Consider the following 144,179-nt stretch of genomic DNA (forward strand, 5'->3'; position numbering starts at 1 on the left):
TGTGACCAAATCTTTCATGCCAAGGTTTAATTGTGCCCATATCAATAGTGGCTATAAGAGCACTTAGCTCATACAAGTTTCTCCTTATTTCTCCTTTTTGAAAACTTTGCTGGCACTATTAAGAATTTATATGCCTATTATGTTGAATCTCACCTCATAGCCAGCATCAATCATGAAAGCAATCGATAATAAATTTTGATTAATCTCTAGAATATACAACACATTTGAAAGCTTTTTGGATTTACAAATTGCAAAAACAAAGGAATGAGCACATTGCTCTCAATAGGATATTTTGCATCATTTTCAACCCTCACAGTGATAATTCTTGCAAGGGCTATATAGAACTATATAGACATTTCTTATTGGTAATGTAATATGAGGTGTTGTTATCAGTACCCATGAGTCAATGTGTCTTATACAAAGAAAATTTGAATCCTTTGCAAGACCTATGATGCCTTGGTTGTATACTAAATCAAGGTCAAAATACTATCAAAATAGCTTGTAACTAAGGTACACAGTGCATTTACATTCCTTTTTTCCAAGCCCATTGAAGTTGGAGGAATCATAACAATAAAATTTGATAGGCTAGGGGTGGGTTTTGGTTTTGGGTCAATCCCTTAGCACCATTGGTGGGTAAATTGGATGGCCTACCTCTATCGACTCCCAAGACAATGCTACAAAAGCCAAGAATCTCTCTTGCCAAAAGTACTTGAATGAAGATCATAGAAAGAAAAACAAGGTTTTCTATATTACTTTCTTTCCATCGAGAGCTCAATATAGCCTTATAAAACTTTTAATATTTAAATTTATAGATCCCCTTACTTTTAGGAGTGGCCTGCTGCAAATACTAGTACTATAGGAATTGCCAATGTAGGCAATGGCACAAATTGTTATGATAGAGCTACAAAGAGACAGAAAATTTTCTCTTTTAGTTCTATATATGTATTCTAGCATTAAAGGCCATATATTCTAGCATATTTTCCTTGATAAAATACTACAAAGTCTCAAGGTCTATTGCAAGCACTACCATTGCAAGGAGCATAGGTACCATTATGGAAAATGCAAGATTATGGGCAGCAAACTACCTCTTTTATTGTAGATATGTATTCAACATAAAAATTCATACATTTTAGCATAATCTTTCTGGATAAACATTACAAATCTTCCAAACTGATATGAAGTGGTGATAATTATTGCAAGGACTACGGTACCAATTTACTTTTTATTCTATATTTGTATATCGGTGTGGAAAAGCACATATTTTAGTATAATCTTTTTTGATAGAACACTATAAATTTCTCAAGGCCCACAAAACTTTAGGAGTTGCAAAAAATTATTTTATGTGAGTATAAAACATAACCACATGAAAACTCTTTCCATTCCCAAAGAGACATGCAATTTATTACTTTTGCTCTTGTAAATTCTTTGAACTTTCCACTGACTCAAGTTGTTCATTTTGTCTTTCATAGTATTATATATTCTTTTCAACATACCAATCCTTGAATCACCAAAAATCTCATTTTCTTTCTCTAACTAATGAAAAACCTTTGACCGTGACATACACCATTAACAACACGAAGCGAGATAGCCTTCATGCTATCTTTCTCATCTAACAGCAACACCTCTAAGAAAAGACTACACTAGCCATGCATCCTATAGCATGAGAAAGGGAAAGAAAGGCTAAAAGAAAACCCTTGATATCATAGTCAAAGGATAGAGGGATTGTAGCAAAAGACTTTATCCCACGATTCCATTCTCCAACAGAGTCACCATCAACTTTGAAAACTACACAAGCTTCAATTTCATATTGCAAGTCTCTTTCCTCATGCGATGTTTTTCCTTATTCTTTTTTCATCTCCCATATTTTTCCACATTCCTAAGGTCCCTCCCCCATGCTAAGTGGTAAAATGCTATTAAACACTTAAAATTTTCACTCTAGATCCCAAATACCACATCAAGAATGCAAATCGTGCCAACAAGACCATGCCTCCCACAATAGGGACAGATTTTAAAAATAAGTAACAAAAACATGTGGCAAACATATGAGTTACTTTCCAAAATTCTTATCATGAACACAACCTCTGTTTGGGTAAGCATTGAAAATTGAAATAAATGGTATTTACACCGTTGGTCCAGTTTGTGTGCATGTAGTGATATATCCACAGTTGAGCATTTTCACACGTCACTATGTCCAAAAGCTCATAGAGTTTGCAAAATGATGTTTTGGCCCATATATTATGAATCATGTACATGACAATGCTACCTAGTCTCTTTTTGAACTTGATTATAGTTGGGAAGAGGATAAAAATGTTCAAAAGAAGGGAAGCAAGTAGTTATGAAGGAGAAGAACTAGATAGTGAGCAAATTCATGATGACTAGAAGATGGAGAAGATCATGAAGATGAAAATCTTGAACATACTGAAGGCTAAAAGATATGGTACATTCTAGAGGATATTATGTATGTTTAGAGGGGTTTGATGCCATGTGGCTTTGAAGAAAAATATTAAAATATGAATATGACTTAATTGAAGGGAATGGACATGCAGTAGATTACACTAGCCATCTTATATATGTCTGAAAAGTGGAAGAGACTGGAGGACACTATGTGAACCTATGTATATGGAGTTTAAACCTAAGAGTGAAGTAGAGAAAAATTAAAGAATATTCTATCAGTTAGGAGAAAATAGAAAAATAATAAAACTAAAGGAATAGAAGCAAGGATACACAACATATTTTAAATTGGGCATTGCTTACTTCTTTTTGACATCTACAAATCATACTAGATATACTTTGGGTTTGAGAACTCCAAGCTATGAATAATGATGCTTTGGGATAAAATAGAATAGATCTTTTAAGACTTTTGGCCTAATTTATGTTGCTAAAAATAGAATATTTTAGGATTGATTTGCTTTTCTAGATGAAATCTAAAGGATTTGAAGTAATACTTTTGGGCTTAAGACGGGGCATACTTTGAGGTTTCTTTGAGCATGATTAGGATTGATCTAGGAAGGTTCAAAATAGGAAATTATAGGTTGAATTACAAAAGCATATCGCTATCCTATTTCTTACTACTGTTATGTATGCTTTCTCATTCTAAAATAAGTCTAAACATAATGGTCTATTTGAAGCTTTCTTAAACCATTGTTGTCATGCATTTGAATGCTAATGTTTTGGGACTGAAATAATATTTTTTCCTTTTTTTCATACACAAAAAATAGGATAGCATTGCTATCATCTCATATGTTTGTACTTATTTGGTTCTAAATCAAGTGATTTGAAGGACTGAACTAATGCTTCCATGGGTATTTACTACATGAATGCAAAGCTTCATGTATGAATATGAAAGAAAGGTTCTAAAGTAAGCTTGAAACTGGTTTTTTAAATTAATGTGAATTGATTATATACTTGGTTGTTATCATGAATGATGAGAATTTTTTTTGAACCATAAATGTTATGTATGATATCCAATTCTATGCATGGTGTGTTAGATGCATGAAGGATTGAGTATAGCTATGGCATAAAACTTAGGAATTGATGTTTATGCAATTATATGATGTAAATTTGGTTCAGACATACAAACTTATGCATTATATGGCATCTACAAATCTATTTTGAGTATACAAGTCTCCACATGTCTAAATCTTGAAACCCTCTTTTTTCTCTTCATCTCCCATCACTAACACTTTCTCTTGATACCTTGAAATCTTCTTAGCCATGTTCCTATGATTTTTCGTAATATACAAAAAATACCCCTACACTAGGATCACACACACACACACACACACACACACATTGCCTCCATGCCTTGCACTCGCCTTGTCATTTCTTCTAGTCCCTTATTTTTAGCTTCTATTTGGGTTTTGAGGTTTTTAGGTTGCTAGGCAAACTATTACAAAATCTCTTTGTATGTGTCATTTTCTTCATCTAACTTCAACTACAATTCTTTGTTGAGGGTAAAGGTGCTTGTGCCTAACCGTTTGTGTATCCATTACACTGACAATACCCTCACATCTGTACACCACAAATGGTAGGAACCCATCACTATCACTTCATTCTTTATTCTTTCAATCACATTTGAATAAGGAAAGGCCAGCCAATCACACATTGTGACTATTGGAATTTCCACATCCTATGTCTCTTGCTCTTTCTTTCTTACTTCTTCCACCATAGCTTTTTCTTCCACTCACATACTTCCACTTAGGGATTCTCCCTTCAACTGGTATCAAAGATAAGGTTGAAGAGCCTCACCCAACATTTTTTATAGCATGTGACAACACCTACAATAGTTCTCTAATGATAGCCATGGCTTGTCTATCCCAAGGTATGCATTGAGTTCTATCTTCTACCTAGCTTATTCCGTCTATTGAGGCTTGCTCCATAGGTGCAAAAGACCTTTCTCATTAGTGTTTAAACCTTACTATATTGAGCAGAAAGACCTATAGGTAGGATAGTCATCTCCTTGTGATTTATACCTAGCTATCAAACTTCCCTTCCTAATCAATCTAGTGTATTTGGTGCCTCTTGTGTGGCATCTTATAGTCTGTGTAACACTTGGGCAACCTCTTGGTTGACATTGGCCACTTGAGTTTTGGATCTCCCAATCTCTTTTACTTGATGTAATATACAACATACCTACTATAATACTGGTCTAAACAGGGTTTTACTAGTCATTAGAGCTCACTATTATCTTTATTGATGCCCATATACATATGCATTGATGTTGGGATGTCTTTTGCTCTTGGATGCTATTTGGATGCTTAATTCAATCTATTGATGTATGCCATCAATGGTCTACACCCAAGTATGCTATGGAAAGATTTTTAATTTTGAGCTTGATTATTATTCATGTTGGCTATGGTTATATGTGTGTGTTACTTCAATGGCTTCCACAATTATTACAGGCTTAAAGACTCTATTAGGTTCTATGCTCTTTACTTATGTCCATATATCTTGATGCTTGGATGGCAATGTATTTGATGTTTTCATCTTGCATTGCTCATTTGGTATTCATTTTTTTCCCATTGGGAGTTAGTAAAGCTAGTTTGATACTTTGCATTTGAGCAAAGCTTTAGATTTATGCAGTTAAGCTTACTTCAATGAGAGTGTGAAACTCGCTTGAGTTATGTCTATGTTCTCTAAATGCTATTTGGATGAATTTTTTTCCTAGGGGACTGTTTTAATTCATGATTTGAGCTAGCATTTATCACAATCAAGTTGTCAGTGATACATTGTTTTGCTATCATTTACAATAGCCTATTTATCATGGATTGCACTTTTTTAACTCTATTACGGCTATTGGATCGAATGATAGTGCTATCTTTAACATTAGCATGTTGGATAGCACAAATTACAACTATTTGAAGGCATGAATATATGACACATGATTTTTGATGCCGAGAAGTGCTCAAAAATAGCCAAAAATTTACAAATTTCAGGGAAAAAATAGACTTCGTCGAAGGCGGCGGTGGCAATCAATACGATTTTAAGCAGCAATGCCCGGAAAGTACTTAAAAGAGCCACTAGACAGTGGTCAAAGAATTTTCATAATTTTTTGGCATGCAAGACAAGACCCTAGGATATGCCGAGTAGTGGAGGACTTCAAGACAAATGCCCAAGATTTTTCAGACCAAGAATGGGACACCAGACGTGGAAGAGGGAGTCCGCTAGAGGTCAAGGCCAAAATGCCAAAGGTGGAAATGGAGTTTAGGAGAGCTCAAAGGGTGTGACCCTTTGGGGCTCCCCTTGGGAGCCCAAAATTTGGAAAAAATAGAGGGGGAGGTGCGTTTTTTTCACTGCCTACATGAATGGAGGCGCCATGCATCAATTTGTGGAGGAGATGGGCTATGGCACTTATAAACATGGCCCCCAATTGATCTCGTACGTGATCTACATCTTATCTTCGCTCTCCATCACCAATCTCCACTCCTCCATTGGCTGCCTGGTTGTGGAGATCAAAAACTAGTATTTCTCTCTCCTCCCTCTCTCTCCCGCATAGAGGGTATTCATGTGCAAGAAATCAAGAAGAGGGGTTGAAGAATGCTTGTCCGGCTGTGTCGGATTGCTTCAAGATGAAGAGCTTACTGAGAAAAGAGGTTCAGCACTGAATAATGGTTGTTGGTTGGTCTGTGGGCTGCCCAGAGTAATTATTACAAAACCCGTAACATGGAAGACACGCGGTATACTCCAACTTTATGAAGAAATTTGCTTGTTTTTGTTGTTTGATGGTCCAAATGTTGTTCATATGCGATGAAATTTTTTTTGAACCTTTTTTACATCATGATTGAGGGCTGTAACTATAGAAATATAGAAACCGTAATGATTTAGAGCTGTTATTAATTCTTTAAAACCCGCAAATGTCATTTTTAATGGAAATTAGTGGGTTTTTCTATTTTGAGTTGGAGAAAAGGGATGAAAATGGAACAAAATCAAAGAAAATGTTAAGTTTTATTCAAAATGATAAGCCAATATAAATAAATCAAAAAATACCTATTTTCCATGAATAATAAATAGAAAAAATAGTAAAAAATAGAGAAAATTGGGTTTTTCACGCTTTTAAAAATGAAAAAATAAGATTTATGTGTGAATGTTTGGCAAGGTTTAAGCATGAGGTTAAGCCTCAATTTGGCCTTTTCTTTTCTGTTTTAGTACGTGTTTATTGCTTATTATATACAAAAATGATACAAAACAACCATTTACACCTATACACCGCAGCAACACCTAAACGGTGAGGGGGTGAGGAAGTTTGTGCGACTATCTAATTGCTGAAAAGATACAAATTCTAATTTCCCTCTTTGTGCATAGCATTTAGATATTGTTTTATAATTAAATATAGGCGGCTAGTAGCACGGAAGTTCTGGTGCTAGTCCCTAAAGCAGCGCATCACGTAACGCTTAGTTAAAATTCATGAAAGGGTTGTTTTTCGCACCTCACATGGCTGTTTTTAAAAAAATCATAAAATGGTTGTGCACAATTGTCATACACCTTGCATCAAGCATACCACATGGTATCTCCTAGAATGCATTGCAATTGATTGATAAACTTTGACCAACACTGAGAGGATAGGAAACCTAAGTTGTAGGTTAGACGGGGGCTTCAGTTGGGGAAATTTTTGTGAGGCAAATCAAAATCTCCTGGCACACTGAATTAGGAAAGAGTGGAGTTTGTACGAATGTTATATGTTTTAGCGATGCATCTTGGGGCTAATCCCTGAGGTGTAGGAGAGTCGCAGTGGAGCCACGATAATTAGCCGAGAGGTGCTTCCCTATGTGTGTATTACGGGGCATCATGCCTATATGTTATGGGATCTCCCTCTGAGGAGAAGGGAAGGTGAATGTTGGACTACATATTGGATACAAATGCAAAATCGTCATAAGTATTTAGTGCAAAGTGAGTTTTAGACACTCCTGGCCCGCAAGGCTGTGTGGTGGGGTTGTCTGTCGTATGCATGAGGTCTGGCTAGTGCCATAGCCAGTGGTGGCCCATTTTAGGTCCCATCAGTGGTGCGTCTTTGTCAAGAGCCGCCAACAAGTGGTGGTTCTTGATTCTAGGGTTTTTAGGGACCAAATAGTTGATTTATGTCCTCTAACAAGGATCGTGAAGCTGAAATACAAAAAGCAAAACATGCTGAGAGGGCTATACGATGGTTGGAGATTGTAAGACGCTATTCTCCTCAAAGGAGCAGCCCGTTATGTATAAGTGGCAGTGGTTTAAGCAACCTAGGTGTTACGAATAGCTCTTTGAGTGCAAGTGGAAGTCTTGGTACTTCCCTATTGCCAATTAATCAACCCACAACAATTAAGTAGGGGTGTAGTATTGTCTATATAAACTCCTGTTGTCAATCCGATTGTAGCCATGGCACAACCTATCGCAATTCCAGCAAGTACACCGGATTTACCAACATTACGAGCACCGTTGCCCATTTTCCATGGATTAGTAGAAGAAGATGGAGAACTCCACATAAAGGAGTTTCAAACACTCATGTTCAACTATCCAATCCAAGACGAAGGACACCTAATGATGTTCTTCAACATGACATTAAAAGGAAGAGCAGTAGTGTGGTATCACGGTCTAGAAGCCGGAACCATAACTAGTAGTGCCCAATTCTTTACGGCTTTCTATAGGGAGTTTGCTCCTGAGAAGAGTGGACAATATTGCTTGCGTGTTCTAAACGTAACATGCCAAGAGCTAAATGAGAATGTCCAGGAATATGCCAAGAAACTAAAGAAAGTTCTTCGCAAACTTAACGCTTATATTCCCATTCCAATAGCTACACCATTGCAATATTTGCTACATGGATTGTATTTTAATATCCAGGAGCAGCTGAGTAGTGTTTCTTTGGCCGATATTGACACTGCCATTACCCAAGTTGAAGGAGTAGAGTCGCGCTTGCAAGCGACTTATGCAGCAAGGATAAATTGGAATGGTAATAATTTGGCCTTGACCAATGGGAGTCAAGGGGACCCCATGTTAAATACGAGTGGTAGAGGGAGTATTATGTCGAATCTACCTATGTTACCAGCTCCTCCTAGCATGACTATGCCTATGGCTAGTCAGGCGGCCTCGCTATATAGTGGTGGAAATCTATTCCTAATCAAGTGGTTAGGCCCATGGGACAACAGACTGATGATCATGGCTATGAGTCCAGTGCTTCTAATGTCCTTGGTGAAGTTAAGGATATGATGAAGCACTATACTGATATGATCTCTGACCAGTATCGACAAATAGCTATGGATGTCAATTTCCTTAAAAATCAACAGAATTTGATAGGGATCCGATGCCCTGAAGAGGGTGGCCCCTCAAGATTCAGCTGTAAGTGGTGTGGGGACCAACATTTCCCTAGGAATTGCTCGAATGTCAAATGTGATATTTGCGAGAAGTCTGGCCACTTACCTGCTACCTGTTGGAGTAAGATCAGTTCTCTCCAACAAGGGAGTAAACAACCAGGTCCAATTAACCATTGTGCACAAGGGAATAATCTCCAGCAAGACGATGGACCAAGGCAAATACTGCAAAGAGGAAAGGTTGTTGTAGAGGAGTTACCTCATGGCAGTGGAGTTAGCCTTATTGAGACTGTACGTGTCAATGATGCTGAAACTTCTAATCTATGAGCCATAACAAGAGGTTAAAAGATTAAAGAGGGTGACAAGGGAATTGTAAAACCTGTCGAGGGAAGCCCTAAGCAAGATGTTAGGGAAAAGCGAGTCCTGAATCTTGATAAGGAAGGTGGACAGTTAAGACCTATTGGCAGTAAATTCAATCCTGAGGAGGATAAAAGATTGCCAAGAAAGAAGATAAAGGCTAAAAAAGAGGCACCAAAGTTGATGGAAAGACCGAAGGAGCGAATGGTTTGGCGCGAGAAGAGAACTTTGGCTAATTACCACGACTTTGAACTAGCAAGTTCCCTTTGCGAAGTCAAACCAGTCCTGAATCTCTTGCAATTGATTAAACTTTCTCCAAGAGTACGCAAGGAATTTAAGGAAATCCTATGTATAGGCTATATAGTAGAACCTTTCGCATAGCTAGAGTGGGGGAAGATTGGTTTGATCATGCTGAAAATCATTGCCCTAGGGCTCTAACATATGTGGATGGAATATTAGTGGAGCACACTATCGTGGACACATGATCCTCCATTCATATCATAAGTTCAGATTTGATGGAGAGGTTAGGTCTAGAGATCCAAAAAGACGGCTCCACACTTCTTAGGATGGCTGATGATAGTCTAAGACAACCAGAAGGTTGCATTACTAAGGTCCATGTTACTGTTGCAAGTGTGGAATGCTATCTAGAATTTAGGGTGGTAATGTGACGTCCTAGTTATGGGGTTTTTCTAGGTAGGCCATGGATTCTATGGACAGATTGTCAAGTCGATATACCCACTCGTCGAGTGATTCTAGGTCGAGGCGCCCATCGTGTAATAGTGGATGCTTATCCCGAGTCTCCTCAGAGTGAGAGAGCTCCACTATCCTCCACCAAACTTGAAATAGTAGATGATCCATTTGGTAGTGAGATGTCATCGAGCGATGGATCTAAGGAAGGGTCCACTACAGAGGATATTTATCAGATAACCTTGAATAAGCCGATAGAGCCTCATGATCGAATAAGAGACGCAGACGTTATTGAGCTAGATCTTGGTATGCTAAATGATTCGTGGCCAATTAAATTAGGGTCCATGCTCACTTCGAAAGAAAGAGAGGATTATGTGTCCTTAATTTGAGAGTTTCACAATATGATCTTTGCTTGGAGCTATGACAAACTTCGGGGTATTCCTCCCACTCTAGTTGTGCATACTATTCTTTTAAAGGAAGGTACCCACCCCGTACGTCAGAAAGTAAGGCATATGCCTTTTGAATTAAGAGACGGGTTGTACGAGGAACTACAGAATTTACGTAAAGCAGGTTTGATCTTCCCTGTTCAACATACAGAATGGTGCTCACTAATTGTGACTAGGAAGAAGAAGAAGAATCAAATCCGTCTTTGTGTAGATCTTAGAGAGTTGAATAAGCACTGTTAAAGGCTACGACCACTTATGTCGGATCAACTACTGGGTAGGAAAATCTATTCGTTTATGGACTACTTTGCAGGGTATAACCAAATGGTGATGGCTGAGCAAGACAAGCTAAAAACAACGTTTATTACAGTCTTCAGTACCTTTGTGTACCATGTGATGGCATTTGGGTTGTGTAATGCACCTGGTTTGTGGCAAAGAACAGCTGACAATACCTTTGGTGACATTTCCCCAGAGGAGCTGAAAGTATTCATTGACGATCTAGGGGCAACCACCGTAAGGAATAGACAATTGATCATTTTGCACAAGTGTTTTGAGTGTTGCAGACAATTTTGCATAGCTCTTAACCCACGGAAGTGAATCTTCGAAGTCCCTTATGGGCTCTGGTTAGGCCATGTGGTCAGTTATGTAGGGATTGCGACTGATCCTGAAAAGATCAAGGTTATAGTCTCCATGAGTCCACCACGTACTCCAAAGGAAGTGAATAGCTTTCTGTCATCAGTAGGGTATTATCGGAGGTTTATCAATGCCTTGGCAGAAAGAACGTTGTTGCTGATGAACCTATTGTCCTTTAATTGTTAGTTTACATGGAGTGATGCTTGTAAAGTATCTTTTGATGATGTGAAGCAGGAGCTTGCCAAAGCACCTGTTTTAAAAGCACCAAAAAGGGGAAAAATGTTTTATATATTTTTAGCAACAACCATGTATAGTATCAACTGTTGTTTGGCCTAAATTTGGGAGGAAAAGTGGTACCATCCGATAGCTTTTGCTAGTCAAAAGTTGGGCATATCGAAAATTAACTACACCTATATGAGAAGTTGTGACTTGCAATGGTATTTGCAATCAAAAAGTTCAGCCACTACATTCTTTATGAGAGGGTGGTTTTTTATACGAAGGCGGAAGGGCTTCAATTGTTGTTCAATAAGTTACAACCGCTTGACTGTTTAGCAAAGTGGTTAATCACTTTGTAGGAATTTGATTATGAGATTAAGAGCAAGCCGTTGAAGCTTCAAGGAATTGTAGAGTGTCTTGTGGATTTTAGAGAACCAAAAGAGGTCTTGGCTGAAGGAAGTGACATGGAAACTTTGTTCAAGATTGATACAGCATCTATTCCCTCCTGGTAAACTGCTATAACACACTATCTTTCTACAAGAGAGACTAGAGCTACTTTATCAAAATCGGAGAAGAGGAAGATTAAACAGTAGGCATTGAAATTTTTCTTGATCGCAGACACATTATATCGGCAGAGTGTTGATGATATCTATCGCCAATGTGTGATGCTTGATGAGGTTCCCTTTATTTTGGAAGAGTGCCATGACTCCGCTTGTGGAGGGCACTTCGCTGGGTGGTTAACGGCATAAAAGGCTTTAAGAGTTGGATATTGGTGGCCATCCATCTTCCAAGATTCCTTTGAGTACATTAGGGATGTGATGCCTATCAAAGAGGACAGTCGAGAGAATAGGAAGCATCCACTTACGCCTATTATGGCTATCCTTCCATTTGAGAAGTGGGGCATTGACTTTGTGGGACCGATTACCCCGTTGTCTACTAATCAAAAGAGGTATATTATAGTAGCAAGTGATTTTTTTACAAAATGGTTAGAAGCACAAGCGACGAGGCAGGACAATGCAAAAGAGACTATCAGTTTTCTACTTGAGAAAATCATCTGCCATTTTGGTCCCCAAAGAAAATAGTATCGGACCGTGGAACTCACTTTTTAAATAAAGTGATTAAAAGCCTGATTGAAGCATGGAAAATCAAGCATAACAAGATGACTCCCTATAATCCGCAAGCAAATGGACAAGTTGAAAGTACCAATAAGCAGCTTGTGGGTATCCTATCCAAGATAGTCTCCGAAAAGAAGCGGGACTGAGATACAAAATTATATATGACGGTTTGGGCATATAATATGACATTTAAATGAGCCACTGGCCACACCCCATTCAAATTAGTTTATGGGTAGGAGTGTGTATTGCCCTTAGAAATTGAGTTGCAGACCATTAGATTTGCAATCAATCATTCTCTGGGTGATGAAGATACCCTATTTGAGCAATTTATGACTATAGCCCACTTAGATGAGCTCAAATTGCAAAGTTTATTGCACCAAGAGGTAGCTAAACATCAGATGAAATAGTTGCATGATCTGAAAGCAAAGAAATATACTTTTAAAAAGGGGCAGTTAGTTCTATATTACGATACGCGTAGGGAGCTATTTCTAGGAAAGTTGGAACCTCGATGGGATGGCCCTTACAAGATAGTTCAGATAGGTAAAAATAAGTCCATGGTTCTATTTTCTAATCTAGAAGGAGTGGAATTTAAGAATAAGGTTAATCTTAATAAGATTAAACCTTATTATTTGTAAGTATGCTAACGCGGAAAAATGCATTATAGGTCCATGCTGGGGCCAATTTGAGACCTGTAGGAGAGCTTAAATTGGTTGATGGGATGGTTAATTCCTTATGTGGAGCACCCATATCTCGAGCAAATATATCATCAGGGGAGGCTTATCTTGTGGAGTAAGGGATATAAAGTGGTTGAGCAAGACGATGGTACCTTTGTGTGGGAAATTAAAGTTTTCTGCCATCCATCACTGTTTACAAATCTTGACAAGCATCCCTGTTGAGTTTAATGAAGAAGGTGCGATGGAGCCGTCAGTTCATCCTCTAAATATGTTGAACTTTGATTATCATAATTACAAATAGGGGAGTTCTTGATGGCTAGCTATGTAAACCCATTATGGACGTTATCAAGTGTTTTTGTGAAAACTAAAAAGCCCTAGTCAAACTGTAGTTAGGTTTGATTTTTGCTAGCTTAGTTGTTTGCATGACAATTTGTTTTGTTATTTCGTAGTTGGATTTCTTGTGTTTTTCTAGCTTAGGATTTGTTTCTATCAATTTGTTTAATTTTTTGAGTGTGAAACTTGATAGCCTTGATCGAGCTTGGTATTTTTTTGAATAGGATGAAGCTTGTGTTTGTCAATAGCTACTGAACATTGAGGAGCTATGTATGTTTTCTTGTCGAGACTTTTGCACATAATGGGGACAATGGATTCACGAGCACTTCACATTGCACTTGTTGATGTACTGCACTCGGGGGTCGTCTCCTGTTCCTATCAAATACTTCCATGCCATCGGTTGGGATTATGCATGCTTTGCACCATCGTTGAGCACTTTCACAGCATGAGGTCTGCTGCAGCTATATGCATTAAATTTTAGATGCACGCGCACATGAGAGAGCACCTATCATTGAGCATGCACATTTCTTACACGCACGATATTTGGGATGGTCATCACAAAATTAGGAACCTCTGGTTGAGTGTGTAAGGAGGTTGGATGAGTTAGAGGGTCGTGAAGGATGCCACCAATTGTGAGAAGGGTTGTTCATATCTGGTCAACATCTTGAGGCCCATCATTTTCTTGAGAGATTGTGAGAATTGGATGGGAGGATTGGAGTATATCATATCTTTTTGAAGATCCTTGAGAGGTGAGGATAAGGATTTTAAATAATCAAGGAACTATGCTTGCATTTTACATGATGCACGAGCACATCGAGATAGGCTAAGCACAATTCTTCAAATGCATACATTATTTTTGTGTGAGTATCGATTGATTGGTTGCATATCATGGATTCAATATTCCATATTTTTTCAAATCAGGAATGATTGGACACGGAGTTCATTTCAAAAAACCATATTCTTGCTAGGGCACACTGCATAAAAAACAGGTTCATATCTAGAGAATATTTATTTTGAAGACTCAAGGATCAAAGGAAAATATCGTACATTTTACATAATCAACGAGTATTTCTTGAAGAAAAAGAGGACATGTGTACTGAAAGTGTGTGCATTTACAAGAACAATAGACCAAGGAAGGGAATAAGTCGTCCAAGATAAAAGATGGAGAAAAATGATGCGATTTACGAAAATTAGTATTTTTGCCCATTTTTGATAGATTTTCGTAATTCTACCCACGTATGCTTGTCGATTAGATGCATTCCGATTGTTTTGAGTACCCGAACGACTATATTCGGAGTTCAAATGACGAAGTTATGATCCAAACAAGTTGCAAACAAACATTGAGTAAAAAAAACGAAAATAGTGAAAAGCAATAGAAAAGCAAAAGCCAAAAGCTGAAAGCAAAAAGCCTAATGTGTGTGAGTGTGGATAGAAAACTATATAAGGAGATGAGAATGAAGATTTAAGGGCCTTTCCCCTTGATTACAATTGTATTTTGTGAGAGAGGAGAGTGGAGGGTCATATGCTAGAGTAAGCTCTTGTCATGCCAATTTGGAAGTTGGAGCTTTTGGGTATCAAAGCGTCGAGCATAGGCTCAAGGTTGTTAAGGTACAAAAATATATCTCACTTGGTTTGTTTTTGAATTGTTGGTATTTTCGTTGTGTTGTGGTTGTGTGATGCTCTACCCACATTCAAGTTTTTACTTGTTTTGAGCTTCAAGAGGCATTGTGTTTTGTCTTGTTTTTATATGTGGCTTGTGGTGTATTATCAAATATTTGAATTTTTCAAGTTGTGTTGTGCATTCAACAAAGTCAACTACCCCAACCGACACTCCTTAACATCTTGTTATCGGGTTGTGAGTGAGGCTTGCTCTCGATCACTGCTCGCGTAACAACGTATACATTATACTTTGATGGAGCATCCAGGGGTCCTAATAGAAAAGAAAGTGTTGGAGTAGTTATTCGAGATCCCCGACGTAGAGTCAGAATGAAATTAGCTACTTACCTCGGGGTAGGATTTACTAACAACATGGCCGAGTATAAAGCCCTGATTATGGGATTGAATATTACTAAGAAAGGTGATATTAGGCGATTGTTAATAAAAGGGGATTCCTAGCTAATCTTAAATCAACTCAATGGCACATATACAGTCCGGAATCCTCTCCTTCGTATGTATTATCGAACTGTTATAACCCTACTTGATGAATTTGAGAGCATATCTCTTTAGGTGATTCCACGTTATTGGAATCAGTTTGCGGATTCCTTAGCTAATTTTGCTTATGAAGAGGACATCTTTTTCAACTGTGGTCTTAGTCCAAATGTTGCTATTGATACTGAGACAGGAGCTGGTCGCTTGTGGGGGATGTTATCTGACCACGCGTTATATGGTAGGTGATGGTTGATATGGGTAATGCAAAGCGTAGTTGTGACCCATCTACTACTATTATCTTGGACCCATAGGTTGATCAGAAGACATGTTATACGTATGCCTCTTGCTATACATGTAGGAGGTATGGGCCATAATTTGATGCATTTAGTTTAGGGTTGAGTGCCCTATTTTTCCTCTTGGAATGGAGCGTATTTGTGTATACCTGCCTTCTTCCAAGGAGGGATCTCAAGAGGGTCATATCTCTATTTGGTGCAGGTATGTTTAATGCTTTGTTGTTTTAGTGATTGCGCCATACAGGTTGACAAAGTCGCTAGAGGGAGCCTTTGCTGTGAAGAAGCTTCTTGTGGCCATTCCATGTGGTTTCATCCCTTTTCCTCGTTTTGCCCCTTAAGAAATTAATTATATATGTGCGGGTGAGGGTTACTTTCTTTTGTTTGTTGGGGACCAACACTTGAGGCATGAAGTCCCAGGTTTAGGCTTTGTATGTCTGGGGGAGGTCTGAGTAGTCCTTGCCTCTTGCAAGGCATTGTCAAGCATTGAAAGACCTATTTTAGAAGGCAGTTCTAGTGACCATATATTACCAGTCCGCTAGGCGGCCGTTCTAGGAGTTCCTACTAGTTGTGAGGCAGTTAGAGAAGCCTACTAAAATAATGATGGAAAGAGACAAAACCCTAAATATCTGCAAGACAATATATGAATATACGAAGGTGTGTAAAAAGGGGTTTGACCCCTATAAAAATAGAAAAGGAAAGAAAGAAAAATACTCGAGCTGTTGTTTATCGCCTTGCGAAGGCTTGGTAGGTTCCTGGGGACGAGTAAGACCTAGGGCCAATGCCTTGTCTTCCTTGGGGTGACATCTTGCCATAAAATAAAGAAAATAAAAGAAGGTTGGAGTAAAAATAAACATGAGTATTAGAAAAGGATTAAGTGTCACCTTGCGAGGGCTTGGTAGGTTTTTGGGTACCGAGACATGACCTGAGGCCGATGCCCTGTTCTCCTTGGATCACTATGCTCCGCTCCCTCCTTTTACACGCCCATGGAAAATAAAAACATAAAAGAAAAATAATATGCTAAAAGAAAATATTTCTTAATCAGGCTATAGGAGTCCTCGCCTAGTAGGAGCTCCTGGTTGAGTTGTCCTTAGTTAGGTAGGTAGTTCAGACCACCACTTAGGATGACCTCTTTGATAGTTCTTTTTAGCTTAGTTGTGTTAGAGTAGTTGGTTAGTGACTAGCTTTGGGCCTTCTATCAGATTATGCTAGGCCTACTCCTCGTGGATTTCATACCTTGGTTTTGTCAGGGGGTAGGGTATGAGTTGTGATGTGTTGTGTTGTGTATTATTTGTATTAGCTTGATGCTCCTTTTTGTTGTTTATGTGTAGAGCTCTTCGTGGGATTCAACGGGCTGAGTCGCCCTATCCTGTGGTCGCCAATGACAAATGATTTTTGATGCTGAGAAGTGCTTAAATATAGCCAAAAAATACGAATTTCAGGAAAAAAATAGACTTCATCGAAGGCGGCGGTGGCAATTTATACGATTTTAAGTGGCAATGCCCAGAAAATACTTAAAAGAGAGCCACTGGACAGCGGTCGAAGAAATTTCATAAATTTTTTCCGTGTGAGACAAGACCCTGGGAGATGCTCGGTAGTGGAGGACTTCAAGATGGATGCCCATGATTTTTTAGACCAAGAATCGGACACCGGATGTGGAAGAGGGAGTGCCCGGGAGGTCAAGGCCAAAATGCCAAATGTGGAAATGGACTTTAGGAGAGTCCAAAGGGTGTGACCCTTTGGGGATCCCCTTGGGAGCCCAAATTTTTAAAAAACAGGGGGGGTGCTGCGTTTTTTTCGCCGCGCCTGCATGAATGGAGGCGCCATGCTTCAATTCGTGGGAGGAGATGGGCTATGGCACTTATAAACAGGGCCCCCAACTGATCTCATACATGATCTACATCTTATCTTCGCTCTCCATCACCAGTCTCCGCTCCTTCATTGGCTACCTGGTAGTGGAGATCAAAAACCACTCTTTCTCTCTCCTCCCTCTCTCTCCTGCATAGAGGCTATTCATCTGCAAGAAATCAAGAAGAAGAGGGGTTGAAGAATGCTTGTACGGTTGTGATCGGATTGCTTCAAGATGAAGAGGAGGCTGAGGAAAGAGGTTCAGCACTGAAGAATGGGTCGGTCTATGGGCAACCCATAATAATTATTAAAAAACCCGCAACACGCAAGACACGCGGTATGCTCCAATTTTATGAAGAAATTTGCTTGTTTTTGTTGTTTCATGGTCCAAATGTTATTCATATGCGATGAAATTTTATTTGAACCTTTTTTACATCATGATTGAGGGCTGTAACTATAGAAATACAGGACTCGTAATGATTTAGAGCCGTTATTAATTCTTTAGAAACCGCAAAATGTCATTTTTAATAAAAATTAGTGGGTTTTTTCTATTTTGAGTTGGAGAAAAGGGATGGAAACGGAAAAAAATCAGAAAAAATGTTAAGTTTCAGTAAAAATGATAAGCCAGTACAAATAAATAAAAAAATATCTATTTTTTATGAATAATAAATAAGAAAATAGCAAAAAAAGAAAAATTTGGATTTTTCGTGCTAAAAAAATATGAAAAAATAAGATTTATGTGTGTGAATGTTTGGCAAGGTTAAAGCATGAGGTTAAGCCTCAGTTTGGCCTTGTCCTTTGTATTATAGTACGTGTTTATTGCTTTTTACATACAAAAATGATACAAAACAAACATTTACACCTATGCATCACAGCAACACCTAAACAGTGAGGGGGGGACGAAGTTTGTGCGACGATCTAATTGCTGAAAAGATACAAATTCTGATTTCCCTCTTTGTGCATAGCATTTAGAGATTGTTCCATAATTAAATATAGACAACTAGTAGTACGGAAGTTTCGGTGCTAGTCCCTACAACAGCGCAACACATAACGCTTAGTTAAAATTCATGAAAGGGCTGTTTTCCGCACCTCACATGGCTATTTTTTTAAATCATAAAATGGTTGTGCACAATTGTCATACACCTTGCATGAAGCATGCCACGTGGTATCTCCTAGAATGCATTACAATTGATTGATAAACTTTAACTAACGTTGAGAGGACAAGAAACCTAAGTTGTAGGTTAGATGGGCGCTTCCATTGGGGAAAGTTTTGTGAGGCAAATCAAAATCTCCTGGAACACTGAATTATGAAAAGAGTGGAGTTTTTATGAATGTTATATGTGTTAGCGATGCATCTTGGGGCTAATCCCTGAGGTGTAGGAGAGTCACAGTGAAGCCGTGGCAATCAACTGAGAGGTGCTTCCCTATGTGTGTATTGCGAGGTATTATACCTATATGTTATGGGATCTCCCTCTGAGGAGAAGGGAAGGTGAACATTGGACTACATATTGGATACAAACGCAAAATCATCATAAGTATTTAGTGCAACGTGAGTTATAGACGCTCCTAGCCTGCGAGGCCGTGTGTGGTGGGGTTGTCTATCATATGCATAGGTCTAGCTAGTACCATAGCCAGTGTCGGCCCATTTTAGGTCCCATAAATATAGCAAGTTCTAGTGCAAAAATTATAGATTAATCCATTGAGGCATGAGGGTGTTAATCTTGAATGCATTGATACAAAGGATTTGGTTGAACTCAATGAGTTGTGTAAATTTACAATCATTTTATCATTCTCTAATCACGTATAGTATAATATTGTCTTTGATGGGGACAAATTGCTTGGCAATTATGGAATAAGACTTGTAATGTCTATGATAAACAAAGCCTTTCCTCTTAGATGTATTGGCTAAAGCATCTCATGGACCTTTGTATGAAGGAGGGGACTTTGATGTCTACTCACTTAAAGGATTTTCATTCTATTTCTAGCAGCTTTTCTTCACTGCAAATTAAATTTTAAGACAATCTTCCTCCATTATTCTTGGTAGTTACATTGCTTAAGTCATGGGACATATTGTGTACTACTATGTGTGCAAATATGCCTGTTAATTGGCTACAATTGTAGGATGTAGAGGGTGCACTCTCAAGTAAAGGGTTTAGTAGAAAGAATGTAATGATTCTTGTATCGCTCATGCTTTTATGGTCAGAGGAAATAATGGTAGGAGAGATCATAATTTCCATGGAAGAAAATCTCAAAAGTCATGTTCTTGATCATGTGGATAGTCTTGTGGTAAGTCCTCTTGTTGTAAGTCTACATTAACTTATGAGTATCATGGGAAGTAGGGTCATATTCAACCACAGTGCTATTGAATATGTAATGACAAGTGAAAGGAGAAGGGAAAGATTAAAGTGCAAGACAAGAATGATGATTGCAGCAGGGTCCCTAGAAAGTCTAGTATCAAGATTGAAGTGATTAATTTTGTGCAGATTGACTTTGATGATGAATACATGCTTGTAACTTCTTCTCTTGATGTTTCATAGTTGACTTATGCCTCATCAACCTATGCTCAATGTTGGCTAATTGATTTAGAGGCTTCATTTTATGTTACTCCTTATCAAGGGTGGTCCTACCCCTATCATAACATGACAAAATTTGCTAGATTGGATAATAACTTGGCATTGGATATTGTTGGTACTGGAGATATCCAATTGTAGTTTTCTTCAAGCATTATGTTTACTTTGCATGATGTATGCCATGTTTTGGCTTTGACTATAAGCCTAGCGCATGATGTAAGTTATATTATATCTTTTAGTGATTCCTCATGGAAGCTTGCACATGAAAATCTTGTCCTAGCATGAGATGCATAGCCTGGAAGTCTCTATCCCTTACTTATATCTAGATCTATTGATCATGTTTTGGAAATGGCTACAATGCCACATATATCATTATGGTATCATCGCCTTGGACACATATCATTAAAGGAAATGAAAAGCCTTACATATTTGCAATTATTTTGCCCCTTGACTATAAGGTTTTTGATTCTTGTGATCATTGTCTTTGTGGTAAGTACACCCGCAATTTGCATAAGAATTCTAGTATTACATGCATAGGTGAGTCTGTGGCTCTTTTTCATTCTGATATTTGTGGACCTATGCTCTATAGTGTATTAGGTGGCTTGAGTTTACTCACTTAACGTCTAGGCATACCCCATAAAGCAAAAATGGGAAGTTTTGACTACATTTCAATGTTAGCTTATTTTTTTGAGAACCAATCTTAACACAATTTGATAATGGGAAACAGTGTGTATCTAAAGCCTTTGAGTAGTTTTGTGATAAGAGGGATATTAAGCATCAATTAACTGCCTCGTACACCCCATCCAAGAATGGTATGGTTGAGCATATAAATAAGATGATTGAGGAGCAAGTCTTTTAGTATGCCTAGCCAAGAAAGCTTACCACAATACTTTTGGAGTGACGTAGCCATTACTACTATATATTTGATTAATTGATCCCCATATACTACTCTTGACTATTAGGTTGCAAAGGAGGCATGGTATGAAAACCCTCTTTCATATGCTCGTTTGTGTATATTTCGTTGTGAGGTTTTTTGCCATGTTCTTAAGGACAAGTGCAATAATTTAGATCTTAAATCCATGAAATGCATCTTTCTTGGTTGTAGGGATGTAGATGAGATGTGATATATCCACAACTCCAAAGGTCATCTGTAGCCATGATATTGTTTTCCATAAAAAGAAAATGCATAAGCAAGTTGAGCAAGTCATTGAGTTTTGTAGGATGATATTTCAAGAGGACCCTCCTATTATTGTAAAGCAAGATAGATAACTTGTAGAAGTTGATGCTTCAATGACCTAGGACCCTAATGCTAGATTGTATCTCGATTTTATCTCGATTGTATGTACAAGTCCCATAGCCTGTTTTGTGATGGTCTACTAGAGATAGACATCAACCTAAGTAGTTATCTCCCTTTATGGATTATATTACGGTGACATATACTTGTGAGCCTCTAATCTAAGATCAAGCCATGTGCAAAGGTAATAGTTACTCTTCGGAGGGGGCCATGCAATTAGAGTATGACTCATTGTAGAAGAATCATATGTGGGATTTGGTTTATTCGCCTAGTGAAAAATGTGATTTACCATGCAAGAGGATGTACAAGTTGAAAAGTATCCCTAGATATCCCAAGTCAACATATAAGGCCAAATTTTTTCCTAAAGGTTTTAAGTAGGAGCATCATGTTGACTTCGATGAAGTCTTTTGTCCTGTAATCAAGATGACTATGCTATACTTGGTATTGTCTTTGGTTGCATAGTTAGATCAAGAACTCTATCAGATGGATGTCAAGATGGATTTCTTACATGGGGACTTATATAATGAGATTTATATACATCAGTCTAAGGGATTTGAGAAAAAAGGTAGGAAATACCTAGTGTGTAAGTTGAGAAAGAGCCTCTATGGCCTTAAGCAGACATCTAGGGAATGGTACCACAATTTTGAAACTTCCATACATTGACAAGGATATACATGTAACGATATGGATCTATGTTTATATAAGAAGAAGGCCCGCGATGGTAGCCTTATGATTTTGGTACTCTATATGGATGATATGTTGATTTCTATGAGTGCACATGATGAGCTCAATGCCTTGAAAAGTTAGATAAAGAAGAAATTTGAGATGAAGGACATGGGACATGCCTGACATATTCTTGGAATGTGCATCACACACGCTCACTCTAAGGAGCTCCTTTACTTGTTATAGAAGGAGTATATCCAAAAGGTCCTAAAGCAATTTCATATGCAGGATGTTAAGCCTATTGATTGTCCTTTACCTTCTCATGTGAAGGTTAGTTAGACTAATTATCCATAGTTTGTTGAGCAGAAGACCGAGATGGCCAAGTTCTCTTATACATTTGTAGTGGAAATTTTAATGTATGCCATGATAGCCACTCATCCTAACATACCGTTTGTAGTGGGAGTTGTAATATGTTATATGGCTATACCTGGCAAGAAGCATTGAGATACCATGAAGGATATCATGTGGTACCTTGATGGACCTAAAAACGGGCCGGCACTGGCTCATGCACTAGCCGGGCCTCGTCACTACGCACAAGACAACCCCTCGGCCTCGTGGCCAGGAGCGTCTATCAAAATCTCTGCCTTCCTAAACATTGCGTTTGTAATATGTTGTTTGTAGTCCACTCTTCTCTCACCCACTACTCCTCAGAGGGAGTCCCTTGCACATAGCCAAAAGGCTCGAATCACATACACATGGGGTTCCTCCTATGGCTGAATGCTGTCAACCCTCTGCGACTCTCCTACACCTTGGGGATTGGCCCCTTGATGCGTCGCTCAACATATAAACATTTCGCACAAAAGTCCACTCAAGGTACCATTTAATCGCATATAGAAATGTACCATTGTCCTTACTTCTGTTTCCCCTAGACCCCACGACTAGCCTATGGCTTAGGGTGTCCTGTCTCTCACTCAACGTAGGTCAATGTCTTAATGAAAACAATTGCTGTGCATCCAGGATGTCTGATACCTTTAAATATTTCCATGATTCATGCATACTGTGGATGCCAAGTGCCCAAACAGTTATGAAATCAATATTGTGCACATGTGGAAAACATCCTTTTAATGACTTTCAACTACCAATCTCATGCGGCGTTGCACAAACCTAGCACCAAGGAAACCCTTGTACTACTAGGCTCTTATTTTATAATTATTATCCGTCCTAAATGCTATGCATAGAAATCAGCAACTTTTCCATCATCTCACACGGCATTTAGACATATTTCAACTACTCTACCCTTCCCCGTTTAAATATTGCATCGTTGGATAGATTTATAGGGTATTTTTCCATCATTTTATGTGTAAAAAGCGGAAAAAGACACACTAAAACAAGAAGGTGGAGTTGAACTGAGGCAAATGCTCATGCTTCAGTCCCCACAAACATTCACAAACATTGCTCTTAATTTTCACTAATTTTCTGCACCCAAAATGCATTTTTCCCCTATTTTTCATGGTTTTTCTCTATTTTCCCTTATTTTCTGCATTACTTAATTACTAAAAATTCAAGATAGGTTATGGGCTATGGCCCTTAGTTCCTTCATGCAGCAAAAATGAAAATTTATTTGATGTTCCTATTCATTTTTCCATTTTTATGCCCAAAACCATCATTTTCCCTTGATTTTCCATATTTTACATGTTTTAGTGTATTATTTTGAACCACAAGATGCATATTTTTCTGATTTTTCGATTATGACTAGCAAGTACTCATGGAAAACAGCAACATAAACAATTTCTAGCCCACATGAACAACATTTTATCAATCAAAAGCCATGAAATCTCAATTTTCCTTTGAAAATTTTGAATTACCGCTTATTTGCGTATTTCGGGTTTCGTGTCCATGGCTGCAAATTTGGAAATCAGCAGCACTTCATGTCCAGCACAATCACAAATCACCATTTCCAGCCCGTGGAGCAATCGGATCCATGCCGGACAAGCCTCCACCATTCTTTTTTCTTCCTTCTTCTTCCCACATGAACTTGCCTTTAGAAGAGACAGAGGGAGGAGAGAGAAAGACTGATTTTCTATCTCAGCATTCAGGCCATCAATTGAGGAGCGGAGAGCGATGATAAGATCAGCATACAGAGAGGATTGAAGCCCCAATGTCGATTGGGTAGGGTGTTCACAGCCAGCATGTTGCCTCCATCCATCCCATGGCGCAATTTTCGGCCGTTGACAGGCGCCCTCTTCCTCACGTTTTCTTCTATCTTCTCTCTCCACGATTGCTACATTTGATGTTGCATAAAATTTGGGCCCCAACCTCCCCCAAAGGTCATGACCATTTGGCCACTCCAATGTCCACCTCTTCAAATCTTGCCCAACTTCTTGGCCATTTCCCCGTCCGGACTCGGAATCGAGCTCTGAAAAATCCTGGGCGTCCGGCTTAGCATCTCGCATTGGCCAGTAACTCTTGCCAACCCACATGACTGTCTGAAGAATTATGAAAAATCAACAAGTGTCGCTCGGGCGCCTTTAAAGCACTTTGGCGCTTAAAATCATCCTAGATCGAGCCGCCGCCTTTGACGGTGAATATTTTTCCCTTGATATTCATAAATTTTAGCTATTTTTAAGCACTTCCCGTCACCTAAATTCCGCTCTCATACCTTAAGGACATTGTAGATATGTTCATATACTATGGTGGCCAGGATACAAAACTTATAGGGTACACTAACACCCTCAATGCTTACTAGTAAGTATAGACCATCCTACGTCTCTTTTGCTTCTTCCACCTTAATTCTTGCTTCCACTAACATTCTTTCACTCAAGATTCTCCCTTCATTCTTGAAATTTTTTATCACCCATACTCTGTAATTTCAAACCACTTAACATAGATACTCTAGTGTGGTTATAAGGCTCTTTCTCCAAGTATTAATTTTTTAATGGATTCTTGTGAGTTAATAGCCAACTTAGTGGATCATTGTCAATCTTCATATGAGATCCAAGTATTAATTTTTTAATGAAATCATGTGAGTTAATAGCCAACTCAATGGATCATTGTCAACCTTCCTATGAGATGATAGTAACTTCTACTACTAGGCTTTCTTTTTTTAACTCAAAGAATAGAGTTTGCATACTCAAAAAGGTTAACACAAGTTATTGCATCTCACTAGGTTTATCATTTGGACCTTCTCCTTACCCTTGCTAGATCCTTTTTCCTATTGTACCAACTGTACTTTAACTTTTTATCTAATGACCTCATCCCTCTTGCACATGTCTTCTTGATAAGACATTTGTATAGCCATAATAAGATATTTGTGCTTCTTCTAGTATATAGCTTTGACTTGCCATATTTCCTCAGATTTTTTAATTGCCATATGGATTCTGCATTTCTCTTGCTTTTTGAAGGGGCTATTATTATTCTTACTCTTTTTTCTCATTTCTCATGTCTTTCTTTCAAATAAGAGTTATCATTTTCTTTCCAAATCTCACTTTCTATCATCTTTTGATTTTCTTTCATCCTCTTTTTTGGATTTGAATCTCTTGAGAATAAAGATCTTTAGGTTGAATAGTATTTTATAATGAGGCTAGAACTCCAAGAGTGAGAGCTGCATTTTAGGAGTCGACTTCAAGCCGATCTAGAAGCACTTAGAGCATGTTTTAAAGCCAAAACATGGTCGGGACATGTCAAAGAGACAATTTTCATGAAAAATCAAACGGTGGTAGATGGCTAAGCTCGAGTTTTACTAGATGCATTTTGACATCAGAAATCCAATGCAAGTCTCGGTTTGTGGATCGGAGGTCGTTTGACCCCCCATTTAATACTAGTAAGGGTTGGACTTATGAAGTAGCTATTGGATCTGGGAGCTAGGGAGCCGGAAAGTGTGTAGGGAAGGGCAAAATGATGGAGCTTGATGGCACGAAGTCGCCTGGCCAGTTGGATTTCAATTCTGAGTTCGTTAGGGTCTTCAAAATCAAAATGACCATTTTTCGACAGTAGTGTGAAAAGGAAAATATGAACTAGTTATTCTAAAGCTTTAATTTTAAAGCTTGATTAATAAGGCTAAACCCAAAAAATGAAACGACATGGGGGGGGACACATTCTTTTGCACGGCCATTTTTGGCCTAAATTTTTTTTTTTCCCACAGTCGCCCCCCTAAGATCAGGGAAGTGGAGAAGGCCCTAAGATGAATCCAACCTTCGCTCTCCATTGCCGAAATCAGATAAGGAATTGATGTACTATACAAAGAGAATGAAAATCATTCTTTCTCTCTCCTCCCTCCTCTCTCCTCTTAATGCTTGTTCATGTGGTTGAATTCAAGAGAGAAAGGGGGTGGGGTTTGACAACAAATTTGGATGGAATGATGCTGATGGAGCGGGAGGGGTTGTAGATCGGATCATGAGATTGCATTAGTGGCAAGAGAGAAGCATCAGCGGCCTCATGAGCATGGCTTACGGCCCAAATCCGTGGGTTTTTATGCTTAGGTATGCGTTCTCTTTGTTTTTATGAAAAATGATTAAGTATAATGTTGGATAGATTTTGTTCATGGTCTCTGATGCTTCATATTCTTTGAAATAATAATTAAAATAAAAAAATTTAATAACATATGAATTTCTCGCAACACACGGGAAACCTGTAAGTTGGGATTTTCATGAAAAAATGATGAAATTTGGGGTTTTGTTGGGTGTTGTGAGTTGGCATTAAACAAAAATTGGCATGGAAGTGGAGCTGAGTGAGTTTGATTAGAAGAAACTAAAAATTCTGAATTTCTATAATTTTTTGAGCAAATAAATAGTGGAAAATAACAACAAATGGGAAATTTTAGGGTTTTTGAGATAGAAAAATGTGAAAAAAATGGTTAATGTCCGTGAATGTTTAGCAAGGTTGAGGCATGAGGTATATCTTGAGTTCAATCCATGTCTTTGTGTTCTAGTGCATTTTTATTGCTTTATACATTGAAAATGACAAAAAAACAAAACCCTACACCTTTGCAATGATGCAACACATAAGCAGTAGAGGGAAAAGAGGGGTTGTGGAAGCGTTTAAGTGCTGAAAATAAAGTAAAGTCTGATATTTTGGTTGTGCATGTCATATAGAATGATAATAATTTAAGTCTAAAGAGGTTAGTAGCACAAGGAAACTCGGTGCTAGTCTCTAGCAACGAAGCAACAATGTATAGATTGAAAATCATTGAAGGGCAGATTTTTACATTGTACTTTGCTCATTTGTTTTAAAATAAAATGTTTTTGGAAAATAGGCATACACTTTTTCATTTTGCATGCCACATGGTATAAAATCCTGGATGCGTAGCACTTGTATGCTAAACATTGACCAACGTTGAGAGTGTGAGGAAGTCCTTGCTGTAGGTAAAATGAGTAGTTCCTTGGGATAAGTTCAGTGAGAAAACATCAACTCCTGGATCATTCGATAAATCAAAGAGTGGAGCTTGTATGTTTGTTCTTTATGTTGAAGCAGCGCATCTTGGGGCCAATCCCTGAGATGTAGGAGAGCTGTAGTGAGGCCGCGGTGTTTCAACCAAGAGGTTGCCTCCTGTGTATGTGATACCAGGTATTATACTTATATGTTATGGGATCTTCCTCTCAAGAGTAGAGGAAGAAAAACATTGGATTGTGTCCTATTACAAACACAAAATCAATATTAGAGTTTAGTGTAGTGTGAGCCTTAGACGCTCTTGGCCGCAAGGCCGTGTGGGATGTCTTGTGTGTCCTAGAGACCCGGCTAGTGCTAGAGAGCCAATGTTGGGCCCATTTTAGGTGCCGATATGTGGTGCATTTGTCAAGAGATGCCTATAAGTGGTGGTCTTTGAATCTAGGTCGTGAAGGGACCTATGTTTATTATGTCCATTAGGAGTGTGCTAAGTAGCCCATAAAATGGGGTTTGTTCAAGGATGGAAAACCTTGGCTTTCCCTATACAAAACTTATTGATGGACTTGGTTAGTTATGTAGAGCATGAGTCCTCTACAGAAGATAATTTAGGTGATGAGAAGAGTAACCAATTAGTGGTTACCCCATCCTCTAATGAGATGGCATGGGCTGAGGTTCACTTGGATGTGGTCTCTATCCTAGAGAAATCACGTATAACCATCCATCAACCTAGAGGGCATGGAACAAGTATGTTGGAACCTATGGTGGTCATGGCATCAACAAGTGATCATGGTAAAGCCATAGTGCCATGGGAAAAACTTGACTTACACTAGAGTGCAGTAATGGATGAAACATCCCATGTGGTGGGGCATCGTGCCAAAATTTTAGGTATCACAAGGATGTTAGAAGCCCTAGCTATAAAGGGAAAACCGTTGCTTAAAAGGCACAGTTCCCACATCCTAAAAGCTAAGGATAAGTTTGCTTTTTATGAGGGGAGAAAATCCTAGATAAAGCCATCATGGAACTGCCTAGGAAGGGGCAAGATATGGAAGATCCTCTAAGAAAGGATCAGAATGACACGCTAAGGGCTATAGGCCTCCCTATACGACTTTATGAGTTGGTAGAAAGGGATGTTAAGGATAGTATTAGCCTTTCTACACTAGTAGAGGTGGAAACAGAAGAGGTCAGAGATCCTAAAAGGCTAGAACTTGATCATGATGAATATGAAGATTTTAATGACCTAGTTCTGATCCCAAGAAAGTGGACTAAATGCCCTCCTCCTTATAGGGATCTCCTAGTGTTTCATGGGCTGGTAAATGAGGACCCGATGTTGCACTTTAAAAAATACGGCCCAACTTTCCTTGCAAGCAAGTATGATGATATACATCGAATTCTCATATTCTCAAGTACCCTGAACGGAGAGGCTAGAAAATGGTATTGGAGCCTCCCAAGAGGGTAAATTAAATTATTCGAGGAGCTGTACGATAAATTTTTAGATGAATATGAAAATAAGGTGCCTATTATTGAGGTCTTATTTTAGCTTTTGAATCCTCTTGGGGATAAAAAGATTCCACTCCCAGCAAGTCCCATCAAGGCTTACAACAATTCCACGAGAGGTAGTTGTGATAATGACATTGATAGGACCATCGAGCCTATGAGTATGAATAAGCATTCTATGCATGGCCCTAGTTGTGCCCCTAGTAAGGCTCTTGAGAAGCCTTTTCAATTTATGGATCAATCATGCTTTTGAGTAGATGTTGTTCCTTTTAGTAAAAGCATGGTTCCTACAGCTAAGCAGTTTGTAGAGTGAACAAAAGCAAGTAAAGACATCTCGTATGAGAAAGATGCATGATGCCAAAGGTTCCCTTATGCTCGATAGTAGTCTTAAGGATGTGAGGCCATCTTGATGTAGCAATAAGTCCGCTTTGAGAGGGCCATGAATTGCATGTGGACATGCTGTGATGGATTTCCAAGCAGATGTGACTAAAGGCCATAATGACACATCTGAAAATATGCACAACCCTAAGTTGCATCTAGGTGATGGGCCTAGGGTTGAAGATATACCTATATGCAAAAATCCAAATAGGGAAGGTTTGAATGAGCACAATAGCTATGATTCATGAGCCCAATGAGATCATTAATTTAGCTCATAGTACCCAAGAAGAGATGGTCCTTATTACTAAGATATCAGTAGAAAGGCTTGGGCTAGTGGATCTACAAAACCCCAAGATCAAGCTTTGACTCGCATAAGTAGTATGTGGCTAGCCCTCACATCTCATGATATCTTTGGTCTCGGCTAGCCAAATAAGATGCAGTATATATGCCAAAAAGACCATCCATTAGATGTAGCCAAATGAGCTATTTTCATAAGGCCAAGAGGGCTAGTTAGTTTGCAGTGAACTATTCTATTTCATTATGCCAAAAAGAGGGTCATATGTCTATTTGGTGCAGGTGCATTTAATGGTTTTCTATTTTAGTGATTGCATCGCATAGGTTGACAAAGTCATTGGAGGGAGCCTTTGCTGTGGAGGAGCTTCTTGTGGCCATTCTAGGTGGTTTTGTCCCGTTTCTGAGTTTTTTCCCCTTAAGTAGATAATGATATATGTGTATGTAGGGGTCACTTTCTTTTCTTGTTGGGGACTAGCAATCAAGGCATGAAGTCCTAGGTTTAGGTTATGTATGTCTATGGGAGGTCTGAGTAGTTGTTAGCTCCTATAATGGCATTGTCAAGTGCTAAAAGACCTGTTTTTTACGGCAATCCTAGTGACCCTATTTTGTTAACCTGCTAGGTGGCCATTCTCAAAGTTTCTATTAGTGATGAGGCAGTTAGAGAAGCCTAAAAAAATATCAAATGAAGTGCAAGTTCTGAATCTATCGAAATAAATATTACAAAGGTATGTAACAAGGGATTCTAACCCCTATAAAATGAGAAAAGGAAAGAAAGAAAAATCCTTGAGTAGTTGTTCATCGTCTTGCGAAGACCTGGTAGGTTTCTGGGGAGGACAAGACAAGACCTGGGGCTGATGCCTTATCTTCCTAGATGTAGCATCTAGCTGAAAAAATATGAATAAGAGAAGACTAGAGCAAAAATAAAAGTGAGCATTAGAAAAGGATTAAGTGTCACCTTGTGAGGGCTTGGTAGGTTCTTGGGTACCAAGACAGGACTTGAGGTTGATGCCCTGTTCTCCTTGAGTCACTACGCTCACCTCCCTTCTTTTTACTTACCCAAGTATGGAAAAACGCAAGCCTTAAAGAAAAATGTGTTAAAAGTAAATAGTTCTTGATCAAGCTATAGGAGTCCTCGCCTAGGAGGAGTTCCTAGTTGAGTTGTCCTCAGTTAGGTAAGTAGTTCGAACCACCACTTAGGACGACCTCTTTAGTAGTTCTTTTTAGCTTGGCTGTGTTGGAGCAATTGGTTAGTGACTAACTTTGGACTTTTTGTCAGATTATGCTAGACCTAATCCTCATGGATTTCATGCCTTGCTTTTGACAGGGGGTAGGGTGAGAGCTATGATATGTTTTGTTGGGTATTTTTTGTATCAGCTTGATGCTCTTTGTGGTTGTGTTGATGTGCAAATTTATTCGTGGGACTCGACGGGCTAAGTCACCCTATCCCATGGTCGCCAATGAGAGTTGCATTTTAAACAACTTGACTATAGGATGTGTCTTATGCAGATGACTAATACCTACAACTTGTAGAAGTACAAAAAAATGCCTGAAGAAGATGTAAAAATGCCTTAAATTTTTGAAAAATCTTGCTACATTTTCCATTTAAAAAAACCATATCTCCTACATCTTCTTGGAAAAGATTGGCTTTCTGTGATCATCAATTACATAACTAGAAGTACTATCCTTATTCACAAGCTGACCCCCTGACAATTTCTTGCTTCATTGGCAAACCATATCCCTTTCTTTCTTCCTAGTCCTGAAGCCTAAATCATAAGAAAAATTTCCATGAAACTAGCCGGATTGCCAAAGTGTCTAAGGCATACTCAACAAGAAAGCAGAGAATACATAAACACACCATTGTGCTAGAATAAAGAACATAAGCATAAATATATTATTTGTACACACTTCAGCATCCATAACTAAAAACCTTTTATGATCCCATAATGTAGAAATAGAGATTCATACACTTAAAGAACATGACTCAAACATTGAAAACAACCAACAACGACCATAAAAGGATGGTGTTGTCCATTCCTATATATTAGAATCCAACGATGATTGACATCAGGAATACCCATGCCTGCTTATTACAATGAGCGCCTGGCCTACGTGTATTCTGTCCCATGACATTTAAAAATGCAATTTCATAGGCTGATCTCAAACCACTATAGCCATATATGAAAGTAAGAAACTAACATCACTAATGGAATTCCAGCCCTAGGGATTTGTGCCCCTAACATATGTCAAGTTTAGGTCATGCAACTTGGTCCATCACTAGGGTTTATCCAAGAGATCCTTGAGAGGTTTAAGATTTGGGATTGGGTTACGAGCTAATTTGTCAGATAGGTGCTCTAAGATCTTGTGGAGGTCTCATTTGTTGTTCAGGATGTGAAATGTGACATAGATGGGTCGCCCATGCAAGCTCCTAGCCATCATGCAGATTGACACTAAGGGTGTATCTCTGGGCTTACTGATTGTCTTAGTGGCTTATTCGTATTCCTCATTATTCAAGAATGGTAGATCTATTGTGGCTACCACATGCATCCAATCTTGCTCATCCTCAAGGTAAGGGATATACTTAGTTACTGGCCCGTAAGATTTCCTGATCCAAGCATTGCCCTTGAGCATATCTGAGATGGTGTCTAGGTCAATTGGTGTGGTCTTCCAAGTATCCGTCTCCACTCTTACCGATTCCCTTCGATTTCCTAGGAAGATTAAACCATTACCCTAGTTTTTTATGACTCATGCGTTGCACATCCAAGGTCAACGGGCCTAACAGAATGTTGTAGTCCACTCCTTTCATGACTATAAACTCCACAGAGAATTAGACTCCTGCGATCTTCAATGGCCAATTGCTCAGTACTCCAAATGGCTTCACTTTCATTCCATTAGCTAGCATGACATTGAACCTAGCATCCTCCATAGGTGGGTTACCCCAAGCCTAGAGTATATCCTAGCTATGTACACTAACTCCTACCCTTGTGTCTACAATCCATTTCCTCGTGGTATCACCTAGAGCTAGGACCGACAAGACCGCATGCATATTTTAGTGCCTTCCCAAAAAACATTAACATGCAACAACCTGGGTATTGAGTGCACCGTTAGGATTGGTATTCGCGTTACCGCATCGTGATTTTACAAGTTAGCGGCGTGCAGCTTGCTCCATCGATCCTTTCACCCATTGCTTTAGCTCCTACCATAGTGTTAGATGATAGCTACGTAGATCTCCTAGGCTTAGAGTTACAGGGGTGGTCACTAGCGTTGTGAGAGGATTGCTAGTGGCTTGCTTGTCTCCTAATTCTATGCTTCTTCGCCAATGGCCTTGATTGATTTAAGCTCTATTTAGGCAGCAAGACGATCTAAGGTGTGGATGCGTCTCTTATTTGTGTGGGAGAGACTGGTGTGCTTACGCTAGAGAGATCATCAATCTCATCCTCAAAGATGGGCTCAACATCCTTTAGGTGTTCCTAGGCTTCTCTCACCCACTCCTTGACCTTCTCAATGGCTGCAAATTGGCACTTTGAGTTGGGATACTCCCCTACCTTAGCACTTCCTTTTTCAGCCGTCTTTGGAGTGGATGTTTTGGCCTCAATGTCCGTGACTTTCTTTCTGGCATACAATGTCATTGTGCTCTTGGTTTTCAATGTGACTTTTTCTTGGCTTTTCTTCTTTCTTCACCTATGACTTTTCTTTTTGATTGAGGTTGCATCTAGGTTACAAGACCCTCGCAATGATATGGTGGCCTACTTTCTCTATGCATGGGTCATAAAATGCAACGGGATGGGCATGGCCTCCCCATCGAGTGTCTCGATGTTGCTAAACACTCCCAATGGAATTGATGGTACCATTACTAAACTAGGGGATGGTCTCTACCTAGGGAAATAAGCAAAAAGGTGAGTGATTCCACACCCAATGCATTTGAGATCAGTCTTATCTCAATTTTCTTGCTCCCTCTCATCAAGGGGTAGTGCAAAGAGATGTGTCCTGGGTGACCACAAGTCCAATAAAAAATCAACTCTTGGGCCTACCCTCCTAAGCCTCTACCTCTCCCTCTTCCTAATGCCATCATCGACACTAGTTGATAGTCCATGATAACTAGATTTCCCTCTTCATCGTATATGAGACATAGGGGTTCATATAAGGCTCCCCATCATTTGGTTTCTCCACATAGTGGACTGGAGTGTTGCTCAACGCATGGGTCACGTAAGGTCTAGGTAGCCTAGGTATGCCTATGGGATTGATCTCTATCCTAAGGATGGGTGGCTTTGTATCGTTAGGTGCTCGGAAGGTCAATGGGGCTCCTCTCCCAAAGAAAATTGGAGGTCTATTCCCTAGGTAATGCTGGTTGTAAGGCTATGAGTATGGGAGTCTTTGCGACAGTTTGCGGTGCATGGCATTGTGGCCAAACCTTCTGCACAATTCGTGCAAGATCGGGACCTAGGGTCTTGACACTTGACTAGAAGGTGGTTTCTGTCACTATACACACATTGGACATGTGATCCTGTAGGTCTTCTCATCATCTCTTGTAGCTTAGCTAGCTCCATTTTTATCTCTGCCTGCTCTGTGTTTGGGTGAATGCCCTTCCCTTTACCTTGGTTGCTGGGGTCTGATTGCTCACTGGATGGCATTGCCCTTTCTAGTGTTCCAAAGTCAGTGTCGTCTCAATTTGAGGTCCTAAGGTTTCTCTCCTTAAGCTAGTCGTCTACTCATATGGCCTCTTTAATGACCCTAGCTAGTGTGTCTCTCTACAAGCTTGAGTTGCTAGCCAAGGCCTTGTGTAGAGTTCTTCACTGTATATTTTGTTGATGAACACTGTAGACAAGGCTCTCTCGGTGGGTCACTTGTTAGTGGGGATTCTTTCATAGAGACTCCACATGTGAGTAATGTATTTCCTGATGTCCTCTTTGTCCCCCTTCTTGACATCCATTAGCTGCATGATAAGATTATCTGAGTACCCGGACTTCGAGAATCTCTTAATGAAGAGACTCTTGAGGTCATTGAAATTGTTGAGCTCCGCAATGTCTAGGCTTGTGTACCATGTCCTACCCTTATCACCTAAGCATAGGCCAAAAGCTTGTGAGTGTTGGGTGAGATCTGTGAGGTCATTAGCCTTGCACACTTTCTCAAACTACTCTACGAAATTGTATGGGTCATTGCTGAGATGGTACTTGTCTAGTTGTTTTGCAACTATGAGGATCCTTGATTGGCTCTTGGAACCATGGGTAACTCCTAATCCTGCAAGCAACGATGTTGCTAGTGCTTCCGTACTTTGTTTTGTCCATGTGTTGTCTTAGTCGCTTTTTGTGAGAATCTCACTCAGTGTTAAATCTCCCTATAGCACTCTTTTCCTCTATGCATTCGATCCTTTTTTATTTTTATTTACTAGGGCTAGGACCTCTCTCATTTCAATGTCCTACTGCCATCTCCTAGTCTACTACTACTGGTTGTATGCCCCTATGCTTTGCAAGGCTTTTTGCTCCAGCTTTCTTTCCTCCTTGAGGTCTACTATGATGCCTTCTAATGGTCTGCCATAGTGATCCACCTTGGTTTGCGCATCATATTCATTCACCATTCACTGGATTTCAATCGCAAAATCTCCTAGCTTGAGCTCTTTGTTTTCACAGTTTACACTAGGCTCTGCCATATCTGCAGTCTCTTGCTCCAGTAAATTGTTGATCAAGTCAGTGGGTTTGCATTCCCAATGGTATTGCTCCCTCAATGTGTCTATCCTTCCATGTTGTGTTAGTCACTTGGTCCTACCAATTGGGGTTACTTGATCCCTCATCTAGGTTTCAAGGTCGTCTCCTATTGGTGGGTTCATTTTGTTAATTAAGTTTGAGTGTGTTCTTTCTTTATTTATAAACAATCCTCAATTTTTGTCCACTTAGTGTGTGCATGGTGCTCTTTTTTGTGCTCTGTGCAAAACCAGACTTTCAGTTTGAGTGTGTTCCTATTGGTGGGTTCATTTTGTTAATTAAGTTTGAGTGTGTTCCTTTTTTATTTATAAAAAATCCTCAATTTATGTCCACTTAGTGTGTGCGTGGTGCTCTTTTCCATGCTCTGTGCAAAACCAGACTTTCATTTTGTTAATTAAGTTTGAGTGCGTTTCTTTTTTATTTATAAACAATCCTCAATTTATGTCCACTTAGTGTGTGCGTGGTGCTCTTTTCCGTGCTCTGTGCAAAACCAAACTTTCAGTTTTTCCAAGTGCACTTTAAGTGTTGAAAACAATGTGGGTGCGAACACAAGAAGATAATGAATACAACTTCTACACTTTGGTTTGAGTTCTCGGTCAAATAGGGCTTTGTACTTGGTCACCTGCCACTCTCTTTGGTCTCTAGGGTTTGTGCTACTCTACTTAGCCCGATCAAGGTCCAATGGGGGTCTAGGAGTCAGTTTACAACTCTAAAAGGGACTAAAAGATGACGTGATTGTCAGCAATCGTGTCTAGCCATCCAGCTATGATTTCTAAGGTTGGTTATGCATGTAAGGCTTTGAGAGCCTTTCCCAATTATTGATGCCAGGAGGCATATTTCACGGTGGATTCCGTGAGGTTTTACGGTGGATTCCGTAAACTTTGATGACCGGGGCTCATACACAAAGAGGATTCTTTGTGCGAGAAGTTGATGGGGACGCATGTCCTTTTCGGGCGTTTCATTAATTTAGTGTGTACATGGGTGATTCCATAGCGGGCGATTCTGCAAAATGCATATTAAATTAATAAACGTTTATGAGTTTAGAGTGCGTACTCGTAATAAATTAAGGTTAGGATTTATTTCTAACCAGTTGATTTATTTATGTAGCTGAAGATTGCTAGGTATTCACTTTTGTCGGTTTAATTGTATTATTTTACTAACGATTGTGAATGCTTCAGTTGATGTGTATAGATAGCAGCAGTGTGGCGGAGGAAAGCATTGGAGGATAGCGAGTATTCGATTTATTGATTATATTTTGATGGGCGCATACCTTAGGCATGACGCCTATATTTTGTCATGACTATTTATTGAGGCGTTGGATATTTATTATTATTTTGTATGAGCATGGGGGCATGATTATGTTATTTCTACTTGGACATTGTATTGGGCATACCAGACTCTTTGGGCACCGCCCACTAGCTTTATTCCTATTTTGTGTTAAAGCAAACTCAAAAGCTAAAAGCTTGCTATTTTGTAATTTGGGCTATTATTTGAGCTTGAAGATGAATAATACATAAATATATGCTTTGTGGAGCGCTCACACAAGGCATGGGGGAAGAGTGCACCCAATTGGTCTCTTGTTCATGTCGTTCATGCTTTTTACCTTGTAATTTGTGCAAAAAGTAGAGTTCTATTGTTCTTGGGGACCTTCCAGCATTCCCTATGCGAGCGTACAGCATCCGATCTGCGCACCAGTGGTATCAGAGGAAAGTTGAGATCAAGAGCTTCCAATCGCTATCCATCTTGTGCGAAGGCGGAGCTCCTGGAACGATCGGGCTCTACGGTCAATCTCGTCGTGAACGGTCGATACAAGTAGATTCCTGGCGATCAAGAACCCCTGTTTCCATCATCAAACTATGAGGGACTGGTCTGCAGAGGCAGAGGACCACTCCTACATCCTCACATACAAGTCGTCAAGAACCAGAGATAAGTTTCATGACTATAAGCTTAAAAGCTTAAAACTCAAACACTATAAAGCTTAGTATTAAGCTTTACGAAGCTTAATAACCAAAATCTCAATTTGGACGGCGTCAGTATGAGCTCGTCGTCTTCAAACGTGACGACAGCATGCTGCGATACCTCAAAATCAGATTGGGCTTAGTAAGCCATAAGTTACACTACTAAGCTAAGTCATAAGCCACAGGTCACACACAATCAATTAGATTCTGCAAGTTTTTCAAGTCAAGTTTTGCAAGTTCCATAAAGCAAGCAAGTTTTGCAAGTCTACAAACTCTACAAGTCACATTAGTCTGGTACTTTGCAAGTCAGAAAAGTCAACTGGAGTCAAAACTAACTTTTGTTCAAAACTCATAGAAGGGTTGTCCTTGCACGGAAACTCCGAACTGCAAAGTTGTTCATTGGAAGGTACTCTACCCATATGCAGGTTTGCTGAAGCATTTTCAGCATACGAATAAGGATAAAATGTAGATTTTTCAAAGATTGTGAAAGCCACACCCAAAAATACATAAGCCTTGTATTCCCGAACTTGAGCAACGCTCATCCCGCGAACTTGATTTTGAGAGTGAAAGGTCTTTTGAGTTTTGCAGGATGATGGAATCACATATGGATGATTTAATGGCTGAAGGCGACCTACCTAAACCTACGATGGAGCAAAAGCTGGATTTAATTATGATGCAATTGGATGAAGAACGACGAGCTAGGCAAGCATTGCAAGTTCAACTGGCAAATTTACAAAGATCGACTACCGACAAAGAGGAACCTCAATCTGAAGACCTTATCCGACGTAGCATCGATGCGACTCTCGAAGCTCAAACTATTCGCAAGGAATCAAAGATAAGTAAAAGAAATTTCAAATTCCGTACTTTCAATGGCACTCGAGAGGGAAAAACTGTTGTTGCATTCATTAGTCAGTTTGATGACTACTTTCATGAGGAAACCTATGCAGAAAAAGATAAAATCAAGTGTGTCACTAATCATTTAGTGGACAGAGCATCTCTTTGGTGGATTGTAGTACGCAAGAGTATAGATTGTCCCACTACCTGGGAGAATTTTAAGAAGAAGTTTATGCAAAATTTCCTTCCTCCCCAATTTCATGAGAAAGCCATTAAACAATGGGACCTTGTTCAGCAACAGGATCATGAGCCTATTCCTCAGTATACAAAGCATTTTTGGAATGCACTACTCCAGTTACGCATGCTTGAAGACGTACCTGAAATGACACACAAGTGCAAGTATATGTCTAGACTCCTTGGGCATTACTAAGCTGAAGTTAACATGTTCAAGCCTGCTACTCTTGAAGATGCAATTTCATTAGCTCACGACACTAAAGACAAGTTGTGAGGTAAAGACAGACGTCCACAACAATTCCAAGCCAATGGTAACTATGGATCTAAGCAATTCAACTCAAATTTTAGAAGATTTAATCAAGGTCGTTTCTCTTCATCATCTTTCCATAAGAATTGGGCAAAACCACCTGCTTTACCATCCAATATTAATCAAAACCCCAAGCCTATTTCACAGCCAAATCCTAATGTACCTAAACTTCCTGCCATTGCAAACAATGTAACCAAAGCAAACCTATAGTATGCTATAAATGCCACCAGCTTGGACATCTAGCAGAAAATTGCCATTCGAAGAAGCCACCTGTCCATATCAACTACCTTGGAGCAATGGAATATGAAGAACATGAAGATATGTCTGATTTCACGGAAGATGAGGATGACATTACTACTCCTTCGAATACTTTACCAGGTATGCCAACTCCAAATTCTTTATTGACTATGAAATGTTTAGTGCATGGAAAGGAAAAGATTATTTTGCATGATGACGATAGCACTCATGATTTTATTTCAGCAAAGTTAGTAAAAGAATTGAAATTATAGACTGTACCTACGCATTATCGCATCAAAGCAGCATTCTTAGGCACTAGGTATAATGGTACACAGGAAGTGCATGATATAGAAACTCAAATTGGTCAATATACTGAAAGAAGAAATTTTCTAGTTGTTCCATTACAGTCGAGTGTCATTATTTTAGGTATGCCTTGGCGTCATCAACATAACCCAGATATAGATGATTCCACACATTCAATGAATATTAATTTTCAAGGAAAACATATTACATTGTATGGTATGCATGCATCTAATTCTTTTTCACTGCTTTCGCGTACTCAAGCTAAACGTGCATTACGCAAGAGTAGTAAATCTTATCTCATTTGGGTAAATGAACTGCAAGTTAAAGAAAATCATATGCACCCTAGGCATAAAGAATGTCTAGAACATTTTAAAGACTGTTTTGCCGAAGATCTACCACTTGGTTTACCTCCTTCACGTCCAAAAGACCATAAAATAGATTTGATTCCTGGTACATAACCACCTTGCAAAGCACCATATAGGCATAACCAAATATAGCAAAAAGAAATTCAAAGTCAAGTTGAGGAATTACTAAATAGAGGATTGATTAGACCTAGTAGTTCTCCATTTGGTGCACCTGTTCTGTTAGTCAAGAAAAAGAATAATACCTATCGTATGTGCATTGACTATCGAGCTTTAAATAAGATCACTGTAAAGAATATGTATCCAATTCCTAGAGTTGATGACCTTATGGATAAACTGCAAGGATCTGCTATATTTAGTAAAATAGACCTTAAGTCTGGTTATCATCAGGTGAGACTAGATAAGTCAGACATATTCAAGATTGCATTTGGGACACAGTTTGGTCATTATGAATTTTTAGTGATGCCATTTGGATTGACTAATGCACTTGCTACATTTAGTAGAATGATGAACCATATATTTTTGAAATATCAGTATTGTGTAATTGTCTTATTTGATGATATTTTGGTGTTTAGTCAAAATGAGAAAGAACATTATGAGCATTTGTCATTGGTTTTCCAGTTATTAAAAGATAATCAACTGTATGCAAATCCTGAAAAGAGTGAATTCTTTAAAACATAAATTCAGTATTTAGGTCATATTGTATCATCTGATGGAATTAAAGTTGACCTTAAGAAAATAGATGCAATATTGAATTGGCCTATACCTAAAAATGTGCATGAGTTATGATCATTCCTAGGTCTTGCTAGTTTCTATAGGAAGTTTGTGTGTAATTTTTCATTACTTGCTTTACCATTAACCAAACTTTTGAAGAAAGGTATTGTCTATCATTGGTCTGAAAATCAACAGAAATCCTTTGAATTATTGAAGCATGCATTAACCCATGCCCCTATCTTACAGTTGCCTGATTTTAATAGACCATGGGAACAAATTTCTATGGATTTTATTACTGGTTTACCTAATACTAAATCTAACCATGATATGATTTGGACAGTAGTAGATAGGTTTAGTAAACAAGCATATTTCATTCCATGTAAGAAAAATTTAACAGCATCATAGGTAGCACAATTGTTTTTGAAAACTTTTTTCACTAACCATGGATTACCAAAAGTTATTATTTCAGATCGTGATTCTAGATTTTGTAACAACTTTTGGATTACTCTGTTTGCTAACTCTCAAGATTGTAGGAGAGAAGGAAGGAGTTTCACTTGTAGCTTTCTTGCTTGCACAATGGGGGAATACACACAAGGGTGGAGGCTGAAAACAATTTTTCTCTTCTTAGTTGTGTAAGCCAAAAAGAACTCAAGTACAAAAGAAATAGAAGAACCCTATATATGGGTTTCAAACCAAACTCAACTAACTAAGGTGGCATGCTAACTGAGCCATGAACTAGAGTAGATAAGGATAGCTGTCATCTAGCTATTATTCATGAGTGGTGTACCAACCGCATCTGCAACTGACAAGTCCGTGACATAAATGCACAACGGTCACCCTGGCATATCGCGAGTGGAGCTCGATATCTCAACACTCCCCCTAAAGCTCAATCCCAATTCCTGCACACCAAGCAGGTCTCTGAACTTGCGCAACTTCTCTATGCCCAATGCCTTCGTGAATATGTCAGCTACCTGATCCTCTGTGCTAACACAAACTAGATCAATAAGACCTAGTAAAACCCTCTCTTGCACATAGTGATAATGCACCTCAATGTGCTTTGTTCTAGCATGATAGACTGGGTTATTTGCCAAGTGTATACTACACATGTTGTCACAATAAATGACAACTGGCCCATCTGTAGACTGATGCATATCATAAAGTAGCTTATGCAACCAAGCTACCTCACATGCAGCCATTGCTGCACCCCTGTACTCAGCCTTTGTGCTCGATAAGACAACTGTAGGTTGTTTCTTACTGCTCCAAGTGACTGCAGCACTCCCAAAAGAGAACACGTATCCACTGGTAGATTGTCTATAAGAAATACTATCAGTCCAATCAGCATCAGTGTATCCATGCAACTGTATCTGAACCCCAGTCTCATAAAACAGTCCATACTGCAATGTGGACTTCACATACTTGAGTATGTGTCTAGCCGCATCCAAATGTGGTTTCCTTGGAGCCTGCATAAACTGACTTACCAATCCAACAGCATAGCTCAAATTTGGCATGCTAATAGTCATATAAGTCAAACTTTCTACTATGCGTCTGTACATAGTAGGGTCTTCCAGAAGTTCACCTGCATCTACGCTCAGCTTCACATTCTGCTCCAAAGGAACTCAAATAGGCTTAGAGCCTATCATCCCATATTTGGATAGCATGTCCAATCCATATTGCCTCTACAAGAGTTGTATCCCACTTGGTAATCTAATCACCTCAATGCCCAAGAAATAACGCAGCTCTCCCAAATCCTTCATCGCAAACTTTTGCTTCAATAGCATTTTCACATGAAGGATATATTCATCACTATCACCTGTCATAATCAAATCATCAACATAAATGACAAGTAGCATAATACCTTTCTCTGTTTTTCTCACATAAAGTGAGAAATCTGCCTTGGAAATCTGAAAACCAATAGTGACAAGATACTGTCCTATCTTGTCAGACCATGCTCTAGGTGCTTGCTTCAAGCCATACAATGCTTTCTTCAACCTGCAAACAAACTCGGGATGAAGAGCATGCACATAACCTGGTGGCTGCTCCATATATACCTCTTCTTGCAAATCACCATGCAAGAAGGCATTCTTTACATCCATCTGATGTAAAGACCATTCCTTTGATGCAGCCATAGCAATGACTACTCTTACGGTTGCCATCCTTGTAACCGGACTGAATGTTTCTTCATAATCAATGCCATATATTTGTGCATACCCCTTGACTACTAATCTTGCATTGTATCTATTCACAGAACCATCTGCATTGTGTTTCAGCGTATAAACCCACTTACAACCAATTGCATTCTTATCTTTAGGCAAAGGTACCAATTCCCATGTAGCATTTGCTTCCAAGGCATCCATTTCTTCATCCATGTCTTTCTCCCATTTTTCTTTTCCCATGGCTTGCTTAAAGGAAGTGGGTTCCGGTTCCTGTATCACTTTGACCATATATGCATAGTGAATGGCTGTAAATCCATCATATTTCAGCCTATCCACAGGATACCTAGCTCTGGTAGACCTTTGCAAAGTAGGTTCACTCCCAAATGCTCTCAAAACATCCCTGGTCTTCCTTACTCCAGGTGTAACAATAGAAGGAATACCCAACTCATCATCAATGCTCTGTTCTGAGCCACTAGATTCACCATCCACATAAGTGTGACCTGCATTCACATCAAACATGGGCTGATCTACCTTCTCTTTTCCTTTTCGTGATACCTGCATACCACTATCTGCATTACTTTGAGAAGATTCTCCTGATCTCAATCTGCCTGTCCATGGCGAAGAATGTGAACCACTGCTAGAGGACGCTCCAGGTCCACTAATATTTTGTGACTGCTACTGAGAATTCTGTGTAATATTAGCATTTTGTGCATCTACATTATCAATCACATTTACTGGTTTATACCAGCTACTCATCTCATCAAAAACAACATCTCTGCTCACTGTAAACTTACGAGTAGAAGGGTTATAGCATCTACTCCCTTTTTGCTGCAGAGAATAACCAATAAAGATGCACTTCTCAGATTTTGGATCCAACTTGGATCTTAACTCATTTGGCACATGAACATAGGCAATGCAGCCAAAAATTTTCAAATGATAAATATCTGGTTTCCTACCAGTATACCTCTCCTCTGGAGTCATGCCATGTATTGCTGCAGTGGGAGTCCTGTTCATTATGTAGACTGCTATAGCAACTGCCTCAGCCCAATAAAAATCTGGCAAGTCTTTTTCCTTGAGCATGGCACGAGATACCTCTCCAATATGCGTGTTTTTTCTTTCTGCAATTCCATTTTGTTGTGGGGTATGACTCCATGAATATTGCTGCTTTATGCCATGCTCCTGTAGTAACCTTGCAAACTCATTTGAGAGGTACTCTCCCCCTCCATCTGACCTTAGGCATTCTATCTGCAGGCCTGTTTCTTTTTCAACCATAGCTTTAAGAGTTTTGAAATGCCCAAAAACTTCACTTTTCTTTTTCATAAAATACACCCAAACTTTTCTGCTATAGTCATCAATAAAAGTGACAAAATAATGACAGCCTCCAAGATATGCAGCTTTAGTAGTCCACACATTAGAGTGGATTAATTCCAATGGCTTCTTACTCTCTTGAACATGTCTAGGAAATGGTTTCCTTGCCTGTTTTCCAAACTGACAGGCTTCACATACCTTATGCATTTCTGCAACCTTGAATTTAGGCAATCCTACAACAATATTTTGAGCTTGCATTGATTTAAGTCATCGTACATTAACATGACCAATGCGTTTATGCCAGATATCAATATCTGCAACTACACTGGTCCCATGTGCAAACATTGCTGCACTCAATTTAGGCATGTCTGCATCCAACGTAAACATTCTGCCCTTCTTCTTTCCTTTTGCTATCAAGCGACCTTTATTTTTCATATACTCAACAAAGCATCCATGAGGATTAAATCTGACCTGCAAGCCCTGCTCAACCATTTGACCAACAGAAACCAGATTCTTGGTGATATTCAGGACATGAAATACATCGGACAAGTATGTCTTTTTCCCATCCTGCATAGACAAAGGAATTTTTCCAATCTGCACAATAGGATGTGCAGTATCATCACCAGTCTCCACAAATCCTGGTTTTTCCATTTTCCTTGCATCCTCCATCCATTCTGCATGACCTATCATGTGGTTTGATGCACCTGAGTCAACATACCATACATCGTTTCTTTCTTCTGTACTTGTCACAGAATTATTCATGTATTGCACCATAAACAAATGCTCATTTCTGTCATCACCCTATCTACTGGAAGATGCATAATTCCCTTGTTGCAGTTTTTCATTCATAATGTCATTCTGCTTTTTATAGCAGTCTTTAGCCATATGACCCATTTTACCACAGTAGTAGCATTCAACATTACTATTTGCATTTTGGCCTCTTTGCCATCCACCACGACCTCTTTGGCTCCCCTTGCCTCTAGAGTTACCACGTCCTCCTCCATAGAACTGGTTTTCTTGAGTTTGCTGTATATTCTTATTTCTACCACAGCCTCCAAATCGGCCTCCTCTACCTCTGCCTCTACCTCTTCCATCATTTGAGTAGAAGACAACTTCTTTTGAAGTTCCTCCTGAAGAAGATGCACCACCATTTCTCTGCTCCTCAAAAATTAAAAGAGCAATCAACTCCTCAAAATCGAGAAATCTTTCACGGACAAAAATGGATGTTCGGAACTGTGCATAATCCTTTTCTAGACCATTCAAGGTCACAGAAACTAAATCATCATCTTCCACTAGCGACCCAATGGAAGCAAGTGCATCTGCAATCTTCTTCACCTTCATGTGGTAGTCATTGATGCTCATACTTTCTCTTTGCACATTGTGCAACTCTTGCTTGAGTTGCATTTTCTTGGCTTGCGTATTTGTGCTATACATTTTTGACAAAGTATCCCATGCCTCCTTTGGCGTACTTGCATCCTGAATATGCACAATCATAGAGTCTGAAATGCTGATAGACACCCAATACATAACTTTTCTGGCTCTCTCATGCCATGCTTTAAATGCCTGCATTTGCTCTTGATTGGAAACATCAGGAAGAACTAGTTCTTCTTCATTTCCTGCAACAAATTCCCAATATCCTTTTCCCATAAGGAAATTCGTCATTTTAAACTTCCATGCTTGGAAATTGTTCTTGTCAAGCTTTTCAGTTACAATCTGTGAAAGAGAATCAGACGCCATTACAAAACACTACAAAAAATTATGTCGCTGCAAAAAACACAGCTTCACCCTCACAAGGGCAAATCTGCAAAACTTGCGAAAGTGGTATTTGACCACACAGTCACTTCCTAGTGACAATTTTGCATAAACAGGAAACAAGGATGATTTTGTAACTCCCAATGTCTCTGCACACAAGCATACGATGCAATTTCTGTGGTAACTTTTCACCGACTTGTAGAACAGTGGTCGCACAGCATAAAATAGGGCCTTTTCCTGAGTGCATGCAGAAAACTTCCACCTCCAAAACAGGCCCCGAAATGGCCTCAAATAAAAAAAACAAGGTCACCAAGGGCTAAAACCTACTCCCGCAACATATACTGCCCTCTTGCTTCACCGCGAAGGGCGTCTCAACCTGAGACTGCACTCTTGCACTTTCCGGCTGTGCTACCTGCAGAGACTTGCTCCCAAACCAGAAAAATGAAAGCAACACTCGTCTTCTTACTAGAACACCACGAACTTGGCTTGCTTTCTTGAGCTCCTTACCACGAACAAGGCTCTAATACCATGTCAAGATTGTGGGAGAGAAGGAAGGAGTCTCACTTGTAGCTTTCTTGCTTGCACAATGGGGGAATACACACAAGGGTGGAGGCTGAAAACAGTTTTTCTCTTCTTAGTTGTGTAAGACAAAAAGAACTCAAGTACAAAAGAAATAGAAGAACCCTATATATAGGTTTCAAAGCAAACTCAACTAACTAAGGTGGCATACTAATTGAGCCACGAACTAGAGTAGATAAGGATGTTGAGATATCGAGCTCCACTCGTGATATGCCAGGGTGACCGTTGTGCATTTATGTCACCGACGTGTTAGTTGCAGACGCGGTTGGTACACCGCCCATGAATAATAGCTACATGATAGCTATCCTTATCTACTCTAGTTCGTGGCTCAGTTAGTATGCCACCTTAGTTAGTTGAGTTTGGTTTGAGACCCATACATAGGGTTCTTCTATTTCTTTGTATAAGAGTTATTTTGGCTTACACAACTAAGAAGAGGAAAACTGTTTTCAGCCTCCACCCTTGTGTGTCTTCCCCCATTGTGCAAGCAAGAAAGCTTCAAGTGAGACTCCTTCCTTCTCTCCCACAATCTTGACATGGTATCAGAGCCTTGTTCGTGGTAAGGAGCTCAAGAAAGCAAGCCAAGCTCGCGGTGTTCTGGTAAGAGGAGCAGTGTTGCTTTCATTTTCTGTTTGGGAGTAGATCTCTGCAGGTAGCACAGCCGGAAAGTGCAGGAGTGCATTGTCTCAGGTTGAGACGCCCTTCGCGGTGAAGCAAGAGGGCAGTATATGCTGCAGGTGAAGGCTTTAGCCCCCGACGACCTTGTTTTTTTGATTTGAGGCCATTTCGGGGCCTGTTTTGGAGGCGGAAGTTTTCTGCACGCACTCAGAAAAAGGCCCAATTTTATGCTGTGCAGCCACTGTTCTACAGGTCGGTGAATAGTTACTGCAAAAATTGCATTGTATGCTTGTGCGCAGAGACATTGGGAGTTACAGAATCATCCCTGTTGCCTGTTGATGCAAAATCATCACTAGGAAGTGACTGTGTGGTCAAATACCACTTTCGCCAGTTTTGCAGATTTTCCCTTGTGAGGGTGAAGCTGTGGTTTTTGCAGTGACAGAATTTTTTGCAGTCTTCTGTAATGGCATCTGATTCTCTTTCACAGATTGTCACTGAAAAGCTTGACAAGAACAATTTCCAAGCATGGAAGTTTAGAATGACGAATTTCCTTATGGGAAAAGGATATTGGGAATTTGTTGCAGGAAATGAAGAAGAACCAGTTCTTCCTGATGTTCCCAATCAACAGCAAATGCAGGCATTTAAAACATGGCATGAGAGAGCCAGGAAAGTTATGTACTGGCTGTCTATCAGCATTTCAGACTCTATGATTGTGCATATTCAGGATGCAAGTACGCCAAAGGAGGCATGGGATACTTTGTCAAAAATGTATAGCACAAATACGCAAGCCAGGAAAATGCAGCTCAAGCAAGAGTTGCATAATGTGCAAAGAGAAAATATGAGCATCAACGACTACCACATGAAGGTGAAGAAGATTGCAGATGCACTTGCTTCCATTGGGTCACCAGTGGAAGATGATGATTTAGTTTTGTGTGACCTTGAATGGTCTAGGAAAGGATTATGCATAGTTTCGGACATCCATTTCAGTTCGTGAAAGATTTCCTGATTTTGAGGAGTTGATTGCTCTTCTAACTTCTAAGGAACAGAGAAATGGTGGTGCATCTTCTTCAGGAGGAACTTCAAAAGAAGCTGTCTTCTACTCAAATGCTGGAAGAGGGAGAGGCAGAGGTAGAGGAGGCCAATTTGTAGGCCGTGGCAGAAATCAGAATATGCAGCAAACTCAAGAAAACCAGTCCTATGGAGGAGGACGTGGTAACTCTAGAGGCAGGGGGAGCCAAAGAGGTCATGGTGGATGGCAAAGAGGCCAAAATGCAAACAGTAATGTTGAATGCTACTATTGTGGTAAAATGGGTCATATGGCTAAAGACTGCTATAAAAAGCAGAATGACATCATTAATGGAAAACTACAACAAGGAAATTATGCATCCTCTAGTAGAGAGGGTGATGACAGAAATGAGCATCTGTTTATGGTGCAGCACATGAACAATTCTGTGACAAGTGCAGAAGAAAGCAACGATGTATGGTATGTTGACTCAAGTGTATCAAACCACATGACAGGTCATGCAGAATGGATGGAGGATGCAAGGAAAATGGAAAAACCAGGATTTGTGGAGACTGATGATGATACTGCACATCCTATTGTGCAGATTGGAAAAATTCCCTTGTCTATGCAGGATGGGAAAAAGAAATACCTATCCGATGTATTTCATGTCCCGAATATCACCAAGAATCTGGTTTCTGTTGGTCAAATGGTTGAACAGGGCTTGCAGGTCAGATTTAATCATCATGGATGCTTTGTTGAGGATATGAAAAATAAAGGTCGCTTGATAGCAAAAGGAAAGAAGAAGGGCAGAATGTTTACATTGGATGCAGACATGTCTGAATTGAGTGCAGCAATGTTTGCACATGGGATCGGTGTAGTTGCAGATATTGATATCTGGCATAAACGCATTGGTCATGTTAATGTAGAGCGACTTAAATCAATGCAAGCCCAAAATATTGTTACAGGTTTGCCGAAATTCAAGGTTGCAGAAATGCATAAGGTATGTGAAGCCTGTCAATTTGGAAAACAGGCAAGGAAACCATTTCCTAGACATGTTCAAGAGAGTAAGAAGCCATTGGAATTAATCCACTCTGATGTGTGGACAACTAAAGCTGCATCTCTTGGAGGCTGTCATTATTTTGTTAGTTTTATTGATGACTATAGCAGAAAAGTTTGGGTGTATTTTATGAAAAAGAAAAGTGAAGTTTTTGGGCATTTCAAAACTCTTAAAGCGATGGTTGAAAAAGAAACAGGCCTGCAGATAAAATGCCTAAGGTCAGATAGAGGGGGAGAGTACCTCTCAAATGAGTTTGCAAGGTTCCTGCAGGAGCATGGCATAAAGCAGCAATATTCATGCAGTCATACCCCACAACAAAATGAAATTGCAGAAAGGAAAAACGGGCATATTGGAGAGGTATCTCGTGCCATGCTCAATGAAAAAGATTTTTCAGATTTTTATTGGGCTGAAGCAGTTGCTACAGTAGTCTACATAATGAACAGGACTCCCACTGCAGCAATACATGGAATGACTCCAGAGGAGAGGTATACTGGTAGGAAACCAGATATTTCTCATATGAAAATTTTTTGTTGCATTGCCTATGTACATGTGCCAGATGAGTTGAGATCCAAGTTGGATCCAAAAGCTGAGAAGTGCATCTTTATTGGTCACTCTCTGCAGCAAAAAGGGTATAGATGCTATAACCCTTCTACTCGTAAGTTTACAGTGAGCAGAGATGTTGTTTTTGATGAGATGAGTAGCTGGTATGAACCAGTAAATGTGATTGATGATGTAGATGCACAAAATGGTAATGCTGCACAGAATTCACAGCAGCAGTCACAAAATATTAGTGGACCTGGAGCGTCCTCTAGCAGTGGTTCACATTCTTCGCCATGGACAGGCAGATTGAGATCAGGAGAATCTTCTCAAAGTAATGTAGATAGTGATATGCATGTATCACGAAAAGGAAAAGAGAAGGTTGATCAGCCCATGTTTGATGTGAATGTAGGTCACTCTTATGTGGATGGTGAATCCAGTGGCTCAGAACAGAGCATTGATGATGAGTTGGGTATTCCTTCTATTGTTACACCTAGAGTAAGGAAGACCAGGGATGTTTTGAGAGCACCTGGGAGTGAACCTACTTTGCGCAGGTCTACGAGAGCTAGGATTGCTTGGAATGGATTGGCTTAAACTTAATGACGCCCACATTCATTGTGGAAAGGGTCAAGTTTCCTTCAGAAATTTCGGAGGGAAATTGGTCACAACTCAAGGAGAGACTGGAAAGCCAAAAATTCAATTGGCCAAAGCATCTCGGATTATAAAGGGAGTAGAAAGGGGCTACTTGTCTACTTGATTAAGCTTAACAAGCTAGATCTGAATCAGGAGTCTAGTGAAGAACCTTCATGGCTAAAGGAGTATGCAGATGTATTTCCTGAAGAGCTGATAGAACTTCCGCCTCAACAGGAAGTTGATCATGAGATCAGGCTAGTACTGGGGTGCGCCAATTGCAAAGAGGCCTTATAGAATGTCCATCCCAGAAGCAATTGAGCTGAAGAAGCAACTCAAGCAATTGTTAGATCAGGGCTACATCCATCCAAGCAGTTCACCATGGGGAGCTCCAATGCTATTCCAGAAGAAGAAAGATGGAACGCTTCGGGTGTGTATTGATTACAGAGGGTTGAATCAATCAACCATTAAAAACAAGTACCCTATTCCAAGAATAGATGAACTTCTTGACCATCTTCAAGGTGTGAAGATCTTCTCCAAGATTGATCTGAGTTCTGGTTACTATCAAATAAGGATCAAGGAAGAGGATATCCCAAAGACGGCATTCAACACAATATATGGACACTTTGAGTTCCTAGTCATGTCATTCAGGTTGACGAATGCACCTGCCACCTTGAACAGGTTAATGCAGGATATCTTTAGGCCACATCTTGATGACTTCGTACTCGTCTTCTTCAACGATACCTTGGTCTACTCCAAACAAGAAGAAGATCATGAACCCCAACTTCGGATTGTCCTTGAGACAATGAGGGCACACAAACTTTATGCCAAGATGAAGAAGTGTGCATTCTTCAAATGTCAGATTGAATACCTGGGATTCATCGTGTCAGCGGAAGGAATCTCAGTGGAGAGGTTCTGGAATGGCCAATACCAACAACTGTCAAGGAAATATAGAGTTTTCTTGGATTGACAGGATGGTACATGATCTTTATCAAAAACTATGCTTTGATTGCAACACCTCTGACCGATCTACTGAAGAAGCAAACATCGATTGCATGGTCAACTGCCGAACAATCTAGCTTTGATAGATTAAAGTAAAGTTTGGTATTAGCACTTATCTTGAAACTCTCAGACCTCAATAAAGAGTTTGAAGTAGTAACTAATGCTAGCATGCTTGCCTTAGGATGTGTGCTTATGCAAGAAGGTCATCCTGTAGCATACTCTTCAAGGAAACTGAAGAGCCACGAGAAGAATTATGCCACTCATGATTTGGAGCTGTTAGCTGTCATCCATGCCCTCAAGCTTTGGAGACACTACCTGTTGGGTAACAAGTTTACCCTAGTGACGGATCATAAAATTCTCAAGTGGATCTTTACCCAAAATGAACTCAACATGAGGAAACATCAGTGGATTGAAGTGCTGGAGGAGTATGATTTTGAAATCAAATACCGGCCTGGAAAGGAGAATGTAGTTGCCGATGCACTTAGTCACAAGGCATTCCTTAACTCTCTAATCTTGCAAAATCCATCGACAGCTAGATCTCTAGCCACAAAGGTATACATGCCAAACAACCCAATACCTGAGCTAGCTAGAGAAGAAGCTTGCAAAAGTACATTCGATAAATTATCTCTTTGAACGATAGATAAGGATTGGTGCATGTCATGAAATTGGATCATTTGCATTTACAGAGTTGTCCGTCTTAAGAGTTAGTTGCATATTGCTATTTTTGGTGCATTTCCAAAGTAATGAGTCTAAACACCTATTGCTTAGGGCAGAGGGATGAAATTGTTAAGTGCATTTTTGAGTGGACATGGAAAGAATAAGCGTATGTCATATCTTAGGCAATATCTTCCTTCTAATGATTCGCATGAGGAAAAGTTGTTAACACCTATAGGATGTTATCCGAAAAGGAATTGCAGAGCACGAAAATGAATCTATGGATTTGCATGTGGCACATGCTTGTAAAATGGAATAAGTCAACACTAGTCCTACAATATTCATTTTGCATGAACTTCATTAACTACGTTGTAGCTAGGAGAGGGTTGCTTATTGCATATTCGTCATGCGAAAAATTCATTCATCAAGAGTTGCATTTAGGAAAGGTTGCATGGTTTATCAAAGCATGAGATTCTAAAGCGTAGATAAAAGGTTGTAGGCATGATTCTTTGATGTAAATCCTAGTAGGTCCTAGGTAACTTATTCTTCAAATTATCATGTGTTTTGACTTTACCAAGAAAAATATAGGGTTATTGCAAGCCCTATGGTGCGTAGAAGCAATGAATCTCATGTTTACATGTATTGTGACATTTTACAACTATTTTTCTCCTTTAGATCAAGTTTATCATCTCTAGGAAAGGGCCATTCTTGTCGCATGACAAGTAGAACAGTTTACCCAAGTCACTTGTAATATTATAACCGTTAGGCATTCGTATAGGCATGACTAGTCCATACAATAAACACCTCGAGTACTAGCTAGGGCTTGGCATGTTGGAAGTGCGCTTAATATCACACTTGGAATGCCAAGTCAAAATCCTCAAACCCTAAGGTCCTACCCACATTCACGGAATGTTGGGTCAATTGGATGCTCTTGCAAATAACGATCTAGGGTTTCTACCCTAAAGGATTGTTCGACCTAATGCTAAAACTCGGATTGAGTTTGGAAACCCTAGGACCGCCCGAACGTTGTTGGCCTAGTACCATTAGGGTTGGGTAAGAAGACACCCCAAACCTTGCATCTTGTCTAAAAAAAATTCATGGACCAGGAAACGTCGTTCAATGGGTGAATTGATCCCATGAGATAGATGCGACACTGGTGAAACAAGTTGCAATGTTGCATGACTTTGTGGTTTAATCACAAGATAGTTTTACCATTCCTTGGAATGAGATTGGCAGGTGCTAGTGCACATCTTACTTGCAAGAGGATGAGTAGATATCCTGTTACATTACCTTCCTTGGGCTGAATTGCCAAGATAAGGGAAGTTATGTATTGCTTAGTAAGCAAAGAATCAATCAAGTTAGAGCGACATGGACGCTAGGATTTACTATTAATTTATGAAACCTAAGGTGTTGGTTAAGTTGGGTTAACAAGGTATGGGCCTAACCCAAGGACAAAAGGGTGAACAAACAAACCCTTGGGGATCTTTCCAAGTCGCAATTGATCCCAGATTGAATGTTGGATGCATTCGGAGATAATGATTCACTCCTTAGTAGTTGGCCAAATAAATGACCATTGGACTGATTGTGCTTGTAACAATTTAGGAGCACTGTTTGTATTGTTTGCTCAAGGAACTAAAAGATGGAAAGTTAATTAATGCTTTAGGTTGCAGGCCTCAAGGGAGAGGCAGTATCAGTTAGCCCCGACTATCTGCCTGACCCTAACCAAGGGGGTTGTTAGCTGCACCGGGAACGTGGATGGAACCTGCCACCAAAGGTCTCTCCGTTGAGCACTACTTTGGGTAGGAGGATGCTTGGGTGCCAAGGGGGCTCTGGTCGTAAATCCCTTGCCTTCCAAGCCCTACACCAAAGGCCAACACGACTCGGGATTGGATCTTGAGGCCCGCATACTAGTCTACGGGTGGAATCTTGGATTAGTAATCCCTATGGATTGCTGGATAGCCTTCGGGCGGATTATGGATTGCCTTCGGGCAATTTATGGATTAGCCTACGGACTGGATTATTTGGATGTATTCCAAAGATAAGTAAGATAACCTATTTAAAAGGATCTTGTTTGGCACTGTTTTTCTATGTCAAGTGCTAAGATTACGTGAAGGAACCGGTGTCTAACTGGCTAATTCAGGAAGATGTTTTATGTGTGTCCAACTAAATGTGGTAGGTAATTAGACAACTAAAGAAATCTTGAGGAAAGTGCAGTGGATGTGGCCATGGGTCCGTCCTACGGATGGGTGGTCCCGGTTGGCCGAGAACTTTTCTCAAATGAAATGGATAGCAAGGAGCTCTTCTCGAAGGAATTGAACAACAAGGGTGCTGACCTAGAGTTTAGGTTACTAGAATCCCGATTTATGCTATTTTAGGGGAACGGAATGGGACTATGCCTTTTGGGCAGAGAGGTCCAGCTTTGCATCCCTCTCGTTTCCCATTCTCCCTGAACCAAGTGCAGCATGGATCCACTTCGACCCTGGCATTTCTGCATAAAGTAGTTCGCGTGGGGTTCGACGCTAGCTGCCGTTCTAGGAAATTGACCATTACGGGAAACCCTGATTTAGGTCCTAAGTGGGAACGGCCGGAATACTTCCGCTACATGGTAGACTCAGAAAGTCCTAGATCGCAAACCCCTTAACATTCCATGGGAGTGCCAGGTGGAGCTTTCTTGACTCTCTTCGCGATGGACTACTAAGACGTGTCATGAAAGGGAAGAGGTGGACACGCTACATTTCTTTAGCATTTCCATGGCATAGTGTTTTTGCATCATCCATAAACCATTTTCAGCCTTATCACCTCAATACCAAAGAAATACTTCAATTCACCTATGTCTTTCATGTCGAATTCAGATTTCAACATTTGCATAATATATTGTATCCCCAAGTCATCATCACCTGTGATTATCAAGTCATCCACATAGATGACCAGCAATACCAAGCCTTTTTCTGTCTTTTTCATAAACAAACTATGATCAGCCCTACCAACAATAAATCCAAAATTCTGCAAGTAACTACTGATCCTTACATGCCAAGCTCTTGAAGCCCGCGTCAGCCCATGCAATGCTTTTTTCAGTTTGCATACATAATGCTGAAAATCAGGGTGTTACACCCTTCAAACAGATCCATATAAACATCCTCTTTCAAGTCACCATTGAGGAAAGCATTTTTCACGTCCATTTGCTGCAATTTCCAGCCTTTAGTAGCAACCAATGGGATCACTAGTCATATGGTTTCCATCTTGGAAACAGGGCTGATGTTTCCTCATAATCTAAGCCATATTGTTGAGTATATCCTTTAGCAACTAGCTTGGCTTTATACCTCTCTACGTTGCCATCCAACTAGCATTTAACTTTGTAGATCTATTTGTAGCTAATGGTCTTCTTTCCTTCTAGCAATGGCACAAGATCCCAAGTACTATTTTCAGCCAAAGCATCTATCTCCTCATCCATAGCTATGCACCAATTTTTATCCATCGCTACTTCAAAAAATGTAGTAGGCTCTTTGACCTTTGTCACTTTTGTCATATAAGAAAAATGCTTTGTAGAGTAACCACTATAAGTCAACCTATCCACAGGGTACCTGACTCTCTGCGATCATCTAAGCTGTGGTGCACTACTTGATTCCTCTCTCTCATGAGGCAGAATGTACATGTTCTTCCTAGTAAGTCTAGGCGTATACATTGTCAAAATACCAAGGTCACTGTCTAGACTGTCAGCTGAAGTCATAACCTGAAGTCATCCTTCCAGGTGTCATCACACCAGATGTATCATCAATGACTTTTTCTTTTTCTTTGCTATCCATCACATCATATCCCCCCTTCACTAACATAGTGGTGTCAGTGGACGGCGAGCCAGAGCTCCTCAATCTCCATGTCCATGGAGAAACCGCCATACCACTAGGGCCTATTAATGCAGTACTCTACTGTTGTGAATCAACTGTAGAAACATGCGTAGAAGGCATATCCAATGTCAATTTAGTCGGTGATGTATACCAAGAGGCCATCTCATCAAATATGACATCTCTGCTCACAATTGTATCCCGAGTAGAGGGATCATAACATTTGTATGCCTTCTTCTCCTGCAAATATCCAATAAAGACACGCTTATGTGCTTTCGGATCTAGATTTTTTCTTATCTCATTAGGTATTTGCACATAAGCAAGATAGCCAAATACTTTCATGTGACTGACATTAGGCTTGTAGCCATACAGTTTCTCAAATGGTGTCATCTCATGAATACCTATAGTGGGAGTCCTATTCAAGATATACATGGCTGTCATAACAGCCTGAGCCCAATAATAGAGCGGCATACTCTACTCATTCATCATTGCCCATGCAACTTCTATCAATACCCTGTTATTCCTTTCAGCTACCCCAATCTACTGTGGAGTGTAGTTGCATGTAAGCTGCCTACTACATATGCCATTTTCAACCAAAAAACCATCAAACTCATTTGACACATACTCCCCACCACTGTCAAATCTCAAGCAAGTGATGTAACAATCAAATTCCTTTTCAACCTGGTTTTCAAATTACTGAAAATAAGCAAAAACCTCATCCTTTGTTTTCAGTATATAAACCCAAGTATAGCAGCTGAAGTTATCAATGAATATCACATAGTACCTAGAGCCTCCCATAGACGCATTATGGACTAGTTCCCCACACATCAAAGTGAAGTAACTACAACGGTCTCATAATATTTCTTACATGCCTGACAAATGGCAACCTTAACTTTTTACCAAACGGACAAGAATCACAGACATGACCGATATTTGTATACTGAAACTTGGGTAAACCTGTCACAAACTGTTTTTTCTGCATCATTTGCAACTGTCGTTGAAGATTATCATGTCCTACTCTCTTATGCCATATTTCCAAGTCTTTAACTATACTAGAGCCATGGGCAAACAATGCTAATTTTAGCTGTGGCAAAGTGGTATCAAGAGTAAACATCTTTCCATTCATATGACCACGAGAAATCAATTTGCAGCCATTACCAAACTCCTCAATAAAGAATCCATGCTTGTTAAATTGGACCTGCGAATTTTGCTTAGTCATCTAATCCACAGATAATAGATTTTTAGTAATTGATGGAACATGCAAAACATCATGTAAGTTCTTCTTTCTGCCATCATGGATTACCAAAGGTACTTTGACTTTATGTTCTATGCTATGCTACATGTCATCCCCTGTGCATACATAGGCATTCTTCTCAGGCACCATATCTATAAACCAGTCATCGTGAGGTGTCATATGATTCAATGCCCCCGAATCAATGTACCAAATTGCATTCTCCGATGAGACTTCTCAGTAGACCTGTCTTTCACATATGTCATGGCAAACAATCTGTCCCTAGATGCATGTTCTACCTGACTGGACGTTGCATAATGTCCATGCTGTTTGCCTCTTTGATTGCCCTACTTCTTCCAGCAATCCTTGGCAATATCACCATACTTTCCATAGTAGTGGAAATCTTTATCCTTATTAGGATTGTCAGATGAATACTGTTGCCTAGGAGCCTCTGCCTCTAGGGCTAGATCTCCCCCTGCCTCTGAAATTTCCCCCTCCTTGTGGATTTGAACCCTACTGGTTATTATGACCATAAGATACATTTTTTTGGCCTCCTCTGCTAGAACCATAACCTCTACCATGGCTGCCACGGCCACGTTGATTCAAATAAAATATAGCATCCTTGTTCTTGGAGCTACTAGAACTTATAGCCAATCCAAGTTTAACCTCTTCATGAATAAGCAATGCAACTAGCTCATTGAAATCTGGCATTTCAGCCCGCAGAGAGATGGAAGTATCAAATGACTTATATTCATATCCCAAACCATTTAATGTCACTGCAACCATGTCTTCATCCTCAATTTGTGTGCCAATGGATGCCAACTAATCCGCAATAGTATTAATCTTTGTGACATAATCCTGTATAGATTTGCCTTTTCTCTCCATGTTATTGAATTTATGCATCAATTGTATCTTGTTGGCACTGGTAGTTGTGCCATAGCACATGATCAATATGTTCCATGCATCTACTGGTGACTTGCAGTTCATGATCTACAATAGCATAGCATCCAAGATACACAAAGATAACCAATGTAGCACCCTATGAGCTATTTCCAACCAAGCTCGGTTCACTCGTCTTTGATCAGCTGTAGGATTCCTCTCTGGAATTTCAAGTTCAGCTTCAACACATGTCACCAAGTCCCAATATATTTTCCCTATGAGGAAATTCTCCATGGGGAACTTCCATATGGCATAATTATTTCTATTAAGCTTTTCCCCCACTATCTGGGTTATATTGTTAGTTCTGTCTGCATTTGACATGTTGTAATCAATGCATGACTACCTGCAAAGCCAACAAGTCTAACTAACTAACTGTAGTCTTTGACTATTTATGATGGTTTTCTACAACAAATTCACTGCTGAAACCAAAGTATTTCAGCCCTTAACATATCAAAACATCTACACCATGTGGCATAACCCGTAGGTATATCAATCAATACATAAACCATGTAGGTGTTTTAACTCTGTCTCATGCAACCTTGCTGTCAGAGTACATACATGCAGTTTGAAATCTATAAACTACTAGTGACCACTAGCTAATTCATAGCTAAAAATGATATGTATACATGTCATATATGCTCCAAAACTTCATAGAGATCTGCTACTACATATAGCAGTCCAAATATGACCATACATGAAAAATCAGTGCATAACCAGTAAGTAAAAGTTCAAAACTCTTGTTCACAGATTGCAATCAACAAATATTCAGCAAAACAAGGTTTTTCTAGCTCCAAAATGTCTTCAAATCAATTCATACATTTGTTTCAATGTGTTGGGGTCAATACATGACTATTCATACAACCATAGACGCTTTGTCTTCAAGAAGCAATGTCATGGACTGCATTCCCTACTTGTAATCAGCCAAGACACTTTAAATGCATTTGTTTTCAACTCCAAACTCCAATTTTTAGTAGCATTCAATGCTTGTCCTAATGCATCAAGCATTCACAGACATATCCCAAACCATACATTTGATAGGGACCAATCAATGTCATGTAGTGCTTTAGGCAAAGACCATGTTTGCTGTCCACAGTTTTATGATAGTTTTCATCCTATAATTTTCAGATCTATAAATGCATTCCAAAACTGAATTTTTAATCATTTTAATCATGTCCAAGTGTACACGGGTATTGCTTAGACATTCACTCAACATTCTAGCTAGTCATAACCATCATTCCAAGGCATGATGGATCAAACGGTGCCCTGTATTAGTGCTAGAAAATCCAAGATAGATTTCAGCCTATCAAATACTTCCAGATCTAAGTATTTTGTCAACAAACTTCAGCCCATAAGCATGATAAGCAATGTACATGTCTCCCTAAGCATACCTATGCTCTAATGAAGTCATCTAGACATGTGCAAGAGCTCCAAAACCTTTCCAATGTAAAGCATATGTTGTATATACTTTGTATACAATGATTCAAGATTGTTTCCACATTTGCAATTCACTATTACAACTCATAGATGAGCTCCCAAAAAGGTAGTAGCATAGTACAACTTTCAAGTATCTTCCGAAGTGTGTGTATGCAAGCTGTAGATCACTTGACTAATGATTATTTTACTGATTTGCAGCCATCGAGAACAATTTGGACAACAGGTGCAAACACATGATGTAGCTTGGGGTGTATTCAACAACTCTTCAACACACTAATGATCAGTGCTCACTCTCTAATGTGATCAATGAAGGCTCCAAATGCTCTAAACATGACCCAAAAAACCTCCAATAGCAATGGCAAACCAAATGAAGCAATACATACCTTCAATAGGAACAATGGCAATTAGCCCCTCTTGTCAAGAACCCTGAATCTTCAAGTTCCAAGTCTGCTTTACAAATGCTATCCACCATAGAGCCCATTCATGGCTCTGATACCATGTTACAAGAGAGAGAGACAGAGAGAAGGGTTGGAGAAACTCAAAAGAGCCATATGCTCACACTCACTATTTTTCTCTTATTCCATAATCCAAATATCTAAAAGTGAATACAACACTCTAAGGTCTGTAAGACCATTCACACATAACCTTAATCCACTGACTTATTTAATGTCCCACACTTTGCTGATACAGCTAGACGACACAACTAAGACTCTGTCGATCACACACACGAGCTTGAAGTCTCAACACCACCTGCATAACTAATCTATCTAACCCAAAGGCTACATCCACAAAGGTCACCTTTTTGTCATCCATTCACATAGACCTCATCTAATATACAAGTCATGACCCACCCAATGTCTGTGCTCACACATAGCTTCTCCTCATAATGGGGACCTTACATCTTAGAAAACCATGGATCATTGGTGTGGCATCTTATGAGGGTGGAGCATTGAACATATTTTACATCTACTTCCCCATTAAGCATCTTCACGAATGAAGTGGTAATGGATCTCTATGTGTTTCATGTGAGTGTTGCAATCGTTGCCTCTCTATACTAGCCTCTGTAAAAGATAGAGCAATAGTAAGTTGATTCTTTAACATCCATGAAATTTTTGCATGTGATAAACTAAATACATATCTTGATGTTGATCTCCAACCATCTGCAATACTACCTGCCCAATCTACATCTATGTAGGCATAAAGTGTGGACACAATGTGTGCCCTATAGTATAATACATAACCCACTATAGACTTCACATACTACATGATCCTACATACTACATCTAAATAATGGAGGACAATGAATCTCATTCAAAACAAAAGATCTGAATGGAGCTGTAACACATAATCTCTTTTCATAAAACATGAATCCATCATTATAAGACAGTGAATCAATAGGAATCAAGTTATTTTGAACTAATTTATTCCAATCAGCATGAAAAGTAATGTCTTGATGATAAGTATCTTTCATAGGAGTTAAAGAATCAAATGATATGACAGAAATATTATGAATGGCAGGTCTTCTACTTAATGCATTTGCCACTACATTTTCTTTACCGGGTTGATATTGGATAATCGGATGAAAACTCTGAATAAAGGCTGTCCATTTGATATGTCAGTCAGATATTTGAGGTTGGCTAAGTAAATGTCTAATAATTTGTTGATCGATCTTAATCATAAATTAAGAACCCATTAAATAATGTTTCCACTGTCTTAAGGCTTGTACTATAGCTAATAATTCTTTATTATATGTGGAATATTTCAGTTTAGAGGGTTTCAGCTTACAACTAGAATAGGCTATAGGATGGTTGTCCTGCATAAGTACGGCTCCTATTCCTGATCCGCTAGCATCAGTCACTACTAAAAAGAATGGTTTATTAAAATCAGGAAACTGTAGTACAAGAGCATGGGTTAATGCATGTTTCAATAAGTCAAAGGATTTCTGTTGATTATCGGACCAATGATAAACAATACCTTTCTTCAAAAGCTTAGTCAATGGTAAAGCAAATAATGAAAAATTACGCACAAACTTCTTGTAGAAACTAGCAAGACCTAGGAATGATTGTAACTCATGCACATTTTTAGGTATAGGCCAATTCAATATTGCTTCTATTTTCTTAGGGTCAACCTTAATTCCATCAAATGATACAATATGACCTAATTATTCAATTTCTGTTTTAAAGAACTCACTCTTTTCCGGATTGGCATATAGTTGATTATCTTTTAGTAACTTAAAAACCAATGACAGATGTTCATAATGTTCTTTCTCATTTTGACTAAACACCAAAATATAATCAAAGAATACAATAACACAATACTGATATTTCAAAAATATATGATTCATCATTCTACTAAATGTAGCAGGTGCATTAGTCAATCCGAAAGGCATCACTAAAAATTCATAATGACCAAACTGTGTCCTAAATGCAGTCTTGAATATGTCAGACTTATCTAGTCTCACCTGATGATAACCAGATTTAAGGTCCATTTTACTAAATATGGCAGAACCTTGCAGTTTATCCATAAGGTCATCGACTCTAGGAATTGGATACCTATTCTTTACTGTGATCTTATTTAAAGCTCGATAGTCAATGCACATACGATAGGTATTATTTTTCTTCTTTACTAACAAAACAGGTGCATCAAATGATGAACTACTAGGTCTAATCAATCCTCTATTTAGTAATTCCTCAACTTGACTTTGAATTTCTTTTTGCTCTATCTAGTTATGCCTATATAGTGCTTTACAAGGTGGTTGGGTACCAGGAATCAAATCTATTTTATGGTCTTCTGGACGTGAAGGAGGTAAACCAGGTGGTAAATCTTCTGCAAAACAGTCTTTAAAGTGTGCAAGAAATTCTTTATGCCTAGGATGCATATGATTTTTTTTAACTTGCAGTTCATTCACCCAAATGAGATAAGATTTACTACTTTTGCGTAATGCACATTTAGCTTGAGTATGCGAAAGCAGTGGAAAAGCATTAGATGCATGCATACCATACAATGTAATATGTTTTCCTTGAAAATTAATATTAATTGAATGTGCGGAATAATCTGTATCAGGGTTATGCTGATGACGCCAAGGCATACCTAAAATAATATCACTGGACTGTAATGGTACAACTAGAAAATTTCTTCTTTCAGTGTATTCACCAATTTGAATTTCTAATTCATGCACTTCCTGTGTACCATTACACCTAGTGCCTAAGAATGCTGCTTTGATGCGATAATGCATAGGTACAGTCTGTAACTTCAATTCTTTTACTAGCTTTGCAGAAATAAAATCATGAGTACTACCATCATCATGCAAAATAATCTTTTCCTTTCCATGCACTAAACATTTCATTGTCAATAAAGAATGTGGAGTTGGCATACTTGGTAAAGTATCCGAAGGAGTAGTAATGTCGTCTTCATCTTCCGTGAAATCAGGCATTTATTCATGTTTGTCATCTTCCATTGCTCCAAGGTAGTTGATAAGGACAGGTGGCTTCTTTGAATGGCAATTTGCTGCTAGATGTCCTAGTTGGTGGCATTTATAACATACTATAGGTTTGGCTTTGGTTACATTGTTTGCAATGGCAGGAAGTCTAGGGATATTAGGATTTGACTATGGAATAGGCTTGGGGTTTTGGTTGGTATTGGACGGTAAAGCAGGTGGTTTTGCCCAATTTTTACGGAAAGATGATGAAGGAAAACGACATTGATTAAATCTTCTAAAATTTGAGTTGAATTGCTTAGATCCATGGGTATCATTGGCTTGGAATTGCTGTGGACGCCTGTCTCTTCCTCGCAGCTTGTCTTCAGTGTCATGAGCTAATGAAATTGCGTCTTCAAGAGTTGTAGGCTTGAACATATTAACTTCAGCGTAGTAATGGCCAAGTAGTCCAGACATATACTTGCGCTTGTGTGTCGCTTCAGGTACGTCTTCAATCATGCGTAACTGGAGTAATGCATTCCAAAAGTGTTCGGTGTACTGAGGAATAGGCTCATGATCTCATTGCTGAAGAAGGTCCGATTGCTTTATGGCTTTTTCATGAAATTGTGGAGGAAGGAAATTTTGCATAAACTTCTTCTTGAAATTCTCCCAGGTAGTGGGACAATCTATACTTTTACGAACCACGGTCCACCAAAGAGATACTCTATCCACTAAATGATTAGTGACACACTTGATTTTATCTTTTTCTACATATGTTTCCTCATGAAAGTAGTCATCAAACTGACTGATGAATGCAAGAACAGCTTTTCCCTCTTGTGTGCCATTGAAAGTATGGAATTTGAAATTTCTTTTACTTATCTTTGTTTTCTTGCGGATGGATTGAGCTTCGAGAGTCGCATCGATGGTACGTCGGATAAGGTCTTCAGATTGAGGTTCCTCTTTGTCGGTAGTCGATCTTTGTAAATTAGCCAATTGAACTTGCAATGCTTGCCTAGCTCGTCATTCTTCATCCAACTGCATCATAATTAACTCCAGCTTTTGCTCCATCGTAGGTTTAGGTAGGTCGCCTTCATCCATTAAATCATCCATATGTGATTTTGTCATCCTGCAAAACTCAAAAGACCTCACACTCTCAAAATCAAATTAGCAGGATGAGCGTAGCTCAAGATCAGGTGTACAAGGCTTATATATTTTTGTGTGTGGCTTTCACAATCTTCGTCTTTGGCTATTGCGGGATTTGTAATCTTTGAAAAATCTGTGTTTTATCCTTCTGCATGTGCTGAAAATAGTCCAGCAAACTTGCGTATGCGAAGAGTACCTTTCAATGAACAACTTTGCAGTTCGGAGTTTCTGCGCAGGAATAGCCCTTCTATGAGTTTTGAACAGAAGTCAGTTTTGACTTCAGGTGACTTGTCTGACTTGCAGAGTTGCATACTTATGTGACTTGCAGAGTACCAAGACTTGCAGAACTTGGTTGATTTATCTGACTTGCAGGATTTGAACTTGGAGAACTTTGAAGACTTGAATAGTTAAGTGACCTTAGATGACTTAGAGGATTAAGAAGCTTTATGCTTCTTACTCAGTCGTCATTTTTGAGGACATGAATATGTCCTTGGCACAAATTTTGGCGATCAAAATGTCCTCTCGTCCTCGTTGATCAGTCGTTTTGAAGCTTTAATAAAGCTTCTAATTAAACTAAGCTTTGAAACTTTAAGATTTAAGCTTTTTAGCTTGGCAATAGATATGGCTTATCTATGTTTCTTGACGACTTGAAGAAGAGGATGTAGGAGTGGTCCTCCGCTGCTCCAGGCCAGTCCTTTGCGATCTGATGATGGAAACAGAGGTTCTTGATCGCCAAGAATCCACCCGTATCGACCGTTCGCGACGAGATTGACCGTAGAGCTCGATCATTCCAGGAGCTCCGCCTTCGCACAAGATGGATAGCGATTGGAAGCTCTTGATCCCAGCTTCGCTCTGATACCACTGGTGCTCAGATTGAATGCCGTATGCTTGTGTAGTGAATGCCGGAAGGTCCTCAAGAACAAAAGAACTCTACTTTTTGCACAAAACTCAAGGTAAAAAGCATGCACGACATGAACAAGAGACCAATTGGGTGCAATCTCCCCCCATGCCTTGTGTGAGCACTCCACAAAGCATGTATTTTATGTATTAATCATCTTCAAGCTCAAATAATAACCCAAATTACAAAATAACAAGCTTTTAGCTTTTGAGTTTACTTTAGCACAAAATAGAAATAAAGCTAATGGGCAGTGCTCAAAGAGTCTAGCATACCCAATACAATGTCCAAGTACAAATAACATAATCGTGCGCCCATGCGCATACAAAATAATAAATAAATATCCAACGTCTCAATAAATAGGCATGACAAAATGTAGGCGCTATGCCTAAGGTATGCGTCCATCAAAATATAAGTGATAAATCGAATACTCGCTATCGTCCAATGCTTTCCTCCGCCACTGCTGCTATCTCTACACATCAACTGAAGCATTCACAATCGTTAGTAAAATAATGCAATTAAACTGACAAAAGTGAATACCTAGCAGTCTTCAGCTACATAAATAAATCAAGTGGTTAGAAATCAATCCTAACCTTAATTTATTATGAGTGCGCACTCTAAACTCATAAACGTTTATTAATTTAATATGCATTTTGCGGAATCACCTGCTATGGAATCACCCATGTATACACTAATTTAATAAAAAGCCCGAAAAGGATAGGCATCCCCATCAACTTCTCGCACAAAGAATCCACTTTGTGTATGAGCCCCGGTCATCAAAGTTTACGGAATCCACCGTAAAACCTCATGGAATCCACCATGGCACAGAATCCACTGTGAAATATGCCTCCTGGCATCATATAGTGAGGAGGTAGGCTTTTAACAACACAGAAATACAAATATCTTCATCCATCTTGAGATTTATCCTTGCAAGCTGGGTTAGGATACTTTCCATGTAGTTCATATGAGATGCCAGGGATGTATTAGGTTTCATATCAAGTCAAAAGATTTTAATTAGTAAACTATACTTTGCGGATTTGGACTATGCACCAAACAAGGTATCTAATCTATCCCAAGTGTCATGGGGCATGTCACAAGTATCTACACAATGGATGTAGCTATCATCTAACTCCAATTTGATGATGGCATGTGCTTTGTCATCATTCTTATGCCGAGTAGCTGCAAGAGTTGCATCTTGAGGCTTCTTTTCTTGTCCATTGGTAATGGCCCATAGGCCTTTCTTCATTAGCATTAGTTTGATGTGGGTTGTTTAGGTGTGAAACTCAACGCCGTTGAATCCTTTAGTTGGAGAGTCTTTTCCCATGCTAGATTGACATACAGCAATAAATCAACTTCAAAATTGTCACATTTGAGTAGTAGAAGAGTTTATTGAGATGTGTCAAAAGACACAAGTGCTAAGAGCACTAGATGGGTGTCGATGGACACTATGTTTCTTCCTTAAGTCTTCCAAATATACAAAATCCTTCAAGTTCTTCCAAATCCAAATCTTCCCCTCCTTGATTTGATACTGGGACCTTCAGATCTAGGTGATAGGACCTTCATTGTGTTGGAATTAGTGTGAATAGATGAAGTAGAAAAGAGCTTCAGTGAAAATGAGCTATGATAGATTAGGGTTTTCAGGATAGGGATCTATTTTTTTTTTTGGGAAGCTCATAGAGGTGATCATTTGGAAAGCCCTCTTACTGGAGGTAACCTAGGTATGAAGGTCCAATTGCCCCATGATCTTAGCAAGAATTGCGACCCGCATGCAGCACGCTAGTGGTACAATTAGCAATAGGCACAGATCAAGCTAGAAATCATGCAATGATGAGCTAGATGATCATCAATGTCTTGGTTTCAAGTGCCAAGAGGAAGTACCCTGAGCAGGAAAGATATCTCTAGAAGGAATCTCAGTGAGATATGGTCTAGTTTGAGAGATATGAAAGTTCCAAGCAGGGTAGGTGCATGCCTGGCTATGGCTGCCAAGAAAGGTCAAGTGGAGATAGAGGTGGAAGATGAGACCTTCAGAAGCTAGACTTGAGCTGAGCAATGACGAAGAGAAGCTGGAAGAGCAGAGAAGGAAGCTCAGATGGAGGTGGAAGATGAGGCCTTCAAAAGTCGGGGACTTGAGCTGATGGACTTGAGTTGAGCAATGACGAAGAGAATCTGGAAGAGCAGAGAAGGAAGCTGAGATGAGCTAGGCCATGCCCGATTGGGCTTTGAGACTAGGTTAAAATGCATGGATCTAGGACATGGCTAGGGAGGTTGAAAGAGGAAGAGTGAGCTCATGAGAACATAGGCATTAACACTAACTATCACACAAGTGAATTAGGTTCCAAGATTGAGACTTGGACTCATAAACACAATCTTTGTGTTGAATTGACATAGACACTTTATTGGAAGGACAAAAGTACTATGGCATGGCATTAAAAAAGAGAGCAAGTACAATTCTTTATAGGGATAGAATAGGCTGCACTTTCCACCACTGTGTATATGGGATTTTGCATCATGAGCCCACATTGCTCCATATAAAAAGGATAAGCTAGGTGTGATTGCTAATATTCCAACACATCTAAGCTTCACAATGGAAGTGCATGGGTGGATAAAGCCATCTTTGTATTATTCATTTGAAATTAAAGAAATCTCTGTTCTTCTCATATTTTTTGTGTGTTCTCTACTCCTTGCTTAGATTCTATATGCTATGTCATGTAATTTCTACAATTGGTCTACATCATGTGTCTACTAAGGAGTACATTGCAAATATTTTCACTAAATCATTACCCTGAGAGAAAGTAGAGTACTTCCAAAAAGCTATGGGAGTACATAGCTTGAGTGATGTAAGCTCAAGCACTCATCCTCCTCATGACTTGAGCTTGAGAGATAGCATTGAAATATATGGCACATATGATGCCAAGCTATATTTACCTGCTTGTAGTACAAGGTAGATTAATATGTATGATAAATAAGTGGAACATGTAGCACTATGCTATTTGCACTATGAGTTGTAGTGTGTACATGTGGTACCCATATATAAGGCACCCTTAGTCATTTTCATTGTGAGAGTGTGAGAACACACCAAAATAATAGACGAGAGAAAAGCCCAAGAGGCTCCCTTCCACCGTATCTTGTTTATTGCATATGAGTGCATGATATTTGTGTTACATCCTTGACAACATTTTACTTGCATATAAAGATCTCACAAAATAGATGGAAGTTCAAGCTTGAAGAATAAAGACTGCTAGTAATTTCTATGCAAGTTTCTACTAGAAGATGTGATATGTTGATATGGATGCATGGGAAAAGTAACTATAGATAGATGAGAGCTTGATGCATATGAATTTTCTTCTCTAGAATGGGAATTAATCTTAGTCTCACATTAGCATACAATCCTAAAGAAAGTGGGAAGAGTGAAAGAGGACATCCACTATGAATTGTTAAGTCCTAGGCAAATGCATACATTGGAAAAATATTGGAATGGCCAAGGATGTTTCCTTACACTTTGTGGGTTGATATCACTACTCATAGTGCTACTATAATCTATATGCTTAAAGTAGATGCATGAATAGAAGCCTATCATATAAATAGAGGAAGTTGTAGCTACAAGGAATGTATACCTTAGAAATAAGTAATGAGACATAGGAGATTCTTGCTTGATGGTTTTGATAGTTGGAGAGAAGACTTGACAATATTGAGCTTGTAGTGATGAGGTTGAAGGAATCTAGGTTAAAGAATAAAGACATGTTTGATAAAAAGCATAGACTTTTTCCAAGATCAAGGATAGTTGTACTTTCAAACTTCCACAAAGTGTAGCTTCTATTATCTAACTTTATTTTGCTAAAGGTTGGTGGAAGAATCCTCAGTGTGTTTGAATTACCAATATAACAACATTTCTACTTGATGTGCCAAATGACATTAATCCTATTTGCTATTGAATTACTTACCTCTCACATATCTTCACTCCTTAGAGCTTGCTTGGGCTCTAATACCATGTAAAAATTATGTAGCATAGAGAGAAAAAAAATTTAAGCAAGGAGAAGAGAGTACACAATTAATATGAGACTTATTTCATTCCAAATAAATTGATACAAAGATGGTTATGCCCACCCATGTGCTTCCATTGTGAAGCTTAGATAGCAATCCATATAGATGATAAGTGAAGAGCTTAAGGCTAGTTAGAAGAACTGTGACCGGGTAAAAGATAGATTGATGATAGCTTTGGAGGGGTATCCCATGAAGGTAGTGTGGTTAGCTTATCCAACCATATTATGAAGGTAGTGTGGTTGGCTCTAAGAAGATCTAGTTTTTCTTTCTTCTTGCTCTCTTCTTCAACCTTCTTTTATGGAGTTTTTTTATTCAACTTCTTGGCCTCTCCTCGGCTTGATTGTGCTTGCCACTCTCCTTCTTCGTCACTCACATGTACTTAGAGCAGAGGGGACCTGCCTAGGGTCTCGTTGATTTCCTCATCTTCTTGCATTTCCTCCAATGCCTCTCTAATGATGGCTATCAAGACCCCTCCAAAGCCAATGGTAGAGGCCTTTGACGATGATGACTTCTTGGCTTTGGAGGTTGAGGATTCTCCCCTTGTGGGTCTTCCACTTGTGGGGCCAATGCTTTTGATGATGTCTCCATCATCTTCTGTACAAAGCCGTTTAGGTTCACTTCATCGAAGGACTTGGTAGTGATGCTTTCCATTATTGGCACATTGATTCTATTGAGATGGCAAGCTCAACACGTGTGGACATTGATGATGGACCACCTAGCTAGATGGGTCCACACGTCTATACTTAGCACATTGGTAGTCATTATGATACTCACATGGCCACTGATTTATCACTTATTATATTTAGTTTGTTACACCTACCTATAGCTGGAAAAGATATAGGGCCAGTCGATTAGTGTAGTCCATTATGCACTGTTTGACTTAGTGGGCCACTTTCCTTTATGTTGTATCTTATCTATACTCTATGTACATGGCGTTGTGTGTGGAAGAAGAAGAAGAAATCAGTAAGAAAATGTTTTGGCCTCCATCTCTCTTCCTGTGTTCTTGAGTGAGCTTCCTCATATGTATACAACGTGTGTTTGCCACAACAACTCAATCAAGTCCCCCTATCACGTGATTCTTGGCATGGCATCAAAGTGGCGCCACTACGAGAGGCTGATTTTAAAGGCTGAAGTGAAGGAAAAGAAGTAAGGTTCAAGCAAGCAAGCAACAGGTAAGAAGCTCTCCCATTCTTCCACTGTCTCTGTAACATATCCACTTGTTTGCTCGTAGGACACTCTTAGCAGCCCATCGGGAAGAGAGTCCAGAAAGTGCCACCCGGCATTTCCACGGAATGTCACGGGGTTTGCGATCTAGGTCTTCCCAATTCTGCCATGAAGCGGAAGCATTCCGGCCGTTCCCACTTAGGAGCGACATGAATCAAGGTTCTCCTAGTGGTCAAATTCCTAGAACAACAGCTAGCATCGAACCCCAGGCGAACTACTTTACGTAGAAACGTTAGGGTCTAAGTGGATTCATGCTGCACTTGGTTCGAGGAGAATGCGAAACGAGAGGGATGCATAGCTCGACCTCTCTGCCCATAAGGCATAGTCCCATTCCGTTCCCCTAAAACAACATAAATCCGGATTCTAGTAACCTAAACTCTAGGTTAACGTTTCTTGATGTTCATTTCCTTCAAGAAAATTTTCCTACTGTCCATTTCGCTTGAGAAAAGTTCTCGGCCAACCGGGACCACCCATCCGTAGGACGGACCCATGGCCACATCCACCGCACTTTCCTCAGGGTTGCTTTAGTTTATCAAAGCTAGATTGTTTAGTAGTTGACCATACAATCAATGTTTGCTTCTTCAGTAGATCGGTCAGTGGTGCTGCAATCAAAGGATAGTTTTTGATAAAAAACCAGTACCATCCTGTCAATCCAAGAAAACTGCGTATTTCTTTGACAATTGTTGGTATTGGCCACTCCAAAACTTCTCTGACCTTAGCCGGATCCACTGAGATTCCTTCCGCTAATACGATGAATCCTAGATATTCAATTTGTTGCTTGAAAAATGCACACTTCTTCTTTTTAGCATAAAGCTTGTGTGCCCTCATTGTCTCAAGGACAATGCAAAGCTGGGGTTCATGATCTTGTTTCTGTTTGGAGTAGACTAGGGTATCGTTGAAGAACATGAGTACGAAGTCATCAAGATATGGCCTAAAGATATCCTGCATTAACCTGTTGAAGGTGGCAGGTGCATTCATCAGCCCGAATGACATGACTAGGAACTCAAAATGTCCATATCTTGTGTTGAATGCTATCTTTGGGATATCTTCTTCCTTGATCCTTATCTGATAGTATCCAGACCTGAGATCAATCTTGGAGAAGACCTTCGCACCTTGAAGATGGTCGAGAAGTTCATCTATTCTTGGAATAGGGTACTTGTTCTTAATGGTTGATTGCTTCAACCCTCTATAATCGATACATAGCTGAACCGTTCCATCCTTCTTCTTCTGGAATAGCACTAGATCTCCCCATGGTGAACTACTAGGATAGATGTAACCTTGATCTAACAGTTTCTTGAGTTGCTCCTTTAGCTCAATCGCTTCTGGAACGGACATCCTATATGGCCTCCTTGCAGCAGCTGGTGCAGCTCTTGGCACTAGCTTGATTTCATGATCAACTTCCCTTTAAGGCGGGAGTTCTATCAACTCTTCAGGAAATACATCTGCGTACTCCTTTAGCCATGAAGGTTCTTCACTAGACTCGTGATTTTGATCTAGCTTATTAAGCTTAATCAAATAGACAGATAGCCCCTTTCTAACTCCCTTTATTATTTGAGATGCTTTGGCCAATTGAATTTTTGGCTTTCCAGCCTCTCCTTGAGTTGTGACCAATTCCCCTTCATAATTTCAGAAGGAAACTTGGCCCTTTCCACAATGAATGTGGGCATCATTAGGTTTAAGCCAATCCATTCCGAGAAAACACTCATGGATACCTAGGTTCATAACCCTGAATCTGACCGAAGTCAATTTTTCTCCCAGTAAGAATTCCACTTGAGGATGCACTTGGGCAATAAGTTTCTTTACGCTAAAACTTGCTAACTATTCCTCACATTACATTTCATGCCCAATTCAGGTTCTAGCCAAGTGACGAAATCACTTACCTTCTTTCTCAATACTCACAGTCAAGACAATCATTGATAAAAAGAAGTCTTATTTCATCCATATGGGCACAGCCCTTTTCGGAGTACAATTATTCTTGGGGAGATGGAACAAGCTGATACATTAATTTGAGGAGAATAAAATTGTGTTACATTCAGCTATGGGAATTGAGTAATAATATGGATTTGGGTCATGGATCTTCAGGAATCGATAGGCCATTGGAAGATTAGGGTATCCTTTCCTTTGGTACCCGTTCTTCTCGTAACGTCCCAACACCTTGATTCTGTTAGCAGGGATTATTTAGGTCGCTTCCTTATACACATATGCATTTTGCTTGACCCTTCGACCTCCGACATGTAGGGTTGCGTTTGCGTGAGCCTCAACAAAGACGAATAGCTTCATGATCTTTAGGTCCTCCAACCACTTGATTCTCTTTAGGTTGGTTCGAAGGTACGCAAATCGGTGGGTAGCTATGTAATAGATTCCTGAGTCACCCATCCATTTTTGTTCCACGTATAGAGGCGATGGATTGTAGATGTGGTCTAGGATATTCATCATATCAATCCTCCCCAATGCATGCATCACGATCATAAACATGACCTGGAATACCAAGAATTCGTTCCATGCTTCCCAACTCTGCAAGTCAGCATTGATAAGTAAGTAAGAAAGCGATCTTAACAGCAACATTTACTCTACTTTTCCTTATTAAGTTTTCTTGTAAAAGACAAATCCTCATTGGTTCGCTTTGATACCAACTGTAACGTGTCCATCTGTTCACTAGCACTCCCATGGAATGTCACGGGGTTTGCGATCTAGGTCTTTCTGAGTCTGCCACTTTGGAAATGCATGACAAGGGAAATTTGCAACTAAGCTCATAAGATAAGTAAGTGATTTACATTCATAACTTGGGAAATGCAAGCAACCCAATTCCACGTCATGCACTAACTCTAGTAATTTGTTCGAGTAGACAATTTTCCAAATGCATTTTAACTAGGCTACATGAATTAGAAACATGCGTAAATGCTTTCTTTCCATGAAAGTTATTGTGCTTAACGCATTTCTTTTACATGGAATTAAAATCGTAGAACCTGGGCTTGAGGGCTCATGGGGATGTCCATGTGTAAGCTTGGGTTTGAGACCTCCGCGCGTGCGCCTTGCGATTTTGGCTTTGGAGCCATGGTCGATGTAGTGGAATATGGACTTTGTGAATTCCTCCTAGCCTTTATTATCGCTCTCCGAGGCTACCTGTAGGTCGATACCTTTTCCCTTGCGTAGGAATTGGAGCTTACAAGCCGGTTTTTGAAACCGAGGAGGGCACGTAAAAACAAAGCTTAAGGAAGCCCCTTGTGGAAGCTTCTATGCTTCTGAGTCAGAGGCTTACATGGAAGAGGGAGTCGTTATGATGGAGAGAGTGAAGAAGATGACGCCAGCGATGAATTCAATAGTGGTGATGGTGAGGAAGATTAAGCGGCAGCAGCGCGGCTGCAACGGGCGGTAGCAGCAGCGGCATGTGGTGGTGGAATGGCGACGAGCATCAGCAGATTTTTCCATCCTCTCTCTCTAATCATCAATAGCACGACAATCTCTAGCTTTTTTTCCTTTCTTCGTGCCTCCCCCCAATGCCTAAGGGGGAGGTTATATAGTGTAAGGGAGGGGGGGAAGATCCACCACATGGAGGCATTCGTGCCTCCCCTCCCTCATGCATTCCTTACACCATACTCACTGCTTAGTGGAAATGGGATTGTTGAAGTTAAGGACTTCTTGATGAAGAAGTTTGAGATGAAGGATTTGGGTGAGCTGAGATACTTTCTTGGTATTGAGGTGATTAGATGTGATGATGGTATATGGCTATCCTCCCAAAGGAAATATGGCATGGATATGTTATCCAAGTATGGTATGACATAATGTAAGCCGCTTTTAGTACCATTGGAGTAAATCTGAAGTTGAGTGCTGATGTTGGGGATGAGATAGAAGACCCTACTATGTTCAGGAGGATAGTAGGGAGTTTGATTTACATGACTATCACAAGGCCAGACTTGAGCTATTTGTTGGCCTTGTTAGTTAGTTTATGAAGATGCCTAGAAAGCCTCATTTGGATGCAGTTAGACGTATATTAAGGTATGTGAAGTCCACTTTACATTATGGAATTTTTTATGAGGTAGGTAAGAATGTACAGGTCTTTGGATACACAAATGCAAATTGGGATAGTAGCATGTCATACAAAAGATCTACTAGTGGATTCATGTTTTCCCTTAGTAGTGCAGTAGTTACATGGAGTACCAAAAAGAAACCTACAGTTGCTTTATCGAGTATAGAGGCTGAGTATAGAGGTGTTGCTATGGTATCATGTGAGGTGGTATGGCCGCAAAAGATATTAGGTGATTTGGATGTGTAGGGAGATGGTCCAGTTGTCATTCATTGTGACAACATGAGCAGCATACAACTAGCTAGGAATCTAGTGTTCCATGCTAGGACAAAACATAATAAGAAATCAGCAGGAAAATGTTTTGGCCTCCATCTCTCTTCCTGTGTTCTTGAGTGAGCCTCCTCTTGTGTATACAATGTGTGTTTGTCGAATGAGCTCAAGCAAGTCCCCCCACCACACGATTATTGATAGATTCTACTCATCAATGCATTGTACTTTTGGAAAGATAACAAGGCATGCACCATTTTTGCATGTAGTTGGACTTCAAGGTCGAGGATGTCAGCTAGGCCATTGCCATCATTGGTGTGGACCATCACTTTGTCCATTCCCAACATGCTTTACACATCCCTTTTTGGCTGTCTTTCAACTTTTTTGGGTAGGCTCAATGCTCTTTGCACCAACTTGGGACTTAGCTTGATTTCCAATTGGCAGGCTTCATTCTCTTGATGCATTGTGAAGGTGCTACGGTACTCGTTGAAAGTCTCGAGGAATTCCGCACACTTCTCATAGTCCATAGCTTGGCCCACCTTCTCCACATACTTCTATAGCTTACATTGCTTCACGATTTTCTTGATGGCTAGATCCTCCATGACTACATCATCCAAATTCAGGATGTGCTTGAATTTGAATTGGCTATAGGCCCTTGTCTCCATTGAGAGACCGTACTTTGCCTACTCTTCCTTTGAGAATGGCAACTTGTTGGTTTTCTCATGTCCTGCCATTGTAGGTGCCTCTCATGAAGTCATAGCCCACCATTAGTATTCTTCATATAATTTTTGTGGGAAGACGCGTAGGAGATAGAGGAAATGCTTATGAAAATTGAAATGCTTAAATATAGAAAGAAGATTTTTCTTAAAAAAATCCATGCATTTCACAAAAATTTCTAACACTTGTCCTCAATCATGAGTTTCTTTTTATGCATTCTTTTATGTTTTTGAACATTGATTGAGATTTTAGGGTTTGTTTTAATGTTCCACACCGTTTATCATTCACACCATCCCCCCTTAGAGATGAGAAGAATCCTTCCTAGGATTAGAGGTTGGAGGGTGGAGACTATTCAATGCATGCTCACTGTGTTTCACCTTTGCATGAGCCAAGTGTAGAAGTTTGGGTTGTACTCCATTTAAGCATAATGATCCATGTCAATAGGTTGGATGCTTACGTGGGTGAGGTAAGTGAGGACATCTATGAGGAAATCATTGAAGTCCATTTTTGATGGTGGCAATGTGTAGCTTTTCCTTGGTCAACATGCAATCTAAGTAGGGGTGAGTCATGATGTGCTTTTCGAGGGGCTAGTTGCGGATGGTGGTCAATACCCTATAGGAGGTTGGTGCTACATAAGTTGGGTTGTATTCCGAGGTCTTGAGAGCACATCTCTGCTCCAGTGTCAGTCATGATTTGGTAGCCTTCTTACTTCCATTGGAGTCTTATAGCATACCATTGGCAGAAGAAAGACGAGTCGATAGTAGCTAGTTGTTTCAGCTTTGCAATTTCTTGGTCGGTGGTGGCAAGGACCATGCCCTTGGTGTAAGACATAATGAGGCATTTCTTGCATGATTTTCATGGGAAGGCTCAGTGTCTATGAGTTTCTTAGCTGCCTTGGGAGCCTTGATGAACACAAATTTTGATTCTTTCCATGAGCAAGATAGCGTGCATACCTATATTGCTAAAGGCTCATCTAAGAGACCTAGGTCTAATCGGTCATAGCTTTTATAGCAAGTGTGGTAAATGTGGCATCATGCCAAAGGCAACCAACTAATTAATCCCCTATATTTTCAGCTAGATCTATGACCAAGGTAAGAATTCAATGTCATTCGTAAGAAGGTTTAAGGCCTGTTGGGGGCTGGGGTTTCTAGAATTCGATAGCTCAGCGAGACTGACATCTCTGTGGTTGCAGTCTAGAGTGTGTGGTTTGGCCTCTTGTGCACTAGACTTGGTTTGGGATTCTAAATTTGTGCTACCATATGTCTATGTGGTTTAAGGAGCACTAACAGTACTAGGTTGAGTTGGATTGAACTCATCAAGCTGCGGTTTTGGTTGATAGACTCATTGAGATTTTGGGACAATGATATTCGGCTCTATGGGCTTCGCAACAGCCTAAGCTTTTTGTGGCCCTAGTTCTTGATCTATCATGTGGCTATGTATAGTAGTCGGGTTTGAGGATGGTGTTCAAATAGTGTTACTCGCCAACTTAGCTTTATGTATCCATATCTAGGCATTGCCCTTGTAATAGCCTTGCGCTTGTAATAAGGTATTGGGGAGTCAGTTCCTGTAGTTTCTTCTTTGCCTTCTAGGTCTCAAGTATGAGTTCCTAGGCTTGCGAGGTGATGATTGCATGCTCCTAGGGGAAAATCCTTGATGTTTAGGCACCCACTTGAACTGTGGTTTAGGGGCCTTAGCTTTGATTTCAATAGGGTGCTGACTGTGTGGTGTGGCAGGTTGTGACAAGTCTCGATTCCCCTCCTTACACTTGGTGGTGGGTTCCTCTACTGGTGGCCTTGCGAGCTTTGGTGGAGCCCCACTACCCTTGCTGAAAGTTGTGACTATTTGTACATTGCCGATAGAAAGGTGAATACATTGTGAGTCATAGTCGACATTACAATGTGCTTACTTTTTAAATGAGCATCCTAATAGTGATTCTTGACCAACATCTTTTGTGTTCAAAAACATGTAAAAGATTATCAATATGTTTTCAGACTCGACAGAGGCTGCTACTTTGCACCTTCCTAGAAGAGTATACAATTCACCCCCAAATGAGCTGAGTTTGGCATCGGTAGGTTGTAGTTGTGGGTGGCCAATTTGAGTCCAATGATCGTGAGTTAACATATTGAAATTAGCTCCCTCACTCATCAATCAATGCATCGAAGGTATGCGTCTATTGGTGGAGAGTGAATGTTATGTGTAGGTAAGCGGGTGCTACTGCCTCTGGCCCAAGCATGGGCGGCTCATGCAGTGGATGCATAGGAGGGAAGTACTTCTTTATGTAGCTCCAGTTGAAGAAGACTATACCCTCTCCATTTAGGGTCTCAAGCTCTAAATTGCTGGTTTGGCTAATAGTACGGACTCAAAAAGGTCCTAATCACTTGAACTTCATCTTCTATTTGTGGCCCCCTATTGAGTACAACAACACTAAGTCACCCTATTCGAATTCTTGCTCCTTGGCATGCTTGTCAAACTAACTCTTGCGATGTTTCTTTTTGCAAATCAACACATGGGTGGCTAGAAGTCAAGTCTCTGATAAACATTCTAACTTGATTAGGCAGTCAGTCCATGCCTCCTTTCCGTCCCATCTCTCTTAGGTGGCTATTCTCAAGCTTGAGACAAGGAACTTTACAGGTAAAATGGCTTTTATCCTGTAGGTTAACTTGAAGGGAGTTTGTCCTACCGTTGTTTTATAGGCTGTTTGGTAGGCCCAAAGGTTGCCATTAGTTTGTTGTCCCAATCACTGTGTGAGGCAAAGACCACTTTGGTTAGGACGTTCACTAAGAGATTATTAGTAGACTCAACCTGGCCATTTGCTTGAGGGTAGGAGGATGAGGATTTTCAATGGATGATTAGAAAGGTCGACATGAGGTGAGCAATCATTTCATTAATGAAATGCGTACCTTGATCACTAACTAGTTCAATGGGGTAGCCAAAGCATGAGATCACATGCTCCCAAAGGAACTTAGTAGTGGTTCCGAACATTGTTTTTCCTTATGGCTTGTGCTTCTTCCACTTGGTGAGATAGTCTATAGCAACGATGATATACTTGGCTTGCGAGTATTGTGCCATAGGATTGATTGGCCCAATGATGTCAATCCCCCATTTCTTGAATGGCTGTCTTGCAATGATTGGACTTGGCTCCATTTTGTCCTCGTGAACGGGTCCCTTGGTCCATTGGCACTCGTTGCAATGCCTTACAAATCATGTTGCATCTCGAAAAAGAGTAGGCCACCACAATTGAGACTACAACACCTTGTGGGTTGTCATTTTTGCATTGAAGTGACCTCTCACAATTCCATCATGTGCTTCTGCAAGTGCATCATGCATCTCATGTTCACATACGCATCTACGCAACAAGCCTTGTTGTGCTCTAACCTATAGAGTTGTCTCGCTATCAACTGATAGGGTTGTATTTTAAGGATGAGTTACCTAAGTTGGGCCTTCTCAATAGGTCTTTTAGGTAGTCCTTGCTCAAGCACTTGGACTATGTTGTCTACCTAGTATGGCGGCAAGTTAGCTCTAAACAAGTCCCTTTCACTGTGGATAGGTTAAATAGATGTGCGTCCGGCAAGTCATCTTTGATGCTCTATCTACTAGCAGATCCTCCAGTGGGTATGTGAGACATATGATCGGCCATGTAACACTACTTACATTTGCATACAATCACATAGAAGTTGAACTCAAGAAGCAGCAGTAACCATTGAGCAATGCATCCCATAGTGCAAGGTTTGTTAACAAGATAAAGCAAGGCTTGATGGTCAACAAAGAAGAAAAAGGGTGTGGCCAAAAGGTAATGTTGAAATTTCTTTATAGCAAACACCATGGCTAACCCCTCCCTCTTCATGGTGGAGTATTTCACCTCAGTATCTATGAGTTTTTTGTTGGAAAAGCTCATTGGATAGTCGAAAATGTGTTCACTTGGCTAGCACAACAGAGCCGTGGTGGCAGACTCTGAGGCATCAATGTGAATGTGGAAGGTTATGGTCCAGTCTGGGGCTTGTAAGATTGGTGCTATGGTTATAGCCTTCTTCAACTCTTTATATGTGCATTTTCATTCCTCAATCCATTCAAATATCACCAACAATTTGTATAGACGCCTAGGGATTAATGCATAGTTTAACACAAATCATCGATAGTACCCTGTATGGCCGAGGAAGCATTGAAATCCCTTGTAGGCTGGTGGATGAAGATGAATAATAGCCCTAAGTTTCGAGAAGTCCATGGCAATGCCATTCTTTGATACCACGTGCCCTAGGATGCATCTGTGCTTCACCCAATATTGGTATTTCAAGTGGTTCAATGAGAGATAGATACACTCTGCATCTTTAAAAAGACTGCTCGGAGGTGTGCCTTCCAATTGGAGTGGACACATAGATTGTCGACAAATACCTCTAACTCTTTCCTAAGCATGTATTTGAAAATGGAACACATGAGCCTTTGAAATGTGGCTGATGCATTCATTAACCTGAAGGGCATGACTACGTAGGCAAATATGCCCCACTCGATACTCAAAGTGGTCTTGTGCCTGTCATCTAGATGCACCTGCACTTGATTATATCTAGAGAATCCATCTAGGAAACTGTAGGCCTCTTTACCAGACATCCTCTTGAGCATATGCTCAATGTATGGAAATGGGTAATTGTCTCTCTTTGTAGCAGCATTGAGTTTCTTGTAATTGACACACACTCTGATTTTTCCATTCTTCTTCTATGGGTGACACCAAGTCTGTGTGGTGAATTTCAGAAGTGAATCCTGCTCTTGGTAGCTTATCAATTTTTTTCTTGACAGCTTGAGCATGTTTAGGATTCATTAGATATGGTATGCTTGATGGGTGCTATGTCGGATGTCATCGAGATGTTATGAGTCACTATACTCAGAACTACCCACTTTAGCTTATCAAGGGCCAAGCAAATATATCTATGCATTCTTGTAAGAGAGCAACAAGAGTTTCCTTCTCCTCCTTGGTCAAGTCATCAGCCCATAAAAATAGGTCGGGGCATCTCCCCTTCCTCAGCTAGATTGACCACCTTAACTTTGGCGGGTCCTTCTATAGGCTCGCTCACTTGCCCTCGTCTTTTGACTCCTAGCAAGACCATGACCCTCTTGCCTTTCTTGAATCTTGTGAATTGTTTTGGTAGGTCTTGCGGCTTCCTATGCTCCTAAGCTCTTGTGATCCCTAGGCTATTTCCTATTTTTCTCCTTCAACCTTTGGCACCTCAGGTGGACTGATAGGTCTCCTTTGGTGTGTTTGGCCTTAGGTGGACAGGGTATCTCAAGATCATTGTTTGAGATTATTTTTGACTTAGAATCAAACTCTCTGTCTTTGCTACAAGAGGGATTCTCTCTTGGAGGTCATAGGCCTGATGATGATTTCGTCATCCTGCGTACTTGTGCGACACTTGGTTGGGCAAAACCTACTTTATCATACTTAATCACTCCTATGTGATCCAACTAGGTGAGATTGTAGCCCATTCGTGTGACTCCTTTCTTGAATCTAAAGATGGTCTTTTTCTATGGTTTGAAGTCTTCCCTTATTTGTTCAATCTCATGCCCCTCCATGTCATATTCTATCGTGTCAATCTCTTCTTCTCTTTCGTCATTGGAGGAATAACAATCATTGTACTCATCATCGGAATTGTCCTCATGCAACTGCTTGTCATCTCCTAAGTACAGTTCCTTGTTAGCTGTGGGTAAGGCCCAATTGTACGTTGTTTAATGCATACTCAACAAGAAATCAGAGAATACATAAACACATCATCGTGCTAGAATAAAGAACATAAGCATAAAACTATTCTATGTACACACTTCAACATCCATGACCAAAAGCCTTTTAAGATCCCATAATGCAGAAACATAGAATCATACACTTAAAGAACATGACTCAAACATCGAAAATAGCCAACAATGAGACCATAAAAGCATGGCACTGTCCATTCTTGTATATTAGAATCCACACAACTGACATAAGGAATACCCATGCCTACATATCAGAATACCCATGCCTAGCCTACAAGTATTCTGTCCCATGACATTTAAAGATGCAATTACATAGACTGATCTCAAACCACTATATCTATATATGAAAGTAAGAAACTAAGGTCACTTAATGGAATTTGAGTCCTTGGGATTTGTGCCCCTAACACCTGGCACAACTCAGTGGCACAAGCATGACCCCAACCCACAAGCATAAGGTAAGACACTAGATGACATAAAGAACATACTTATACCTTGCTAGAGGCCTTGCACCCCTTGACAATCCACACACTAAGCAGCAATAGTGAGTAGAAACCCTCTAGGATACTCAAAGCTCTCTCCTACAGTTGCATAAGTAGTTCTAAAGGCAATCAAAAAGATAGACAAAATATAAAGATCCAAAAAGAAATAACAACATGAAACTATGAGGAGCTAGAAAGAAATAGGAACGTAGACAATGATATCTCTGCAAGATGACATCTGCACTCCAAAATACTAACCATCATGTCCAGTAGCAAGTGCAACTCCTTCTATCTCCTGAAATTTATCATGCACATGATGCACTACCTCCTGCACCACATCACTACTATCACCGGTATGAAAATGCTTCTCCTACAACAAAGTAGCAATATAATCCTCACTACTTCTCTTGGCTTCCAAAGCCGCTTGCAATCTAATCTCCAAATCATGACATTTGCCCTCAAGCATAGATATCTTCTTATGAAACTCTTCACTTCCATGACTATCAACCTACTGCTCTACCATAAACACATCCTTAAACATAGCAAATGGATGAGAAACTAAAGCATCCAAAGCTTGAGAAACCCTCTGCCATGACTATTTTACTTCCAAAAGCAAAGAATCATGAAGTTATTTATACTTAGATTTAACCACTACTGACCCATCCAATCCACATCCAAATTTTGAAGAATTTGCTGCTCCACCTTTGTCAAAGGATCAAACCTATTCATCAACAGTTTATAATCAACCTCCAATAGTACATACATATCCATAAAAGTATACATACTATCTGAACACTAAGACTTCAATTCTTCGGTCCATCTCTCAAAGACATTCACTGAAATTTTGTTATGCTCTATCTGTGTTGCTGCTGCAATGCTGAAACTTGCTCCTAATGCTTAGCAAATAGAGCATCATAATTTGCCTCTTTTTTCCTCATCTATTGAGCCAAATCCTCAACCCTCATCCCCTCAGTAGTCAACTAGTCCTACAAACTCAGAACCTATGCTACAATATGTGAATGACCTCTTTCATGCTATCTCAAATAGACTATAATCTTCTGCATCATACTCATGGCATCACTCATACTAGCAACCCAAGAAATATCAGTATCCAACTAACCCGAAACCAAAGGAGTATCAACTACATGCATAGACTCAAAGTCTTTGTGCAAAGCCTTCTTAACAGTAGTAGGAACATCAACCAGTGAGAGCTGGATTTTCCGAGCCGATTGTGAGCCGTGCTTGAAGCATTTGAGGCTATTTTTGGAGGAAGAAGTGCTCGGGAAGCGCCAAAGACCAAATTTTCATGAAAAATCAAATGGTGGAAAATGGTCAAAGCTGGAGCTTTTCTAGATGCATTTCGACGTCAGGAATCCAATGCAAGTCTCAGTTTGTCAATTGGAGATCATTTGACCCCCATTTAGTCCCCGCAAGGTTTGGTATGATAAAGCAGCTACTAGATCTGCGAATCAAAAAGTGCATGATGAAGGCAAGGCTTATAGATTTTGATGTTGTGAAGCCACCTGTCTAGACAAATCTTGAATCCGAGTTTGTTTGCCCCCTCAAAATTGAAATATCCACTTGCGGGACAATGTGAATACAAAAGGCGGAGCTGATTATTTTAAAAATTATTAACCTTAGGCTTTAAAGAAGCCCAAATTGATGGAAAAACTGTTGAAATAGGGGGGGCGCAAAAAATTTTGCACCCCTTCCAAATCTCATCGGTACCGCTTGATCCCTCACCCGCTTGGAGAGAGGGAGATTCTCGATCAAGATAGAGAGACGAACGAGATGGCTATAAGGTTGCCCATTTTAATGGAGGATTTAAAAATATGATTTTATGGTTATGGTCTTTCTCTCTTCTCTCTCCTCTCTTCTCTTAGTGGATATACATATGTATCAATTCAAGAGAGAAGGGGAAGGGTTGTGATGAAGAATCCAGAGCAAATGATGATGCTAAAGCGATGGAGGATGTAGATCAAGTTGAGAGAGTGTGTTAGTGGCAAAGAAGAAGCATTAGTGACCTCCCATCTACGAGATACGAGCCTCGGAATCATGGTTTCTATGCTTAAGTAAGCAGTTCTTTTATTTTACGGAAAATGGTTGGAGAAAGTATTTGATTTTGATTGTTCTTGATTTCCCATTTTTCATTATCTCTAAAATATGAAAGAAAACTAGAAAATATGATGATATAATAATTTTCCGCAAAACATGCAAAAACCCCTAAGCTGCGGTTTTGATAAAAATAATGGACTTTGGGGTTTTTGTTAAGTGTTTTGGGGTCATACGGGATAAAAATGGATATGAAAATAATGTTAATTGTCCTTGATAAGTGAGAACTCATAATTTTGAAATATCACATTTTTATGAAGAAATAAATGAAGATAAATAATGAAAAAATGAGAAATTTTAGTTTTTTGCGCTAGAAAATTAGGGGAAAATAAAGTTTATGTCCATGAATGTATGACATGGCTATAGCATGAGGGATAAGCCTTAGTTCAGCTGTGTCTCATGATAAATCCTGCTTTTTATTTTTTTATAAGAAAAAACACAAAAGAACCACTCTTTATGCCTACAAACGATGCAAAACCTAAACGGTAGGGGGGAAGAGGGGTTTTGATGATGATTAATGGATGAAAATATATGAAATTATGGTCTTTTTGTTTGTGCATACCATATAGGATGTTTATAAATTAAGTTAAAAGAAGGGGGTTGCTATACGGGAAGGCTTAGGGCTAGCTCGGGGCTAACCCTTAGCAACGAAGCATGACATGTAGAATGAAATCATGAAAAGACATGTTTATTCCACCACACAATGCTGATTTATACAATGTTTGAGCATTATGGCATATAGAGTTGCATTGCCCATATCACATGGTAACTCCTAGATGCATTGCAATTGGTTTCTGATATACATGACCTGCATTGAGTTGTGAGGCACCTAAGCTATAGGTTTAGGCATTTGGGTTCCTTGGGAGATCATTAAGTGAGGAAATTTCTATCTCTTGGATCGTTTAAAACAAGAGTGGATCTTGTTACATATGTGTTATTTGTGTTAGCGGTGCATTGAGGGCCCTTTGTGTTAGCAGTGCATTGAGGGCCAAATCCTCTTAGTGTAGGAGAGTTGCAGTGGGGCCATGACATTCAGCCTAGAGGTTGCCTCCTCCATGTTTGTTTTATGTGTTATATTATACCAAGATGTATGGGATCTCCCTCTGAGGTGTAAGGAAGGGCAATCGTTGGACTAGATTCCATTACAAATGCAATATCTCTAGTAGTGATTAGGGTAGTGTGCCCTTGGACGTTCTTGGCCGCAAGGCCGTGCAGGGTTTTCTTGAGAGTGTTAGAGGCGCGACTAGTGCCTATAGCCAGTATCAGGCCCATTATAGGTCTTGATAGGTGTTGTGTTTTCCAGGAGCTGCCTACAAGTGGCAGTTTTCATGCGCTGGTCGATTGGGATGTATTTTCTAGTGTATGCCATAAATTAATGAGCTAGACTCACAAAACCGTCAAGTGGAGATCCAAAAGCAAGAAAGGGCTAGACGGCGGGTTGAGATAAATAGAAGATACTCTCCACAAAGGAGTGGCCTGATATCTTTGCAAGTGCAGGGTTTTAATAACCCTAGCTTGAGACATAGTCCATAAGGGGAGGAAGCTCTAGTTCTTCCCCCCTTCGAGTTAGTCACTCCACTTGAGTGAAGCTCTAGTTTTGGTTATTCAAACCCCTATAATAGCGAATCCAGTTGGTACCATGTATGCACAACCTATTGCTATACCTATTGGAACAATGGATTTTCGAGCTTTAGGTTTCCCCCTTTCCATCTTTAATGGGTTAGTGGAGGAAGATGCAGAGCTCCATATTAGGGAGTTTCAAAAGTTGATGTTGAATTGTCGCATCCAGGATGAAGAACATTTAATGATGTTCTTTAACATGACTCTCAAGGGAAGAGCTACCATATGGTATCATGACCTAGAGGCTGGAAACATAACCACTATTGATTTATTTTTCGAAGCCTTTTGAAGAGAGTTTGCCCCTAAAAGGGGTGGTCAAAATTGGCTACGTGTACTAAATGTGACACGTCAAGAGCCACATGAGGATATTTGAGCATATGCCAAGAAGTTAAAAGAGTTCTTTCGTAAATTGCAAGCCTCTATCCCTATTCCAGTAGCTTCCCAACTGCAATATTTCTTGCATGGTCTAGATTTCAACATTTACGTACAGTTGAGTAGTGTCACTTTTCTAGATGTAGACACTGGCACAAGAAGTAGAATCCTGACTACAAGGGGCCTATGTGTCTCGAACCAATCTTAATATGGGTCTAGTTTTGAAAAATAATCAATCTTTGACCAATGGAAATGGAAGTTGAGGGATAGCTATGACTAACCCAAATGTAGAGGAAGCATGGTCCAAAATGTGCCTTTATTGCGAGCTCCTCCCATTGTGACTATGCCTATGGCTAGTCAGATGGCTCCACCAAATGTTTGAGGCCAAGCATCAAACCCTAACATTATTTCTGTGAGTCAGCAACAACCAATGCCCAATCAAATTGTTAGGCAAATGGAACGACGGATAGACGATCATGGCTATGAGTGAAGTGTATCAAATGTCCTTAGCAAAGTTAAGGATATGATGAAGCACTAGATGACATGATTTCTGAATAATATAGACAGATAGCCATTCATGTCAATTTCCTTAAAAAACAACAGAATCTGATAGGGAGTCGATGCCCTCCCAAAGAGGGTGGCCCATCAAGATTTAGTTGTAAATGGTGTGGCAACTAGTACTACCCTAGAAATTATCCAAATGTTTAATTCAATATTTGTGGGAAGTCTAGCCATTTAGCTGCTAGCAGTTGGAGTAAGATTAGCTCTCTCTAACAAGGTAGTAAACAGCTAGGTCATGTTAACCGTGCACAAGGGAACAATCTTCAGCAAGATGATGGGCCGAAACAAGTACTTCAAAGAGGTAAAGCTATCATAGAGGAGCTACCTAGTGCTAGTGCAGTTAACCTCATTAAGGCTGTATAGGTTAATGGCACTGAAGCTTCTAATGTGTAGGCCATTATGAGAGGTCAAAAGGGTAGAGAAGGTGACAAAGACAATGTAAAACTTGTCGATGGAAACCCTAAGTAAGATGATAAAGGGACGCAAGTCCTTAACCCCAACATGGAAGGGGACATTTACAACCCATTGAGAGTGAAGCCAACACCAAGAAGGATAAAGAATTACCAAGGAGAAAGGAAAAAGCTAAGTACCAAAAGTAGTTCAACGACCAAAATAGAGAATGGTCTAGCAAGAGAAGAGAGCTCTAGTGAACTATCATGAATTCAATTTGGCAAGCTCTCTCTGTGAAGTTAAACCAGATGTGAATCTCTTGCAGCTGATTAAGCAGTCTCTAGGAGTGTGTAAGGAATTTAAAAAGATCCTGCGTACTAGGTATATCATAGAACCTTTGGGCATAGCGTGTGTAGGAGATGATTGGTGGGAGCATGCTGAAAGACATTGCCCAAGGGTTGCAGTCTATGTTGATGGAATACTAGTGGATCATGCTATCATAGATTGATCAACTACCTAATACTAAACTTTTTGAGCTTCGTGTGCTTGACCTTGATTCATATTATAACACAATATTAGTGAGTTTGGGAATCTCCCAATTCTCATTTTTTGAATACTAAAAAGGTGGCATTCGAATAACATGCCCATAAGTTTCTCAAAACCATCTGATGTGACCTGTCATTGGAAAGCACTTGAAAAATGGAATCTACTGAGCTATAGAGCCCTCAATTTGGAGTTATAGTGTTCAAGTTATGACAAGTCCAAAGATATGACCACATGTCCGAAACTTGTGGGAAATTCCCATATTCCTCAATATCATATTTTATGACCAGATACTGCATTTCTTGAAGTTAGGAGTTATTTCTACACACCATTAAACAGATCAGAGAAGAAGGTTAGCATTGGAGAGTAGATCATTTCAGGGTGATTTTGAACACAATGTATAGAAGGAGAGTTGACAATGTGCTAAGAAGGTGTGTTCCTGAATTCGAGCAACTAGTAGTTTTGCATGAAGCCCATTCCAAACTATTAGGGGCCTACTATGTTGAGCGATGCTCATCGATATGCTAAAGAGTGTTTGCAATGTCTCAAGGAAGGTCAACCCCTTGATAGTGATAGGATACAAGATCATCCTGTATTACCACTTGAGCCATTTAAAAAACGGGGGATTGATTTTGTTGGGCCCATCAAGCCAACATCCAAAAGGATAAGTAAGATACATTTTGGTTTGCACAGACTATGCTACAAAGTGGGTGGAAGCTTGGGCATTAAAGGATAATAAAGCAACTAGTGTGGCTAAGTTTTTATATTCTAACATTATGATGAGATTTGGTTGTCCTATTGAGCTGATTAGTGATTGGGAAAAGCATTTTTTTGAATCAAGTTATTAAAGAATTGACTATCAAGCATATGATTATGTAGAAGAAATCTACTCCGTATCATCCTCAAGATAATGAACAAGCTAAAAGTTCCAATAAGATTTTACTTTGCATCTTGAAGAAAATTGTTGAAGATAACACAGAGGATTGGGATGTCAAACTTAATTTAGCTTTATGAGCATTAGGATTGCATATAAGGTTACAATAGGACTTACACCTTTCAGGCTTGTGTGTGGGTTGGAGGCTATGGCACCCATGGAATATGTGGTACCAAGCCTAAGAATAGCAGTCACACATAAATTGGATCAATCTTTTGCTTGCATAATAAATTGGTCTCTACCAACCAGGCACTTTGTCTTGCATAAGAACAGCTCCCACTGCCAATTCAGATGCATCAACAAAAACATGGAAAGTAAATTCCCATGCTAGAGGTTGCAAGATTGGAGCCACAACCAACATCGTTTTCAAAACACTGAAGACTCTCTCATGATCTTCCCTTCACAAAATTGCATCCCTTTCTTTGTGAGAGTTGTAAGAGGAGAGCAAGTATGTGACATATACCTTAAATACTTGCTATGCCACTTAACTTTCCCGACAAGCCGCATAATTTCCTGCACATTACTTGGAGCCTTAGCCTTTTGAACAACTGCAACCCTTTTGGGATTTATACTCATATCCTCTTCAGATAGGATATGACCTAACAACACACCCCTTTATGCTGCAAACACTGATTTCAAAGGATTTGATGACATGAAAAACATTCTATATGTGTGAAAGCATAATCTAAGGTGTTTTAAATGTTATCATTTATTGCCAAAAATGCAAAAATCATCAATGAATACTCTCATAAAAGTTATTAAGTATGGTTTAAATGTTTTATGAGCAGCTTGGATGCATCTTGATTTGATTATATTTTGAAAACCCATCTAGAAAGCTGTACATCTCATGACTTGCCACATCATCCAAGAGATGATTAATAAAAGGAATTAGAAAGGGATCAGTAGTGCTAGCTGCATTTAATTTCTTGTAATCCATAAACTCTAATTTTCCCATTCTTCTTTGGCACTGCAACAATAGGGGATATTCAAGTAACCTCATTAACCGGTTTGATAAACCCAATGCTCAAAAGATTGTCAATTTCTTCCTTGACCTATTTGGCATAGTTAGGATTCATTCTATACCTCTTCTGAACAATAGGCTTAGCATCTTTCTTCAAATTTACCCTATACTGACACACAGCTAGATCAAATCCTTTCATATCTGTATAATCCCAAGCAAAAATATATTGGAACTCTTTGCACAACTTAATCAGATCCTATTGAAATTGTCTTCAACAAAAATACTGACCTTGATAGGTTTAGGCTCTCCTTCACTATTCAGGTTAACCTCTTGAGCCACCTCATCTTCAACTACTCTTGTAGATCTTCTCATTGTATGCTCATATCTTAGTTCAACCTGAATAATGGCTTTATGCCATTTCTCTTCCAATACACAAGAACTATGCATAAAACTGTCCATACCAGTTTGCTCTTTTTCAAGTCCTTGCTGAAAAATTTCAGGATGAGTAGTACTTTGGTCCTGAATTAATTTATTCTACTCATTCTCGGGTGTCCTGAAATTCAAGATGCTCCTAATCTTCAGGAAGACCTTCTAAATTTTGCCCTGACTAGTTTTGGACTACAGTTTGAATAGTTTGCTACTCCAAAAGTGCATTTCCAGCCACATTGGGATGCTCTTGATACTATTGTATGATACCATCAACATCTATTTCAAAAACTGGAACCACAGAAGGATTTGCCTCTAAAGAAATAATTCCTCCTCATCATCGTCCACTTCATCTACAAGATTAATAGTTTGAGCTACAACAGGTCTAGAGGAACTCTTAAAATAACCTTATTAACTATGGATAACTTGATTTCCTTAAGTCCTCTTGGGATATGCACATAATCATTTTCCAAATCATGCTTGATTTTAGCCAATGAGTTAGTATAACTGCCTGACAGTCACAAGAATTGCCTCATCTTGAACTATTGTACTTTCAAGGACTTCTTGTTGCTTTTGCTTAATCTTCATAAGCAACTTCTCTTTAAATCTTGGTATCAAGTCCAAAATTTTCTCCAAGGTTAAATGCAAAGAAGTCTTTGCTAAAGCTTGAAATAACTCTTTTGAACCTCCTTGCTGTAATTTTCCAACAAACTGTGCTATCAGAAAACTATTCTTGATAATCAAGAAACAGATTCTGCTATTCAAGAACATACTCCTGATATTCAACAAATTGCTCCTGCAATTCATGTTTTTGCACACCTGAATCCCCTACATAATCTGTAATATTTTTGCTACAGAATATTGAAGACTCGTAATCCGCACAAAAAGCAAACAAAAATAATCTCCCGCATTGGTAAATGTTGGTGGTTAAGTGCTTACCCTCCGCGCACGTTAATAAACTCTAGCCGCATGGAGCATAAGAGCTGAGGCTTGAAACCCGTAGTTCCACGCGGAAACACCCTTCATGGGAAAAGGCAAAAGGATAATGGTTAAATTTTGTGTAAATTTTTTTATTATTAACCCCCTCCCCTCAACCGATGCATGGCGGGGAAAGGGAGTGTGAGAAGTCCTTGAGAGGTGGAGAGCATGGGGGAGGGAGAAGGCATGCAAGTAAGCCACGGGGGTGGCTTTCCCCCCCCCCCCCCCTTAAAGGCCTATATAACCTCCCCCTTAAGCTTGGGGGAGGAGAGAGAGGACGTGACCCTATTGCCTGAGGAGGATGCCCTGAAGAGCCACCACGCCATGCTGTTGCCGCGCCAGGCCATTGCTACCACGCCACCTCCACCATCATCATCGTCATCATCATAATCATTATCCTCATCATCATGTCCTCCATCATCCACTTTCTCTCTCCACGTCACATTTTCTGGCACAGAAGTTTGGAAGCTTCTTTAGAAGCTTCTAAAACAAGGCTTCCATAAGCCTTGTTCATCCACACCATCTCGAGTTTCCTAAAACCATATATGCTAGGGCCGTGTCCTACGTAGAATAGAAGATCCCGGGCAGAGAGGGTTCGATACGCGAAAGTAACCCAAGGGAAAGTTGCTGAAACAAAATATCTACGTCATCTATGGATCCCAAGAAAATGGCGAGAGGTGCACACGCAGGAGCTTCTACTCCAAGTTTGCATGTGGACAACACCCCAAATCTCAATGCCCACGTTCTAAAAAAATTGATTCCACATGAAAAGAATGCACTAGGCATGTCCAATTCTCATAGGCAAGTTTAATTACACTTAGAAATTTTAATTGATCGTCCGATTCTCAAAGCTTTAATTGCATGATGTGCATTTGAAATTGCTTACACTTCCAGGTTGCAATCCTATTGCATAGGTTAAAAAAGGTGGATCTGTCTAAATGCATTCTTGATTTCCTCGCGAAAAAGAACAGCACATAATGCATTTAGATAATAATCTCCAAGTTGTGATTCATATGAGATAATCATTAACGTCGATTAGATGTTGTTCAAGTAGTTGCATTGCATGAAAAGGATTTATGTACCATGTAAATTGCATGCATTGAAAATTACATCCGAGGTTGGGCTGTGCTGAAGGACGAATTAAATCAATAATGATCCCATCGTATTCATGCATGGACTTCTTTTATCGAAGTTGTTTTAGAAAAGGATGCATTTCATATTAAAGCCTGAATTCAATTGCATTAAACGAAGGGTTTATGGGCATAGTTCTTGATATAAATCAACGTAGGGTTTATACGAGTAGCCCTAAATTGTCAATCATTGTAGCTTAGGCAAGGAAAAAGAAATGGTCATTGTAAATCTTATAGTTGCATAGAAGGAAAATTTCTATGAATCGCATACTTGCATGGAATGTTATATCTTACAATTATTTACATCTTTTAGGAAAAATATTAGCATCTCTAAGAAAATATCACCTCTTGTCGCAAGACAATTAGATCGATTTAGGTAAATTGCTTGTAATGGCATAACCCACATGGGATTCATAAAAGCACAAATAGTTAGTACGATGAAAACCTCAAAGTGCTTGGTAGGGCTTAGTTACGCTAAAAATTCTACCTAGTATCGCACTTGGGATACCAAGTCAAGACTTTTGATCTCAAAGGTCCTACCCACATTCACGGAATGTTAGGGTTAGCTAAATGCCTATGCAAGTACGATCTAGGGTTTTTACCCTAAGGATCAATTAGCCGATTACTAGACTTCTGAAACTCTAGGGTCAAACGTTGATGGCCTAGTAGGGTTAAGGGGTTGGGTTGGGTCGAGAGGACTCCTAAACACTACATCTTGACCAAAGTATTCTTGACCAAGGAATACCGTGTGATGGGAGAAATAACCCCATAAGTTAGATGCGACACTTGTCTCGTGCAACAAGTTGCAATGTCGCATGATTTTGTGACTAAATCACAAAATAGTATTGCCACTCCTTAGAACGAGGTTGGCAGGTCCTAAGTACAAGTTTAATTTGCAAGAGGATGAGTAGAAATCCTGCTACATCAACCCTTCTTTGAGGCTGATTTTGCCAAGTTAGGGTAACTATGAATTGCCTAGCAAGCAATTGACCAATCAAGTTAGGGCAACAAGGTTGTCCAGGAATTATTGACCTTAATGTAAGGAAACCTAAGGTATCTGCTAAATTGGGTTAACAAGGTATAAAACCCTAACCCAAGAATAAAAGGGTAAACAAAGAACAAAACCCTTGGGGATCTTGCCAAGTTGAAATTGATATCGGATCGAATGCTGGATGTATTCAGAGAGAAGGAATTATACCTTAGCAGTTGGCCAAACAAACAACCACTGGATTGATTGTGTTTGTACAGTTAGGAGCACTGTTTGTACTTCTTTGCCAAAGGAATTAAAGATGGAAAAATAATTAATGCTTCAGGTTGAAGGCCTAGAGAGAGAGACAACATCATTTACCCCCGACTGTCTGCCTGACCCTATCCAAGGGGGTTGTTAGCCGCACCGGGTACGTGGATCGAACCCGCTACGAGAGGTCTCTCCATGGGTGCTACTTGGAGCAGGAGGACACTTGGGTGCGAGGGGGGTCTCGCCATAAATCCATTGCCTCCGGGTCCTGCACAAGAGGCCGACATGACTCGATATTGGATCTCGAGATCTGCATACTAGTCTACGAGCAGAAACTTGGAATAGTGATCCCTGAGGATTGTTGGAATAGCCTTCGCGCGGATTATGGATTAGCCTTCGGGCTGGATTATATGATGTATTCCAATACTGATAAATAAAGATCAAATGTTGAAAAGGAACTTGTTTGATACTGTTTTTCTATGTTAGTGCCTAAGTTATGTGAAGGAACCAGTGATTAACTAGCTAATTAAGGAAGCTACTTTTGCGTGTCAAACTAAATGTGATAAGTGATTAGATAACTAAAGCAACCCTGAGGAAAGTGCGGTGGATGTGACCATGGATCCGTCCTATGGAAGGGTGGTCCCGGTTGGCCAAGAACTTTTCTCAGAGAAGTTGACAGCAAGGTGAACGATGACCTAGAATCTAGAAAACTAGAGTCCCACCGATTTATATTGTTTTAGGAGATTTGAATGGGACTATGCCTTACACGCAGAGAGGTCGAGCTTCCCATCCCTCTCATTTCCCATTATCCTTGAACCAAGTGCAACATGAATCTGCTTCAACCCTGATGTTTCTGCGTAAAGTAGTTCGTCTGGGGTTTGAGGCTAGTTATCTCCAAGGAACCTGATCATTAGGGAAACCATGATTCAAGTCAATCCTAAGTGGGAATGGTCGGAATGCTTCCACTTTGTGGAAGACTCGGGAAGACCTAGATCACAAACCTCGTGACATTCCGTGGGAGTGCAGGGTGGCGCTTTCTAGACTCTCCTCCCGATGGGCTGCTAAGATGTATCCTACAAGTGAACATGTGGACACGTTACAATTGGTATCAGAGAAAACCAATGAGAATCTAACGTTTTCAAGGAAACTTTCATGAGGAGAAGTAGAGCAAATGTTGTTGTTAAGAACATTTCCTTACTTATTTATCATCAATGCTGGCCTGCAGAGTCACGAAGCATGGAACAAATTTTTGGTGTTCAGGTTATGTTTATGACCATGATGCGTGCCTCGAATTATTGACGGAGGCTATGTATGATGAATATCCTAGACTACATCTATAATCCTTCACCCCTATACGTGGAACGGAGATGGATGGGTAATTCAAGCATTTATTACATAGCTGCCCACCGACTTGCGTACCTTCGGACCAACTTGAAGAGAATCAAGTGGATGGAGGACTTAAAGATCGTGAAGCTGTTCATCTTTGTTGAAGCTCACGCAAACGCAACCCTACATGTGGTCGAAAGGTTAAGTAGAAAAAGTATGTGTACGAGGAAGTGACTCGAGTAATCCATGTGGATAGAATCAAGGTGTTGGGACGTTATGAGAAGAACGGGTATCAAAGGAAAGGATACCCTAATCTTCCTATGACTTATTGATTCCTGAAAATCCATGACTCCAATCCATACTATTACTCAGATCCCGTAACTAAATGTAATACAATCTTATTCTCCTCGAATTAATGTATTAGCTTGTTCCATTTTCCAAAAAATAATTGTACTCGAAAGGGCTATGCCCATATGTATGACATAGAATTTTTTATCAATGACTATCTTAGCTGTAAGTATTGGTAACAGAGTTAAGTGATTAGGTCACTTGGCTAAAAGCTGAACTGGGCATGTAATGTAATGTGAGAGTCGTTTAGTAAGAATCTTAATGTAAAGAATTTCAATGCCCAGGCACAACCTCAAGTGCAGATTCCTAGTCGGACCCCTACACCAAGTACGATCATGATTCAGGAGAAGAAGTTTCTTCTCAAGAAAATCAAGCCACCAGAATTTGATGGCAAGGGAAGGACCGTCCAAATTGATGCCAAAATCTGGATCGAATCCATGGAGGATTATTTCAAAGCGGTAGGTACTGCACCCGCCAACCAAGCAATGCTCACCAAGCTGAAGCTTACCAGTGAAGCAAGACTTTGGTGGAAGCAATGGTGCAAAGACCAAGGGATCTCGGAAGGGTCAGTTACTTGGGAGAAGCTTAAAAGAGCTGTGCAAGGAAGATATCGACCACCTGCCTACCGCACGCAAAAGATGAACAAGTTCTATGAACTGAAGCAACTTGGTCTATCCCTTGATGCAAACTATTCAAAGTTCGTCTCTCTTTTGAAGTATGCGCCACAAATGGATATGACACAACATGTGTCGAAGTTTTGTGCTGGATTAAACCCACCTATAAACACCTGCCTCAAATCAATGCACCCAATAGATATTCAGGATGCACTCACTCAAGCTGCGCCCATAATATAAGAGGTGCAGACTAGGCCAAGAAATAACAAGACTTGGTCTTACAAGAATCAGAACAAAGGAGTGTATAGGTCTCAAGCTAAGAGAGCGCTGGGCCAAAATTAGGCACAAAGGAAGAAAGCTAGGACCGACACTGTCAATAATTTTGTTCCTACCCAAGGTAATGGCCGCAATCTCCATTACTTCCATTGCAATGAGCCCAATCACTTTAAAAGGCAGTGTCCCAGGCTTAACGAAGGGCAACGTCAAGGACCATCCCAAGGAACCGTCCGTGGCCAAGGAGCCGCCGTCATGGCCAGAGGGAGAACCTCTAGTGTTGCCAACAAGGAGCTGTGTGATGAACAAGACCCATCCATGGAAGTAGACATTGAGAGAGCAACGATCCATGCCGCTCTTCACAAGAAAGGCCTGAATCGCCGATTCTCGGTGATTCAAACTCCATCGGATTATCAAGGTAAAAGCTTCAAAACCTTGATTGATTGTGGCAGTACACATTTCTTTATTTCACTAGTTTGTGCAAGAAGATTAGGAGTAGCCACAAAAGATGCACCTATCTTAATTGTGGAATTAGCAAATGGTCGTGAGGTCACTTGTACCAAGAAAATTGCTAAGGTGGAATTCCTGCTGAGGGTGGAAAGCCAACTTCGGTCAGATTCAGGATTATGAACCTAGGTGTCCATGAGTGTTTGCTCAGAATGGATTGGCTTAAACCTAATGGTGCCCACATCCACTGTGGAAAGGGCCAAGTTTCCTTTCAAAATTTTGAAGGAGAATTGGTCACAACTCAAGGAGAGGCTAGGAAGCCAAAAATTAAGTTGGCCAAAGCATCTCAAATAATAAAAGGAGTTAGAAAGGGGCTACCTGTCTATTTGATTAAGCTAAATAAGCTTGATTAGAATCAAGAGTCTAGGGAAGAACCTTCATGGCTAAAGCAATACGCAGACGTATTTCATGAAGAGCTGACAGAGCTTCCTTCTCAAAGGGAAGTCGATCATGAAATCAAGCTAGCACCAGGAGCTGCATCAATCACAAAGAGACCATATAGAATGTCCATCCCATTACAAACACATGTCATCCAACTAATCTATTGCGTGATAGGGTTGATAGGTAGTAGGTAGACTGAGCTTGCATATCTCAACACTCCTCCTCTAGCTCAAGTCACTTTCTATATCCCAAGAAGTGATCCAAAATGAGTTAACTTATCTCTACCAAGGGATTTGGTAAAGATATCTACCACTTGGTCTTCATTCTTTACATGTATGAGGTATATCTTTCCTCCAAGCACCATTTCCCTAATGAAATGGTAATGTATCTCTATGTGCTTTAATCAAGCATGATAAATTGGATTGCTTGCTAGGAGTACACTGCTCATGTTATCACAATACAACTTGACTAGTTTATCCACATGAATCCCCAAGTCATCCATCAACTTAACCAGTCATGCAGCCTCACATGCAGCCAATGATACACCCTTGTATTTCATGTTGAAATGCATGGATCTAGAGTATGGCTATGGTAGATGGAACACAAAGACAATGTTCATGATGGCATAGATTAGAGAGACCAACTGTTACTCAACTGAATTAGGTTCCAAGATGAAATCTTGGACTCATAAACACAATCTTTAGTATGACACTGACTATTATTGAAAGGAAAAAGTACAATAGTATTCCATTGAGAGCGGAATTTAGGAGACGGGAAGTGCTTAAAAATAGCTAAAAATTATGAAGATCAAGGGAAAAATATTCACCGTCAAAGGCGGCGGCTCGATCTAGGACGATTTTAAGCGCCAAAGTGCTTTAAAGGCGCCCGAGCGACACTTGTTGATTTTTCATAATTTTTCAGACAGTCGTGCGGGTTGACACAAGCTATTGGCCAATGCGGGATGCTAAGTGGGACGCCCAGGATTTTTCAGAGCTCAATTCGGAGTCCGGACGGGGAAATGGCCAACAAACCGGTCAAGATTTGAAGAGGTGGACAAAATTTGGCCAAAATGGGCAAGTGACCCTTGGGGCCCAAATTTAAATGTCACATGAAAAGTTTGGGAGAGATGGCATGACAAAAAACGTGGAGGAAGCGTGGAGAAACTGCGCCCGAAATTTGCGCCATCATGTTGATCTTGCAATCTTCAGCCTGCACACAACCCCCCCGAGTGATCATTGGCAGTGAATCCCCTCCGTATGCTGATCATATCGCCGCCCTTCGCCCGTGGAATGATGGCCTGGTTTGAAATTTCTGATTCTAGTCTTTCTCTCTCCTCCCTCTCTCTCTTCTAAGAGGAAGATCATGTGGGAAGAAGGAGCAATGAAGAAAGAATGATGGAGGCTTGTCCGGCATGGACCGGATTGCTACACGGGCTGAGAATGGTGATTTGTGATGTTGCTGGACATGAAGGGTTGCTGTTTTCCAAATCTACAGCCATGGACACAAAACCCGAAACACGCGTTTAAGCGGTAAACTAAAAAATTACAAAGAAAATTTAGTGTTTTATGCTTTTGATTGATGGAATGCCGTTCATATGGACTAAGATTTGATTATGTTGCTGATTCTTCTGAGTTCTTACTGTTTATAACTAGAAATTATGAAAAACATGCATTTCATGGCTCGAAATAATGTCAAGAAACCCGAAAACCATGAAAAATGGGGAAAAACAAGGGTTTTGGGCGTATAAATGGGGAAAACCGTCGATACACATCAACTAATCTTTCAATTTTGTTGCAAATGAACTAAGGGCCACAGCCCATAAACTGGTTTTCATTTTCAGCAATTTAAAAAAATACAAGAAAATGGAAAAATGGCGGGAAAATGATAAAAACACCATGGAAAATAGGGGAAAAATACATTTGGGGCTACGAAAAATATAGAAAAATAGGATTTATGTTTGTTGATGTATAGCAAGGCTGGGCCATGAAGTTATGCTTCAGTTCAGCCTTGTTTATATGTTTTAGTGCGTGTTTCCTTCCTTTCTCCACATAAAATGACAAGGAAACCCTAAAAGAAATGAATGCAATGATGCCCTATCAACGGGGAAGGGTAGAGTTGTGGAAAAAATGGTTAAATGCCGCTGAGCATGATGAATAATTTGCTGATTTTATATGTATTGCATCTAGGACGGAATAATAATGATAAAAATTAAAACCTAGTAGCACGAAGATCACTTCGGTGCTAGGTGTTGCAACGAAGCACAAAGCGGTTAGAAAGAAAAGCATGAAAGAGATGTTTTGCACTTGCACGCTGGTGGTTTTTAAAATGTTTGAGCACTAGGCATCCACCTCTTTGCATGATCATTTAGAGGAAATTAAAAGTATCAGAGTTAGCTCCTGGATATGCATAGCAATTGTTTTCAGTAGGCCTGTGACCCACCGTTGAGAGCGTGAGGTTCCTATGCTGTAGGCTAGTCGTGGGATCATAAAGGGGAAGTCAAGTGAGGGAATGGTACATTCCTGGATACGTTTATTTGGTACCTTGAGCGACGTTTGTGCGAAATGTTTAAATGTTGAGCGACGCATCGAGGGGCCAATCCCCAAGGTGTAGGAGAGTCGCAAGAGGGTTGACGGCATTCAGCCGTAGGAGGAACCCCATGTGTATGTGATTCGAGCCTTTTGGCTATGTGAAAGGGACTCCCTCTGAGGAGTAATATTGGGTTAGGATCAGTTGGACTACAACGTATTACAAACGCAATGCTTAGGAAGGCAGAGATTTTCATAGACGCTCCTGGCCGCGAGGCCGAGGGGTTGTCTTGTGCGTAGTGACGAGGTCCGGCTAGTGCATGAGCCAGTGCCGGCCCGTTTTTAGGTCCATCAGTGGTGCGTCTGCCGGGAGCTGCTTAAAAGTGGCGGTTCTCGAATCCTGGTTGTTTAAGGACCAACTAGCAGTTTATGCCAGAGGATACTGAGCTTGACCCGTTATTTATTGATAAGCATCGTCTAGCAGAAATCCAAAAGCAAGAAAGAGACGAAAGAGCTAGGCGACGTGCTGAAATTTTTAGGAGATATTCCCCTAAGCGTAGCGGTGCTGAACCCTTACGAGGGAGTGGATCTAGTGGTCTTAGGACCACAAGCAGTAAGTTAGGAGAAGGTGGAAGCTCTAGTGCTCCCCTTCCTGCCATAAGCCAATCCACGTCAATTGCGGGAGGTGTAACCCCACCGTTCTCTATTCCTAGTGCAAATCCAATCCACGTCATGGCGCAGCCTATTGCAATTCCAGCAGGAACGACGGATTTGCCGGCTCTAGGTTACCCGCTACCCATTTTTAATGGGCTAGTTGAGGAAGATGCGGAACTCCACATTAGGGAGTTTCAAAAGTTGATGTTTAACTGTCGCATTCAAGAAGAAGGACATTTAATGATGTTCTTCAACATGACTCTCAAAGGAAGAGCCGCTATATGGTATCATGGTTTAGAAGCCGGAACCATATTGAACATTGATGCATTTTATGGAGCTTTTCGAAGGGAGTTTGCCCCTGAAAGGGGTGGGCAATATTGGTTGCGTGTACTCAACGTGACCCGCCAAGATCCACACGAGGATATTCGTGCTTATGCGAAGAAGATAAAAGAAGTTTTCCGTAAGTTGGATACCTCTATTCCTATCCCCGCAGCTGCCCAATTGCAATATTTCCTACATGGGTTGGACTTTAATATCCAATTGCAGTTGAGTAGTGTCCCCTTGGGGGATATAGATACTGCCATTACACGAGCACAAGAGGTGGAATCCCGACTACAAGCAGCCTATGCTTCTAGAGGCAATTCGAACATGGGTCTAGTCTTGGGCAACAATATGGCAATAGCCAATGGCAGTAGTGGCCAAGGGATAGCGATGGCTAACCCTAATGGGAGAGGGAACATGATGCAGAATGTGCCTTTATTACCAGCTCCCCCTAGCATGTCGATGCCTACGGGCAGTCAAATGGCTCCAAATGGTGGAGGCCAGGCGGTCAATTCTAATACCATGCCTGTGGCTCAACAACCTGTGCCTAATCGGATTGTTAGGCCGATGGAGCGACATGGTAATGACCAAGGCTATGAGTCGAGTTCTTCCAATGTTCTTGGCGAGGTTAAGGACATGATGAAGCATTATACCGACATGATTACGGAGCAGTATCGACAAATAGCTGTTGATGTCAACTTCCTTAAAAAACAACAAAATTTAATAGGAAGTAGATACCCAGAGGAGGGTGCACCGTCGAGGTTTAGTTGCAAATGGTGTGGCGGGCAGCACTATCCAAGAAATTGCCCAAATGTTAAGTGCGACATTTGCGGAAAATCTGGGCATTTAGCAGCTACTTGCTGGAGTAAGATCAGTTCCCTCCAGCGAGGAAGTCGGCAACCAGGGCCTGTCAATCATCGTGCTCAAGGAAATGATTCCCAGCCAGAAAATGGGCCTAAACAAATACTTCAACGACCAAAGACTACAGTGGAAGAGCTACCAAGTGGTAGTGGGGTTAGTTTGATTGAGGCTGTACGCGTTAATGATGCTGAAACCTCTAATCTACGAGCTGTTCTTACAAGAGGTCAAAAGGGTAGAGAAGCCGACAAGGATAAGCCTGTCGACGGAAACCCTAAACAAGGCGACAAAGGAACGCAAGTTTTGGATCCTGCCCTAGAAGGGGGACCTTTGAAGCCCGTAGAGAGTAAAGCCGATAAGGAACCACCAAAGAAGAAGGTGAAAGTTAAGAAAGAGGCAATAAAGCCAGTGCAGCGACCTAAAGAGCGGATGGTTTGGCGTGAAAAGCGAGCTCTATCGAACTATCATGAATTCGATTTGGCAAGCTCTCTTTGCGAAGTCAAGCCGGATGTGAATCTTCTACAGCTTATTAAGCTTTCCCCCGGAGTGCGTAAGGAATTTAGAAAGATCCTACGTACCGGGTATATCGTAGAACCTTTGGGTATTGCGCGAGTTGGTGATGACTGGTTCGAGCATGCTGAGAAGCATTGCCCAAGGGTTGCAGCCTATGTCGATGGGATATTAGTAGATTATGCCATTGTCGACACGGGATCATCTGTTAACATTATGAGTTCTGAACTGATGGAAAGGTTGGGTCTTGCGATTCAGAAAGATACTTCCACAATTCTCAGAATGGCAGATGACAGTTTGAGACAGCCGGAAGGCTGCATTACTAAGGTCCATGTCACTGTTGCAAATGTAGAATGCATGTTGGACTTTAGGGTGATTCGTTTTGCAGGGCGGCCAAGTTACCAAGTATTACTCGGACGACCTTGGATCTTGCAAGCGGATTGCCAAGTGGATATACCTGCCGGTCGATTAATATTCGGCAGAGGTGCCCAGCGTGTGGTGGTTGATGCTTATCCTGAGTCCCCGCAGAGTGAGAGAGCTCCTCTATCTTCTACAGAATTGGAGACATTAGAAGATTTATCTGCTAGTGAGACATCATCAAGTGATGAGTCCAAAGAGGGATCCACCACAGAGGACATCTATCAGATCACTTTGAATGAGCCGATAGAGGCCCAAGATCGTATAAGAGATGCAGATGTTATCGAGCTAGACCTTGGTACGCTTGATGATTCGCGGCCAATCAAATTAGGCTCTATGCTCAGCTCAGCAGAAAGGGAGGACTATGTGGCCTTGATCCAGGAATTCCGTGATATCTTTGCCTGGAGTTATGATGAGTTGAGAGGCATCCCTCCCAATCTTGCTGTTCATACAATTCCATTGAAAGAGGGCAGTCGTCCTGTACGGCAGAAAGTAAGGCGTATGCCTTTCGAATTGAGGGACGGGCTGTTTGAGGAGTTAGAGAAGCTTCGAAAAGCGGGTTTGATTTTTCCTGTGCAACACACGGAATGGTGTTCGCCAGTTGTGATTAGAAAGAAGAAGAATAATCAAATCCGTTTATGTGTAGATTTTAGGGAGCTGAATAAGCAAACAGTTAAGGACTACTACCCATTGCCATTTATTGACCAGATTTTGGATCAATTAGCGGGTAGGGAGATATATTCGTTTATGGATTGCTTTGCAGGATATAACCAAATGGCAATTGCAGAAGAGGACAAGTTGAAAACAACTTTTATCACTGTATTTGGCACTTTTGCTTACCACGTGATGGCCTTTGGTTTATGCAATGCGCCTGGTTCGTGGCAACGAACAGCTGATAAGACATTCGGTGACATATCCCCTGAAGAGTTGAGGGTGTTTATTGATGACTTAGGGGCCGCCACCGTGAGAGAAAGGCAGTTGATCATTCTGAGAAAATGCTTTGAGCGCTGTAGACAATTTTGCATCGCCCTAAACCCACGGAAGTGTGCTTTTGGAGTACCTTATGGGCTATTGCTGGGTCATGTGGTCAGTTCGGTAGGAATTGCGACAGACCCTGAGAAGGTCAAAGTTATAGTTGCCATGGGTCCACCACGCACTCCGAAAGAAGTTCATAGCTTTCTGTCTTCGGTTGGTTATTACCGTAGATTCATTAACGCCTTAGCAGAAAGAACGTTGCCACTTACAAATTTATTGTCCTTTAGCTGTTCGTTTGTATGGGGTGACCCTTGTCAGGTAGCATTCGAGGATGTGAAACAAGAGCTAGCAAGAGCGCCCGTTTTAAAAGCACCTAAAAGAGGTGAGGTGTTCTATATATTTTCAGCAGCCACCATGTATAGTATCAGCTGCTGTTTAGCCCAAATTTGGGAAGAGAAGTGGTACCACCCGATTGCTTTTGCTAGTCGGAAGCTGGGGGTATCCGAAATCAATTACACCTACATGGAGAAGCTGTGTCTAGCGATGGTCTTTGGGACCAAGAAATTCAGGCATTATATTCTCTATGAGAAAGTCGTGCTTTATACGAAGGCGGAGGGACTTCGATTGTTGCTGAATAAGCTACAGCCGCCTGATCGTCTGGCGAAGTGGTTGATCACTTTGCAGGAATTTGATTATGAAATCAAGAGTAAGCCACCAAGGTTGCAAGGCATCGTGGAATGTCTAGTGGACTTTGGGGAGCCGAAAGAATCTGTGGCTGAAGGTAGTGACATAGAGATGATATTTAAAATAGATACGGCATCTATTCCCTCCTGGTATGCTGCAATAACGCATTATTTATCAACGGGAGAGGTGGGATCAGAACTATCTAAGGCTGAGAAAAGGAAAATTAAGCAGCAAGCGCTAAAGTTTGCCTTGATCGCAGGTACATTATATCGGCAAGGGGTTGATGACATCTATCGCCGATGTGTGATGCCTGACGAGGTGCCATTCATTTTGGAAGAGTGCCATGATTCTGCTTGCGGTGGCCATTTTGCTGGACGGCTTACAGCACAAAAGGCTTTAAGAGCAGGTTATTGGTGGCCTGCCATCTTCCAGGATGCGTTTGCGTATGTTAAGCGATGCGATATTTGCCAACGACATGATAGTCGAGAGAATAGGAAACGACCACTCACCCCTATTATGGCGATACTTCCATTTGAGAAGTGGGGAATAGACTTTGTGGGTCCTATTACTCCGTCATCGACTACGCAAAAGAGGTACATCATTGTAGCAACTGACTACTTCACAAAGTGGTCCGAAGCACGTGCAACAAGGAAAGATGATGCTAAAGAAACTGCTAGTTTCCTTTTAGAGCAGATAATATGCCGGTTTGGTCCACCGAAAGAATTAGTGTCGGACCGCGGAACTCATTTCCTGAATAAGGTGATCAAAGGTTTGACAGAGTTGTGGAACATCAAGCATAACAAGACAACCCCATATAATCCGCAAGCCAATGGTCAAGTCGAAAGCACCAACAAGCAGCTTGTAGGCATCCTGTCCAAAATTGTGTCGGAAAAGAAACGGGATTGGGATAAAAAGTTATACGTGGCAGTGTGGGCCTATAATACGACCTTCAAACGAGCCACTGGCCATACCCCGTTCAAGTTAGTATATGGGGAGGAGTGTGTCTTGCCTTTAGAAATTGAGCTGCCGACTATTCGGTTTGCCATCAATCATTCTTTGAGCGATGAAGACGCTCTTTTTGAGCGCTTGACGACACTGGCACATTTAGATGAGCTTAAGTTGCAGAGCTTATTGCACCAAGAAGTGGCGAAGCGCCGAATGAAGAAGCTACATGACCTTAAAGCCAAGAAGTACACCTTCAAGAAAGGACAGCTTGTTCTGTATTATGACGCACGACGTGAATTATTCCCAGGCAAGCTAGAACCCAAATGGGATGGACCCTATAAGATCGTTAGGATAGGCAAGAATAAATCTACAGTGTTGTTAGCTGACCTTGAGGGGATAGAATTTAAAAATAAGGTTAATCTTAATAAGATTAAACCTTATTACTTTTGATTGTACTAATGCTATGACTGCCTTGCAGGTCTAGGCAAGATTGATCAAACATCTGCAAGGAAATCGTGATAGAGGTTGATGGGTCGTCTGATCCCTTATTTAGAACACCCATATTTAGAACAGAGGTATCATCAGGGGAAGCTCATTTGGTGGAGCAAAGGATACAAGGTGATTGAGCAAGAAGGCGGGACATTTATTTGGAAAATCAAGGTCTTCTGCCATCACTGCCTACAAATTTTGACGAGCATCCCTGTTGCATTCAATGATGATGGAGGGATGGAGCCTATAGTCCACCCGTTGAATATGCTGAATTTCGATTACCATAATTACGAGTAGAGTTCAGGATGGCAGGATATGTAAACCCTTTATGGACGTACACCTTGTACTTTGATGGGGCGTCCAGGGGTGCATGCAAAAAAGGAAGTGTAGGAGTTGTCATCCGAGACCCCCGACGACGTATTGTCATGAAGTTAGCTGCTTATCTTGGGGTGAATTTTACCAATAATATGGCAGAATACAAAGCCCTGATTATGGGTTTGAATATTGCAAAGAAGGGTGGTATCTGCCAGTTGTTGGTGAAAGGGGACTCTTAGTTGGTTTTAAATCAACTCAATGGGACGTACATGGTGCGGAACCCGATCCTTTGTATGTACCATCACACTGCCATAGCCCTGCTAGACGAATTCGATCGAGTGTCTTTTCAGCTGATTCCACGGAATTGGAATCAGTTTGCCGATTCATTGGCTAATCTTGCGTATGAAGAGGACCTCTTCTTTAATTGTGGCCCTTGTCCCGATATATCTATTGATGGTGAGACAGGACCTGGTCATTTGTGGGGTATGCTTTCTGAACATGCCCTCTTTGGCAGACGATGGTTGATTTGGGTGATGCAGAGGGTAAGCGAGACTCATCTGCCTTTATTATCTCAGACCCACAGACTGATTCGACGACATGTGATGCGCACACCTCTTGCGATGTACGCAGGAGGGATAGGTCATAATTTAATGCACCTAGTTTAGGGCTACGAGCCTCTGTTCCCCTGGGAATAGTATGCTTTGATGTCTATCATGGTTGTTTCCAGGTGGATGTTCTGCATAGTATTGGTTTATTTCATTAGGCCAAGAGGGCCGATTCAGTTTTGTAGCAAAGTCATGTCTGATTTCATTAGGCCAAGAGGGCCATTTCCCTGTCTAGTGCGGGTGCGTTTAATTGGGTTTTTGTTGAGTGTTGTGCTGGACAGGTTTTGCGGGTTGTGGAATTTTGTGGAGCCTGGAGGAGCCTTTGCTGCGATGGAAGCTTCTTGTGGCCACTCCAGGTGATATTTCTCCTTTACAAGTACCTTTCTTTCCTGTTATATGTGTATTTGTACTTGTTGAGGGGATACTTTTTGTTGGGGACCGGCGACCAAGGCATGAAGTCCCAGGTTTAGGCTACGTCTGTTTGAGGGAGGTCGGAGTAGTCATTGCCTCCTGTAAAGACATTGTTAGACATTGAAAGATCTGTTTTAGAAGGAAGTCCTAGTGGCTCTGTTCTGCTAACCTGCTAGGCAGCCGTTCTAGGAGTTCTTGTTAGTAGTGAGGCAGTTAGAGAAGCCTGCTAGAAGACAATAATGATGCCAAGAAATCCTGAACATCCCAAACGATGAATATAAATACGAAGGTGTGTAAAAAGGGGTTCTAACCACTCTCTAAGAAATGAAAAGAAAAGAAATGAAAAGATATAAGCAGTTGATCATTGCCTTGCGAGGGCCTGGTAGGTTCCTGGGGACGAGTCAGACCCGGGGCCGATACCTTGTCTTCCTAGGGGTGGCTTCTTGCTGGAAAAAATAATATCAAAACCAGGAAGGTTGGAGCGAAAATAAAAGTGAGCGTTAGAAAAGGATTCAGTGTTGCCTTGCGAGGGCTTGGTAGGTTCTTGGGTGCCGAGACAGGTCCTGAGACCGATGCCCTGTTCTCCTTGGGTCACTACGCTCAGCTCCCTCCTTTTTACATGCCAAGTATGTTCATCCAATCAAAATCCTAAAAGAAGACATGTACTGAAAGAAATTATCCTTTACTCAGGCTATAGGAGTCCTCGCCTTGTAGGAGCTCCTAGTTGTGTTGTCTTTAGTTGGTCAGTAGTTCAGACTACCACTTAGGGCAACCTCTTTGGCAGTTCTTTTTAGTTTGGCTGTGTTGGAGCAGTTGGTTAGTGACTCACTTCGGATCATCTATTAGATGATGCTAGGCCTACTCCTTGTGGATGTCATGCCTTGGTTCTGTCTAGGGGCAGGGGAAGCATTGTGCTGAGTTTTATGATGATAATTGTTTTGTATCAGTTTGATGCTTCTTTCGTTGTTTATGTGCAGATATGTTCGTGGATTCGACGGGCTGAGTCGCCCTATCCCGTGGTCGCCAATGAGAGCGGAATTTAGGAGACGGGAAGTGCTTAAAAATAGCTAAAAATTATGAAGATCAAGGGAAAAATATTCACCGTCAAAGGCGGCGGCTCGATCTAGGACGATTTTAAGCGCCAAAGTGCTTTAAAGGCGCCCGAGCGACACTTGTTGATTTTTCATAATTTTTCAGACAGTCGTGCGGGTTGACACAAGCTATTGGCCAATGCGGGATGCTAAGTGGGACGCCCAGGATTTTTCAGAGCTCAATTCGGAGTCCGGACGGGGAAATGGCCAACAAACCGGTCAAGATTTGAAGAGGTGGACAAAATTTGGCCAAAATGGGCAAGTGACCCTTGGGGCCCAAATTTAAATGTCACATGAAAAGTTTGGGAGAGATGGCATGACAAAAAACGTGGAGGAAGCGTGGAGAAACTGCGCCCGAAATTTGCGCCATCATGTTGATCTTGCAATCTTCAGCCTGCACACAACCCCCCCGAGTGATCATTGGCAGTGAATCCCCTCCGTATGCTGATCATATCGCCGCCCTTCGCCCGTGGAATGATGGCCTGGTTTGAAATTTCTGATTCTAGTCTTTCTCTCTCCTCCCTCTCTCTCTTCTAAGAGGAAGATCATGTGGGAAGAAGGAGCAATGAAGAAAGAATGATGGAGGCTTGTCCGGCATGGACCGGATTGCTACACGGGCTGAGAATGGTGATTTGTGATGTTGCTGGACATGAAGGGTTGCTGTTTTCCAAATCTACAGCCATGGACACAAAACCCGAAACACGCGTTTAAGCGGTAAACTAAAAAATTACAAAGAAAATTTAGTGTTTTATGCTTTTGATTGATGGAATGCCGTTCATATGGACTAAGATTTGATTATGTTGCTGATTCTTCTGAGTTCTTACTGTTTATAACTAGAAATTATGAAAAACATGCATTTCATGGCTCGAAATAATGTCAAGAAACCCGAAAACCATGAAAAATGGGGAAAAACAAGGGTTTTGGGCGTATAAATGGGGAAAACCGTCGATACACATCAACTAATCTTTCAATTTTGTTGCAAATGAACTAAGGGCCACAGCCCATAAACTGGTTTTCATTTTCAGCAATTTAAAAAAATACAAGAAAATGGAAAAATGGCGGGAAAATGATAAAAACACCATGGAAAATAGGGGAAAAATACATTTGGGGCTACGAAAAATATAGAAAAATAGGATTTATGTTTGTTGATGTATAGCAAGGCTGGGGCATGAAGTTATGCTTCAGTTCAGCCTTGTTTATATGTTTTAGTGCGTGTTTCCTTCCTTTCTCCACATAAAATGACAAGGAAACCCTAAAAGAAATGAATGCAATGATGCCCTATCAACGGGGAAGGGTAGAGTTGTGGAAAAAATGGTTAAATGCCGCTGAGCATGATGAATAATTTGCTGATTTTATATGTATTGCATCTAGGACGGAATAATAATGATAAAAATTAAAACCTAGTAGCACGAAGATCACTTCGGTGCTAGGTGTTGCAACGAAGCACAAAGCGGTTAGAAAGAAAAGCATGAAAGAGATGTTTTGCACTTGCACGCTGGTGGTTTTTAAAATGTTTGAGCACTAGGCATCCACCTCTTTGCATGATCATTTAGAGGAAATTAAAAGTATCAGAGTTAGCTCCTGGATATGCATAGCAATTGTTTTCAGTAGGCCTGTGACCCACCGTTGAGAGCGTGAGGTTCCTATGCTGTAGGCTAGTCGTGGGATCATAAAGGGGAAGTCAAGTGAGGGAATGGTACATTCCTGGATACGTTTATTTGGTACCTTGAGCGACGTTTGTGCGAAATGTTTAAATGTTGAGCGACGCATCGAGGGGCCAATCCCCAAGGTGTAGGAGAGTCGCAAGAGGGTTGACGGCATTCAGCCGTAGGAGGAACCCCATGTGTATGTGATTCGAGCCTTTTGGCTATGTGAAAGGGACTCCCTCTGAGGAGTAATATTGGGTTAGGATCAGTTGGACTACAACGTATTACAAACGCAATGCTTAGGAAGGCAGAGATTTTCATAGACGCTCCTGGCCGCGAGGCCGAGGGGTTGTCTTGTGCGTAGTGACGAGGTCCGGCTAGTGCATGAGCCAGTGCCGGCCCGTTTTTAGGTCCATCATCCATCATTGAATAATAAGGTCCATCACTTTACAGGATCAAGAGATCCATTGTAGGTTGTTTTTTACTACTCCAACTGACCATATTGCTTCAAAGACCAAATGTATATCCATTGGTTGATCTCCCATCATACATATAGTTAGCCCAATCTACATCACACTAGCTTGTAAGCTCACCAAGTGTTACAAGACATGTCACGGACACAGACCATGCAGCTAAGAAGAAGCAGAGGAAGACCAAGGAAGCTCAAGTCAAATAGTGAATGAAGAAGCTTATTTTTCCCAAGTAGGAAAAATGGAGGAGAAGGCAAGCTCAAAAAAAACGTGGAAGAGCACCAAATATTCTAGCAATGCTCTCTCAAAGATGAAAGGAGGTCCTCTCAAGGATCAAGGAATCTCTCTCAAGGATGAAGGATGCTCTCTCAAGGATCAAGGTGAACCTCTGAGGGCTTTTGCAAGGAAAGTATGGGGCACAATGTAATTCATTTTATAAGAGCACTAAGCTCCCTCCTGTGCAAGTTGTAAAGTCTAAATGGACATAGGTGAAGGGATAAGGCAACTAGAAGGGAAAAGGGAAAGACGACCTTGGCAAGATGCCCAGTCATGTAAAAAAGGTGATGGGTGTCCAAGTGATTTAGAGCTTGTAAATAAATTTAAAAACTAAATGAGGAGCTCATTCTTTGGTGTGTGGCAAAAGTGGTCTCTTCTTCTTCTCTCCTTCTTTCTTGCTTGTGTGTGATTGGGAGAGGGAGTGTGAGGGAGTGAGGGAGTGAGTGTGTGAGGGTGAGGAATCTTGGAGAAGAAGCTCTCCATCATCTCCTCTCTTCTTCTTCTTCTTCTCTTGTCTTGTGCATGGCTATGGAGGATGGAGCTCGAAGGAGGAGGCTTGAGCTTACTTGAGCTTGCATCTCAAATCATGGAGCAATCGAGCTGCTTGAGGAAGGATACTACTCATTCGGGCATCAAGGTAAGCTCACTACACCCCCATAGGATTGAAGGTGCATCAGCTAGGTGAGAGAGAGCCATTTGTGCTGGCTTGAAATGCTTGAAGCAATAAGCGGTCTGTGGGTCTTAGCGGTTGAGCGTGAGCTCCCACTACATTTTGGTTCTGTTGTTGCTAGGACCAATGAATTCAAGCTTGAGGACTTGCATGCCTTAAATAAAGCATCAAAGTAGGGTTGCATCCCCAAACTGATACTTGAGATACGTAGGAGATTTGAGGTTTTTAATCTTCAAAACAAGTAAGTATTATGGTTTCTGATGAGTAGATAAGTAGGACAAATCATTTTAGTATTTGGGTTTTGATTTGTATTGTTGCATTCAGAGTAGGATAGGATTGAGAAATCGAACCAAACCGTTTTAGGGTTTCTACTATAAACATGCCCAAAATAGAGAAAAAACAGGGGAAAAATGGGCTTGCAATCCATTGACAAGGCATAAGCACTACTGCGGCAACACTTAGGCATTAGAACAAAGGTTTAAGATGCAATGAAGGGGGTGGAAGGCTCATTTTTAGCTTATGTAGTAGAGAGAGAGAGAGAGAGAGAGAGAGAGAGCTTGTGAGAGAAGAGAGAGTCCATGGCCAAACAAATGGATCGATCGACTTATGCTAGAGTTTTTTTGCCATCCCAAGTATTGTCCCTTGTCTATTCTTGCATTTTGAAAGGCTGTGTGGCCTAGCATGCCCAAAATTATTTCCAATGATTCGATTTTAGCCTCGACTAGAAAAACGACTCGTGAAATCCAATGCAACTAACAGAGTCCAATTCCCATATTTGAACTCAAACTGTTCAATTGTGGATAATCACACGGTTCAATTTAGGAAATTGGATCACTCGAACACCACCCGACCTGTCCGATCGGACATGTGGCCCATTCGATTTGGAAAATTGGGCACTTAGACGATCGGACTCACGCAAATCAGACCATCGAGGAACCAGATCATCGGACCAACAAGAATTGGAGTATCGGCCACTTGGACAAGTCTAGATACACAATAATTGGACGCCATGATCAAACTAGTTTGAGTTTGATGCACGGAAATTGGACACTCAAAAATTAGTCGTCTGATTCTGAGGATTGTACGCTGTAGAATTGAACATTGACAAATCCGACCAAATTTCTGACAGAAGAGACTGACAAATCTAGTGCATTATAGGCAAGGTAGACACCTCCCATAATTGGTGTGCAGATCGGATGCTGTACGCTCGCATAGTGAATGCCGAAAGGTCCCCAAGAACAATAGAACTCTACTTTTTTCACAAATTACAAGGTAAAAAGCATGAACGACATGAACAACAGACCAATTAGGTGCAATCTCCCCCCATGCCTTGTGTGAGCGCTCCATAAAGCATGTATTTTATGTATTATTCATCTTCAAGCTCAAATAATAGCCCAAATTACAAAATAGCAAGCTTTTAAGTTTGCTTTAACACAAAATAGGAATAAAGCTAGTAGGCGGTGCCCAAAGAGTCTGGTATGCCCAATACAATGTCCAAGTAGAAATAACATAATCATGCGCACATGCGCATACAAAATAATAATAAATATCCAACGCCTCAATAAATAGGCGTGACAAAATATAGGCGTCATGCCTAAGGTATGCGCCCATCAAAATATAATCAATAAATCGAATACTCACTATCCTCCAATGCTTTCCTCCGCCACTGCTGCTATCTCTACACATCAACTGAAGCATTCACAATCGTTAGTAAAATAATACAATTAAACCGACAAAAGTGAATACCTAGCAGTCTTCAGCTACATAAATAAATCAACTGGTTAGAAATAAATCCTAACCTTAATTTATTACGAGTGCGCGCTCTAAACTCATAAACGTTTATTAATTTAATATGCATTTTGCGGAATCACCCACTATGGAATCACCCATGTACACACTAAATTAATGAAACGCCCAAAAAGGACAGGCATCCCCATCAACTTCTCACACAAAGAATCCACTTTGTGTATGAGCCCCGGTCATCAAAGTTTACGGAATCCATCGTAAAACCTCACAGAATCCATCGTGGTACGGAATCCACCATGAAATATGCCTCCTGGCATCATACCCCTGGGGTGGGATAGCAATTGACCTCAATTGCTATTAGCTCAATGTGGAGCTAACATAGTGGGGAAAGCATTTTAGTCTCTAGCGTGCATCCATTGTGCTTCCTCTACAGGATGGTTCTTAAATTTAACTAGATATCTAGAATATCTTCGGCCAGTTCTAGTGGTCATAAAATCAGTATCTATGATAGCTTTAGGTTCAAGTATTTCAGTCTCTTTCTCTAACAAAGGTGGGTTTTCATAAATAGGGTGTACAGGTAATTGGCCTCTAAAGGGTCTTAATAAACTAATGTGAAATGTGTTGTGAATTTTTTTGTGAGGTGGTAATTCTAACTTGAATGCATTGTCATTTATTTTATGAATGATCCTAAATGGTCCATAAAATCTAGGGGCTAATTTCACAACTGGGTGTCTATCTACACTTTGTAGTCTACATTTTTCGATTCTCAACCAAACATAGTCATCAACTTTGAAATTCATTGCTTGTCTTTTCTTATTCGCTTATTTGGTATATGATTGCTGGGCTTTGGCAATCATGTCTTTAACGTCATCAAAAATAGTATTATGCATACTACCAATATCATCAGCACTCTGAATTCTATTTGACAAAGATGCAACAGGTGTAGATAATATAACCATAAATCACTTCAAATGGTGCTTTCTTTGTAGATGTGTGTGGTGTATTGTTATATGAAAACTGTAATAAATGCAAATGTGTATCCCATGTCTGTGGTTTAGAAATAGTATAAGCACGTAAAAGATCTAGAATAGTACTATTAGTAGCTTCTGTTTGTCCATTAGTTTCAGGATGAAATGCAAATGAGAAATCAATCTTTGTGCCTAGGTTATGTTGAGATATTGAGCTCCACTCATGATATGCCAGGGTGACTGTTGTGCATTTATGTCACCAACTTGTAAGTTTTGCAGATGCAGTTGGTACACCACTCATGAATAATAGCTAGATGACAGCTATCCTTTGTCAAGATTGTGGGAGAGAAGGAAGGAGTCTCACTTGAAGCTTTCTTGCTTGCACAATGGGGGAAGACACACAAGGGTGGAGGCTGAAAACAATTTTCCTCTTCTTAGTTGTGTAAGCCAAAAGAACTCTTATACAAAGAAATAGAAGAACCCTATGTATGGGTCTCAAACCAAACTCAACTAACTAAGGTGGCATACTAACTGAGCCACGAACTAGAGTAGATAAGGATAGCTATCATGTAGCTATTATTCATGGGCAGTGTACCAGCCGCGTCTGCAACTAACACGTCGGTGACATAAATGCACAACGGTCACCCTGGCATATCACGAGTGGAGCTCGATATCTCAACACTCCCCCTCGAGCTCAATCCCAATTCCTGCACACCAAGCAGGTCTCTGAACTTGCGTAGCTTCTCTGCGCCCAATGCCTTCTTGAATATGTCAGCTACCTGATCCTCTGTGCTGACATAAACTAGATCAATAAGACCTAGTAAAACCCTCTCTCGCACATAGTGATAATGCACCTCAATGTGCTTTGTTCTAGCATGATAGACTGGGTTATTTGCCAAGTGTATACTACTCATGTTGTCACAATAAATGACAACTGGTCCATCTGTAGACTGATGCATATCATAAAGTAGCTTATGCAACCAAGCTACCTCACATGCAGCCATTGCTGCACCCCTGTACTCAGCCTCTGTGCTCGACAAGGCAACTGTAGGCTGTTTCTTGCTGCTCCAAGTGACTGCAGCACTCCCAAAAGAGAACACATATCCACTGGTAGATCGTCTATCAGAAATACTACCAGCCCAATCAACATCAGTGTATCCATGCAACTGTATCTGAACCCCAGTCTCATAAAATAGTCCATACTGCAATGTGGACTTCACATACCTGAGTATGCGTCTAGCCGCATCCAAATGTGGTTTCCTTGGAGCCTGCATAAACTGACTTACCAATCCAACAGCATAGCTCAAATCTGGCCTGGTAATAGTCATATAAATCAAACTTCCTACTATGCGTCTGTACATAGTAGGGTCTTCTAGAAGCTCACCTGCATCTGTGCTCAGCTTCACATTTTTCTCTAAAGGAACTGAAATAGGCTTACAGCCTGTCATCCCATATTTGGACAGCATGTCCAATCCATACTGCCTCTGCAAGAGCTGTATCCCACTTGGTGATCTAATCACCTCAATGCCCAAGAAATAACGCAGCTCTCCCAAATCCTTCATCTCAAACTTCTGCTTCAATAGCATTTTCACATGAAGGATATCTTCATTACTGTCACTTGTCATAATCAAATCATCAACATAAATGACAAGTAGCATAATACCTTTCTCTGTTTTTCTCACATAAAGTGAGAAGTCTGCCTTGGAAATCTGAAAGCCAATAGTGACAAGATACTGTCCTATCTTGTCAGACCATGCTCTAGGTGCTTGCTTCAAGCCATACAAGGCTTTCTTCAACCTGCAAACAAACTCAGGATGAACAGCATGCACATAACCTGGTGGCTGCTCCATATAGACCTCTTCTTGCAAATCACCATGCAAGAAGGCATTCTTTACATCCATCTGATGTAAAGACCATCCCTTTGATGCAGCCATAGCAATGACCGCTCTTACGGTTGCCATCCTTGCAACGGGACTGAATGTTTCTTCATAGTCAATACCATATGTTTCTGCATACCCCTTGACTACTAATCTTGCCTTGTATCTGTTCACAGAACCATCTGCATTGTGCTTCACCTTATAAACCCACTTACAGGCAATTGCATTTTTACCTTTAGGCAAAGGTACAAATTCCCATGTAGCATTAGCTTCCAAGGCATCCGTTTCTTCATCCATGGCTTTCTCCCATTTTTCTTTTCCCATGGCTTCCTCAAAAGAAGTGGGTTCTGGTTCCTGTATCACTTTGACTATATATGCATAGTGAATGGCTGTAAATCCATCATATTTCTCCCTTCAGGCCTTCAACCTGAAGTATAGATATTTATTTATTTTGTAATTCATTGGTCAAACAAGTCAAACACAGCTCTAAAATCTCTAGCAAGCAAAAACATTTCCATTGATCGATTTTGTTGTTGGCAAACTACTAAGGAATGATTTCTTCCTTTTGAATGCATCGAGTACTCGATTCGGGGTGTCTTGCAACTTGGCAAGATCCCATATATTCTGGGTTAGGGCGTACCATATTAACCCAACTTGGTGAAACCTTAAAGTTCATTGGATACTTCAGTTTCTGGGTTTTAATCTCCAATTAATCTTCCTTACTCAAAAGGATATCAAAGTATACATCCTCTTGCAAGATAACTTGCATAAGGATCCGCCATCTTTGTTGCGAGAATTTGGCCTTTCTTCTTCTGATTCAATCACAAGACCATATGATTCCGTACTTGCTGCACAAGTCCCGCATCGTATTATGCAATAATGGAGTCACGAAATAATCCGTTTCAGTTTCTTTAAGCTGAAGTTGTTAGACCTAGGGTTTCCTAGCTTCATTTTTTGTAAGAATCTCAAGGATAAACCCTAGTTTCTTTTTTTAATTACAATTTACTAACCCTACATTCAGGGAATGTGGACAAGTATTTAAGGTATAGACGTTTCTTAGAATTTTAACTCGTTTCCAACGAATATTTTGCAGCATAGGTATTTTTAAGTTTAATTTGGTTAACTCTAGAAGATAATTTTGAGATCACTTCCATATGATTTGTTATCTACGTGTCGATTGCCTTTTCAATCCTATACTTTATCGATTTGAGGTTAGGTTAGATCCAACTAATATTTCCTTTTGTGAACAAACTCATGCTAAATAAGCAACATTTTCCTTGCTAAGTTATGCAGTTAGCAACGATAATTTCCTAGAGTTTATGCATTGTAAGAATCCTTTCATGATTTGCATTTTCCATGCATAAAGCTATTTGGAAAAAATTACGTTTATGCTTTATTTATTTTGCATGTTCCATTAAACTAAATTCCTTCGTCGTGAACAACTAGGACAAAATATATCCTATTCCTAACAATTCATCTTGCATGATTGAATTACAATGATATAAAGTTAAGAAGAAAAAACCTGGGTTTGTGGTGAGATATCCACATGGATACCGAGAGATGACCCTCCCGTAGCTACTCCTTGGACTTTCTTAGGAGGCATCGCAATTGTAGTCCTTCGAATGTGGAAGCAGCTTTACACTCCTTTTCGAAATTCCACCGTCGCTCCCTTGCACATCAATACTCTTCTTGTCTTTTTTGAGTAGGGGAAAAAAAACCAAGTCCCAAGGGTATTTTGGAAAGGCAAGGAACAGTTAAGGGTTTAACCATGAGGAGGGGGTAATAAGACCTTTAAGGTCTTAGTTCTTTTGGGAGGGAAAGGCTTACAAAGCCCAAGGGAAAGGCGCTATAGGGTTTACACAGGGGGGGGAAGTAACAAGCCCAAAAGAAAGGGGTTTAAAGGCTAAATACAAGGGAAAAAAGGTTTAAATTACGGGGTTCCAACACCCATGGGATGAGGGGGCTTAAAACACAGGGGGGTGTGTGTGTGTGGTTCCAAAGGCATAAGAAGGGGGCCTTGGGAGATTTTTGGACACAGGAGTGAAAGGTATAGGAAGGGGAATCTTGGAGGGATTTTAGGACATGGGGGGGGGGGGGGGGATGTGTGGACATGGGGGGTGAAAAGGCCTTAGAGATTTTAAAACCCAGGGGGGGAAAGATGAAGGGCAACACAAGGGGGTGAAGGAAACACAAGGGGGATGAAAAGGAGCTTAGGAGGATTTAAAAACATGGGGGGGGGATAAAAGGGGACACGAGGGGGGGTGAAAGGGTGTAAAAGACCCTTAAGAGGATATTTTCGTGGAGGGGGGATGGAATATGAAAGGGGGATTCCTTAGGGGGCTTTACAAGCTTCCTAAGAAGCTTTTAAAGCTTCTGGGAACTTCCTGAAGATCCCACGTGGTGGGGGAGTAATTGGCTAAGGCTTGCAGGCGACAGCTGGCAGTTTGATGGCGACAGGGTGAGCCGACGAGTGGTAGCGGCAGCTGGTGATTCTCCTCTTCCTTTCGACCTTGATGGTGACGCCGATTGCTCACGACCCTCTCCCTTCCTCAACAACAACGTGATGGCTATAGTCTGACGGCTTTCTCCTTCACGGTAGCGATTAGGTAGTGTCGTCTTCTCCCTCTCTCCCTGGCCTTCCCTTAGGTGAGGGTTTTTATAGGGAGAGGGAAGGAAATCCTCCCTCCCCTCGTGTTGCCCTACATGACTTTGAGGCTGAGCAAGCTCCAGCGAGGAGCTTGCTGGCCTACTAGTTCCTTCTCCATCCTCCAGCATGATTGTCGCCAACGGTGAATTAAAAAGAAAAAAAAAATTACCATAAATTTTTCGACATTTGACATATTACATTCTCTCCTCCTTAGAGGAATCGAGATGTCCTCATCTCGAGATAAAGTGGGGATATTGATGGTTGAGTGTGCCTTCATCTATCCAAGTGGCATCCTCTTCAGGATAATCTTTCCACTGGACGAGGCATTCTCTCAGGGTTCTGGATCTTAATTGTCTCTCCCTAACATCTAAGATCCTATCATGCCTTAGTTTAAGAACTCCTTGACTAGGCATTACAACTTTTTGATCGTTAAGTACATGGTTAGGATTAGGTACATATTTATTCAATAGGCTGATATGGAATACATTGTGAACCTTTAGGTTCTCAGGAAGTTGCAATTTATAAGCATTAGGTCCTAGGCTTTTGGGATTTTGTATGGCCCACAATACCTTGGACTTAACTTCTTGCAATCTCCTAAGGATAGAGAACTCTTTTTAGGGCATACGCGAATGAAGACCATGTCTCCTTCTTCGAAGACCCTTTCTTGATGCTTCAAATCCACGTATACATTTTGTTTATCCTTAGCCGCTTGTATGTCTTGTCTTATTGACTTAATTTGGTCATCCATCTCTTCCAACATTAGCCTTGAAGCTTCAACCCTTAGGGTTGGATCAGAAAAGTTTAGGGGAATTCGACAGTCATGTCCATACAATGCTTGGAAAGGGGTCATCTGAATGCTCTGCTGCTAAGAAGCATTGTATGAAAATTCTACCAAAGGCAAGTATTGAAACCACCTCTTCGGCTCTCGACAGCAGTATGCCCTAAGCATATCCTCGATGACTTGATTTACTTGCTCTGTTTGGCCATCCGTTTGGGGATGGTAGGCGGTACTAAAATAGAGTTGAGTTCCAATAGCTTCAAAGATAGCTCTCTAGAAGTGTGATGTGAAAAGAGAATCACGATCACTAATGATTCTTCTGGGTAAACCATATAGCTTGAATATCTCCTTGATAAATAATCTTTCAATGTCTGAGGCTTTATAGTTTGTCTTTACTAGAATAAGGTGTGCAACCTTAGTAAGCATGTCAACCACAATCATGATGGATTTGTATCCTTCCTGACTTGGGATATGCCTACAAAAAAATCCATACTGATGAATTCCCATTTCATTTGGGGAATGTCAAGCAATTGCAGTTTCCCTGGCATCATGACATGTTCGGCTTTGATACGTTGGCAAGACAAACACTCGGTGATATATTTGAGAACATTACCTTTGAGCCTCTCCCAATGGTAGCTCTTCCTAACTGCATTAACAGTCTTAGCATAGCCAGGATGTCCTGCGAAAGGAGAATCATGAGCTTCCCACAATATCTTCTGCTTAAGTGACTGGCTTGCTGGTATACACAGCCTTGTTCTATAGTAGACAAGTCCACTATTAATGGAAAATTCCTGATACTTAGCTTGCAACTTTGATTCTGATCCTTGATAGAGATTTCCCTTAGCATTGTTTGGTAGGCTGGATCATGGCATGCATCCTCTCTAGCTAACTCAAGTATAGGGTTGTTTGGCATAGATAATTTTGTAGCTAGAGATCTGGCCATTGATGGATTCTGCAAGATTAGGGAATTTAGGAATGCCTTGCGACTAATTGCATCGGCAACTACATTCTCTTTCCTTGGTCAGTACTTGATTTCAAAGTCATATTCCTCCAACACTTCAATCCATCGACGTTGCCTCATATTGAGCTCATTCTAGGTAAAGATCCATTTGAGACTCTTATGGTCAGTTATTACTAGAGTAAACTTGTTACCCAACAGGTAGTGTCTCCAAAGCTTTAGAGCATGGATGACAGTTAGTAATTCTAGATCATGCGTAGCATAATTCTTTTCATGACTCTTTAATTTCCTTCAAGAGTATGCTACTGGATGACCTTCCTGCATAAGTACACACCCCAAGGCAAGAATGCTAGCATCAAATACTACCTCGAACTCCTTATTGAGGTCTGGAAGTTTTAGAATAGGTTCTGATACCAAACTTTTCTTCAATTTGTTGAAGCTATTTTGTTTGAGCATTGACCATGTAATGGAAGTTTGCTTCTTGAGTAAGTCCATCAGAGGTGTTGCAATTAAAGCATAGTTTTTGATGAAGACCCTATACCATCCTGTCAATCCAAGAAAGCTACGTATCTCTTTGATGGATACTGGTATTGGCCACTCAAGCACATCTCTGACCTTGGCTGGGTCCACTGATATTCCTTTTGCTGATACTATAAATCCCAGGTATTCAATCTGACGCTTGAAGAATGCACACTTCTTCATTTTAGCATACAGCTTATGTGACCTCATTGTCTCAAGGACAATCCAATGTTGGGGTTCATGATCTTCTTCCTTTTTAGAATAGAATAAAGTGTCATCGAAGAAGACAAGCATGAAATCATCAAGATATGGCCTAAAGATATCCTGCATTAATCTATAGAAGGTGGCAGGTGCATTCGTAAGCCCGAATGACGTAACTAGGAACTCAAAGTGCCCATATCTTGTATTGAAGGCCGTCTTTGGAATATCTTCTTCCTTGATCCTTATCTGATAGTAACCTGACCTAAGATCAATCTTGGAGAATATCTTCGTACCCTGGAGACAATCAAGAAGCTCATCTATTCTAGGAATAGGATACTTGTTCTTGACTATCGATTGATTCAATCCTCAATAATCAATACATAGTCGAAGTGTCCCATCCTTCTTTTTCTGGAATAGTACTGGAGCTCCCCACGGTGAATTGCTAGGCCGGATGTAGCCCTAATCTAGTAGTTTCTTGAGTTGTTCCTTCAGCTCAATTTCTTCTGGTATGGACATTCTATAAGGTCTCTTTGCCATTGGCGCAGCTCCTGGTACTAACCTAATTTCATGACCCACTTCTCTTTGAGGCGGAAGTTTAGTCAACTCTTCAGGGAATATGTCCGCGTATTCCTTTAGCCAAGAAGGTCCTTCATGAGACTCTTGCTTTTGATCTAATTTGTTGAGTTTGATCAAGTAAACAGGTAATCCTTTTCTGACTCCTTTTATGATCCAAGATACTTTGGCCAATTGGATTCTTATCACTCTAGCCTCACCTTGAGTTGTGACTAATTCCCTTTCAGAGTTTCGAAAGGAAACTTGACCCTTTCCACAGTGAATGTGGGCATCATTAGGCTTAAGCCAATCCATTCTGAGTAGATACTCATGGATACCTAAATTCACGACTCTGAATTTGATCAAAGTCTTCTTTCCTCCCAGAAAGAATTCCACCCTAGCAGATTGCCTGGTACAAGTAACCTCACGACCATTTGCCAATTCCATAAGCAGGGTAGGTGCTTCTATTGTGGTTATTCCTAATCTTTTTGCACATGCTGGTGAAATAAAGGAATGTGTACTGCCACAATCAATCAAGGTCTTGAAACCTTTACCTTGATAGTCCGATGGTGTCTGAATCACCGAGAACTAGCGATTCAGCCCTTTCTTGTGTAAAGCGACATGGACTGTCGCTCTTTCGAATTCTGCTTCCATGGTCGGATCTTCCTCTTCTTCTTCTTCGCACATTTTCCTATTGGCAATGCATGCAGTTCTTCCTCTTACTCGGGTAGTGGATCCTTGACCATGGCCTATTCCTTGGAAAGCCGCTTGGCGATGTCCTCCACCAAGCTTGGGACATTGCCTCCTGAAGTGACCAGGTTCATTGCAGTGGAAACAACAGAGGTTTTGGCCATTACTTTGAGTAGGAACAAAGTTGTTGACGTTATTCCTCCTTGCTTTCTTTCTTTGTCCCTGATTATGAACTTGAACTCTCTTAATTTGAGGTCTAAATGCTCCTCTATTCGGGTCATTATAAGACCAAGCTTTGTTACCCCTTGGTCTAGACTGTAGCTCCTGAATTATAGGTGCCGCTTGAATGAGTGCATCCTGAATATCTGATGGATGCATAGATTCCAGACGGGTATTTACTAGTGGATTTAAACTCGCACAAAATTTGGACACCTGTTGTGTCATGTCCATCTGTGGCGCATACTTTAAAAGTGAGACGAATTTAGAGTAGTATGCGTCAAGAGTGAGTCCCAGCTGTTTTAGCTCGTAGAACTCATTCATCTTTTGAGTGCGATATGCAAGTGGCAAGTATCTTCCCTGCACGGCTTTCTTCAGCTTCTCCCAGGTAACGGATCCCTCTGTGATCCCTTGATCCCTGCACCATTACTTCCACGAAAGTCTGGCTTCACCGGTGAGCTTTAACTTGTCGAGCATAGCTTGATTGGCAGGTGCAGTACCGACTACTTCGAAGTAATCCTCCATGGATTCAATCCAAATTTCAGCATCATCTTGGACAAATCTGCCTCTCTTGTCAAACTCGGGTGGCTTAATCTGCTTGAGAAGGAACTTCTTCTCCTGGATTACAGCAATACTTGATGTAGGAGGTGAATTAGGAGCCTGTACCTGGGGTTGTGTCTAGATAAAGGTTTCTTAATGTTATTATACGATAATCGTTTTTGATTTATATTACATCTTTAATTCAGCTATCTCGTAAACAATGTAGCTACTTAACTTTTTATCGACTCTTATACACAACCAGACATTGATAAAAAGAAGTCTTTATTTGTATTTATATGTGTAAAATATTACACGGCGCAGCGAATAGAATCTGAGAAAGAGATAGAGAGTACACAACAGATAAGAGGAGAATCAGTAAAATTCTTTAACTCCAAACAACTGATACAAAGATGGCTCTATCCACCCGTGCGCTTCCACTAAATGAAGCTTAGATGGCGATCTAGACAGAAGATAGGTGAAGAGCTTAAGGCTAGCTGGAACAACAACTCTGACTGGGTGAAAGATCAGTGTAAGATGGCTGCGAAGGGGTTTAGCTTTTATAGCCCGCGAAGGTCGTTAGGTCGGCCTGCTGACCGACCTACCATATGAGCCTCCACTAGTCGGCCAGGGAATATTCCAGGGAATATTCCCTTTACCATCGGGCCGGGGGTGCTGCCCCCGGACCCCACAATAGGGGCCCCTTTTAACTCCCTTACCACGCAACTCAATGCAATGTGCCTCGAGTTGCTACCAGCTTAACCACTCCGTCTAACCCAAAGATTAGACCCACAACAGTCACCTTTTTGCCATCCGGTCACATAGACCTCATCTGATATACAAGTCAGGACTCAACCAATGTCCGGGCTCACATTTGGCTTCTCCTCATAATGGGGGCCTTACAACTTTGAGCACCATGGATCATTGGTAGCACCTAATGAGGGTGGGGCATTGATCATATCTAACAATATGGGCATAGCCCTTTTGAATACAATGTTTCATGCGATGATAAGCCAGCTGCTACATTTAGTTTGGGGAGAACAACATTGTATTGCATTTATCTACAAGAATTGTGTAATAGTAAGGTTTTGGTCATGGATATTCAGGAATCGATAAGTCATTGGAAGTTCAGGATATCCTTTCCGTTGGACTCCATACTTCTCATGGCGGCCCAACACTTTAATCCTGTCGGCGGGGATTACACGGGTTACTTCCTCATATACATATGAGTTCATCTTAACCCTCTGACCTCGAATATGTAAAGTTGAATTTACGTGAGCTTCCACAAAAACGAACAGCTTCACGACTTTCAGGTCTTCCAACCACTTGATCCTCTTTAGGTTGGTCTGTAGATAAGAAAACCGGTGGGCGTCTATATAGTAGATTCCTAAAGCACCCATCCATCTTCATTCCATATACAAAGGTGATGGATTATAGATCAGCTCCAGGATGTTCATCATCCCAATCCTTTGTCTATAAAGCGGAGAATGCATTGCAGTCATAAACATGACTGGACATACCAAGAACTTGTTCCACGCTTCGTAATTCTGCAAGACAGCATTGAAGGTAAGGAAATGTTTGGATAGCAACATTTGCTTTACTTCATCTTATTATAATTTCATAAAAACAATTCTGTTGTTGGTCGGCTCTAATACCAAGTGTAACATGTCCACACCATCCAGGACACATCTTAGCAGGCCATCGTAAAGGATGTCTAGAAAGCTTCGCCCAACACTCCCACGGAATGTTACGGGACATAGCGGAAGTATTCTGGCCGTTCCTACTTAGGATCGACCTAGATTAGGGTTTTCCTGATTGGTCATTTCCTAATAGCAACTAGTGTCGGACCCAAGTGAACTACTTTACGCAGAAATGTCAGGTCCGAAGCGGATTCATGCTGCACTTGGTTCAAGGAGAATGGGAAACGAGAGGGATGCAAAGCTCAACCTCTTTGCCATAAGGCATAGTCCCATTCCGTTCCCCTAAAACAACATAAATTGGGTTAAGACATACTCTAGGACAATGCTTTTGTTGTTTGTATCCTTTGACGATCATTCCACTGTTACTCATGATTTGAGAAAAGTTCCCAGCCAACCGGGACCACCCAACCGTAGGACAGACCCATGGCCCATCCTCCGCACTTTCCTCAGGTTGTTTTACTTATGTAATTATCTAACACATTAGTTGGACATGTAACAACCAGCTTCTTTAATTAACCCGTTAAGCACTGGTTTCTTCACGTAATCTTATCACTCGACATAGAAAAACAATATTAGACAAGTTTTTTATTAACAATTCATCATGTTTATCTTTGAAATACAAGGAGTTTCGCTCGTAGGCTTATCCACAATCCGCCCGAAGGCTATCCAGCAATCCACAGGGATCACTATTCCAAGTTTTCGCCCAAAAACTAGTATGCGGGCCTCGAGATCCAATCCCAAGTCACGTTAGCCTCTTGTGCACGACTCGGAAGGCGAGGGATTTATGGCCAGAGCCCCCCTGGCACCCAAGCATCCTCCTGCTCTAAGTAACGCTCAACAGAAAGACCTCTCGCGGCAGGTTCCGTCCACGTTCCCAGCGCGGTCAACAACCCCCTTGGTTAGGGTCAGGCATGCAGTCGGGGGTAACTGAAGCTTCCTCTCCCTTCAGGCCTTCAACCTGAAGTATAGATATTTATTTATTTATTTAGTAATTCATTGGTCAAACAAGTCAAACAGTGCTCTAAAATCTCTAGCAAGCACAAACATTTCCATTGATTGATTTTGTTGTTGGCAAACTGCTAAGGAGTGATTCCTTCCTTTCGAACGCATTGAGCACTCGATTCGAGGTGTCTTGCAACTTGGCAAGATCCCACATATTGTGGGTTAGGGCGTACCATATTAACCCAACGTGGTCAAACCTTAAAGTTCATTGGATACTTCAGTTTCTGGGTTTTAATCTCCAATTAAGCTTCCTTACTCAGAAGGATATCAAAGTATACATCCTCTTGCAAGATAACTTGTGTAAGGATTCGCCATCCTTGTTGCGAGAATTTGGCCTTTCTTCTTCTGATTCAATCACAAGACCATATGATTCTGTACTTGCTGCACAAGTCCTGCATCGTAGTATGCGATAATGGAGTCACGAAACAATCCGTTTCAATTTCTTTAAGCTGAAGTTGTTAAACCTAGGGTTTCCTAGCTTCATTTTTTGTAAGAATCTCAGGGACAAACCCTAGTTCCTTTTTTTATTACAATTTACTAACCCTACATTCAGGGAATGTGGACAAGTATTTAAGGTATAGACATTTCTTGGAATTTTAAATCATTCCCAATTAATATTTCGCAGCATAGGTATTTCTAAGTTTAATTTTGTTAATTCTAGAAGATAATTTCGAGATCACTTCCGTATGATTTGTTATCTACGTGTCGATTGCCTTTTCAATCCTATACTTTATCGATTTGAGGTTAGGTTAAATCCAACTAATCTTTCCTTTTGTGAACAAACTCATGCTAAATAAGCAACCTTTTCCTTGCTAAGTTATGGAGTTAGAAACGATAATTTCCTAGAGTTTTTGCATCGAAAGAATCCTTTCATGATTTGCATTTTCCATGCATAAAGCTATTTGGAAAAAATTACGTTTATGCTTTATTTTTTTTGCATGTTCCATTGAACTAAATTCCTTCATCGTGAACAAGTAGTACAAAATATATCCTATTCCTAACAATTCATCTTGCATGATTGAATTACAACGATATAAAATTAAGAAGAAAAAACCTGGGTTTGGGGTGAGATATCCACATGGATACCGGGAGATGACCCTCCTGCAGCTACTCCTTGGACTTTCTTAGGAGGCATCGCAATTGTAGTCCTTTGAATGTGGAAGCAGCTTTACACTCCTTTTCGAAATTCCACCGTCGCTCCCTTGCACGTCAATACTCTTCTTCTCTTTTTCGAGTAGGGGAAAAAACCAAGTCCCAAGGGTATTTTTGAAAGGCAAGGAATAGTTAAGGGTTTAACCACAAGGAGGGGGTAATAAGACCTTTAAGGTCTTAGTTCTTTTGGGAGGGAAAGGCTTACAAATCCCAAGGAAAAGGCCCTATAGGGTTTACACGGGGGGGGGGGGGGGGGGGGGAGTAAGAAGCCCAAAAGAAAGGGGTTTAAGGGCAAAATACGAGGGGGAAAAAGGTTTAAATTATGGGGTTCTAACACCCATGGGAGGAGGGGGCTTAAAACACGAGGGGGGTGTGTGTGTGTGGTTCCAAAGGCATAAGAAAGGGGCCTTGGGAGATTTTTGGACACGGGAGTGAAAGGTATAGGAAGGGGAATCTTGGAGGGATTTTAGGACATGGGGGGGTGTAGAAACGGGGGGTGAAAAGTCCTCAAAGGTTTTAAAACCCAGGGGGGAAAATATGAAGGGCAACACAAGGGGGTGAAGGAAACACAAGGGGGATGAAAAGGGGCTTAGGAGGATTTAAAAACCCCGGGGGGGGGGGGGGGGGGGGGGGAGGATAAAAGGGGACACGAGGGGGGGTGAAAGGGTGTAAAAGACCCTTAAGAGGATATTTCCGTGTAGGGGGGATGGAATATGAAAGGGGGCTTCCTTAGGGGGCTTTAGAAGCTTCCTAAGAAGCTTCTAAAGCTTCTAGGAACTTCTTGAAGATCCCACATGGTGGGGGAGTAATTGGCTAAGGCTTACAGGCGGCAGCTGGCAGTTTGATGGCGACAGGGTGAGCGGACGAGTGGTAGCGGCAACTGGTGATTCTCCTCTTCCTTTCGACCTTGACGGTGATGCCAACTGCTCACGACCCTCTCCCTTCCTCAACAACAGCATGACGGCTGCAGTCTGACGGCTTCCTCCTTCACAGCAGCGATTAAGCAGTGTCGTCTTCTCCCTCTCTCCGTGGCCTTCCCTTAGGTGAGGGTTTTTATAGGGAGAGGGAAGGAAATCCTCCCTCCCCTCGTGTCATCCTGCATGACCGTGAGGCCGAGCAAGCTCCAGCGAGGAGCTTGCTGGCCTACTAGTTCCTTCTCCATCCTCTAGCATGACTGTCGCCGATGGTGGATTATGAAGAAAAAAAAATTACCATAAATTTTTCAACGTTTGACATAGTACATTGGCATTTATTTATGGCTTCTAATCTCATAATAATGGGGATGATTTACTATAATTGTACTATCAATATCACTATGCATTTCTTACCATTCTAGATCTAGTTACATGTGCACTGAGTTGCCTTGACCATGGACTAATTGGCTCTATTGTAACAACACCACTACATAAAGTACTTGTAGCCCCTGACTATGCATGTCCTTGCACTTGATTGCCATTCATATCAATGAATATATCATGAGTAGTCATGACTAGAGTGTGCCAACTACTCAACTCATCAAAGGCTACATCATGACTAATATGAAGTTCATGAGTGATTGAATTGTAACACTTATAGCCTTTTACTTCTCTTACATATCCAACAAAAATACATATATCCACTTTAGGATCTAGCTTCGTCCACTTCGATAATCAAGAATGCAAACATAGAAAATGCATCCAAAGACTTTGAAATGAGACACATCTAGCTTATACCTTGTGTAATGCTTAGGCATATTCTTTTCAGCCATCAAGGCGCGTGCAACTTCTACAATATGCATGTTTTTCCTTTCTGCAACACCATTTTGCTGTGGGGTATACCTGCATGTGAACTGTCTCTTTATCCCATGAGACCTCTGAAAATCACTGAACTCATTCGAGAGGTACTCTCCCCCTCCATCTAACCTCAAGCACTTTACTTTCAAGCATGTTTCTCTTTCAAATCATCAATGAATGTGACAAAGTATGAACTGCCTCCAAGAGATACATTTTGTGTAGGCCCCCAAATATCTGTATGCACAACATCAAGGGTATTTTTGCTTATATCTTTGTCATGTGAAAATGGTTGTCTTTCCTGCTTATCAAACTGACATGCTTCGCATACCTTATGAAATTCTGCAACTCTAAATGTAGGCAAACCTATAACCAACCCTTTGGACTGCATTAATTTCAGCCTTTGTACATTTTCATGTCTAATGTGTTTGTGCCAAATTTCAATATCTACAACAACACCTTTTCCTTTAGCATACATAGCAGCATTCATAGTAGGAATTCCAACATCCAGAGTAAACATATGTCCAACTCTACTTCCCTTTGCTACCAACCTGCACTTGTCATTGAAGTCTTCTACAAAGCAGCCCTTTGCATTAAATTTGACTTGCAGCCCTTGCTCTACCATTTGACCGACTGACACCAAGTTCTTTGTAATAGATGGCACATGTAATACATCTAAAAGACTCTTTGTCTTACCACCATGCAAGGACAAGGAAACTTTTCCAATGTGTGAAATTGGGTGGCATGAATCATCACCCGTATGCACACAACTTGCATTTTGCAAATCTTGCATCTCTCCAAACCATTCTGCATGGCTGGTCATATGATTGGATGCACCTGAATCAACATACCAAACATCATCATGTGTTCCCTTTCCTATAACAGCATTTAGCATATGCTACATAACAAACATACATTCATTTTTGTCTTCATTCTGTCGTGAAGACGATGCATAGTTTCCTTGTTGCAACTTACCACGATGAATATCATCTTTCTTAGCATAACATTGGGCTGCAATATGACCTGTTTTGCCATAGTAGTGACACACAATACCATAGTTGTTAGAACCTTTGTTCTGCCATCCACCTCTTCCTCTAAAGCTCCCCCTACCTCTAAAGTTACCACGACCTCCTGAAACCTGCATATCGCAAAATTACTAATTCAATCTATTTTGCTGGTTGTAACTACCATGTCCTGTACCATAGCCTCTTGATGAGAACCTACCACGTCCCTTTCCTGAATTGGAGTAGAAAGCTTGGACTTGTTTACCACTTCTTTCAAATGTCTCACTCTGCATTTTGATCTCTTCAGTGATCATAAGGGAGAACAACTCATTGAAATCTGGCAATGGCTTTCTGACATATACGGAAGTTACAAAAGACTTCCAAGCCTTTTCATTGTTAAGTCCACCCAAGGTAGACAACACCAAATCATCATCATCAGGCATTGCATCAATAGCTGCCAAGGCATCTGCAATGCTCCTTACCTTCAGTGCATACTCATTGATAGACATCTTCCCTTTCTTCAATGTATTCAACTCTTGCTTGAGTTGAATCTTTCGTGCCTTTGTATTTACGAAAAACATACTTTCAAGTATGGTCCAAGCTGCATATGAATTCTATGCATTTCTAATATGTCCCAGAATATTATTGTCAATTACTGTAGATAGCCAATACATGACCTTTTTGTCTTTTGCATTCCATTCCTTTCGTGCCTTTGTCTCTTTTGTAGTTGGAGGATCACTCATCTCCAGCTCTTTTTCTTCACCTAAAACAAACTCATAGAGGCATTTTCCAATAAGGAAGTTCGTGACACGGAACTTCCATGAAGGGTAGTTGTTCTTGTGGAGATTCTCAATGATGGGGTTTCCACTGATCTCTACCATTATCACAAAACTAATACCAAACAGCAAGCAAATCTTTTGCAACCCTCGACCTGTAGTGCACAGCAATACTCCAAACAGCCTTTTTCACTGTCTGCTCAACAATACATGCAACCAGTTTGCAGATAAACCTTGTGTTTATTTGGTGGTAGACACCTTTGAACTTACAGATCTGAAATCTATAACCTGTACACCTGTATGGCAGACACAACTGAAATTGCAAGGTATCTCGAACTGCTATCCGCAACCTTGCGGCTCTAAAACGGGGCCTGAAACGGCCTCAGATGCCCAAAATAACTGCGAAAAAGTCCTAAAGGGCTGATCTGTAGAATACACAATGCTCTTCGTGCACACCAAATCTCACTGCAATCTGAGATTTTTGCTCTGCCTTGCTTCCGGTGCCTCCACAAACACTATCCAAGAGAGAGTAGAAGGATGGGAGAGCTTCTTACCCGTGGCTTGCTTGCTCGAACCTTGCTTCTTCTCCTTCACTTCAACCTTAGAAATCATCCTCTCTTAGTGGTGTGGCTCTAATACCATGTCAAGAATCATGTGGTGGGGGGACTTGCTCAAGATGCTGTGCCGAACACACACAGAATGCACAAGGAGAAGCTCACTCAAGAGACAAGAAGAGAGATGGAGGACAAATCATTTTCTTGCTGGTTTTTTCTTCTTCTTCCACACACTTTACAATATACACAAATTATAGATAAGATACAACATAAAGGAAAGTGGCCTATTAAGTTAGACAATGCATAACCGACTACACTAGTCAACTGGCGCTATAACTATGCCAGTTGTAAATAGGTGTAACAACCTCAATATAATAAGTAATGAGTCAGTGGCCATGTGAGAGTCATAATGATCACCGACGTGCTAAGTGTAGATGTGTGGACCCATCTAACCACGCGGTCCATCATCAATGTCTGCATGTCTTGAGCTTGTCATCTCAACATCTAATGCATAGGCTATAATGCCTGAGAGAAGAACAAGCATTCTCTTGATAGAAGTACGTAACAAAAAAGATGAAGAAGGAAACCGGATCACTGATACGTATCATTGCTCATCTTGGGTACATATGCGTCCAAGTATGAAGGGAGCTTTCAAGGTAAAAGTATCTACAATTGCATATGTATCAAAACACTGGAAGAGTAACATTTTAGCTCTTAGAAAAAGGAATGTTGATTCTTACCTTGTAACAAAGGCATTTTTACAACATGTATTCATGAAAAAACAAATACATATTGTGCCCACTGTGCCCTTTCAACAAAACATTGCAAATAGTAAGTATTTGCAACTTATTGAGAATGAGAAATTTCATGATATCTATGTAACTACTTGTCTTGTATCTACAAAAGTATACCCTTCGGATTGCTGTGAGTGGAAAAATGTTGAGAGTTTCACAAGTTTTTTTAAGTGTTACCACCTCAAAATCGGTAGATTGCTCTTTGAGGGGCATACAGCTAAGCAGCTCACAAAGGACCTTGTTCATTCCAAGTACATATTTTCCAAGGGGAGTCGAGAATATCGAACCCTTGAGTCTATGCATATATCGAATCTCAATAGCATAGAATGGCCATTGTGTAATAGCAACATTTTGCACATGTGTAGCACAAAAATTTCAGTAGACATATTGAATTCTATGAAGGAAAGTACCAGCTCAAAGAATGTACATCCAAGGTAGTTCATATGGATTACAATTTTTGCACACATGTTCAAAGAATGTAAGGGTTTGAGATATGCCAAAAGCATATATATCATAAAAAGTGCATGAGAGGATTATGTAACAAGGATTCTAGGCAAAACTTGGACATAAAAAATGACTCATAGTCCTAACACATTGGAGTGTTGAGTCACAACAAGGGACATCGCTTTCAGGTAAATTTTTTCTCTCTTAGTTGACTATTATCTTACTTTGGGATGAATTAGCTAACTTTCCTTTCCAATTGTAGGTACTTTGTCACATGTCAGACTTTATGCCTAGTGTTCAAGTATCGTAGATAGAGGATGCTCAAGGGTAAATGGTTGTGCCTTGATCAAGACACATGTGAAGGTGTAATTATGGATGTTACTGTCATTTGTGAGGGCCACGAGCCCCAAGTGTTGCAAATGGAGGATGATTGGCCCTTGAGTATAATGCACTAGGAAATTACAATATTAATATAGAATTCACCTGTTAGCTTTTATTTTAAACTAGATGGTAGGAAAACTCGAAGTCGAGCTCAGGAGTATGTTACTATGGAAAGTGTGTAGCTCCACATATTTTAGAAATTGTAGAGTCTCCCTAAAAATCCCAACATCACAAGTTGTAATATCCAACACCTATAAATTTTTGGATTTTTTTTGCCAATAGAATATTGTCACTTTCAAACTTGTAATATTTAAGAATCATGGTATTTATATAAAATCATACACTTTTTATACACTTTCCACATCAACACATTTACATATGCATGTAAACTTTATAAAGACGTAAGTAATGCCATAACTAAATATCATATGCGAATAGCCCTTAATGGTTTAAAACTTAAGTTTTTAAGGTAGAACTAGTTTAGTTCTTGTTTCATTATTGCATTTCACACTTTCTCATTTTATCTCTTTATATCCACCACATCCCTCCTACCTGCTATGATGGATGATCACACACACTTTTGATGAGTGGATCCATGAGACTATCTTTGCCAACTAGGGTGATGAGATATTCTATGTTTTCTCTAAAAACTTCAACCTAGATCTCCCCCCTTTAGGTTTTGGAAGACTTTTGAGCACCATTGCTACCTTCACATACTCCATCGAGGGATCCAGCATAACTTGGGTGCCTCTAGAATAGCTCATGGTATTTCAGGCAAGGAAGAATCACCAAAAAGTGGTGAATAGGTGTCTGCCCATGTGGATCCTTCGCACAGAGTATGCATTGTTTCCATGGATAGTGCAGGAGGTACAATACCTTTAGATCTCGTGGAGTGTTATTGCGCATTGGCAATTTACCTCCTTGCATTGGATACACCCCTAGAGGAGGAGAGCGATGAAAATACAAATCCATAGGTTGTTACTATCATATACACAGCAGAAGAACCGATTGAAGAGCTCATAAATGTTAAAGAGGAACATCGAGTGGTGGTAGAGCAAGGGTTGGCTCTCATGGTACAATCTTCTTTAGAATAGTCACAAGTCGACAAACCCAACCTTGCCTTCTTGACGCCCATTGAAGTAGATGGTATACAATATTTGCTTCTATAAGATGTGCTGCAATACTTGGAAATGAAGGAAGATGAGTTGTTTTCCATCCTAGTGAGGGATTCGATGGAAGACCTAATCGACTATGATTACATGGATATGCATTCCACGATGGCAAAGATTGGAATATATGATGGCACAAGCTTAGATACATTGAGTGCCATCATAGCATCACAAGAGCATATTACCTCAATTGAAGAAGATTACCATGTGGCAGATACTGAATTTGAAGCACTACAACATGATCTATTCAGACCAAGGCCCCATCTTCCTATCAAGGAGTTTGTAGATCCCTCTGCCCAAAGAGGTGCCTCTCTAACACACGAGGAAATGAAGATATAAGATGATTTGAAGAATGTGAGATTTCTAACTACCATATATTTTTAAGTGACAAAACTTGACAGTAGGGTGCATCGGGCCCCCAGGAGTCCATCAATGAAATCTTGGCCAAAAATGATGCCTACAGTTGCCTTGTCCGATGGCGTGACCCAGGAATTGGCCCCAGATGCCAGACTTCAAATAGCAGACTTCAGACAAGGCAGCTGCAAGCATCATTTTTTGCCAAGATTTCATCGGTGGACTCTAGGGGACTCAATACACCCTACCGTCAAGTTTCATCACTTTCTAATAACTCTAGGTTAGTTGCTAAATATATTGTTTGATTTGACTTTGTCATTCAAGACATACTATATATAAATGAGTTTGCATCAAGGCAAGGAGGAGCTCGACATGCGGATTGACGGAAGGATTTAGCTCTGAAGGAGTACATTGGCAACCTTGTTGCAGACTTGATGGTCTTCAATAAGAAGTGCTCACCATGAGGGCAAGAAATAATCATGAAATTTCTAGCTTTGACCAAGTTTGGACCTTTTCGAGTGATACCTATGACATCTAGCTTGGAGAATTGGTGCTAATTAAGCGGTCAAAGCTTCTTTACTTGTTTGACCAAACATGTGGTAGTGCAATATGTGTGCCTGCTACATTAGTTGACCTTGCTAAAGTGTCAGATCCACTTCTCCTAGAGAAAGAGTTGAAGGGGGAGTGCATCATTTTTTAAGCAAAGAAGGAACTTATATTTTCATCAGAAGTTGGCACCTCCTCTCCACTGATGAAAAAGCTGCTAAGGAACAATTGAGAGTTCTTGTTGGCTATTGGCTTTTTGTATCTGCCATCACTATCAACCATCGCATGTATTTTTCTTGATGAATATAAGATATTTTACTTTGTCCCTATAAATGAATATTTATTAAATAAATGTGTGGTCTATGTAAGTGTGACGATAATGTGTTATACACATGAATGATGCATTCACATACGTTAACATAATCCAATTTAATTATGTCAATGTGTAGTAGTGAACTTGCAATTGTGCATAAGCAATAACGCAACTCGAATCCGTATGTATTACTACTTTTGATGCATTCGTATGTCAAACAAAAATTAAGACTCGTGCATTTTAAGAAAAAAAACCAAAATAACTTTACTCAGTTATTTGAATTCATTACACATCACATGAGATATTATGTATATATAAATAAATATTTCAATGTGGTAGAGTATAAATTTTTTTTTGGCCTTCCAAGATGCTATGGTGTTGTAACACTCATTACAAAACCTTGCATCATTAATCACATAACCTATGGAGGAGTTCCCTTGCCATGTGGAAGCTGAACAATAAAGTTTATGTCTTTATTTGCGATTGTGACACGCTTTGCATGGATGGCCGCTAGCTATGTATCATCAAACAAGTCGATGAGAAACCCCTCTACAACTGTTTTTAGGGCCTCCATAGCTGCAGTAGTCCACCTTCTTGCTGGTGGGCCATCCCGCACTCGCACCCAAAAACTTCCCATCCCTTTCAACTCTAAGTCTTGCATGACTTCCCGAACAACCTTATGAAAAGATCTTTTTGGGATGAGAAGCTCGTATCCGTGTTGGATTCTCCTTATCTCCCAAAGGGCGACAGTGCTCGATTTCCATCTCCTCTTTTTCTGTGGTGGTCGTTGTGCTCTATGGAGAGCACGTGATGTTGCACTAAAGGAGGCTCCACCTCGTGCTCCCCAAGTGGTGGGTCTTAGCGTGAGGTCTTGTCGAGGCTGAAACGGTGACATGTTTGCTTGGTGCATGCCATGCAAGCTCGAGAAGAGCAATATGGAGAAGAGACAAAGGTTGGGGATGTGAGAATGGAGGAATCAAAGAAAGCAAGATGTGAAAATGAGAAGAAGAATAAAATTTTAACCCATTTAAACCCCAAAATTGGGTTAATGCACCTTTATACACACTATCCATCGTGTGATCATAAATCCATAACCTTTTATTGAAATGTGACGAAACTTCACATGTGCACTCATTAGGTGGCCAAGAGCCTAGGAAAGTGGATCTAGATGCTAGATTTTGGACCAGGGATTTGCATGCATTTTTTTCCAAAAAAATTAATTGCTAGGAAAGTGGCTCCAAACGCCAGACTTCGGACCAGGGGTCTACATGCATTTTTAATCCAAAAGAAGGGCTCTTGACCACCTAACGAGTGTGCATGTGAAGTTTCATCACATTCCGATACAGTTTAGTATTTTAAAAATGATCACACTTCAAAATTATGGATGGATTGATAATCGAGAAATCAACATCATGACTACTGGCCCTTAGAAACTTCGCACCACATAAACTATACAAAGGCATCACGAGTAAAGTATGCAATAAGAAATGGTAAACTTTTGCATGTTTTTCCTATTGAAATTGGCAGTGATAGCAAAAAGTGTAAGTAAGAATTGAAAACACGACGAAGATGCACAGTCAAAGTTGAGAGCGAAGGACAAGAGAAAAAAATTAATTTATATTTTAAGGGCACGTACAATAGTTTTGCACTGAGACATAGTCATATGTCCAATGCACGAGGAGAACACTATGCCAAAAAAATTTACATTGAAACTGTGTTTATTCCATTGGAACGAATGCATCCTTCACTCCTTGAATAAATCTTGCAAGTTAGAAGTCCTTGGGAGTTACAATGATGTGCTTCACATGTATTGCACAACACTGAGCATCAGTCATCAAGTCAACTAAAAAGGCCTATGCAGCATAGTGTAGAGCATGAAGACATTCTTTTGCGACGTGATCAGGTCTATCCTAACCTTGTGTCACAAACTGCCTCCTTCTTTCTGTGCAGTAGAGGTCTTGCACAATCTCACGAACAAGTCTCGAGAAGCTCACCTTCGGAAAGATGATATCAAAAGAGCGTTGATACCTCCTAATTTCTCTCAGGGCCACTATACTTGGCTTCCACTTTCGTTTCTTGTGGGGATGCTGAGGAGGACCCTTGTGAGGGAAGCTTGAGAAAGCTAGGTTAGGTTGAGAAGGGGGTGCATCTGAGCTGGTCGATGCTCCAAGGGATTGAACACAATCTGGGGCTCTGAGCGGAAGCTTATTTGCAACTAACTTAGACCTATCCATATTTCCTACACAAGAGATGTGAGAACTCAATGAATAAGATATAAAGTGAAACCCTCTTTTATATAACCCTAAACTGTAAGACTCATTTACATAGATGCACACTCTCTCTTTCTCTCTTAAACTATGAATTGCATTCACATTGAACACATTGTTCATCTAACTATCTTTGCTCTCTTCAAACCCATTTGTTGCCTTATCAAAGCCTTGTTTCTAGCTACTTGGCATGGTTTTCTTTGGCACTTGAGGCTTCATAACGTAGTCTTTTAGTGACATGATGTGATTTCATCATGTTTGCAGCCAATTCATTAGCACTTTCATTTGCTCTCTTTTGCGAGATTTTAGCTTCATCTACTACTATAATCCTATACCACCAAGATAGTAATTGGATCATTGGATTGCTACCATTCACCCCTCCACCATGATCGATTTTTTTTTGGTATGTACCATGCGCTATCCAATGTGAATTTTCCATCCCTTGTATGGCCCATGTGTCTCAAGGATATGCTTCAAAGACACATATCACACATGAATAAAACTATGCTCAATAGTTTATACAATTCATACAATTTTAAAATATTAACTTAGTACACACCATGTAATGTGTGATAGAGTTTTTGCCCCACATTGCACAACATCGATAAATTCTTGCTTATCTTCATTGTTAAACACCATCTTGCAATGTAAGGGAGCCAATTCATTAAGACTTATCCAAACCTTAGCTTTGGCCAACCTTGTTTTTCCTCTATTACTCCGATCAGGAACTGTAAAATGTAACTTTTTCCAACCATCATAGTCTTGCGCCCTACGAACCATGACATTTCCTTCCTCATTGATGGGTGCTAAGAGAAACTTCCTAGCCTTTGCTCCTCCAAAGCAAGTCTTTTTTGGCAAGTTACCAGATTTTCCTGATCTCTTCTCATCTTTTTCAATTGTCACTTGATGCTTGTGTAGTCCAATTTCTGATAGCACTCGCTCCACATTCCTACACATTGCATTCTATAAGCAAAGAAAATGTATTCATATACAAGTTTCTCCATGATTCTGACAAAAGCATGTAATGAAAAAATGTGAATATGATCCAATGGAATGTTGAAGATGGGCTTCCAAGTGGGATATTCTCTATTGCCGTTGGTGTAGCACTTGTCACCCTTTGCCAGTTCTTCTTTTTGTCATTTCCTTCCACCCTCTCTGTCAAGCAGTCCTCTTTTTCTTGTTTTAAGGAGGAGAGGGGGGGCTAAAAGGCCGTTTTGTGAGTTCATTTTTTTCCTAATGTGTTTTTCATTCAGTAATGCTCTATCAACCTCAACAATACTCTTAGTTTTCCATTCTATCACAACATTTTATTGTGGTGTATAATCATATGAAACCTATCTTTGTATGCCATGAGAGTTTAAGTATTGTGTAAACTCCTTGGATATGTATTCTCCCCCTCCATCCAAAAAGATGGTAATAATATACTTCTTAGTCTCATGCTAAATCATGTTATGAAAGAGCTTGAACTTCTCAAACACTACAAACTTTTTCCACAAGATTATACCCAAGTCTTTCTAAAAAAATTCATCCAAAAAGGAGACATAATATTTCATCCCACTCATGCTCAGTTGTGATGCTGCCCATACATCACTAAGCACCAAATATAGCACTCTCTATGCTCTCTTTCCCTTCTTTTAAAATGGTTTATGTGCTTGCTTGGAAAAGTAGCGAGCACTAAAAATGTATGAAGGGACTGTAGCCTTGAACATTGGCACATCTATAACAAATTTAAGCTTTGGAAGACCAACCAATCACTAGAAATTAGTGTGGCCTACTCAATGTTTGAAATTTCAACAGTGAGCATGGCCAAGTTATTCCTCTTCTCATTGGGCATACTTGTACTTAGCTTGAGCAACCTTCTTGCCATGCACCACCATATAAGCGATCTTATAAAGCATAATTACTTTGGGGAATCTTCATTGAGTGTATATTAGAATGATTCTTCCTACACTCATATGTATAGTGTCCTACAATACCATAATAGTTGCAAGACCAAAATTTCTTCATTGTGCTTAGCCTCCACCATAACCTCCATTGCTCCCCTCTTCTCATGCATATCCACCTTTATTTTAATAGTTTTAGGATTGATTTGATGGATACTTTTGTTATTCTTGATAGCCATCATGACCTTGGTCTCGACCTCGGCCTCTTGCATTAGCACCACGGCCTCTACCATGGCCAGATGTAACCAATGCATGCTCTTCTTTCTTGCCACCACTAGAGATACCACTTGTGCCTACAATTACACCTTCCTTGATCAATCTAGTTTCCTCACTAATCAATAGGGCAATGAGATCATTAAATGTTGGTATATACTCTCTCACTGAGATGCTAATACTAAATGATTGATACCCCCTTCCTAGACCATGTAGACATGTTGCAACCACATCATCATCATAAAAAATGGCTCCAATACTGCCAATATAGTCCATAATTCTTCAAATCTTCAAGACATGTTCTTGAAATTTTCCTCTCAAAATCATGAAATTCTTATTTAAGTTGTAGATTCCAAGTCTTAGTAATTGTCTTAAAATTTTTGGCTATTGCTTTCCATACATCTTTTACAATAGTTTTGTCCTACGTGTAGCCCAATGTGCTATCCTCAATGGTGATGGACATGTAATAAAAGTCTTGATGGGTAAATTTTCTCCCATTCTTTCACTTCCGTATCATCTCTTGTTGGCCTAGCCTCTATTCTATCTACTACATCCCACCAGTCTTACCAATGAGATAATTCCTTATATGAAACTTCCATGCAAAATAATTATTATTGCCAAGCTTCTCACCTATGATCTACGTACATTTATGTTTTTTAAAGACACGATTCCACACTAAATTTCAATAGAGTAACCCTAACAAACCAAGTAAAAGCACTATATGTATGCTTCTATGTCAAACATTAAATCAATAGCATAAGTATCGACTATAGAATGGTAAATACAACTACTCACACTACTTAGCATCAAAAGCATCCATAATATGCATTCCCAAACAAGAATGTTTCATATTTTCAATTCTATCATAGACAATAAACATCATGGGTGTCCAATTGAATCCAAATGCACAGATTCAATGAGCAAGCAATGCTCAGACTACAACTAGTACAAGTTCCATAGTATGCATATATACATTATCGAAGAATGCCATTGTAAAAAAAACCAAATTGAATCCTTTAAATCTGCAATTATTCCTATTGGAAGTGACTTTCAACATCAACAAGATTCATGTGACTAAGAGCTTGTTGCTCTTGCTTTCCCAAATCGTAGACATTGCCTATTTCAACATGTTATCATTTCAGAATAGTCTGTGTAATCTACAAGTTACTCTATCCAAAACTCAAATTTCATAAATTAGTCTAGATCTTGAAGTCAACTTTGTGGATCAATTTTCCTTTCCTTCTTTCAAATTTTCTATCAAAAGTTATGGCAAAAATACTACATGTCTACCTAGCCATCTTGCATACCCCATGACTTTGTTTGTTAATATTGACCACGACTCTATTATGATGCTTGGAAAACCTTAAAACTAATCCAAGAATCCAAAAAATGAAATACAAAGGCTTTTCTTACCCCTCTTGAGCTCCTATGGTGGAGATATGGGTGTATGTCCTATTTTGTAGTATTGTAACATGCCCACTCCTCAAATCACGTGACACGTCTTAGCAGTCCATCAAGAGATATATCTAGAAGATGCCGCCCGACACTCCCAAGGAATGACACGGGGTTTGCCAACTAGGGTCTCTCGACTCTACCCCGCAACCGAACTTATCCGGCTGTTCCCACTAGGATTGACCTAAAGTCTAAGTTCCTTGTAATCGGGTCGTTCTAACAGCCTTCTAGCGTCGGTCTACAACTGGTCCACTTTGCCTAGACACAACTGGGCCAAAGCAGATTCATACTGCACTTGGTTCAAAGAGAATGGGAATGAGAGGGATGCATTGCTCGACCTCTCTGCCCGTAGCATAGTCCCATTCCGACCCCCTAAAATGGTATGAATCAGGGTTCTAACCAACATTGTCTAAGGCCATCGTTTGACTTTTCCTAACATTCCTCATTAACACTTCCTTTAAGAAAATCTCTTGGCTAACCGAGACCACCCTTTCGTAGGATAGACCCATTGGTGACATCTATCATGCTTCCCTCGGGTGTTGTTTTAGTTATCTAATTACCTACCACATTATGTTTAACACATAAAAGCAGTTCCCTTAATTAACCCGTTAATAATAGGTTCCTTTACGTAATTTAGGGCATTGACACGAAAACAAGTTAAAACAAGATCAAACACTTCCTTAACTTATCTTCAGATTAATGTTTGTCTCCCACCCATAAAGGAGAATTAAGTGTTCCTTTCTGCCTCTGCAGAAAAATCCTTCCATCTCCCGGCAATAAAAACCCGAAGATTTATCCTACCAAGATTCCACCTTGTAACTAGTATCAAGGCCTTGATATCCCATCCTGAGCCACGTAGAACACTTGTGTAGGGCTCAGAGGTATTGGGATTTACGGCCAGAGCCCCCACTGGCACCCAAGTGTCCTCCTACGCCAAGTAATTTCCACGGAGAGACCTCTCATGGCGGGTTTGGTACACATTCCCGGCGCACATTCATAACCCCCTTGGTTAGGGTCTGGAGATTTGCGAGGGGTAGCTAGCGCCATCCTTCCTTAATTATCCCTTTAGGAAATCAACCACAGTTGAAGCAACCAGCTTAATAACATTTACTAGGAAAAACATTCCTTTTGTTTCCATGGCAATCAGTCATCTCAGACCCGGCCATGCAATCATCAATCAGAAAAAAATTGGATTAGCATCCAAAACCACATCAAGCAATCACCTTGCTTATGATCCACTTATCCTTAGTAAGATTCTCTCCTCTTACCAACACAGCCAGTCGACATTCACTTGGAGATACCCTTTTCAAACAACCAAGCATAACTTGGGTCAACAATCCATCTTTAACAAGAATAACCTTTGTTAAAACCATTTCAACAGTTCCAAGCAACATACTCATCATAAATCAACTACCATAAAGTCCTCTCTCCCCCTTGGGTTAGGGCTTATACCCCATTGACCCCAAATTATCATACCTTAGGTTTCCCTATACTATAAGACAATCCCGTCGTCCTAAACTTGGCTGGTCAATTTGCTTTCTTAGCAATTCACAACTGCCCTAAATCCATAGGTCTAATGGACTATATCTTGGACTCAATCTAAGGTCCTTTTGTCTTGCGCAGCCCTCGACGGTTGGGACTTACTTGACAATTTGTCTAGTTTATTGAGTCTCACAACCATAGAGCCTTTGATGGACAACCCTTTGTTGGAAAAGAAACAACTAAGTCCTTGGAGTTGGGTTCTTAGGTTTTCAAGGTATGGCAATAAACCCTCCTTGTTGATCTTCAGTTGGACATCAACTCTAAGTAAATGCAACATCTTCTAACCTTTTATCTTTAAGTGTGATACTATGCAAAATTTTTACTCTTTTTCTTCTTCTTTCCTTTCGCCTAAGCCATGAATGCAATAAACATTCGTACGCAGTGTATGTTAATCAAAGGCCTATGATTCATTTAACTCTCAATGAATTATAAATTATGATTGCCTTATATCTTCCTAAAGCAATTGTGATACCTTCCTTTCCTGTCATTGCAACCCCTAGTGCACCCTTATCTTTCCATTCCCAATGTATGCAATGTAACTGGAATATCCTTCCCCCCCATCACCTAACTTATAATTTCCCAAGAAATAATATGGCTTCATCAGTTCATGCAATTCTGTACAATAGCATCGCATGCAAAATTTCAACATAAATTCTATCATATTTTGTTTAAAGAAAGCTATCATTTCATTCAAGTCTATATGTCCTTTCCCTTTTCTATGTGCTTTTATCATGCAAATCTTCCTTTCCTCTTGAATACATGATATGGGATTATTTTTAATTTCAAAGATCTATTTACATGTGCTACTACATGTTCGAGAGCAAGGAACCTGGGCCTGAGCGGTCCGGGGGGGTGACATGTTATTTGCGTTCTTGCCGGTGTTCCTAACTGCATTTCCGTTGACTCATGATGGTCCTGCAGCTCCAGTGGTTTCCACGTCTCTCAAGCTACGCCTTTGGGGGGACCATGGCTACACTCTATCTCTAAACCCTCTACTCTATCTCTCCCTCTCTTCTCTCTTCTTTCTCTCCCTTCCTCTTCTTCTCCTTCTTTCTCTCCCTTCCTCTTCTTCTTCTTCTTCTTCTCCTTCTCTCTCTCTCTTCTCTCTCTCTCTCTCTTCTTCTCCTTCTTCTTCTCCTCTCTCTCCCTCTTCTCCTCCTTCTTCTTCTCCGCTCTCTCCCTCTTCTTCTCCTTCTTCTTCTCCTCTCTCCCTCTTTTTCCCCTTCGAATTCTCCTTATCTCTCTCCGTCTTTTTCTCCTTCTTCTTATCTCTCTCTCTTCTCTCTCTCTCTCTCTCTCTCTCTTATTCTCCTTCTTCTTCTCCTCTCTCTCTGAGAGCGGAATTTAGGAGACGGAAAGTGCTTAAAAATAGCTAAAAATTATGAATATCAAGGGAAAAATATTCACTGTCAAAGGCGGCGGCTCGATCTAGGACGATTTTAAGCGCCAAAGTGCTTTAAAGGCGCCCGAGCGACACTTGTTGATTTTTCATAATTTTTCAGACAGTCGTGCGGGTTGACACAAGCTATTGGCCAATGCGGGATGCTAAGTGGGACGCCCAGGATTTTTCAGAGCTCAATTCGGAGTCCGGACGGGGAAATGGCCAACAAACCGGTCAAGATTTGAAGAGGTGGACAAAATTTGGCCAAAATGGGCAAGTGACCCTTGGGGCCCAAATTTAAATGTCACATGAAAAGTTTGGGAGAGATGGCATGACAAAAAACGTGGAGGAAGCGTGGAGAAACTGCGCCCGAAATTTGCGCCATCATGTTGATCTTGCAATCTTCAGCCTGCACACAACCCCCCCGAGTGATCATTGGCAGTGAATCCCCTCCGTATGCTGATCATATCGCCGCCCTTCGCCCGTGGAATGATGGCCTGGTTTGAAATTTCTGATTCTAGTCTTTCTCTCTCCTCCCTCTCTCTCTTCTAAGAGGCAGTTCATGTGTGGGAAGGAGCAATGAAGAAAGAATGATGGAGACTTGTCCGGCATGGACCGGATTGCTCCACGGGCTGAGAATGGTGATTTGTGATGTTGCTGGACATGAAGTGTTGCTGTTTTCCAAATCTACAGCCATGGACACAAAACCCGAAACACGCGTTTAAGCGGTAAACCAAAAAATTACAAAGGAAAATTTAGTGTTTTATGCTTTTGATTGATGGAATGCCGTTCATATGGACTAAGATTTGATTATGTTGCTGATTCTTCTGAGTTCTTACTGTTTATAACCAGAAATTATGAAAAACATGCATTTCATGGCTCGAAATAATGTCAAGAAACCCGAAAACCATGAAAAATGGGGAAAAACAAGGGTTTTGGGCGTATAAATGGGGAAAACCGTCGATACACATCAACTAATCTTTCAATTTTGTTGCAAATGAACTAAGGGCCACAGCCCATAAACTGGTTTTCATTTTCAGCAATTTAAAAAATACAAGAAAATGAAGAAAATGGGGAAAAATGATAAAAACACCATGAAAAATAGGGGAAAAATACATTTGGGGCTACGAAAAATATAGAAAAATAGGATTTATGTTTGTTGATGTATAGCAAGGCTGGGGCATGAAGTTATGCTTCAGTTCAGCCTTGTTTATATGTTGTAGTGTGTGTTTCCTTCCTTTCTCCACATAAAAATGGCAAGGAAACCCTGAAAGAAATGAATATAATGATGCACTATCAACGGGGAAGGGTAGAGTTGTGGAAAAAATGGTTAAATGCCGCTGAGCATGATGAATAATTTGCTGATTTTATATGCATTGCATCTAGGACGGAATAATAATGATAAAAATTAAACCCTAGTAGCACGAAGATCACTTCGGTGCTAGGTGTTGCAGCGAAGCACAAAGCGGTTAGAAAGAAAAGCATGAAAGAGATGTTTTGCACTTGCACGCTGGTGGTTTTTAAAATGTTTGAGCACTAGGCATCCACCTCTTTGCATGATCATTTAGAGGAAATTAAAAGTATCAAAGTTAGCTCCTGGATATGCATAGCAATTGTTTTCAGTAGGCCTGTGACCCACCGTTGAGAGCGTGAGGTTCCTATGCCGTAGGATAGACGAGGGTTATAGGGGAAGTCAAGTGAGGGAATGGTACATTCCTGGATACGTTTATTTGGTACCTTGAGCGACGTTTGTGCGAAATGTTTAAATGTTGAGCGACGCATCGAGGGGCCAATCCCCAAGGTGTAGGAGAGTCGCAAGAGGGTTGACGGCATTCAGCCGTAGGAGGAACCCCATGTGTATGTGATTCGAGCCTTTTGGCTATGTGAAAGGGACTCCCTCTGAGGAGCAATATTGGGTTAGGATCAGTTGGACTACAACGTATTACAAACGCAATGTGTAGGAAGGCAGAGACTTTGATAGACGCTCCTGGCCGCGAGGCCGAGGGGGTTGTCTTGCGCATAGTGACGAGGTCCGGCTAGTGCATGAGCCAGTGCCGGCCCGTTTTTAGGTCCATCAGTGGTGCGTCTGCCGGGAGCTGCTTAAAAGTGGCGGTTCTCGAATCCTGGTTTTCTAGGGACCAACTAGCAGTTTATGCCAAAGGATACTGAGATCGATCCGTTATTTATTGATAAGCATCGTCTAGCAGAAATCCAAAAGCAGGAAAGAGACGAGAGAGCTAG

This window comes from Lygodium microphyllum, chromosome 15 (genome assembly GCF_053477565.2).
Source record: "Lygodium microphyllum isolate KBCC chromosome 15, Lygodium_microphyllum_v1.1.10, whole genome shotgun sequence".
In the NCBI taxonomy this organism is placed as follows: Eukaryota; Viridiplantae; Streptophyta; class Polypodiopsida; order Schizaeales; family Lygodiaceae; genus Lygodium; species Lygodium microphyllum.